The following is a 144179-nucleotide window of genomic DNA, read 5'->3' as shown; positions in this document are numbered from 1 at the left end:
TTCAGGGTTGGCATTATTTGAGGTCCTCTGAGGGGTTGGCATCATCTCTTCTCAGGTGTTCGGTCATCTCAGATCTTTGAAGGGTTGGATCCGGACTGAAGCTTGTGGAATTCCTAGTTACCACCGTATCCCGTGGCAGAAACAGAAAACAAATGTGAAAAAGCTCTACCTCCTTTAGTGGACTTTGCTATCCTACAGTGGATATAAAAAGTCTGCACACCCCTCTAAAAAATGCCAGGTTTCTGTGATGTAAAAAAATGAGACCAAGATAATTTCAGAACTTTTTCCACCTTTAATGTAAACTATAACCTGTAAAACTAAATTTAAAAACAAATTGAAATCTTTTAGGAAAGGTGGAGTAAAAATAAAAAAAGTAAAATAATGCGGTTGCATAAGTGTGCACACCCTTAAACTAATACGTTGTTGAAGCACCTTTTGATTTTAGTACACCACTCAGTCTTTTTGGGCATGAGTCTATCAGCATAGCACATCTTGATTTGGCAATATTTGCCCACTCTTCTTTGCAAAAATGCTCCAAATCTGTCAGATTGTGAGGGCATCTCCTGTGCACAGCTCTCTTCAGATCACCCCACAGATTTTCAATCAGATTCAGGTCTGGGCTCTGGCTGGGTCATTCCAAAACCTCAATCTTCTTCTGGTAAAGCCATTCTTTTGTTGATCTGGATGTATGCTTTAGGTTGTTATCGTGCTGAAAGATGAAGTTCCTCTTCATCTTTTGCTTTCTAGCAGAAGCCTGATTTGTGCCAATATTGACTGGTATTTGGAACTGTTCATGATTCCTTCCAACTTGACTAAGGCCCCAGTTCCAGCTGAAGAAAATCAGCCCCAAAGCGTGATGCTGCCACCACCATGCTTCACTGTGGGTATGATGTTCCTTTGGGGATGTGTAGTGTTGTTTTTGTGCCAAACATACCTTTTAGAATTATGGGCAAAAAGTTCAACCTTGGTTTCATCAGACCATAACACATTTTCCCACATGCTTTTGGGAGACTTATGTGTTTTTGCAAAATCTAGCCAGGCTTGGATGTTTTTCTTGCCCCCATAGCCCAGACACATGAAGAATATGGGAGACTGTTGTCACATGTACCACACAGCCATGCAGTGCTTGCCAGAAATTCCTGCAGCTCATTTAAAGACCTCTTGGCAGCCTCTCTGACCAGTTTTATTCTCATCTTTTCATCAATTTTGGAGGGACATCCACCACCACCATCACCACCACCTTTAAGCCATCCTAGGTGTATATGACTTTCTTCTTTCAAATGAATACAATTAAAGGTGACATTAAAAGTGAATGGGTGATATTCAATAGTCCAATAAACTGCATCCATCCATCCATCATAAAAAAGTACTCCAGACAGCTCCAGGGGGTTAATAAAAGCCTCCTGAAGCGAATCAAGACCTCAATGCGCTTTTGTAAGAAAAATATCCATATTTAAAACTTTATAAACCGCAATTGCTTCTGCTATCTGTCGTACTTGCGTTCATGAGAGAGTGGCATTCCAGCGGATGATGTAGGACGTAGACGTAGCATTTAACGCACTGGTGAGAATATGCTAGTCTCACGAGAACCAAATTTTGTTCACAGCAAGGGAAGGCCAATCTCCTCTTGGCTTATATCGAAATCCTTTTAAGTTTTTTATTTTTTATTTTTACAAATCCTCATTTTGTACTTCTAATTTGTTATACGGCAGTTAGCGGAAGCTACACTGTAAAGAATTACAGTGATTTTAACGTTAAAAAACTGTGAAAATACTACAGTAAAAACCTGTTAAATGGTTAACTGTAAATTCCCCTACTATATACGGTGAAAAACTGTAATAGACATTTCAGACAATTTTACTGTAAAATGGCATTTTTGGAAGTGAAAAAGACTGTATTATTTACAGGGGGAAAAAATGTAAATTGACATTCCCAAAATTCCCTGCATTGCATTTCAAATTTGATGTTTTTTCTTTTAAATATCTATGTTTCTTCTTAGTTTTTTCTTATCAGTTATGTTTATTAGGGTTGTTTGCTACATCTAATGTTGTTAAATTAATGTTTATCGCATATGTCAGTTATATGAGTGTCACTATGATGGTGTTTAGTGTTTGTGTGAATAACATTGTGCACCTTCTATATATATATATATATATATATATATATATATATATATATATATAAGGATTGGCCTTCTCAACTTGTGGAAAAGCTGCTTGTGGTGAGCTTTGCTTCATCATGCGTCTTTCTCATCACCTCCAGATTTTTATGGTTATCAAAACGAACTTCAATAGGTTGGTATAGTAACATTACATCAGTTAAAGAAATACGTGTTTTAATTGTATTAATTGTAAATTAAATTGTAAAACGTAAACCCTAAAACGTTGCTACCATATTTTTTACGGTAAAATTCTGGCAACAACTGTTGCCAGTTTTTTTTTTTTTTTTTTTTTTTTTTTTTTATCGTACATTTTACAAAAAAAATTTACAGTGTAGAAATGACAGTTTATAAAGTTCTAAATATGAATATTTTGCTTACAAAAACACATTGATTCGCTTCAGTAGGCCTTTATTAACCCCCGGAGCCATCTGGAGCACTTTTTTATGATGGATGGATGCAGTTTATTGGACTTCTATTGGATTATTGAATATCACCCATTCACTGCCATTAAAATGCTTGGAAGAGTCAGGACATTTTTTTTTAATTTAATGCTGATTTATTCGTCTGAAAGAAGAAAGTCATATGCACCTTGGATGGCTTGAAGGTTAGTAAATCAGGTGGTAATTTTCATTCTTGGGTGAACTATCCCTTTAAAATGTTAAGTGAATGGAATAGAAATAAATAATTATTTTATCCTAGATTTACAGTGCTTTAATGATAACGTTGTAAAGAATCCCTTTCTCAAAAATATAACATTTAACTTTTTAAATTGAAAATAGTTTCAAATAGTAGGTTAGTTTATATTACATCTTTAATCAGCATCATAAACTAGTGAAATTTGACTAAATTGGCCCCTAACAGAAAGACTTGTAATAGGAGTCAAATGGTTTAACCGATTACACCACTTGACATTTCGATTTAAAATCAAATTTGACAAGATGAAATATTTCAAATGTCATTTTTAAAGTTAATACTAATTTTCATAATTATGATGAATTATCAATGTATTTCTGAGGTCATACCTTTTGAGATGTATACCTAAGAATACCTGACCATACCCTAAAAATGTCAAATTATCTCACATTTTAAAGAGAGTTACTAGCCTTTGCATGCAGCAGTTAGTATCTCCAGAGGTCCTTCTCTGTGATATAATTTCCTGTCACATGATCTTTTTGCAAAATATTAATAAAATGGCTCCTTGAATGGTGGTTACACCACCTTGACACTCAAGCAATTTGACTTGACTCCCATAATTCCCCAAATCAATTATAATATTCAGAACAATGGTGCTCCATTTACTTTTATTTACTATTAAATAGAACCAATGTACGATTATGCCAAACTAGTTGATCTGGTGTTTTATTGAGAATTTCACCTTTTTTAAACAAGATACATTTTACATTTAGGTTTTTTACGGTTACACCACATTGACATTTTTGCAATAATCCCCCAAATATTCTCTCAAAATCAATTAAAATCATAAATTTTAGACTTGGTCCACAAAAAAGAGAATGTATGCAGTTAATTTGCATATTTATTTAAAAATTTTAACCCTTTTAAATTAAACCATATGGACACAAAAACATTAGCGTCACATCATTGACCCATAAATAAACCGCAGATTTGAGTTTTAAACAACTACATTCTTCCCTGAAATACTTTAAAAACTACATTCCATGACACAATAACAGTAATATATAAAAAAAGCAAATAAATGGTGGTTGAAATACAATGTTGCGTGAACTCAACCAATCAGCATGTTCAGCACCCAAGTCCCTCCCCTGAAAGTTCCGGACCTTTGAAAAAGTACTACCTCTCGAGCAGGGACTTTCTGAGGGGCAAATGTTTACCCGGAACTTTATTTAGATCCTGGTTCCTATGGTGGCAACATACCGAGTCCGTTCCCAAAGTCCCTAGTTCCTGGGTAAAATTCCTGCAGTGGAAAAGGGGTTTTGGTCTCATTTTTTTTACATCACAGAAACCTGGCATTTTAACAGGGGTGTGTAGACTTTTTATATCCACTGTAGGTACTACCAAAAGTCCAGAGTTTTGTGACCTTAGGGAGCGTGATGGATTGTAACGAGATACTACTATTGGTAACATTACTATTTGGGTTTTTCACTGTCTTGCTGTTTTGTCAGTGTCCTGCACCCAGTTTTTAAATGTTGCAATGTGACGTGAAGTTAAAAATACATTTGAAATGTTTTTAAAAACATTTCTTGAGTCCTTGTGTTCCGTTCCATTCCATGGCACGCTGTCCAGATTTTTTTTTTTTTTTTTTTTGTAAAACAAAATAAACCATCATGTGTGAATGCCACTCCAGTCAAAAGAAAATGTTCCCTTTTCTTGGCATTCAGCCTACAACAGATTGAAAGTGCGAAAGGATATTCATATGGCAATCCCTTCTGTTAAAACACGTTTTGCTGAAGAAATGCAACCACAGGGGTCCCAGTAATGATGAAATGGTATGTAATTTGATATAGTAATATTAACCAAACTGTCCATAGATTCTGGGTAACCCTGAGAAAATGTTTGGGAGCTAGTGACTTGAACTAGAACTTAAGAGAAATGATTCATCATGTTGCCACAGAAATATGTCCTACAAACAAGCATAGAAATGTGTGGAAAAATAAAGGATTATTTTTGCAAAAACATCATTCTACAACAGTAAACAAGTAACTCTTTTTTTCTAAAGTCATGTCCCTACTGAATAGGTGAGTAGTTGATATTTAATACTTTTGGGAAGTTGGGGAAAAAAAACTGTTTTAACAGCATTTTAATAATTAATTAAATATCATAAATCAGGAATGCAGGGGTGCCTTAAGGGTGGGGTGGGGTTTTTCCAAGGGCCCAGCTATAGAGGGGGCTCCCCGAGGGGCGAACGTTATTTCTAACGAGGGATACAACCCAAGGAACACTATTTCTAGAGTAAATATGCTTAAACACTTAAAATAAAATATAGGGTACTTAAAATGCTGACATAAGGTATAATGGGAAACACGAGCAGAACAAAGTTTTGTGTAATTCGTTCGTAAAGCCATTCTTATGTAAATTTTCGAATTCATGAAAATGTTCATGTAAAATTTTAGTTGGTACGAAAGAAATGTCTCCCTACCGGGTGTAAATGGTACGTAAAACATTGTGTTCTTTTTGGCAAACTGATGACACTGAATTTTGATGCACTGCCATTATAATATTTGACAAGTTTGTTTGCTCAGTTCTTTATTTTTTTGTAGCTGAGAGTTTCTAAACTGTTTAGCTTTGGGTAAAACACAGCGTTGTCACTGTCCCTGTCACTTTTTACCCAGCCGTCCAATCAATAGAGGAGGGTCAGGACAAATACTACACCAACCAATCATCCTACTCGGACAACAACTGAACAACAATAGAGAAGTTAATATTGCTGGCTTACTGCATTTTTATGTTCAGTGATATTCTTCAAAATGAGATACTAGTAATACATTACTGCTGTGGATATTCCTTATCACAGCAACCAAAGCGTCTCAGCTGGAAAAACGCTGTGCCACCAAAGCATTCTCAAGTGCCACCAGCTGGTCGTTTTCAGAAGAGTGCCTGACATTTTTCAGCTGGCTAAAAACGCTTTGGTGGACACACGTTATTGAATATTTATTGTTAGGCATATGGCCTATTAGTCTCTTTTGCATTTTTGCAATATACTGGAGCCAAGCCTGAGAAAGTAGACCAGAATATTCCACTGCGTTCCTGGACATGCAATTTGCGTAGCTGTAATTCATAGGCGGGGATTATGCTAATTGTGAATGACCGTGCACAAGCGCCCTATTTACGAATGATTGGAATTCATTAACATACACATTTAACTATCAAATCAGACATTTACGAAGCGTTTGTGAATCCAGAGGAGAGTTTTCGGGAAGGTCCATTTTACGCCCAAAATAATCTGAATTTACTACTTGATTTACGAATGCTTCATGAATGAGGCCCAATGTATTTATATAATGATATAATTTGAACATTGATTAAAAATGCAACCAAAATGCTTCTCCTAATCAATTACATACCTCCACCACCCACATCCAATCCTCTGTTCTCCTCCATTCTTTTCATGCTTTTAAAGTTCTTCTTTCCAGTCGAATTATCTTTGCAACACTCTTACTCACACTTGCACACATTGAGACATTTCTTTCCTGTCACATTTATGCACAACTCAAACAGAGCCTAACCTTCGGCCTCTTTTGTTTCTACCAAAAACATGGTTTGTGATTAATCAGCTTTCTACTTTTTTCACAAAACCTTTTTGTGAGAAATGAAGATAAATGGTTTGCAGCATCACACATTAGGTAGACGTTGTAAATTGCCTACATGGAATTACAGTAAGAAAATTACAGTAAAAAAAAAATTTTTTTTGAATGTTTAACATGTTTTATTAGGAAGAATATGGAAGAAATTGGAAGGAGTCGGATAATAAAATAAATAAACTTCACTTGGTTCTCCTATTTTGCCAATCTGGGCCTGTCATTGGCAAATCCTTCAAGGTTTCCTAGAGAGGATGGGTGTCAGAGTCAGGTCATCTAAACACTGGGTGCCTCGGTGTTAAGTACTTAGCTCCTTCCTCTTCCAAATATACAAGTGCGTCTAAATCTATTGGAATATTTTTTTTTGTAACATTTCAAAAAAATAAACTTTCATATATTATAGATTTATTACAAGTAAAACATTTAAAAAGTTTTTTTGTTTTAATTTGGATGATTAGAGCTTACAGCTCATGAAAGTCAAAAATCCAGTATCTCAAAATATTAGAATATTTACATTTGAGTTGAATTAAATGTCAATCCCTGCATTATAAATTCCGGGTATCTCTTGTTCTTTGAAACCACAATAATGGGGAAGACTGTTGACCAATGTTCCCTCTAAGCTGTGCGTGCGTGCAGCCGCACACTTCTTCCACCGCGGCCGAGCAGAAGAAATAATGTGCCGTGCACACGCAAAAATTAGTTGGGAAAGCCATTTGATTGTAATCTAGTAAAAACTAAAGAATCGCAATGCTCGGGTAAACCGTTATAGAATTGATGTCACTATAGAGTTAGAGCCGGTGAACGCAGTTTGCAGGTTTCATAGAAAGAGAATTATGTGCACCTGGGTGTGCCTCACACGTCCTGAAAAGTGAAGCTGCGGGCTCTTTGATCACCCCCTTGTGGCTGGTTGCAGTACAGCTCATAAACCCCGCCCTCTCCATGTAAACGAATGAGACTTGAGTCAAAATAAAAAATAAATGACACTTCCAATACAATTTTCCGAAATAAGGTTTTGGTCATTTAAGGTAGTTATCACGCTGAAATATGTTCAATTGTTTGTGATAAGCTGGATTTTAGCTAGTAATTTGATGCTATAAAAACGGTGCATGTTGTTATGGTTGATTGGGTCTGCGGGAGTTTGGGCTGGAGTTTGATACCACGGCTCCAACTCACAACACTACTGCGCAGACTCTTCAGTTTGTTTTGATTATTATATTATCTTATGTTAGGCCTATATTAGAAACCTAAATAATAATTGACCTTGTTTTTTAATGGAGTCACTTATGCTCATCAAGACTGTATTTATGTAAAAAATAGAAGAAAAAAAACAGTAATATTGTGAACCCATAGGCTACTGCAACTTCTAATATTGGTTTCCTATTTTAATATACTTTAAAATACAATGTATTCCTGTGAAGCAAAGCAGAATTTTCAGCATCATTTCTCCTGTCTTCAGTGTCACATGATCCTTCAGAAATCATTCTAATATTCTGATTTATTATCAGTGTTGAAACTGATGTGCTGCTTAATATTTTTTGGAACCTTTTTTTCTTTGATTCGGCTAATAATAAGTTAAAAAGAATAGCATTTATTAAAAATAGAAATATTGTCTAACAATATAAGTGTCACGTTATCTCTGGCACACGGAAACGAAGGAGCGAGGAGACATCAGGTAAAGGGAACATGGAGACACGGTATGACGATCGACAGCAGACACCAGACACCGGGAAACACAGGGCTTAAGAATAGGGAGGAAATTAGATAATTGAACATACACACCTGGAACTAATGATACTAATAACCTAAACGGGGACAGGAACAGGAACTAACCAAATATGGGCACAAGAGGGAGGGAAACACAAGACATGGGGAACCAGGACTGACAATAAGTCTTTACTATCCCTTTTTATCCATTTAACACATAATTGCTGAATAAAAGTATTAATAAAAAAATAAAAAATGAGATACTGACCCCAAACTTTTATATGTGTATATTGTAACACAAAATTTATATTTTTAATAAACACTGTTCTTTTTTAATTTTTATTTCTCAAAGAATCTTGAAAAATATCACAGGTCCCAAAAGATTTTAAGCAGCACAACTTTATCCAACATTGATTACAAATCAGCATATTAGAATGATTTCTGAAGGATCATGTGACACTGAAAATTCAGCTTTGCTGCACAGGAATAAATTATATTTTAAAGTATATTAAAATAGAAAACCTTTATTTTAAGTTGCAATATTATTTCACAATATTATTTTGTAAAATAATATTCAGTATTTTTATCAAATAGATACAGCCTTGATGAGCCTAAGAAACTTCTTTAAAAATATTTACTGATCCCAAACTTTTGCACGGCAGTGTATTATACTGTAAAAATGTTTTCTCAGGTAACCTAAAATGTACATCATTTAGTTACATCAAGGGTCAAATCAAATATAAATGGCACATTAAAGTTAAAAGTTACACACTTTTTTGTGTGGTATAAAGTCTGGTATAAAGAATGTTTTTGCTCAGGTGGCTGAAATGTCCGCCCAATAGAGAAAAGTTTTGCTCAGCAAGAAAAAAAAATTAGAGGGAACCATTGCTGCTGACTTAGCAATGGTCCAGAAGACTATCATTGACACCCTCCACAAAGAGGGCAAGTCACAGAGGGTCATTACTGAAAGGGGTGGCTATTCACAGAGAACTGTATCAAAGCATATTAAATGCAAAGTTGACTGGAAGGAAAAAATTGGGTAGGAAAAGGTGCACAAGTAACAGGGATGACAGCAAGCTTGAGAATACTGCCAAGCAAAGCCGATTCAAACACTTGGGAGAGCTTCACAAGGAGTGGACTGAACCTGGGCTAAGGAGAAAAAGAACTGGACTGTTGTTCAGTGGTCCAAAGTCCTCTTTTCAGATACATTTAAATTTTGCATTTCATCTGGAAATCAAGGTCTGGAGTCTGGAGGAAGAGTGGAGAGGCACAGAATCCAAGCTGCTTGAAGTCCAGTGTTAAGTTTCTGAAGTCAGTGATGATTTAGGGTGCCGTGACGTCTGCTGGTGTTGGTCCATTGTGTTTTATCAAGTCCAGAGTCAATGCAGCCGTCTACCAGGAGATTTTAGAGCACTTTATGCTTCCATCTGCTGACAAGCTTTATGGAGATGCTGATTTGCTTTTCCAGCAGGACTTTAGCACCTGGCCACAGTGCCAAAACCCCTTCCAAGTGGTTTGCTGATATTACTGTGCTTGATTGTCCAGTTCCCAGACTTTCAGCCGTCAGTCTGAAGGTCTGGCTATGCAAGACTACAAGCAATCAAACCAAGTGTCAAAGCACCCTAAGATTATTGGCAATCCTTGGGGTCTTGCTGGTAAACAAATCTTCTCCCAAGTCACAGGTGTCTTGCAGATTCCATCAAATTTTCTTCCAAGCTTTCACTCTATATTTTTCAAACTAGTTTACTCCCCATCCTTCACAGGAAGGTATATTTATGATAATGTACAGTGTTTGGCTTACAGCAAACTTCCCATTCAGTCTGATGGCCGAAACACCTTAATTTTAGTCTCATCAGACGATAAACCTTCTTCCATCTGGCCTCAGAGTCTCCCACATGGCTTCTCACAAACTGTAGCCAAAAAAAATTCTAACAGTGGCTGTCTCTTTGCCACCCTCCATAAAGCTGTGAATTACTGCATCAACAGTCTCACTAGTTCTAGCCACAAATGTCATTGGTCTCTTGGTGCCCTGCCTCAATGGTCTCCTTCTTGGACAATCACTTGAAGACATCAGGTCACAGCTGAGTGATCCTCTTTTTATTTTATGAGTATTGATTTTACTGTACTACTAGGGATGTACAATGGACTGGAAATGTTTTGTATTTATTCCCTGGGTTTTGCCACAATGCTCCAGAAGTTGTACCTTGCAGAGCTCTATTTATAGTATAATCGATTGAAACCTCTATGACTCTGTGTCACCAGCAAGGTCAAATTTTGTGTGTACTTAAAGAACAAAGACAGGTATTATATTTACATATGACCATCAACTTTAGTCATTTTGCTAATAACTTACCTTCTCTCTTCACAACTCTACCCTCAAGAAACTCAAAATCAGTTAACCAAAGTTTGCAAAACAATTCATTAGCAGATAGTTTCTGATTGGCTAAAATAAGTAGAAGGCCATCCAAAGATCCATCCATCTTCCAACCGCGAGGGTGTTGCAGGGATGATGGTACCTATCCCAGTGTCTCAGCTCATAGGTTGGGCAACACTCTGGATCAGGGGTGTCCAAACCTGTTCCTGGAGGGACAACATCTTTTAGAGTTTAGCTCCAACCACACTCTAAAAACTGCTGGGTTAAAAACAACCCAATTTGGGTTATATTGGCAACCCAGCGCTGGGTTATTTTAACCCAACAAGTTGGGTTATTATGTTTAACCCAGCATGCTGGGTTGCTTTTTTATGGTTTAAAACGACTACATTGCTAGGCTAAAATGATCCCAAATCGAGCTAGGCATTAAACCTACACAGATCTTGTTCATTTTAAAATCACACAAAGAATGACTATCTAAAGGTAAATATTTATTATTTTTTGGAACACAAATAAATAAAATTTTACATTAATGTAAAATAAATAATATTTATTTTAATATAATATTCAAAAAGTAACATGCATGTAAGAAGAAATGTAGAAAAGTATGGCATTAACAGCTACAGAGTTTATAAAAGAAGCATTGAGCATTTGTTGAATACAACTTTCGATCAAATTTGACTTTTTTGGTAAATTTTATATATTGTATAAAAATATACAATGATTGTACAATTAGTTAGTTAAGTTCTTTACAAACTATTCTGGCATGACAGTCCACAAATAAACCACACCATTAACACTGATATGACATTCAACAGATGCATGTGTGTGGAAAAAATGTGAGCATGTGTATGAATGACAGAGTGTAAACTCCATTTCTACTAAACACAGAACAAGCATTTAACATTTTGTTTTGACAAATTATACACTTACAGTTTGTTTCATAGTCCATGAATACAGATCACTGCCAATTTTCATGATCTCTTTAGCATAATTGATGTAATTATGAAGAAGCCCCATCAGCACATCTTTTACAACATCCAGGGCAGCGTCCTCCTTTAAACCACTGTTGCATCAGTTTGGAGAAAATGTCATTCTACTCTTTGACCAGCATTCATCCCAGTCACTGCCTGTTCTTCATCAGTGGCCTAAAAAGAGAAAAACATTTGAAAAAAAGAAAACATTTAATTAAACTATCCATTTTCAGTCAAGAGATGCAGCCACATCAGTAAGGACAGGTAAATAGTCTGTTTTATCATTTCAACCACTTTGTGTGGTTGTTTAATGTCTGTCTACCACAGCGCTGTAGAATGCTATAATGGCAGCACTAGTGTGAGGGCATGTAATATTGTTTAAATAAATTGCTTCCAGAAAGCTACTTCTTTACTGAAACATTAAAACAGACATGGCATTCACATACCTCACAAATTTTCATGTACGTGGAGGGCTGCTCTTTAAAGGGTTAGTTCACCAAAAAAATGAAAATTGTCATAATTTACTCTTCCCCATGTTGTTCCAGACCCATGCAAACTCTGCAAATTTTTGGAACACAAATAAATATTTAATATTCTCTTATTTTTTTAGTCCTCCATTGCAAGTCTGGGAGACCAATATTTTCTTCTGAACAGACATGTTCGCTATCATATAATTTAAGATTTATTCATATATAAATATTGGAATGGATTACTTCTACAATAACTCTGTATTTATGAAGCTTGAAAATACTGATTATCTAGACCAGGGGTCGGCAACCTTTTCGGCATGACGTGCCATTTTTAATTTTTTCTGGTTAACTACTGTGCCAATACGGTGCTCCTAACAGTGCAAACACTCCTGACAGCAGTTAGTAAAGCTTGGTAAATTCACATCCAGCACCTGCACCATCAGCACTGGAGCTCCTCAGGGCTGCGTTCTCTCCCCACTGCTCTTCTCCCTCTAAAGAGTGTGTTTAATTAGGGTTGGAGCTAAACCCTGCAGGACAGTGGCACTCCAGGAACAGTTTTGGACCCCTGCCCTGGATGGATGGCCAGGGAACACCTGGAGGAAACCACAATTAACTGTGTTTTTTGGCTAAAATGATCATGAAAACACTAAATTGTATTCCTGGCATGGTTTTCCAATGAGCCTATGTTGATACTTGTTGCGAATAAATGAATAAAGCTGACAGCTTTCTAAAGTTAGACAGCCCCTGAGAGAGCGGGAGAAAAAGGTCAAATGATAATAAAGATGCTTAGTTTCTAGTGGTGAATAAAGCAGGACTTTTGGGAACTAAATGGTTAACACTTCATGTTTGATTACATGAGACAAAATGAGCATTAGTGGATGTGAACACAGAGAGCCAGAGTGTTATAATGCCCTCCAGATGACAAAATTCAACAAAATATGGGTAAAATAATTTAGATGTTCATTCAGATGTATTCGTGTGAATGTTTTTGGATATTAAATTAATTTCAAGAGCTCCGGAACAGCATTATTAACAGGAAATTCACATTATGTTTTAAAAGTATAGCAGACTGAAATTGGTTGATTTTTTTTCTTGTCTTCTAGCCGTAATCTCACTGGGAAAAAGAGGGAATTGTTGAATATGTCATCTCATTATATGCAGAACAATAACCTGAAATTCAGAGACATTTCATAGCAATAACGGATATAAGAATAGCACATAATAAACCATGAATCAATTCACATGTCAGAATTGTTCAACAAAATGCACTCAGTGCTTGTGCTCAAAGCAGGGTCAACAGACGTTCAAAGCAAACAACTTCTTTAAGTCTTTGATGCTTCAGCACTTTCGGAAATTGGAAATTAAATGTGCTGTAAGCGGGTTTTTGCAATGTAATGCATACAGTAAAATGTCCCTTCAACCGGACGTATATGCCATGACGTTACACATGTAAAAACAGCAAAAAATATATATATATATATATATATATATATCAGAAGTGACCCATGATTAAAAAAAAAATTATTATGTGTGAACATTTGTAAACACTCAAAAGATTCTCATTCAAAAGATCCTTTTGAAATAATGAGATCATAGCTGTTATGTTTATTCAGTACCTCTTATTCAGCTGCCTTCTTTCACGCATGCATTTAGAGAATTTATTTGGTGTCTCAGGAAGCCAGACGAGAGCCTTATGCTTCTAAACATTGCACTCTTGTTTCTGAATGATAATTTAGTTTATTTATGCAGAGAATTTGGGGAAATTAAGTAAAAGAAGCAGCTGCTGCTGCTGCAAAAGAAAGGATCCTCCAACTCAAAATTGGAATTTCCAACTTCCTACTTGGAAAAGAGCCAGAGAATACCATGCAGATGTTTCCAACTTGGAGGCTCATGTGGAAAACTGGAACTCCAATTTTGCTGAGATGTGTATTGAACAGTGCTACAACGATCCAAGCCAAACTTTCTTTCACTTACAACAACATCTCTAAACTGCCAGCAAAAGATTATAAGATATTTAATATTGAGAATGTTGTGAAGAACATAATTATGAGATGTTAAGTTCACAGAAGCAGAATTGGTAATATTGAAAAATAACAATTTCAGAATTTCCATGGTAGAGATATTCAGTGCGTGCCATGGCACCATCATTGCAATTGACAAGATGATTGGCCTACGTGCCAACCCTAAGACGTACACACATTCACACTGTTTTTCTTCCATCTCCTGAGGCTGAGCTTGTCATGGGAGCAGGCAAAAATGCTGCTCAGATGCAATTAATCTTCTCCTGTCTTACATGAGATGTTTTACCTAGAAGCCAAGAAAATTAACCATTGCCATGTAAAATGATTAATTTACAGGCCTGGAAAAAAAAAATATGTTACACTAAGCTATTCAGTCCTGCTCTCCCTTCTGTTCCATTATAGACAGATGACTTTTATTGAATATTTTAATATGCCTACACATAAAAATATACAATAGACATGCAAACTGATATACAGTATCTCACAGAAGTGAGTACACCCCTCACATTTTTGTAAATATTTTATTATATCTTTTCATGTGACAACACTGAAGAAATGACACTTTGCTGCAATGTAAATTAGTGAGTGTACAGCTTGTATAACAGTGTAAATTTGCTGTCCCCTCAAAATAACTCAACACACAGCCATTAATGTCTAAACAGCTAGTCACAAAAGTGAGTACACCCCTAAGTGAAAATGTCCAAATTGGGCCCAATTAGCCATTTTCTCTCCCCGGTGTCATGTGACTTGTTAGTGTTACAAGGTCTCAGGTGTGAATGGGGAGCAGGTGTGTTAAATTTGGTGTTATCGCTCTCACTCTCTCATACTGGTCACTGGAAGTTCAACATGGCAACTCATGGCAAAGAACTCTCTGAGGATCTCAAAAATACAATTGTTGCTCTACATAAAGATGGCATAGGCTATAAGAAGATTGTCAAGACCCTGAAACTGAGCTGCAGCACAGTGGCCAAGACCATACAGCAGTTTAACAGGACAGGTTCCACTCAGAACAGGCCTCGCCAGGGTCAACCAAAGAAGTTGAGTGCACGTGCTCAGCGTAATATCCACAAGTTATGTTTGGGAAATAGATATATGAGTGCTGCCAGCATTGCTGCAGAGGTTGAAAGGGTGGGGGGTCAGCCTGTCAGTGCTCAGACCATACGCCACACACTGCATCATATTGGTCTGCATGGCTGTCGTCCCAGAAGGAAGCCTCTTCTAAAGATGATGCACAAGAAAGCCTGCAAGCAGTTTGCTGAAGACAAGCAGACTAAGGACATGGATTACTGGAACCATGTCCTGTGGTCTGATGAGATCAAGATAAACTTATTTGGTTCAGATTGTGTCGAGCGTGTGTGGTGGCAACCAGGTGAGGAGTACAAAGACAAGTGTGTCTTGCCTACAGTCAAGCATGGTGGTGGCAGTGTCATGGTCTGAGGCTGCATGAGTGCTGCCGGCACTGGGGAGCTACAGTTCAGGTTTGAGGGAACCATGAATGCCAACATGACTGTGACATACTGGGAGACTGGGGAGACTGGGAGACTGAAGCAGAGACTGGGCTGCAGGGCAGTATTCCAACACGATAGCGACCCCAAACACACCTCCAAGATGACCACTGCCTTGCTAAAGAAGCTGAGGGTAAAGGTGATGGACTGGCCAAGCATGTCTCCAGACCTAAACCCTATTGAGCATCTGTGGGGCATCCTCAAACGGAAGGTGGAGGAGTGCAAGGTCTCTAACATCCACCAGCTCTGTGATGTCGTGGAAGAGGCCTCCAGTGGCAACCTGTGAAGCTCTGGTGAACTCCATGCCCAAGAGGGTTAAGGCAGTGCTGGAAAACAATGGTGGCCACACAAAATATTGACACTTTGGGCCCAATTTGGACATTTTCACTTAGGGGTGTACTCACTTTTGTGGCCAGCGGTTTAGACATTAATGGCTGTGTGTTGAGTTATTTTGAGGTGACAGCAAATTTACACTGTTATACAAGCTGTACACTCACTACTTTGCTACAATGTAAAGTCGTGAATGTACAGCTTGTATAACAAAAGTGAGATACTGTACATATACATCACATACGTGCTCTGTACACACAACATACTGTTTTGGTCAGCGCAATACATTTGCTCCATGAAAAAATTTCTTTGAAAGCTATAGCTGTTTACACTATATCTGTACATAATAAACATTAGGGTGACAGGAAAAAAAGCAGGACATTTTTATAGTTATTATTATATATATAGTATAGTTACAACAGTGTTCTTTTAGCCTTGAGGATGTAAAATGTAATTATAATGCTTTTTTTTAGAATGTCCTTTAAATGCTTCTTTAAAAAAAAAAAAAAATCACTAAATGTGTATTATAATATACAAGATGATTCTGACACCCTTCTCCCCAAGATGACCTATCTCTATCTACTTTAAGTGAATTCTGGCATCTTACATGTGCACTGTAGCATGTGGCGTCGGTGATATAAGGATATTACTTGTATTCATAATATAGTATGTTTCTACTGCATGCCATTCAGGTTTAAAAAGTCATAAGAAATTGTGAAAATCATTCATGATTGTAATATTAGAATATAAGAATGTCTTCAGGCATCCTATAACAGGCAAAATAGTTACAGAGAAAAATGCATTGTCAGCTCTCATCATTCGCAAATAATATCAAGAGTGACAGTGTTGATACATCAGCTCAGTCTTTTTGGTTTTTGACCTTAATTGGAGAGTTTAGACATGGCCAGTGGCACTTCTGCGTCTGTTTCTGAGCAGCAGAGGAAGTCAGCTATTCTGAAAGCCTGTGTCAGATCAGACCTACAGCAGCTACAGCAGCACAGAAAGAAAGACCGTTCCAGCTTCTCTCATCGCTTTTACAATGATGTTCAACACTTTTAGCATTAAAGATTCATTACGGATTGCAAAGCTAATACATAATAAATCATGGGTAACTGTTTGTCAGTGCATTTCATACTAGTTTAAACAGTTTATTAATATATCTATTTAAGAACAATGCACTTATGAATGAATTATGAAATAATGCATTAGAAATTCTATACATTACCTACAGTAGTTACAAAGTATCATCTTATAGAGTTTTGTGTCTGTTCTGTCTGATATCTATTATTATTATAATTAAAAAAATATTTACACATTTTGTTAGAAAAAGTTTTGAGGTAGAACAAAACAGTGTGAATAATGTTAGACAAAATATGAATGACTGAATTAAATGTGTTTATTATACCAATAGTGCATTGGCATCAATAATTCTTTCAACCCTAAATTCTGTTTGGATAAGATGAAAAATAAACAAAGCAACACATTTATACAGGTGCATCTCAAAAAATTTGAATATTGTGGAAAAAGTTCATTTTTTCATGTAACTTTTTTCAAAAAGTGAAAATTTCATATATTCTAGATTTATTACATGTAAAGTAAAACATTTCAAAAGTTTTTGTTTTAATTTTGATGATTAGAGCTTACAGCTCATGAAAGTCAAAAATCCAGTATCTCAAAATATTAGAATATTTACATTTGAGTTTCAATAAATGACCATCCATACAGTATAAATTCGGGGTATCTCTTCTTCTTTGAAACCACAATAATGGGGAAGACTGCTGACTTGGCAACGGTCCAAAAGACAATCATTGACACCCTCCAGGGCCTCCACAAAGAGGGCAAGTCACAGAAGGTCATTGCTGAAAGGGGTGGCTGTTCACAGAGTGCTGTATCAAAGCATATTAAATGCAAAGTTGACTGGAAGGAAGAATTTGGGTAGGAAAATGTGCACAAACAACAGGGATGACCACAAGCTTGAGAATACTGTCAAGCAAAGCTGATTCAAACACTTGTGAGAGCTTCACAAGGAGTGGACTGAAGCTGGAGTCAGTGCATCAAGAGTCACCACACTCAGACGTCTTCAGGAAAAGGGCTACCAAGCCACTGCTGAACCAGAAACATCGTCAGAAGCGTCTTACCTGGGCTAAGGAGAAAAAGAACTGGACTGTTGCTCAGTGGTCCAAAGTCCTCTTTTCAGATAAAAGTAAATATAGTAAATATTTTCAAGAGAAAGATGAGAAACAGTCGATCCAACAATACAGACGAGCTGAAGCCTCAATAGTGCCTCAGCAGAGCCACAGGCTGATTGCTTCCATGCCATTCCTCACTGATGCTGGAGTTTGTGCTAAAGGAGCCCCGAACAATATTGAGTGCATAAATGAACATACTTTTAAACATACCTTTACATAACTTGAACTTTTCTGTTTTGCAAATCCTTTTTTTTTTATTGATCTTAGGAAATATTGTAATATTTTGCGATACTGGATTTTTGACTTTCATGAGTTGTGAGCTCTAATCATCAAAATTAAAACAAAACTTTTTTAATTTTTTCACGATATTCTAATTTTTTGAGATGCACCTGTATTATCGTTTTGCTGTTGCTGCCATTTAATAAAAGTCATATGCCGCTCAAGGCCTTGATTTGCTGTAATTTTTACTTTGAGCAAAGAGTATAGGCATAATGAGGAGCAGGGTGCCTAAAATCCCATATTAAAATCACTGTAATCACAGCACAGCCTCAGGAGATTAATAGCTTTTACAATGGCAGCAAAAGTAATATGACACTTATTACTAGCTCTGATCTTATACTTTGCACTTACATTCTCATTATATATTCTGTGCATTTAAAGATTATGGGCCCTATTTTAATGATCTAAGCGCATGGTCTAAAGTGCGCGGCGCAGGTGCACTTAGGGCCTGTCCGAATCCACTTCGGTTGGTGCGCCCAGCACATGGTCTAAAAGGGTTGTCCCTATTCTCTTAATGAGTAATGGGTGTGTTTTGATGTGCAATAAACCAATCAGAGTCTCATCTCCCATTCCCTTTAAGAGCCAGTTGCGCTCGCACCATGGCGGATTCGCTTTTTACGTGGCGGAATTTGCAAGTGCAAAGACTGAACGCGTCTCCAGTGAGGAAATGGAGCTGCTCGTGTGCGAGAAAATAGGTAGTCTAATTCTAATACATGCAATGACTATCCATTATGACATGTTGGCATTTTTATACTTATGTAGCCTACACAATAATAATCTTTTACACTGTAATCTTTAAATGTTTAATATTTAGCATGTTTGTGTGCATCTGCGCGTCCCTGTGTGTGTAATAAGCAGAGTATACGCACATTGTGGACCTGCCTAAAGGCGCATATTACTAACGCAAAAAATACTGCGCCATTGACTTCAGACCAGGTTTTAGTTGGTCAATGGCACAGTCCATTTCAGTTGCCTTAAAAATAGCAATGCGCCAACAATCCGCCTGAACACACCTCATTTTCAGACCAGCATGCCCATGGGTGCACAAATGGGAGCAAATGCTAACAATGTGGCGCAGGACATGAAAATGATAACTGCGTCGGGCTGAAACTAGCAATAGACACTTGCGTCGCGCCTGGCGCTGCATTGCACCAGGTGTATGATAGGGCCCGATATCTTTTGTATTGTTATTCGTAATGCTTCCTGATTAAATGGGTGACCTACATGGGCATGCATGTCTTATGAGACATGACTTGTATAGCTTGAAGCCAATGTTCTCAAAGCAAGCCATACTATGCAGAAAAAGTCTGAGCCTTTATATTGCTAATAAGACTATAGATATTTGAATGTGTATGATGATGATTAGTATTCATTTTTCTGTCAGATGATAATTAAAGTGTTTGTTTGTGTTTGTGTTCCTGACTAAGCTTCATTTGCATTCGTTGCAAAATTTTATGTATCTTAAATCAGTTGGAAAGTGTGCACAAAATACTGTGACTCACTATACGCAGCCTTCTTTATTTTCCTGCATTCTATTGTTTTCACTTACTGACCATTTGTAGATGGCAACACCATGAATATCAGCTGTCAGATGAACACAGCTGATAAAGATTCCATTTGTGGTCTCCATTATGACTGTGATGTGTTTTCCCCACCACTGATAACACATTTTATCACAAGAAAAACCTAAACAATATTGTTATCTGTAAGCTGGTGTACCGCATTGTGCTATTTATATCTTGTAGATAAAGCACAACAAATAGAGAGGTTAAAAGTGTTAACTGTGTATATTATAACACACTAAATGTCTGAAATATGCTAAGAGAGCAATCAGTGTTTTTCTCAATCGCCTAATTCCCTCACGCCATGTGTCTGCTAATGTGATTGTTTGATGATTAGCTTATTTATGCCTCATGGGACATCAGTGTGATCGATAACTCAGGTCTCCAGCAGTGTGGAAGCATAAATCATTCACTGGAAGAAAAAAATAAATAAAAAAAATTGAGAAAACTTAAAAGTTTAAGGCAACGAGCTTCAGCAGATTTTTGAGTTTTCTCAACTAGTTGTTATCGGTTTATACAACAAAAAGTTGAGAAAACTCAAAAATCTGCTGAAGCTCGTTGCCTTAAAACTTTTGTTTTAAACTTTTAATTTTTTACAGTGTTTCAGCCCATGACTGGTTTCATCTTCATCTTCATCTTTTTGTAATAAGCTGAATCAATTGAGAATAATTTGTGACAGCTTGAGAAACTGTAGATGTAAACTTCCTGTTTGCATATTAGTTTTAACATTGAGCTTCTAACCTAGACTAAAGAGGTCAGATAGTTTCAGATAGCTTTGTTGGCCGGTGACCCCCTGGAAGTACTGGAGCGGCATCAGTGGCGGTTTTAGGCATGGGCAGTGGCGGTTTTAGGCATGGGCGAACGGGGCAGCCGCCCGGGGCGGCATTTTTTCATGACACGTGGGGGGCGGCAGATAAAAAAAATTATCTGTGCCTCTAAGCGGTACCTGCGCCGCCCCTGCTGCTGAAGGAGCCGCACAGAAGCTGAGCGAGCGGAGAGGGGAGGGGATGAGGGGCGACAGGCGGGGGGAGGCGCAGAGTACAGTTCACCTCTCCCAAATGAAGCGGACAAGGAGCGGGGCAAAACTATGTCAGTGACACCTGACTTTCTTACAAATAACGCACATTTCATTCAAAATATTTTAAACACAGACCAATAATTTGCACATTTTTTTTTTATTTATTTAATTGTGTGAAATGGCTAATAAAAATAGGTAATAAAAAACGATTATGATGTGGAGGTGAATTGGTTTAGTCTTGACTTCTGGTCGTGAGTGACAGCGTTGGGGGATGGGAAATCTGTTGATTGCCGATTACTTAGTAAACACAGCGATGGAGAGAAAAAGGCCAAAGCTGTCAGGTGCCCAATTTAGGAAAAAAATGAAAGAAGATGAGGAGAAACGGGCAAAAGATAAAGGTATGCAACAATATTCTCTCTGTATGATTAAGGTATTCATGTCATTGTGTTAATTAGTGGTATAACGTTAACTCTTAGGTTTGTTAGCCTTCTTGCTTATGATGCATGCTATGCTTACCTTGCTAAAAAAAAAAAAAAAACACAGTAAAAGCCTAATATACAAACCATCACAGAAATTCTAATGGTTTCTATTAAATACCATTGTGAACCATTAACTTTTTTCCAGTGAAACTATTACAAAATTCCTTATTGTAGTGTGTTTTGGGCACTTTTCCAATAGGATTTACCATCCCACCCACCAATAGAATCCATCATATACCAGCAGACACTGTTATACTTACCATTAAAACCAATACAATTCCCATTATAACCATTAAATCCATTACATTTTCTGTTATTTTTGGGCAGGGTTCTATTGTTTTTTCAGCAGTGTATACAACACGAGGTCTAATTAAATTTAACCACAAAATTATGCTTTGCAACAAAACTGTTGCAAGTACAGTTATTATTTATTTCCATTGTTTGTGTTGGCTACTGTAAATAGCCAGTGTAATTTACATATGTGTAGATAGTGTAAAAGACAAACATTTTCCATTTGCTATAACTCTGTTACGTGACAAAGCATATAATTTGAGGCAGTAAATTAACCAAGGAGCTAATTGTTCCGCCCTTAGATTAGATTATATTGTATACATGTTAGGGCATGTTTATTTAAATTTGCAATTTTTAAGAGTAATATTGTAGCCAACAGTCTTTTGATGTCAATTTCAACTGCGTCCTGTTTTAGGGGCACTTCTAAAATATTTTGGAGCATCCTCTGCCACTTGTCAGGATGAGCCACCTACCTCCCCACTACACAGGACTCTGCTCTTCAGGATGAGCTACCATCTGTGTCCTCAGCAAGTCATATGTCTCCACAAACATCTAATATTGAGGATGAAGACATCTTTGCCTCTACTTCTACCCAGCATAAGCCTGCAGGTGGGTTTTTGCATCTCTCTCTCTCTCTCTCTCTGTGTGTGTGTGTGTGTGTGTGTGTGTGTGTGTGTGTGTGTGAAGGGGGTATGCCTAGGCTACAAGACAACTACAATTTAATGTAATTTTAACATTTTTGATCATTTCTGAATATGCCTATGTGTTATGTTCCACTGCTATGTTTTTTGAGTAATGTGCCACTATGTTGTCTTATAGAAATGCCTGGAGCTGAACCCCCACTCAGCCCCACTGCTGAGGATGAGCCTCTGTCAACTGACCCTGCTAACTGGCCCTCACCTCTGACTGACAGGATTCGGACTGAGCTGGTTCGCAGAGGACCAAGTAGGTTGCCAACTGACTTTGTTTTCCAGAGGAATGAGAGTGATGGACGAAGTTGCCATCACCAATATTTTAAAAAGACATTAGTTAGTGGTGAAAAGATGGCAAGAAGTTGGCTGATATATTCCATGAAGAACAACAGCCTCTTTTGCTTCTGCTGCAAATTGTTTTCCAAGAGGAACATTCATTTAACAATTTCAGGAATGGCAAATTGGAAACATGCGAGCACTCACCTCACATCACATGAAAACAGTCCAGAACATCTCAATTGCATGAAAGCATGGAAGGAACTGGCAGTGAGGTTAAGAAGTGGACAAACTATTGATAAGCAGGAGGAGGCACTACTTGAGGCTGAGAGGGTGAGATGGAGAGCAGTGCTGACACGTCTCACTGCTATTGTACAGTCACTGGCGGTTCGAAATTTGGCTCAAAGGGGACACACAGAAACACTGTTCACACCATCAAATGGGAATTTTCTCAAAGAGGTCGAACTTATGGCCAAGTTTGATCCCATTATGAAAGATCACCTTAACCGTGTCGAAAGAGGAACAGCAAGTCACAACAGCTACCTAGGGCATCATGTGCAGAATGAGCTGATTGATTTGTTAAGCAGCAAAATCATATCTGATATAGTGGATGACATCAAGCAGGCAAAGTTTTTTTCAATAATTCTGGACTGCACTCCAGATATAAGCCACATAGAACAGTTGTCAGTGGTCATTAGAGTGGTGTCACTGATGGAGAAGCCCCATATCAGGGAACATTTTATGGGATTTTTGAAGGCAGAGGAGTCCACAGGGCAGCACTTGGCATCCATGATCCTGACAAGACTTGAGGAATTGGGAATTCCTTTTGATGACTGCAGAGGACAATCATATGACAACGGGGCAAACATGAAGGGCAAAAATAAGGGAGTTCAAGCCAGGCTCTTAGAAAAGAATCCCAGAGCTCTGTTTGTGCCATGTGGGGCACATACATTAAATTTAGTTGTGTGTGATGCTGCTAAGGGATCTGTGGATGCTATGAGCTATTTTGGTGTACTGCAAAAGCTTTACACATTATTTTCAGCCTCCTCCCAAAGATGGTCCATTCTGAAGAACCATGTGAGCATCACCTTAAAGATGTGGGCAGAAACAAGGTGGGAGAGCAAGGTCAAGAGCGTTGAGCCCATGAGGTACCACGGAGCTGCCGTGAGAGAGGCTTTAATTGAGGTGAGAGACAACACCAAAGACCCTGCTGTAAAGGCTGAGGTCCAGTCTTTGTCTGAGGAGGTGGGGTCGTACCGCTTCAGCATCTGCACGGTTGTTTGGTATGACATGCTATCTGCAATACAGCATGTCAGCAAACTCATGCAGTCTCCAAATATGCATGTCGACCTAGCTGTGAATCTTTTGAAGAAGACTGAGCAAGGTCTCCAGAGCTACAGGGCAAGTTGCTTTGTGACTGCACAGATGGTGGCCAAAGACATTTGTGAAGAAATGAATGTGGAAGCTGTTTTGAAACAAAAAAGGCTGAGGTCCACAAAGCGCCACTTCTCATATGAAGCACATGATGAGCCTTTCAGTGATGCCCTTAGGAAGTTGGAGATTGGATTCTTCAATGTTGTTCTTGATGCAGCCCTGTCAGCCATCGCGGAGAGATTTACCACATTGGAAAATGTGGAAAACAAATTTGGGGTTTTGACAAATTTCCCTAGTCTTGCAGATGAGGAGCTGGCAGAGCAGTGCAATGCACTAGGTACCACACTGCACTTCGAAGGGCATTCTGATTTGGACAGTAGAGAGCTTTTGCAGGAAATCAAGAACTTCCCTCACCTGCCATCAAAAACCATGAGCCTCCTTGAGCTTATCACTTTCATGCACGATAAGGATCTATCTGAGATCTACCCCAACTTTTGGACTGCTCTCAGGATTGCATTTACCCTGCCAGTGACTGTGGCTCAAGCAGAGAGGAGCTTTTCCAAACTGAAGTTAATCAAGACATACCTGAGGTCAACCATGTCTCAGGAACGGCTCACTGGCCTTGCTGTCATAAGTATTAATCATTCAGTAGGGGAGAATATCTCATATGATGCCATTATTGATGACTTTGCATCTAGAAAGGCCAGAAATGTCAGATTTTAGTTTCAGTTTGTGTTTTCTGTTCTGCAGTGAAATAATTTAATTTTCTTTAGTGTGATTTATTCTATATTTTATTTGTATATTATTCTTAATAATTTAAAATATGTTTTCTTAAATAATATTGGTTTGTACAGAGTATATTTAAGTTATGAGCAGTTTATTTATTTTTTTATTTTTTTTGCAAAAATTGGTCTGTTACGGAATGACATAGTATTACTACAATAAAACGTGTGGTGTGTACAAAATGTGAAGTTGGGGGGGGGGGGGGGGGGGGGGGGGGCACCGGGAGGGAGTTTCGCCCGGGGAGCAATTTAATGTAGAACCGCCACTGACCGGCATACAGTCTTCTGAGTGATCATGGGTGCTCAGTTCTGGGTACACGTCACCTGAGCTGTAAAGGTCATGTGGATAATTACACTGGAAATTCAGGAAAAGGATGTGCTGACATGCTGTCAATACTGCGTGGCACCAAAAATGTGCCGCAAGTCAGTCACTAGTGATTATCCTGAGCTGTGACCAGTATTGTCAGGTAGAGAAATAAGTGGCCTGGTCTAAAAAAACAAGCCCAAAATAAGCAACCCCTTTTTTAGGGAAGTGGGGCATATGCATATTACACAGTCTACATAAGGTACCCCTATATACCCCTTTAACTCCTTCCCTGCCAGCATTTTTTTAGCTGCAAGATAAAAAAGTTCCCAGCCACCACAAGCCTTTGTTATTTTTTCATGGCCCCCAGAATATTTTGTTGTATGAATATTTGAACATGTAATATGTCAAAGGAAAGAACGGAGCCTCTGCTTTTCAACAACAACAACAAAAATCTGTTCTATTTTAGCTTCAAATATTCTTCTTTTATCAACACTTGAATGTGGGTAAGTTTAAAAAAAAAAGAAAAAAAAAAAGGAACATTTTGAATAAAAAGCTGAGAATATCATGTTTTTGTCAATGACCTGAATCGTCATTTTATTCTGTAACGTTATGCAGTTTTGATTTATATGCTGTCCAATGTTTGATGATCACATTATTTTACATATCCATCTTCTTACATAAGCAATTGCTTGTTTCTGCTGTGTTTTGATCTGGAGGTTCAGTACTTTTTCAGAAAATGTGTAATGGCACCTGCTACCGTATAACAGTGCAAACACAGAAAGACTGAAAAGTCTGTCAGTGATGGGGAAAGAGTTAAAAAGGTATTATGTATTGCTAAAACCATTAATTTTCATTCCTTGCACCATTCTTTCTTCCTCTAACTTCCCTGGCACATTATTTAACCCTCTGGTGTTGTTCAGTCATTTGTGACCGAAAAATGGCACCTTTTTTTTATGTTGTACTTCATCAGAATGGTATGAAAGTTGGTAAAGATTTTGACACTTGCTATGTGAACATGGACATGATTCGAAAGGATTAATTGGTAAAAAAATGTAACTTGTAGGTATTGATTGTGGTCAAAATGGAAACTTGTATTAATTGTGGTTACTGCTGTCATTGAAAGCTTTAGGCAATCAGACTCCGATGGATTTGATATTATGTAAAATGAATGACTTGAAATTCGCTTGTTTCTGTTTCTCAAACAATTTATTTTATCAGCAATCGAGTCATAGTTAAACTTAAAAAAAATTCTATTTACTGAAATATGTATTTTAATATACTATTTTTGTTGTCAGATTTCAAATTTACCCTGAGTTTTATTCCCCTTAAATGTAATGAGATTACAATAATGAGTCCCTTACATTTACCGTAAAAATAAATGTGTACAAATAAATTTATTTTGTGCTTTTTTATATATTTTATTTTGTCGCATCACCTCCCTGGTCTCTGTCTGCCGGCCCCCTCCCGGGTGTCCGTCCTCCTCCTGAGCCTCCTCCCAAGTTCCCACCCATCCTTCCCCATGTTGTCTCTACGGCGCGAGTATGCGCCTCCCGATATTGGGGCGAAATGTCACGTCTATGGACTGTTTTGTGTGTGTTTTCCCTCCCTATGTTCTCTGCGACCCAGTTTCTCCCTTGTGTTATGTCATTTGGTTCAGGTGTGTCTTGTGATTAGTCCCTCGTTATCCTGTGCATTTAAGCCCCATTCTGTTCAGTCTGTGTTTTTCAGGTCTCTATCGTCTTGCTTGTGTGTCACCGCTGTTTCTGTGTGGGTTACCCCTTTGTTCTGGAATATAATAAAGACTATTTGTTTGATCCTCGACTCCATCGTTCCTCCTACACAGTGTGACAAGAGTATTCTTATGGAAATTTCTAATACTACTAATACTCCCCTTTACCCTCCTGCTCCCATATTAAACCGTAACCCCAAAACCGCAATACATAAGAAACTTGAACCATTACACCCCTAATATATACATGCATAAATAAGTGATTTTCGCCCATCACTTGAACAAAGCGTGGACCAGACGACTATCTTATCATGGCATAAATGCACTGAATTACAAATTATGATTTTATTGTCCTAAAAACATTTAAGACAAGTAAACTCCAGCATGGCTAAGATTTTATTTACAAATACAATATCATTCAAACAGACAGAGCAATGAGAGAGCAACATCACACATTAATAATGCTGAAGCAGTCATACGTTATGTTCTGTGGGTGCCAACCACTAGCAAGCCCAAATATGCAACTGGCTTGATCAGCTATAGGATATATATCACAAACATGGCAATAAATCCATTGAGTCCATGGATGAGACTGTTAAGTTAGATGTAGGAGAGGACAAAGCATAGTGTTTGAGATCAATCTGTAATGAGGCTTTATTTTATTTAGGATGCTGTTTTAGAAAGTCTGCTTCTTGGCTGTCTATCATAAGAATTGCAGAGGAGATGCAGAACAGCATCACAAATTTATGACCACTCTTACAATATATGACAAAACTATTTTCCCATTCTTGAGTTGTGGTATCATCAAAACGGTTACGGTTTTAGCTTGTCCTTTGAGATGCTGTATGGAGACTGCCTGCTGTGGAAACTAAAGAGAAGTGATTATCATTACAGCTCCCCATGCTCTCTCTGCTGTCAGGAGCCATCACAGCTAGCGTACCTCTTATAGTGCAGCAGGACAACCCACATTCCCTCTGCTAATTGCTATGAATCAGATTTGTTACTGCATTGTGAGAGGCATATTGTGCTTTGCACATTAAAATAGGCTACATGTGAGGGGAAAATAGACCTAATAATACTTTAAATTGTTTTATTCTGTGGTCTTTATAATAATAATGAAAAAATAGAGAGAGCTTTTAAAGACAACTTCTCAAGGCACTTTACAGGGTAAAAACAAAATGCACATAAAATACATGTAAGAAAATTAATGGTAACACTTTAAAATGGGGTGGTGATGGCGCAGTGGATAAGACACATGCCTTTGGTGTGAGAGACCCGGGTTCGAATCCACTGTGAGACACCAATGTGTCCCTGAGCAAGACACTTAACCCCTAGTTGCTCCAGAGGCGTGCGACCTCTGACATATATAGCAATTGTAAGTCGCTTTGGATAAAAGCGTCAGCTAAATGAATAAATGTAAAATAAGGTTTCATTTGTTATCATTAGTTAAGTGCATTAGTTAACTTTAACAAGAACATCTCAGGTTACAAACACGTAACCATGGCTCCCTGAGTAGGGAACGAGACACTGCGTCCTCTAAGGGTCGCTATCGGGAATGCCGTCAGAGTGAACCGTGTCTGAAGCATACATACAAAAACACCACCTGTTGGCCGGTGACAGCCTATGATGTTACTACCGGCTTGACCACAGTATAAAGGGGCACCGGGAAAACACGTCATTCACTTCTTCGTCTGAAGCTTGTCTCCGCAGCATGGCACCGAGCATAGAGGACGCAGTGTCTCGTTCCTTACTCAGGGAACCATGGTTACATACGTAACCTGAGACGTTCCCTTTCGAGGGTACTTCGAACTGCGTCCTCTAAGGGTCGCTATGGGGAACGGAATACCCACGCCACCATGCTGAGGGGAGTGCCAGCCAAGCACAAAAGGCGAGCACTAAGTACCAACTCTACCAGGCTAAGGGAGTTGCCCCTGGGACGGTTAGACGGCTGTCAGTGAAATTATCCCCTACGGCCAAAGACCCGAGCTGCATACCCTAAAAAACTTACCTGTTAAGGGCCGGGACTCCCAGAACCAGGTTAGAACTCGAAGGCTTAGAATCATAAGGAAAGATTCCTTTAAGGGGATACGGCAAAGTGCCAAGGATAGTAGCCAGGTCCTGGCCTGTCACCCAGGGGCTACCGGTTGCTCTGCACGAGCTCACTGAGGGAGCTGTCTCAACAGACCCTCGGTAGCACCCAACTGTTCCAGCCCAGAAATTGGGAGAAATAGGTAGTGTGGGGCCCAAGGCAAAACCGGGGCCTGACCAACTCAAAGAAGGGGCACGAAGCCGCAGCGCGTAACCCCTACCGTACAGGTTTTTAGAAAGAATGCAAAACTCTAGAGAGGCCTAACACTTGAGGCTGCTGAATGACAGAGCTCTGGGGAGCGGATAACTCAACTCTCAGCATGAGAGGGAACTCAGACGCTCAAAAGGGAGCGGCATGCTCATAGGTGACCCTCTATGGTGAGGGGAGAAATGCTAGCTCAACCAACAAGGAGAGCAATCTAACAGGGTCACAGAGCTCTGGAGAGCGGATAACTCAACTCTTCAACATGAGAGGGAAACTCCAACACTCAGGGAGGAGCAGCGTGCTCGTAAGAGGCCCTAGGAGTGAGGGGAGCACTGCCAAACTCACCATGAGATCAGCCTGAGGGGGAGGGTGGAGAAAGGCATGGTCCCCTTGGCATGGTTACACAGAGATCCCACAGAGTGGAGAACTTAACTCTCAGCATGAGAGGGAACTCAGATGCTCAGAGGGAGCGGCATGCTCATAGGTGAGCAATGCTAGCTCGACCAACAAGGAGAGCAACCTAACCGGGAGGCAGAGAGAGGCCTAGCAACCTGAGGCCACTGAATAACAGGGCTCTGGGAAGCAGAGAACTCAACTCTCAGAATGAGAGGGAACTCAGACGCTTAGAAGGGAGCGGCATGCTCAAATGTGACCCTCTAAGTTGAGGGGAGCAATGCTAGCTCGACCTACAAGGAGAGCAACCTAACAGGGAGGCAAGAGAGGCCTAACAACCTGAGGCTGCTGAATGACAGGGCTCTGGGGAGCGGCTCCGGCGCCTGGTGAAGGCAAAGCTCAAGCCATCCTAAAGGGTGAGGAGAGTCCTGCCAGGCTCAGCCCACTCAGATGACACATCAGAGAGACAGCAAGCAGACGGCTGTCTAATGATGCTGTCATGGTTAAATTACACCCCAGCAGGGGTGGGCACAAATTAGGCAAGTGCTCAGGGAGATCACTACTTAAAAACCCCAGGAAGGGGAGCAGTCACTTAGCTAGCACACAGATAGCCATGCACCTTCCCTAACACCAGAGGCAGGCATCCCCTGCCAAAAACTGATAGTAAAAAGACCCACAGGTCCTGGAATTGCAGTGCTGGAGACCTGATGACCAAGGAGGCTCCCTCAGAAGCCTACGACTGGGCCACACGATCCAGGGATATGAGGCTGGGAAAAGGGCTCTCATCCTAGCCTGGATCTAGTATCGACGAGTGAGGTCATCACTGCATTGAGTCGAAGGCAAGAGGTGAAAACACACAAAACGACAAGTCCCAGAATACTGCAAAGAATGGCTACATAATAACAGTGAACTGCATAACTCGATCGTACTCACACATCCATGGTTCCTGCGCATGAGATCAGTCCCGGAGGCGAAGTCTGAAGAGTCGAGTCCGGACCATCAGTAAGGTAGATTCTATGAAACATAGAACCTAACAAAAACATCATACGTCCAGCATAGAGACTGCAATGTTTTTCAAGCACAGGTTTCTAGGTTCCCACCTAACCTCGGTCAGTGCAAATAACGGTGGTTGCAGGGGAATTAGAGAGGGGAAGATGAGGGCAGATGACAGGCCCCCTGAGGGAAGGGAGTAGATGTTCAATTCTTACTCTGGTCCGGACGAGGACAAATGGGAAAGTCTCCTGGGGCTTATCTGAGTGTTAATGTCCTTGTTTCTTTATCCAGGGGATCCAGAGGGAACAGCGGAGCGTGGAGACAGTGGAGCAGAGGAGCGATGGAGAACGGGGATAGGAACACAGGAGCAACTGGTAGGTAGACAAAAGGTAAGTGGGTCAGGTTAGTCAACATAGAATGTTTGAGACCAGACAGTGAGTGAACGGGAGGAGTGCAGGGAGGTAGTGCTGCTGATTAGTGCTGACAGTTGGCGGTGATCAGAAATCAGGGGATTGGGATCTGGTGAGTGTCGTTGGTGGAGACTGTGGTGACTCTCTGACAATATGTTGTTTATTGTAAACCAATCATCTGTGCATATATTTGTTTATAAAAAAATGTACCTTGGAATGTTTAATCAAAACGAAAACGTCAGACTTCTTTCTGGTGAAATATTCAGGATTTCTCCAATCATTTAATCAACTTAAACCTTCACCTAAATGTATACTGTATGTATTTTTAGTGTAACGTCTACATCTCAAAATGCAATCAACAACTGACACACATTTTTTCTGTCGAATTCTGTTACATGAGGTCTGTTGCTACTTCAGCTTAATTGCCACTTTAATTAGAATAGAAAAGAATGGAAACAGATCTGAATGTGACATTACGTTTACATGAACAACAATATTCCAGTTTTAACACGATTAAGACAATACTCTGATAAAGAATCTACCATGTGAACAGAGATTATACTCAAAGTAAACACAAATCGAATTAAGACGTGGAGTATTCCTATCTTAATCACATTATCGAAGTGTAGTATAGACATGTAAACACCTTAATCACACTATTAACATTGTGTGGGATTTTCGCTGCATTTTGCCACAGGAGACACACACGGCAGTGGTCCATTTGTCTGCAAATAAAAGAGCAAGGCTTCAACAACGCCATCAACTATTTGTGCGTATAGCATTACAAATAATTTGACATAATAAGCATAACACTTTAAGCTTTCAGTAAATTAAAAATGAAACACCCACAACTGTATATGACATCATAACGAAGACGAACTATATGTCTATATGTGAAATTCTGACGGGGAAGGTCAGATGGCATCGCATGGTGACGTAATGACATGTGCCATTAATCGATAGTTCGTCTTCGTGATATATACAGTTCTGGGTGTTTCATTTTTCATTTTATGAAAGCTTCAAGTGCAGTTAATTATTTATACGTGCATACAGACGACGGCGGTGTTGAAGCTCTTTTATCTGCCGTCAAACAGTTGCCGACTGCCGTGTGTGTATCCTGTCGCAAAATGCGGCGAAAAGTCCTACACGATGGCAATAATGTGATTAAGGTGTTTACATGTCTATACTACACTTCGATAATGCGATTAAGATAGGAATACTCCACGTCTTAATTCAATTTGTGTTTACTTCGATTATGACTTTAGCTGGATTAAGGTAATCAAAAATCTCTGTTTGGTAGATATGTTTATGTAACTTCTCTTGTAGATTGTTAATCAGAGTATTGTCTAAATCGTATTAAAATCGGAGTATTGATGTCCATGTTAACGTAGTCATTGTCTTAACTGCAGAGTGACCTAGCATATAAAACAAAGTTTTACTTAATTTATTACTAATATACCTTTTATTAGTGTATACAAAATGTACAAAGGTGTATTTTTGGAGGGTACTGCCTTAGTATTATACAGCAGTGACATTTTGGAAAAGAGGTACTTTAACACACTTCTAAAAAACAACATGAGGGTAATGCCAGGATCCTCCATTTGGGTTAACTATTCTGATTGATATTGGTTTTATTTCTATTTATTTGTTCCATCCATCCATCCGTCGGGTCTCAATCCCGGTCCTGTTGCCCTATACCTCAGACTTCTCAAATGCATCATTGAAATTTAATCTGTGTGTAATGCTGTGCCAGGGTGTTCCGAATTAACAAATTTTGTCAGATGAAGTGAACATGCTTAGGGAATAGGGAGCAGTAATTATTGCGTAGGGACCATTTTAATCAGAACGCAGCTCAGTTCATGGCGCTCACTCTTAACGAGCTGATGATCTGAATCCGCACTTGGACCGGAATTGGGAACCACTGCCTTAATGATACAATTTGCTTATGTAATATGAAGAAATGTGTATTACTCTGTCATGGAAGACACAATCTTCCATTGGTTGGTTAAACAGATACCATACCAATGGTTGACCAAGTGTTGCTGTGTTAAACTGGCATTCAAACAAACAGTGTTTCACAATTTATTTATTTTTTACATTTTGGGTAAATCAATGGATTGCTTATTGTTATCTCTGCGCATTAAGCTTGGACAGGTATTTTAACATCCAAAAGGTGACACACAACTTGAAAATAAAGTTCTCGTTCCCAAGAAAAAATCCCCAAGAAATTAACTGAAATTTCAACATGCAAATAAAATGAATGCGGATCAGCTAACTTGCCTCTGTTCCACTGCACTAATTAAGTGATAAGTACATAATAATACACTGAATACACTCAAATTAGCAGTCATAAACCACAAAGAATTCTGTATTGCCTTACCATGTTCAGATATACAGCATTTCTTTCATGAGATTTTGGAAAGCCTTAATAAACAATAAATAAATCCGAATTTATTCCAACTCGCCTGTATTTCATGTAAAACAGTCCATAAAAAGAAATGCTTTGCTGCATTAATCCATCAGATTATAGCCACATAACACACATCAGACATGCAAGTGCACATACTGACAGCAGAGTCTTGCACCTGTGCTCTCTGTTTGCAATGAAAGGGGGTTAGAGACTGACATGAGGGCCTCTGGGCCGGTGGTACAAAACCAGGACCAGTCCCAAGATACAAATCAGCCCCCAGACCGAGTTTTGGAGCATGTAACTCAGAGTCAGGGGAGAGGTGTTGTGTGACGGGCTGAATCTCAGCCAAAGCAGGTCTCATGCCTCACCTAACCCTTTTATTCTCTCTGACTGACTTTATGCAGCCTATTCATTGTCCTTGTTTTAAAAAGACACACTTATGCATAGGCTTGCTGCTATAGACGGTGTTGGCGGTGATACTGGTGTTAAGCCGCAACATCGCAAATTAACTAAAAACAAACAACTGCTTGACGCCGAATTGCCAAAAATGTAAAAAGTGAACGGAAAATGTTCACGGTGCTTTTACAAGCTAGGCTATTTAAAAGCGGATGAAAATGAGGGGGAAGCGTGAAAACTCAAGTGACCTAAAAACAAACTGCTTGATGCCGAATTGCAGCTAATTTGAAAGTGAAAGTAAAATGCGCATGGAGCTTTTACAATCTATTTAAAACCGAAGGAAAGGAGGAAAAGAGGGAAAACTCAGACCTCTTACCTTTAATTGTATATGTTAAAAAAAAACATTGTCAATTTTAGAATGAAGAAAAGTGATTTGAATTGAATTTACTTTGAATCAGATTTAATTTTTATGATTCAAGAACAAGACAAAAAAAGCAAAATGCTCAATTTAAACAAGGATACCATTTTAATTACTTTGCTTTTTAAATTGCCTCGTCTTATTAAAAACAAAAAAATAAGCCATTTAAACTGATCAAAGATATTAATGTTAATGTCATTTTTACGAGCTTTTATCAGGAAAAAAATAAAACACCCACCAAAACAGCTTTGATCCTGTGAGGACAGAATAATCTAGAAAACACAGTCTAATTCACCATCAGGGACCGAGTCCAGAAAGCATCTCAAAAAAGATCCTCCCCCCTACCAACAATTGTAATTCCTCCTGGCCTCACGATGTTTATAAAGGCGACTCCACAATCTGACCCGCATCTTTACGGCTAAAAACGTCTATCTGGTAAGAAGCATGCTTTTTCTTGTCTTTTATCTCTTTTTAATCATGGTTATGTTGAAAATATTCATAGCCCTAAATGTTGTTGAATGCCTTTTCGTGATGTCATTTGTCGGTGAGAATAACTTTTCACATGAAAACAACAGAATTATTTTGCCAACATATTGTTTTTAGAATATCTTTAAATATTAGAGACAAACTTTTTTATTATTATTATTATTGTACATTTGTTGTTTTGGGTACTTTCCGGATAAGGTTTTTAGCAGTTTAAGCTTTAAAGTTTTCATGTTAGATGTGTGTCTTTCACTAAAAACTATTAACAAAGAATGCAGTTTTGTAAATTGTACTAGTTTATATATATATAAAAAATACAACTGTAAAAGTAAGAAAATTATGGGACAGTGGACAGTTAAAACTAAAACATATTAAAAAAAAAATTTGCAACTGGCACCAATTCTTTGGTGCAAAAACAGACCTAACTACCTTTTCTATAAGTGAACAAACTTTATCAAATCAAGTGGCCATTATTATACAGAGCTAAAGGAGAAATTGATTAATAGTGTTGATTCTAGGAAGCCTCCTAATCTTCCTAAGCACATGTGCTCCCACTGGAGAGAGTTTAGCCTAAAGGCAGAGAGACAGAGTAGGTCAGGGACATGCTCGGGGTCACAAGGGCCCTTCTGAGTCCCAGGTGGAACAGTAGTACAGAGAAAAGCATGACAAGAACACATTTTACATTTAGCAGACGCTTTTATCCAAAGCGACTTACATTGCATTCAAGTTACAGTTTTTACATTTTATCAGCTCTTGCTTTCCCTGGGAATCAAACCCATGACCTTGGCGTTGCTAGCACCATGCTCTACTATTTGAGCTACAGGAAAGCATGAACACGTGAAGCTTACTGTCCCTTCAGATTTAACAGGGTGGTGCATCCCATAAGCTCTGCTATAAAGGAGACAGATGAACCGCAGCAGTTCACATTATGTTTTTGCACTATATGTGCAAATTAATGTTACAAACAGCGCTGTTGCCACAACCTTCCCACAGGAGTGTAACACTATAGAATACATTACATTTTAAATTATTATTGCTATTATTATTATTATTCCATCCTCATCACCCCTATCTTTCCATCAATTTAATTCAAAAAGGTAAACATGAGCAACAACAACAAAATTAAAAAACATTTTTTTAAAAAGAACAATATAAAAAAATATATAAACTCTAAAGACTTTCTCACTTCATATTTGTTGCTGTATGGTGGTAGTCATCTATGATAGTGGTTTCAATACTGTAACTCATTTTAGTTGGTCTAGTTAAACTGATCATCACGTAACACTTATGGTTTCTCCCCAAATTTCTATTGCTACTTTGTTGTCAGCAATAAAAGATTCTTTGCCATTTAATGTGATTTGCTGTGCACAATATGGTAAAGTAGTTCAGGCTACAGAAGCCAGGAAAAAACATTTTATGTTGGTCATTGTGAGTAGTGTTGCAACAAGTGAAACTGCATCATAGTGAAGTCTGTCCATATATGTATATGCTGAGGAAACAGGGCGGGTCTTATGTCTTGTACGGACCCTGATGTAAGTCCCTGTCGACAGGTGTTTCTGCACAGATGTGTTCCTGTGTGCTCATGTTTGTGCAGTGACTGCACTCCTGTGAGGATATGCTGGAAAACATCCTCAGGGGAGATCCTCCTGTCTGTTTGTGATTAGCTGATGTATTGTTAGATCAAAAAATGTGACATGTTCCACAATCGGTGCTCTGGTTTGTCTCATGGACACAATGAGAAAACTACTTGTGACATCATTGAATATAAAAAATGATGAGGACAGTTCTATTGAAATCTCTAATTTCATATTGCAGACTTTGATAGGTCGCATCATTTATTACATGACACAAGCTGTAAAATGATCCTGCAGCACTATCAGCTATCCTCTGAAATAGTGTTAATTTCGTTAACGAAATCTATGGTGAGATGAAGACAAGACGACACTGACATTATTACACACTAACTGTAACTATATTAGCATGCACTGAAGTGTGTCTTAAAAAATGTAAACTCTCTATATCCAAAATCTCTCTATAATTTCTTCAAAAAAAGGAGGACAAAAAAATATAGACTCCCACAAGTTTTTATGCTTGGGGTTGCAAGAAGGAGTTTAAATTCCCCCTATCAGATGGGCACATTTTCCGCTTTAGAAAAAGTGCTGATGATCTGAAAAACATGTAAGGTGGAGTATAGCAATTATCTCCCTTGAGATATTCTGCTCAGATGAAAGTTTAATACAGCCAGTGTTGCTTCACACATTTGAGCTATTTGCTGTGACTACATCTGCAAGGAAACCTTTTCAATCATTCTCATGTAATTTCTCAAATGACAACAACCATGATCAGCAATCGATTATAATTTTGAGCAAAATGATGTGATTATCAGTTTAACTATTATGCAGCATGACTAAAATGTGACACAGTTTTAATTGACTAAAACTAGACCATAATTCCCAGACTTTGTCAAATAAAAACTTGACTAGACTAAACATAAAACAGTAAATATGATAACAAACTAAAAAGGACATTTGACACACGACTAAGGCTAAAAGAAAAAAAACAACTGATAAAATGAACACTACTCTGAAAGCCTCCACCTCCCCAGCTCCACTTGTCTAGACCTGCTACAGGATGTATGTATGCCTGTTCATGCAGCAGCATATCTCAATGTATGTGTATTTACTTATCTGTGTATCTACTGGCAGTAGCAAGTCTCTGTACTTGTTTTTCAGCAGCAGCAGCTGCGTAACAGATTTAGTTAGCCAAAACCAAGTACATTAACGTTGTCGTATCCATTAATATGATCAAACTATTTTGAGAGTTATCATGACTCATGACTGAAATATTTATACTATTTATTGAGGAGGTTTAAAAAAAGAAATTCTAAATGAATGTCACAAACAATTTTTCAGGCAAAACATTAAAGAATGAATTGTTTGGGTTTGTGCAGTTTACTGTATGCAGTATCCGTGCAAAATGACTCAAGAAACAAATAGAAAAACACAGTGCACCTGATTTCAGTCAGTCTGATATTATCTTTAAAAATGAATTTGTGACCTTGGCAGATTAGTAAATTCAATTAACATAATTTTCACTGTTCATACTACAATCTAATTTGATCTCCTCAGACATTATGGAGGGCCAACTACGCCACAACACAAGATTTAGCTACATCCTCAGAAGCAGCCTGCCCTCCTCTAACCTGACTACCAGTTCAGTCAATGCCACACACGTCTTCAGTGTGTTCGATGGGTGTGAAGATATGGTGGCTGGTGTCGTTTTTGACCTAGCTATACAATGTTTCAATGTGATCATAGGAATACCTGCCAACATCCTGGTCCTCGCAAACCTAATAAAGACCCGAAATGAACCTTTAACTTCTGACATCTTTCTGGGCTGCCTGGCTTTCATGGACGCCTACTTTGGATTCATGACAATCATAGCATTCCTCAATTTCTACCACTGGAGGAGTGCTATGGGTTGGAGAGCTATGAAATTCTCATATGGTGTGAAGGACACCAGCGGGCCACTTTTCCTCTCTTGCGTCTGTCTGGACCGCTTTATAGCCGTTCTCTTCCCCATCGCATTCGGACAGTTGAAGGACATCAAATACAGGATTGGCCTTTCCATCGTGGTTCTGCTGCTTACTTTTGCTTATGCTTCGGCCAAAACTGTTGGAGGCCTCCCAAACTTTGAGAAGGTTTTCACTGGTGAGGTATTGTTTGCTTTCACCTGGATGGTGGTGTGTAACGTGGCCATCCTCTGGGCCCTGAAACGCTCACGAGTCTCTGGTAAAGATGAGATGAATCCTATGAAAAGAAAGGCCTTTAAGATGGTGCTGTCTATCTTGATCATAATCATAAGCAACTATCTCCCTCCAGTGGCTCTGTTCCCCTTTGAAGACCATTATCCCCATAAGGTTTTCACTTGCTATGTGCAACCAGTATGTTTTGCCTTCGTAAACATCAGCAGCACTATCCAGCCTTTAACTTACTTGTCCCGTTTGGAGAAAATACCATTCTTGCCAGAATCTTGTGTGGAGAAGTTAAGCTGCAAGAAAAAAGAGAAGCCCTCAAATAAATGATGGGTTACTCCATGACAAACATACTGACACTGATCATTAAATGTCAAGTAGTAGTTTAATTTTCATAGGTCTTCAATTATGTAAATATGCAGACAGCTAAATGTATAATATATGCATTGTTTAAAATGTTCAAGCATACATATATTTGGTAAATCCTGAAACATAAATAAAACATGCAAAGATTAATTTAAAGAGTTGTGGCGCCATCATGTGTTACAAACAAGAACATAAGGAAAAAGAGAAGTTTGTGATAAATCACATAAATAGATCTGTTTAAATCATTTCTTTTAACACTTATTTTTCATCATTAATTAAACTTTTATTCCGTTAATTTAACTTTTATCCCGTTAATTTAACTGTGACACATGACACATCCACTGGCTATCTTCTTTGTATCTCAGTTGTGTCACTTTAAGAGTTATCAGATCTAAACTGCTGGTGATGAACAGACAAGGTTTCTTCACCCAGCTGGAGAAGACATCGGCAGTCAGTGAGAAAAGAGATTGCCATTGCTGTCTGAGGTTCAAAAAACAGATAATTTTTGAGCAATGATATAGTGATATAGTACATGATCCCAAATCTCAAATTGTGTAAGTATGTTTTTTAATAAAACCTAAATTTTTGCTTTTTCTTAGTTTTGTGTCATGTCACTTAAATCTTTATACGTCCCTGGTTCAGTTAAATCACTACCACCCCATTGATCAAGATGTTTCTGCTGGATGATGAACAAACTGGTCTTCCAGAGAAAAGTGGTCTACACTAGTCTACCAGAGGAAAGGAAAGCTGCTGAATGAAAGAATCAAGGTTTAATGCCTGTCATTGACCAGGTTTGTGATCTATATGTTTGTGATTGCTTTCTACATTAGGAAAGTGATTGCCCTTTTTGTCTTTCCTGAATTTCCTTCCTTTTTGTATTTCTCAGAGAGCCTGCATTCTCAGAACATCTCAGTGAAGACTAGTGGCAAACTCTCCATTAGAAACTCCTGAAGAAGAACATAGTAAGTGGTCTCAAGAGTTCTTACAAATCATTTGTCGTCTTAAGCAGAAGTATCCACTGGATAAAGCCCCTTTCAGAAATAGTTTTGCAGTGTGCAATTTCAGTGCAATTTTCTATTGAAAATAGTTCTAATATAGAGCGATCAGAGTCAACATTTACGGCTCAGGTGATTGGGTTAAACATGTTTCTGGAACTGGGTGCCCATTAGGCCAGTGTCAAGTGTCATGATAAATAACACCTTTAGTAACTTCCTAGCTATGCCCGGGCAACCAGCCAAAACACCCTATCAACAATTTAGTACCATGAACAGGGGCGGACTTAGTGATTTGGGGGCCCTAAGCAAATTCCAGGTATGGGGCCCCAATACAATAACTGTGTGCTCTTTTATGCCTAACCCAATTTGCACGCTAGCTCTCATAGTTTATTTATCCCTTCACAACCAGTAATTAGTCAACCTGATGCTGTTCTAAAACCATATTAGGCTACATTATTTTTTTTCAGATCACAGAAGATAAAAAAAATGCTTGCACTTTGACATTTAATAAATTGTAAACTTTTTCAATCTTTTTACAAGCATGAAATTAACCCATGCAACTCATTTCATAGTCCAAGTGTTCTGAAGGCATAAGGTAGGAGTTGCCGAGAATCAAATCGAAAATATAATCTATTATTAAGCAAAAATCTCCAGTCATCGCATATATACATTTATACATGCATTTTATACGATTGCACGGCAGTTTTTTAATACATCAAGACAAATAAAATTATGACTGCAAACACAATACTTTCTTTATTGAGGTGAATATCTCTGTTCTGAGACAGTCAAACAGTAATATACAGCCTAGAATGCGCGCAAATTGGTTAAGTCCGCCCCTGACCATGAAATAGCCATCTCATATTTACATATTATACAAGAACGAAGTGTCATAGATTGATTTTTTTTTTATCTGTTTGCTCTATAGCTGTTTGTTGTTTTGATATTGTTTCAGTGTCAAAGAACTTGTTGTAGAAGCATATGTAAACCAGCTGCTAAATATGGGTGGAGTGGTTTAGGTGTGCTTTATCTTCTGACCACCAGATGCCACCGTGTGGAAAAACATTTCCACATTTGCTTTGAATGCCTCATTGCGACTGTTATGCAGTGTTGGATGTTATTATACTTTTTTTTTTCTTTTTTTTTCATAAACATACCACAAAGTATCACATAAAATTATAGTATTGTAGATGCCAGTGACCAATATTTTAGGGCCTCAAGAGTGTGGAATAGACTTGCTTTCCTCTGTCTGCTGCTTTTAAAGTCACAGTTCAGGACAGTGACAAGTAGAACGTTTAGGACTATGTTCTTGTGCTATCGGCCAGAGTATGAAGTGGAGACTTGCATTTAAAGGGGACATACACAGTTTCTGCCAATCTCATGTTAATTTTAAGTACCTATAGATTGTCTTTATCACGAATCTGGTCCATGGCTTTCCATCTGATTGCCACCAGACGTCACCCTTCCATTATGTTGATAATTCCCGAGTTTAATGAGTCTAAATCTAGTCTAGTCCTGTTCTATGCCTGATTTATCTGTGTGTTTATCTTAGCCTGTTTACCTCATCCTGTCTGCTCTCTGCCTGCCTTGGACTTTTGTCTGTCTTGGATTATCCCTTTGCCTTGCTGATTCGGACTTTGTTTGCACCTCGCCTGGATTATATTCTGTTTGTGGATTCCCCGTTTGCCTCGCCCTCTGGATTACGTTCGCTGTGGACTGACCCATGCCTGTTTTTGGATTACTCTTTTGTCTTGCCTGTGCTATACCTATTGTTGTTGACCCATGCCTGTTTTATGACCACGTCTTTGAATAAAGCTTTGCAGATGGATGAGTCTTGTCACTTCCTGTTTGTTGCACCCAGATCTTTGAGGTCAGTTCTTCAGTATCCCAGACTGGCATCCAGGATGGAGGATCCACCGCTGGTGTCAACACATGTAGCAGGTATCCCTAAACCAGCGCTCTCAAACCTTCCTGTTCCTCAACTAATTCCCCTGTATGTAGCGCTTCCCACAAGGGCGATCGCCTTATGGTGTATTTGGGCTGCATACACCACCACTGAAACTCTAGAAACGGTGGCGCCCACTATGATGTCTCCAGAGGAAGCAGCTGACGCTGCAGAACCTCCCGAGGTAGTGGTGCTCACTGCTGTGTTCCCCGAGGTGCCCGCTGCAGCTTCTCCAGAGGTGGCGGGGTATGCTGCAGAACCTCCCGAGGCGGCGGCGCTCATTTCAGCTCCTTCCACGGTGGTGGCGCCCAGCAATGCACCCTCAGCCTGTCATGTCGCAGTTGAAGGAGCCTTTGCTGAACTCTGTAATGGGGCAAACGAGACGAAAGATGTGCGGATCCATCTGCAAAGCTTTATTCAAAGATGTGGTCATAAAATAGGCATGGGTCGACAACAACAGGTATAGCACAGGCAAGACGAAAGAGTAAAGGCAAAGACAGGTGTGGATCAGTCGACGGCGAGCGTAATCCAGAGGGCGAGGCAAACGGGGAATCCACAAACAGGAAATAGTCCAGGCGAGGTGCAAACAATGTCTGAAACAGCTAGGCAAAGGGCTGTCCAAGACAGACTAATGTCCAAGGCAGGCAGAGAGCAGACAGGATGAGGTAAACGGGCTAAGATCAAGACATGGATAAATCAGGCATAGAACCAGGACTACTAGACTCAGAAAACTCGGGATAGCTCCATAATGTAGCAATCGCTAACACAGGGATAAATGCTAACAATACTCGGCGATTTGAGAAGGATCTGAGTGGGTGTTATATAGTGTGTGTAATTGGCTACAGGTGAGCATGTGATTAGTGAAATGGCACGTGGGAAATGTAGTCCAAAGTAACGTGAAACAGTCTGTGTGGTGTCTGACTCAATATAATGGAAGGGCGACCTCTGTTGGCAATCGGCCGGAAGACCACGGACCAGATTCATGACAGTATCCTTCATATCTCCTTCAGAGTCCTTAGTTTTATAAGCACATTTTGCTTGATAATCAATAGTTCACTTAAATTTGTGCATTACTTTTTACAGTTCAACCAGCCTCTTCTCTTTATTTACTGTTGTCTATCTGGGCAACAAATGCAAAAGTTTGTCAAGTTAGGTTACATGCATTTGCAAATTAAGGGGCAAGTCTAGGACTTTCACTCATTTATTTATTTCTAAACAAAGTGGGATAATGTTGTCTTATCTGTGTATTCGTATGTCAATTATGATTTGCATTTTCAAGAAGATTTGCTGTGTACAGGTGTATTGTAAAGTGATTCACATGCCCAAGGCTGAAATTTCTTTGTTTTTTGTTGTTTTTCTGTATCTGTTCTCACCTATTCACCTTGCTTCTAATTTATCTCTCTTTTTTTTCTACACATTGTAGACGTATGCAGTAGTCATTGTTTTAGTTGGCTCTGTCCCATTCCCTGATGCACTGGTGTACAAACCTTTAACTAGGGAGGGCCACCTTCCTGCAAAGTTTTTGACAATGTCATCAAGATTCTGAAAACTTCTTTGCCATCACAGGTCATCATTATTACTCTGGCAATCTGGCAAAACTCAAAACATTATACATCAGGGGCATTTGGTCCGTATGAGCTGCGAATGCTCTGCATACCCAAAACATTTGAGAGAATGAGTTTGGTTCTCATGAAAAGAAAGAAAAATTGTCTGTGAACTGCTTGTCCAAGTCAAAAAAGAAAGAAAGAAAAAAGTGCTGTTGCTGGCAGATTTTGATTACCGAAAATGACATTGCATTTGATGTGAAAATACTTTGACAATAAAAAAGTATTTGTATATGTCCATGTTTTCTCAAGCAAAGTTTGAATGTGCACTATATTCTTACATTTTTTGGCATAGAAAGCATGTTGAAGGTGCACATTATTTGGCAACATGCTTGAGCAAACTATTCAGAGTGAAACATTTCTGAGGATTTTTATTGTTTCTTTTGTTTTCCCATGCTTGGCAAATCTTGTGTGTGTGATGCATGTGTTTGTAAGCATGTGGGCACTGTCACCTAATGGCTATTCCTGGCAGCATCCCTACTTTTACCTGCCATGGTGTTTCTTAGTTGTTGTGTCCCATAAATTAATAAATTAGATAGAATACCCGATTAAAGAAGTCACTATTTGTAACTTACAGTATATACAGTGCTTCCACTACCTACTAACCAGGCCACGGACATATTAATACATTCTTACTCAATAATCTTTTTGATACCTCCTTTATAAATTAAAGAGGTTCCTGTTCAGGAAGAGGATAGGATTTCCCCAAATTCTTCCTGTGCCTGAACTGCACCTAGATTTATCACATAAGAGCCATCAACATGGACAAGAAACCTCTCATTAAAGACCTCAATGAGGCAACAGTTCTTTCAGCATGTGAAAGGCTCACATTCACTAGTTCTATAAATCTTGGAGGAGCCTGTCTTTTTTTCATCAAGTTCGTGGGCTGCCAATGTAGCAAAATGGAGAATGAACCTCCAGCAAAAATAATACACACTGATGTAATGTTCAATGTAATGTTCAAAATGTAATTGTCCAAAACATGCAAATCGAAAAAGGAAAGAACTTGACAATTACAAAATACAAATTTTTAATAACAAACCATGTGGTTTCTGTTTTAAATTGTGCGAGTTCTGATGAAGTCTTGCATGATTCAAAATGTTAACCGTATGGTTTGTTATTAAAATTTTCATAGCATTTAAAAAGCATTTAGTAAGCATGCAACGTCATTCCTTTTTAACAAATCTCCTGTGCCTGCTGATTTGTCCAAGAAATTATCATATTTTCCATTTTGTATGTGACAAAATATTTATTCGGCTATTAACTTTTCTACGTGTGGTCTATTTTTTCCATGACTAATAATGTAACCTCCCTACCACTGGCATGATACATGCTAGGATAGGCTTCAGCATTCCTCTGTGACCCTACAGGGGATAATGCAGTATGGCTGCATGGATTATTGGATAGATAAATATGCTATCCAAAGTTTGTGTCCATGAGCATTTCTTCTGGTTGATTGTCAGTTATTTTCATTTCATTTTCATTGTTTATTTATAAAGCACATTTAAAAACAACTTAAGGTTGACCAAAGTGCTGTACAGAACAGGAAGCTCAAATAAAAAACAAAATCAATAGCAATCTATAAAACAACACACATAAAATTAGAATAATACATTAAAGACCCACACTAAGGAAATGTGTTTTAAGTTTTGATTTAAAAGAGGAGAGTGATGACACCATTCGGATCGATACCAGTAGGCTATTCCAGAGTTTAGGGCCAGCTATCGCAAAAGCACGGTCTCCACCATGTTTTAACCTCAATCTACTATGAACAGAAAGTACTTCAAGGTTGCCGGATCTAAGTGGCCTGGACGGATTATGACAACGTAAAAGATCGGATAAATAAGTTGGAGCTAGGCCATGTAATGCTTTAAAAACTAAAACTAAAACACAAACTCTGGTAGCTAGAGCAGAGAAGTTAAAATGGGAGAAATGCGATCAAATTACGACTACCAGTCAGCAGCCTGGCTGCAGCATTTTGAACCATTTGAAGGCGTCCAATCGATGATTGGTTTGGTCCATAATAGAGTGAATTGCAGTAGTCAAGGCATGAAGTAATAAATGCATGGATGACTATTTCAAAGCTCTTTAGAGAAAGAAAAGATTTAACTTTTGCGAGACGTCGTAAATGATAAAAATATGACTTAACAACAGAATTAATCTGTTTATCGAACTTGAGACCTGAGTCAAACAACACACCTAGATTTTTCGCACATGTGGAGACATAAGAACTTAGGTCGCCAAGGTCAAGATCACCTAAGTCATAAAAATCACTTGGACCAAACAGTACTACTTCGGTTTTATTCTCATTTAAGGCCAGAAAATTGTGTGTAAGCAATAATTTCACTTCCTGTAAACACGCTAGCAGGACCTCTATGGAGCTTGAATCATTGTGTTTAAAGGACAGGTGCAGTTGGGTCTAATCAGCGTATAAATGAAAAGATACTCCATATTTAAGAAAGATGAAACCCAGTGGCAGCAGGTGTAAAGAGAACAATGTTGGAGCAAGAATAGAACCCTGCGGAACACCAGAGATGTGCTGCTGAGGAAGTGTGTTTTCCAATGCATAGAGAACGTCCTGTTAGTTAAAAAGAACTGAAACCAATTTAGAAAGGTGCCCTGAAAGCCTACAAGATTTTCCAGTCGGGAGATAAGAATTGTATGATCAACCATATCAAAAGCTGATCTGAGATCTAAAAGGACCAGAGCAACACCACTCCTATTATCAGTAGCCAGCATAATGTCATTATAATAACTTTCAATAGAGCAGATTCGGTACTGTGAAGTTTTATGAATCCTGACTGAAAAGTATCATATAGTGAATTAGATTCCAGAAAAGAATGTAGCTGAGTAAATACAACATTATCCAAAAAAAAATTAAATGAAAGGAAGATTAGAGATTGGTCTGAAATTACCTAAATCAGAGACATCAAGATTTGGTTTCTTCAAAAGAGGAGTGATTGAAGCATGTTCTAGGCAGTCAGGGACCGTACCAGTACTCAAACATATGTTAATAAAAAACAGGAGATCAGGCCCTAAAATATCAACAACTTGCTTAAAAAAATGTGCCGTAATACAATCATACAGACAAAAAGTAGGTTTCAGATGATCAATAGTATCTTTACAGGTCTGAAGGGAAATTAAATCAAACATGCTCCAAATAGAAGATGTAATGAATTTAAGCTATTATTTCAGCTTTTAGGGACTCGAGTCTCAAAGACTCGGGTTGATTTGATTGAATTGATATTAATTAAAAAACTTATAATTTATACATTATTAATTATTATTATAGTCCAGCGAACGTTAAAATCAGTATATCTTAACAATTTTGTTTATCTTCGTGGCCTACGATAAAACAAACAAAACAGCAATTTATCAATTTTGAGCAAGGTAAACGAGATCTTTGGCAGATCAAGACAAGGATTCTTTATAAATGAAACAAGTTTATTTGCTAACTGTTACTGTATGATACATAACTAAGCTAAATAAAACACACACACACACACGCAATGAGATATTGCGATTTGAAGAAAGTTTAAGTCTAGCACTCTTTTGCTATTTCATCAATTCAACCGGAGAAAGATCACAAGCAGAGATTTGGCTATCTTTGACTGCATACAGATCAATTCATCAGTTTCCAGCCAAAATGGAGATTTGTTTGTTTGTTTGTTTACTTGCATGGGGTTGAGTTGACAGATGTAAACACGCTAGCAGGAACTCTATGGGAAGTCGTGGCCTAATGGTTAGAGAGTCGGACTCGTAATCGAAAGGTTGCGGGTTCGAGTCCCCGGCTGGCAGGGATTGTAGGTGGGGGGAGTGAATGTACAGCGTTCTCTCCACCCTCAATACCACGACTGAGGTGCCCTTGAGCAAGGCACCGAACCCCCAACTGCTCCCCGGGCGCTGCAGCATGGCTGCCCACTGCTCCGTGTGTGTGTGTGTGTGTGTGTGTGTGTGTGTGTGTGTGTGTGTGTGTGTGTGTGTGTGTGTGTGTGTGTGTGTGTGTGTGTGTGTGTGTGTGTGTGTGTGTGTGTGTGTGTGTGTGTGTGTGTGCGTGCGTGCGTGCGTGTGTGTGTGCGCACGCACCTGGTATTCATCACGTCCTGGGGACCAAATGTCCCCACAAGGATAGTAATACCAGTAAATCTTAATCTTGTGGGGACATTTTTTGGTCCCCATGAGGAAACAAGCTTATAAATCATACAGCATAAAGTTTTTTGAAAATCTAAAAATGCAGCATGTTTCCTGTGAGGGCTAAGTTTAGGTGTAGGGTTGGTGTAGGGCAATAGCACATACAGATTGTACAGTATAAAAACCATTACACCTATGGGATGTCCCCATAAAACATGGAAACCCAACATGCGTGTGTGTGTGTGTGTGTGTGTGTGTGTGTTCACGTTCACTACTCACTGCTGTGTGTGCACTTGGATGGGTTAAACGCAGAGCACCAATTTCGAGTATGGGTCACCATACTTGACAATACGTCATGACTTTACTTTACTTTTTTACTTTACTATGGAGCTTGGAGCTTGAATCATTATGTTTATAATTATGTTTATAGATCAAGATCTCAGCTTTACAGAAACTCGCTGATCTTATCACAGAGAGTGAGCAACAACACCCGGACTCTGTTTTAATCATTCTCAGGGACTTTAATAAAGCAAATCTCTCCCGCGAACTGCCAAAATACAGACAGCATGTTACATGTCCCATCAGAGACAGTAATATATTGGATCACTGTTACACAACAATAAAGGACGCATATAACTCTGTCCCACGAGCAGCTTTAGGACTCTCTGATCACTGTTTGGTTCATCTTATACCGACCTACAGGCAGAAACTTAAATCTGCAAAGCCTGTATTAAGAACTGTTAAAAGATGGACTAATGAAACAGAGCGGGATCTACAAGCCTGTTTCTCTCTCACTGATTGGTCTGTTTTTGAAGCCGCTGCCTCTGCCATCGATCTGGATGAGCTCACAGAGACTGTAACATCTTATATCAGTTTATGTGAGGATATGTGCAAACCTAACATGACTCATCTAATCTACAACAATGACAAACCATGGTTCACTGCAAAACTCAGACAGCTCCGTCAGGCCAAAGAAGATGCTTACAGAAAAGGGGATAAAGTCTTGTACAAACAGGCCAAATACACACTGGAAAAGGAGATCAGAGTGGCAAAGATGAATTATTCTGACAAGCTAAGGAAAAAATTATCATCCAGTGATCCTGCTTCAGTGTGGAAAGCAATGAAGGATATCACCAGTTATAAGTCACCATCCCCCAGCACTCTGGAGAATCAACAACTGGCAGACGACTTGAACGAGTTTTATTGTCCTTTTGAAAAACCACCCCACACCCGCCCTGAACACCTCTCCATACAACCATTAACACCTCCAGCAACCCTCCTCTCCCCCACACCTACAATTCAAATCAGCGAAGAAGATGTGTGCCAGGTCTTCAGGAAGAACAAAAGAAGGAAAGCACCAGGCCCAAACGGTGTGTCACCAGCCTGCCTAAAAATCTGTGCTAACCAGCTGGCTCCCATCTTCACACAGATCTTCAACAGATCACTGGAGCTGTGTGAAGTCCCCTCATGCTTCAAACGCTCCACCATCATCCCCGTCCCAAAGAAACCCAAAATTACTGGACTTAATGACTACAGACCTGTGGCCCTAACGTCTGTAGCCATGAAATCATTTGAAATACTGGTTTTGGCTTATCTGAAGGACATCACCGGACCCTTACTGGACCCCCTGCAGTTTGCCTACAGAGCAAACAGGTCTGTGGATGATACAGTCAACATGGGACTGCACTTCATCCTGCAGCATCTGGACAGACCAGGGACTTATGTGAGGATCCTGTTTGTGGACTTCAGCTCCGCGTTTTACACCATCATCACGGAAACCCTTCAGAATAAACTAACCCAGCTCTCCGTCCCCACCTCTGTCTGTCAGTGGATCAACAGCTTCCTGACAGACAGACAGCAGTTAGTAAAGCTTGGTAAATTCACATCCAGCACTCGTACCATCAGCACTGGAGCTCCTCAAGGCTGCGTACTCTCCCCACTGCTCTTCTCCCTGTACACCAATGACTGCACATCTAAAGACCGAATAGAGTCATTAAACCAAGGAGCAGATTTTTTTTGTAGAACACTTTATCTTAAGGGGAGCAATGCTGTTAACGATGCTCAGGCAGGTATTACTAAAAAAACTCAAAATATGCATCAGTAACTGAAATGCCAATATCTAGCAACGTTTGTCGATCGTAGACAGAAAATACTGAACGGTATCCATAATAGAGAGAGCGATAGACGGCTGGCTAAACACAACGCTGCCATTATGCCATTTGGAGTCTTTAAATAACATCTTTAAGGTGATTCAGAAGCTCCTCCCATGCAGGACCCACTGTAGATCACCACATCATATAGGCAGTTGTGGCCTAATGTGTAGAGTCTAAGATGTACCCTGAAGGTTGCAGATTCAATTCTCAATACCGACAGGAAATGTTGGTAGGGGGAGTGAATGAATAGCATTCTCTTCCACCCTCAATACCCACAACAGAGTTGCCCTTGAGCAAGGCACTGAACCCCCAATTGCTCCCCAGGTGCCGCTGCAAAAATGGCTGCTCCAGGTGTGTGTGTGTGTGTTCACTACTGCTCCTAACTTGAATGGGTTAAATGCAGAGTATTAGTTTCCATACTAGGCCTTCACGTCACTTAACATTAATCCTATAAAAGTAGTGCCCCATGGACATAAAATGGCATGACAGTATTCTGGTTATAGTATCTATGGAAAAGCTGTATAACAGGAGCATTCAATCCTGCTCTTGAAGATCTGCAGAGTTTATGACCTTAATCAAACACACTTGAACTTGGTAATCAAGGTTTGGAGTTATAAATATTATATGCAGTTGTGTTAGAGTAGCAATGGAACTCAACTCTGTAGGGAAGTAGATCTCTAGGTTTTGATTCCCCATATGCATGAACAATTGGGACTTGCCTGTATCCTTTACAAATATTTAAATGACAATAGTTAATTAATGCATTATTTTATAAATAAAATATGTGTTATTTCACAGCCTTGATTAAATAATCATAAAACCAAGTTATCCAACTTGTTTGTATTTCATGAAACACTACATCAAGAGATCATTAGTCCGTGAAGTAATAAATGCATAGTAACTCACAGCAGACATGCAAGTGAACATAGTCCTGCACCTGTGCTCTCTGTTGCAATGATTTAGACTGACATGAGGGCCTCTGGGCCGGTGGTACAAAACCAGGACCAGTCCCAAGATACAAATCAGCCCCCAGACCGAGTTTTAGAGCATGTAAGTCAGAGTCAGGGGAGAGGTGTTGTGTGACGGGCTGAATCTCATCCGATGAAGGTCTCATGCCTCACCTAACCCATTTATTCTCTCTGACTGACTTTATGCAACCTATTCATTGTCCTGATGTTAAAAAGACACACATAAGCATAGTAATCTCTATAATAATGTTACACTGTACTTTTGTAAGAAGTATTACAAATTCAGTTTCTTGGTGTATCTTCAATTGTTTTGTCAGAAATGACTGGAAAATCTATGATTTATGATCCCAGAATGGACAGGTGGGATAATTGTAGGGATAAAATGTAAAAACTAAAAGAAATATATTTTTTCTTACAAAAGCCTGTTACAAAATTGGATTCATATGATTCAAACAATGTACATTAATCTTATGCAGTCATTTTTAAAACAATACTCACTATAAGCTTTTACCAAGAAAACACCCACCAAAACAGCTTTGATCCTGTGAGGACAGAATAATCTAGAAAACACAGTCTAATTCACCATCAGGGACCGAGTCCAGAAAGCATCTCAAAAAAGACCCTGCCTCCTATCAACAATTGTAATTCCTCCTGGCCTCACGATGTTTATAAAGGCGACTCCACAATCTGACCCGCATCTTTACGGCTAAAAACGTCTATCTGGTAAGAAGCATGCTTTTCCTTGTCTTTTCTCTCTTTTCAATGTTCATGTTGTGTGCATTCATAGCTCTAAATACTGTTATGCATGCCTTTTCATAATGTCATTATTTTAAGTGTGCCACAGGCTTTTTACATTAATGATTATGAGAAAAATCATGATAATCTTGCAGTTGTTTGGTTTATGCTTGGAGTATTTTCAACCATTCCAAATGAACCATAAATAACTGGATACAAATAATACTACAATGAAAAATGACTATTGGTACTGGAATCTTATTGGTACTTTTGGTACAAGCTTTCAAGTTTTCATATGATAGGATTGTCTTTTATCATTTTATATCACTTTACTTTATAAAAGTAACTATTAACAAAGTATGCTGATTGTTCTAAAATGTTACTAGTTAAGACAATGACAAAAAAAGTATACAATTTAAATGAGACTTGTAGATCAAGCAGAAAAATCAACCAGATACTTGTTATTTTGAACAAGAAAAACTGATAATTTACTGGTTCAAAATGTTAAGGCATTTAATAATACTATTGCAGTATGTTAAAATTAACAGCAACATGATATTATCAGTAATATGAAGTCAACAAATGATCAAAACAGTGAAGTGATTTTGAAATTTTGAGAATTTAGAAAAACTGAGAGCATCACATTGAGTACCATGCTGTAAAATTACTCATTTTCTGGTCTACTGTAGTCAAATATAGTATCAACATTCAGCTCAGCCTAAAGTGTCATAATAATATATCCAATATTATTATGAGAGTTATTATAATTATAAGAAGTTGAGCCTTGATTTCATAGTCAATCTTTTTTAAAAGAGCATCTACTTGGTATAATACTTTTTAGGGAAATAAAATATTATGTGACCAATTCCCTGGTGAACAATTATTAATTATTTTATTTATAATGAAACTTGATTAGCTTGATCTTTGTTGTACAGCACTATTAACAAACATTCATCTTCTTACAATTTTGGCTTCAGCAGAAGTGACAGGGGTGGTGAAGGAAGGAAGCAGGAACTACTCAAAAAAGTTATCAATGGTTCAATTTATTAATCAATGACAGAGCACAATACCTTAAAACTGCTGCAAACTGCTTTCACCAGTTGATAATGTTTTCTCCAAATAGTTTAAAAGGGACATGTAGCCTGAAATCAGTCAAAAACACTTCTTTCATATCTACATTTGCTAAGCTGGTGCTGTGCTGGTCACAGCTAGCAGTAGAAAAAGTGGTTGGGTTGTGGTCGGCTATTTTGGCTATTACCTTGCCACAGGGTTATGATTATGTCAGTGGGAAAATAAAGTTGATTCAAATATAGCTTATGTAATTACATTTTAATGGAACATTAAGACAAACGTTTTTCTTTGAATTGCACACAGTAAGATCAGCAATGTGCATTAAAGAAGTAAATACTCAGTGTTGTGTTTCATGTTGACTTGTAATTGGGAATTACATTGATTTCTCAACTCTGTATCCCAACAGTAGAAATTTAGTATGTCTTTCATTTCTAAAACCCATTTCAGAAGATGAGCAAGCTGAATCAGGTATGATTGATTAGGGAGACATAACAAATATGTAGGGTTTGGGTACTTCGGGACCAGGGTTGGGAACCACTGATGTACAGATATAGCTCACAACAGACTTCTCAAATAACTTTGACACTTATCAAAATCAAGTTTATATTATTCACCTCTAGCTGGTCGATGTCCCCAGAGGTGAAAGAGAAAAACACAATTGATTAACTGTCAATCCCTGCGAGCCTCCTTATCGTTTAGCAGACGTGCCACTGGAGCATGTTTAGCCTGAAGGCAAAGGGAGTAGGTCAGGGACATGCTCTGGGTCACATGGGCCCTTCTGAGGCCCCAATGGACCAGTGGTACAGAGAATGGCATGACAAGAACACTTGAAGCTTACTGTCCCTTCAGATTTAACAGGGTGGGGCTTCCCATAAGCTTTGCTATAAAGGTGACAGATGAAACACAGCAGTTCCTCAGTCTTTCACACATAATGTTTTATAGTAACTAAACTGAATTTTTAATATGCATTAAAGTTTCCCTAAAACTACAAGTTTTTTGTGATATATTGTGCAAAATAACAACTCTTGCTCTGAAGGACACCCCAACAGTCTGGTCTGTTGGGGTAAGTTGGAACAAGTTGGAGCTAAATTCTGTAGTACATTCTTCCCCAGGAAGAGAATTGGACACCCCTGGATTAGAGAGACATACCAAATATGCAGTGTTGGGGGTACTTCAGGGTTTATTATACATTTAAATCATGCAATAAAAGATGACATTGCATCAGTTCTATTCACAATGTACAAGTGCAGCTGCTTCATATAGCCAAGTCTATATATAACCAAGCTGAGGAAACAGGGCGGGTCTCATGTCGTTCTTGTATAGACCCCGAAGGAATTCCTTTTTCACAGGTGTTTCTGCACAGATGTGTTTTTGTGTACTCTGTGTACATGTGTTTGTGCAGTTGTGCCACTACTCTGGGGATATGCAACAGGATAACAGGATAATATCCTCAGAGGAAGACACTGTTTGTCATAGCTGATGTACTGCCACAAAATCTGAGATGATTTACAAATTGCCCATGACTAAATCTGGTCAAATTATCTTTACTAAACAGAATTTATTACCAGGAAAATAAGGGAAAGTGTAGAGCAGTGTCCTCAACTCCGGACCTCGAGATCTACTTTCCTGCAGAGATTAGCTCCAACCTGGATTAAACACATTTACCTGCAACTTTGTAGTATGACCTTTATTAGCTTTTTCAGGTGTGTATGATTAGGGTTGGAGCTAAACTCTGCGGGACGGTGGATCTCGAGGTCCAGTGCTGAGCGCCCCTCAAAAACGGTTACAATTAATGTCAACAGGCATTCCGAATGATATTTGCATGTTAAATATGTTCAGTCAACATTATCATTTTCATTTATTCCAGAATTTCATTCACTGGTTTCAGTTCCTCAGACTTCATGGAGAGTCAGCTACGCTACGACACAAGTTTCAGAATCAACCTGCCCTCCTCTAACCTGACAACCGATTCAGTCAACACGACACACACTGTCAGTGTGTTTGGAGGGTGCGAACAAATGGTGAGTGGTATCATTTTTGACCTAACTATGCAATCCTTTAATGTGATCATAGGAATACCTGCCAACATCCTGGTCCTCGCAAACCTAATAAACACCCGGAATGAACCTTTAACCTCTGACATCTTCCTGGGCTGCCTGGCTTTCATGGACGCCTACTTTGGATTCATGACAATCATATCCTTCCTCAATCTCTACCACTGGAGGAGTGCTATGGGTTGGATGGCTTTGAAGTTCTCCTATGGTGTGAAGGACACCAGTGGGCCGCTTTTCCTCTCTTGCGTCTGTCTGGACCGCTTTATAGCCGTTCTCTTCCCCATCGCATTCGGACAGTTGAAGGACATCAAATACAGGATCGGCCTTTCCATCGTGGTTCTGCTGCTTACTTTTGCTTATGCTTCGGCCAAAACTGTTGGAGGCCTCCCAAACTTTGAGAAGGTTTTCACTGGTGAGGTATTGTTTGCTTTCACCTGGATGGTGGTGTGTAACGTGGCCATCCTCTGGGCCCTGAAACGCTCACGAGTCTCTGGTAAAGATGAGATGAATCCTATGAAAAGAAAAGCCTTTAAGATGGTGCTGTCTATCTTGATCATAATCATAAGCAACTATCTCCCTCCAGTGGCTCTGTTCCCCTTTGAAGACCATTATCCACGTCAGGTCTTCAGTTGCTATGTGCAGCCAGTATGTTTTGCCTTCGTAAACATCAGCAGCACTATCCAGCCTTTAACTTATTTGTCCCGCTTAGAGAAAGTACCATTTTTGCCTGAAGCTTGTGTGAAAAAGTTGAGCTGCAAGGAAAAAGAGAAGCCTTCAAACGAATGACATCTCCCTGAAACAGCATCTGAAATATACTGTTAAAATTATTTAAGATGCTACTGTAGTAGTAACTGAATTTTCATAGTTGGCTACATATACCTGTTATAATCATAGAATCTATTATAAATTGAACTTGGATATTTGTAGCAAAATATAGATATTGTACTTGAGGTTTTAGACTCTCAGTTATGTCTTTGATGAACTGCAACACTGAATTCATTTTCTGAAACCATTCTATATGCAGTTATACATACCTTTCTAAGCATTAATATAAAACGATCTATATATTACAATATAATTTTTTTTTGCATCATTGAATCACTATTTTCTTGTCCGTAACTTTAAAGCTGGTTTGAAACAACCTGTACTGTATAAAGAGCTATATAAATAAAGGTGACTGTGAATAAAACTGATAGAACATTCAAAGGTTTATTTAAAGTCTTGTGGCGCCACCATGTGTAACAGAGCAAAAATAAGGAAAGTCCTTTATGGAAAGTTGCTTTTTGATCTATTTGTAATGGACCTCAGAAATAAATCTATTTAATCTAATGTTCAAATGTTTGTTATTTGTCATTTTTAATCATATTCATCATATTTTTTCATATTTACTTTAAAATGTTATCCCATAAGGCAATGTTGGCAGTGACTTACCACAAGTGCATCCAGTGGCTTCATCTTTTCTGCGTCTCAGGTTTGTGTTGGTTCAAGAGTTATCACTGGGGTCAAGCAAAGTTCAAAATTTGCCCCAATCCTCTACCAGGTGGGTTAGGATCTGGATAACATTAATCACTGCAACATCAACCAATCAGGGTGATAGGATCGTGTAGTATAGTGGTGTCATTTTATAGAATACATGGGAAAATGTTTAGTCTTCACAGGTTTTTAAAAATACCAAAAATAAATAGATCATGTAGTGTCTTAACAAAACTCTCAGTTTAAAACCAGACTCGTTCTGTCGTTGTAAATTATGTGCACACACATTTTTAGAAGATTTTTTACTGCTGCATGGGTTTTTACAACATTGGTTATCCTTTTCAACTTGGTCACAAACAAGCTTATCCTTCTGGAACCCAGAAAAAATATTTCAGAATAACTTCAGAATGGTATTACAGTATCAGTATGTGGAGCATGAAAAATAAATTACAAACTTTTTGTTTAATTTTTGTTACTTTTATTTTATTTTTCTATTGTAATAATGATATTATTTATTTGTCTGTATAGTCTCACAAAGTGGTGAAAATATTTGCACTAGTCTTGATATCCTTTACAAATGATCATTCTGTATGTAATTTTGTGTATTTTTGGAGCCCCCTACAGTTAAGTGAGTGGAATTTACTGCCTTAAATGTGTCACTAGTGTGTATCTGCAGTAGCGTGTTTACCCACCTCGCAAAGCATGCAATTGCGTGGGGCCCCCGCGATTTCTCCCAAGGGGGAAAACACCCCCCACACCCCCGGAACGCAATCGGGGGGCCCCCTCCCGGAGATTTGCTTAGGGCCCCGCATAACCTAAACACGGCCCTGTATATCTATATATGTGAAGCTTTTGCTGCTATCCTTTTTCGCTGAATTTTGTACCCGCTCACCAAATTTACAAACTCTCAGAACAAACGTTTGACGGCAACGAGGAAAAATAAGAGTAAGCTGAAGTCAGCTATCAGAATGATTTTGAAACGGATATTTCAAGGTAAAAATAATTAAATAAACAAACCTACATAGCCTACGTTTGATTTAAAATGTGGGTGTTTATTCAAAAGAAAAAAAAGAAAAGATTTTGTTTTCAAAGTTATTGTGGAGTTCACAATTTATAAATAGTTTCATACTGCATGCATGTACAGTAGCCTAATGACAAACAGTCATCGAGACAGATTCAGAAACTGCAGTTGTCTGAATGCTTTTATTAGCAGTAAGGATACGCTTGCTCAGGCACATTAAGATAACTGCCTCGGGCTACTTTGGGCAATACTGATTCAGCTGAACCTGATACTTTCACGCTGACACCAACACAGGTTTGAAGAGGATCCGCAAAGGATGCTTACTTTGCGTGTAGAAATATGGCAATAACTTCTCCGTAAAGACATGTTTGAAAGTATATATAATTTCTTGACATGGGTTTGAAAAAATCACCTCCCCTCTGTCACAGTTCAGCTGGACCAAGACCCTCTGCAGTTTCTCCTCCACTTTTATAGAAGTTGGGGGTGATGCCATAGCCCTGTATTGCCCATCCCGTAGGCAGATGGTCCAGAAGCCATTCTCTGGTCTGGCAGATACTTCCTGATCTCGCTTCACACGCTCACTGGCCAAGCCCAGGATCCAGTCCTCATTGTCACCAACCTCGATCTCCCAGCCGTGGCTTGCGGAGCTAAAGGCAGTGCAGCCCAGCACCTCTGCGCTGATGTGGAAACGCTCAGGGTTACTGGGGAGACCTTGGTTTGGGGTGCTATAGCGGAGACTGGTAAGGTCGTCTGACAGCGTCAAGCAAGGGTGGGCCGTGTTTGGGTCCAGAATTACTGGACCTGACAAACGAAAACATACTCTAAAAATGTTGTGAGGTAGCACATATTGATACTTAATAACTGGATAGCTTTAATCACTAGTCAGCCATTTTTACATCACATGACAAGTCCCATATAACTGGACGATTTAAGTTGTAAAATAAATAAATTGTGGGTATTTATGCATGTTTTTGTGTAAGGTTACATTTATACTGCACTCTCAGAAAAAAAAGGTACAAAAGCTGACACTGGGGCAGTATCCTTTCAAAAGGTATATTTCTGTACCTTATTTACTCCTATAAGCAGTGCATACTGGTATCTTAAAGGTATTTAGTGCCTAAATAGCACATAGTAGTACCTTTTAAAGGGGGTACTGCTCCAGTGACCGCTTTGGTACCTTTTTTTTTTTGAGAGTGTGAAAAAGGACCTTTTAAAAACCCCAGTTTCTCTTTAGTGTTGGCAATTATCAAAACCAGGATTTAGCTGTGTTAAAATTGCCATTGTGAAACTGGACAATAATATACTTATATACTAATACACTTTAATTGGCGTTTTATTTGTCATTTACAGTTAACTAGTTTAGAATTAAATAATTTGAATAAATGTTAATAAGACAAAATTCTAAAATACAGCATGCAGTACTATCAGTATTAAATATGTACAGTATAACTATACAGCAAAATAATATTAAGCTTACATTTACCCTCTGAAATATTAAGGTTAAAATTTAGGCTATTCTTATCAATGTCCTTTCTGTACATTAAAGTGATACTTACTGTAAGGTGCAACTGCCTGCATCTTCTCCCAGACCTTGTACTTTAGATTTCCGAGATGCTTAGATTCATTCAACAAAGATCCTGACATCCCTTCCAGGTCCTGAAATGTAGTCCATGTTCTGCAAACATTTTATTTTATTTTATTTTGAGCACTGGTTTTGCTTTAGAATTACCATTTTGACATTGAAGACATTTTATAATATAAAAGTAACAACAATTTTTAAAAATATAATATAATCATTAAACAATCTCAGGTTTTATTCATGACAAACCATAGTTATCTTCTTGTGTTTTTGTAACATTGCTTAATATCCGAGACAAGACGAATTGTTGAATAAAGTCGTTATTTTTATTTTCTTTGCATACAAAAAGTATTCTATACAATGGGATGGTCACGAGCCTCCCAGTTTTCATCCAAAATATCTTAAATTGTTTTCCGAGGACGAAAGAACCTTTTACGGGTTTGGAACGACATGGGGGTAAGTGATTAATAACCCTTCAGTTATTAATTGCAGTAACGCTTTAAGAACCACTAGATTAGAAGCAACGGCAAAGAAAAATAAAAAGTAATGAAAAGAAAGTCATAGACGTAGGCTACTTACCCGTCTATGATAGCTTTGAAGTTCTGTAAAAGATTAACACACATGAATGACTCAGTGAGTGAATGAGAAGGTGTTATTCCAGCAGATGTCAATATTCTCACCTGCAGCAATGTTAAATCTTCAGCGTTTATGGTTTGCTCCATCGTCCTGATCAAGTCTGTAAGAGATGATAACCTCAGAGCGTTACATTCATCTCTGTTCTTCACAGCTGCAACCCTGCCCTCTTCCTCCTCCTTCAGTGCTGATAACCTGCGCTCTTCCTCCTCATAAAGAAACTGATGGAGCTTGAGAAACTCATCCTTCATTTGTCTCTCAACCCGGTTGGCTTGATTCTAAGATAAATAATTGATGTTGAAGAAATCTACTGACTGACCTTTTGACAAAAGCTATATCTGATTAAATATAATATTAACCTTAATGTGCTCCAAAGTAATAGTTGAAGATTGTCTTGATTTCTTGAATGTCTCCAGCTTAGATTGCAGTGCCTCCATGGCAGCAGTCATTTTATCCTGCAAATAAAATATTGTTACAGTAAAATGTGTGTATAACAGTGCTTCAAGAAAGAGATTTTACTCTTTCCACCACCATGAGCTCTAAGGGGCTCCGTACCTAAGAGCTCATGGTGGTGGAAAGATTTCGGGGTGGGTGAAAAAAATTTGGGGTGGGAGGAAAAAATATTTTTCAAATCATTTGCGTTCTCTCGCAAAGATGTTTGCGTTCCCTCCCAAAACTTGAGAACGCAAATGTATGACCTAAGACGAGAGAACGCAAAATATTTGAAATATATTTTTTCCTCCCACCCCAAATTTTTTTCACCCACCCCGAAATCTTTCCACCACCATGAGCTCTTAGGGGCACCGTATATTCCTGCTTTAATAAGAACAAATTTATATTTAATTTACACAGTAAAGAATATGCAGTGTTTTTATATTTTTTATTACTTCATGCAATGTATGTAGCATTTCTTATTTATTTGTTCTACTGTAGTTTTTTTGTCCTATTGCTTGTAGTTTTTTATTCTTATTTAATCACTGATTGATTACTTGCCTTCATTGAGCTTGAGCTTGTTTGTTTATTTTTAAATTAAGGCTAGCATTATAATCAAAGAAAAAAATCTTGACCAGGGGCATATCAGGTACTCGCAGACAATGCTGCTCCAGATTAGAAAATTCCAGTAGAAAATTCAAAGTGCATCTAGTATTAGTTTTTTGTGATTATGGTATCAAAAATTGATAAATAAGGGTAAAGACCTTATTTAAAACAAAAATAACCATATTGTGATATATATCGTTACTGTGAAATAAAATTACTCATATTGTGACACAATATTTTAGTCTTATCGCCCACCCTTACATGGTTTGTTAAAAAAAAAAAAATGTTTATTGTTCATGTTTAGTGAACTATGTTAAACTGTAAAGAATGTATGAACAAATAGATTATATATGTTTAAGTTTGTTCCTAAGAAGATAAGAATAAAAATGAAGTTGAAAAAAAATCTTCAGCTAAAATTAAAATTAAAAAGAAAAAAGTTATATTTCAAAATATTAAAGAAAAACTATAATAGTACCTATTATAGTATTTATCTATTATCTATATCTGTTGTTAGTTTTTAGAATCTCAATAAAACTAAAATAACACTTGGTCTTAAAAACTTGATAAATCATATCAAGTTTTTTAAGGGATGAGGGCATTTACCATAACCTGTCCATGTTGTCATGTGCTAATTTGTCTGCTTCTACCAAAATACTTTGATTGGATGCACACCTTTTTATGTTAACAACTAAATATTTGGGAAGTGTTTTCTCTTCCATTTTAAAAGCTAATATGTTTCTTTATTGTTCTGGACCTGTGCATGATAAGCTGTATTTGAATTTAACATTGTTTTCTTAAGAAAAGACCTACACCCCACCAGCTGAGAACAACCGGCACAGGAGAACTATACAAAAATGAAGCCTCTCTTTTTCAGCATAACCTTCTCTCTCCAGCGTTACCTAAATCCAACTGCGCAAGTACAGTCCGAAAGATTTATGTCACATTTTGGATGGAGTTGATCACACTTTCCCAGAATACAATAGGACGCATATGCCACAATGAGAGCTTGAAGGAGGGGAATGCAGAAGGCGTTGTTTGAAAGCCTGCCATGATCTTTTTGGCTGAACACTGAGATAATGTCAAAGCGAACTTGATAAACAGCATTCTTGTGCCCTGCCACTGTAAATCAGTAACAGAGAGCCACACAATGTAACACAGTTTGTGGAAACAATGTGGCAATGTCAAACTCTACCTTACAGTCCAGAGCCGCCTCTTCCATGGGAGAGCAGTCGTGACCTTTGTGCATTTTTGATGCTTGGCACACCACGCAGATGGGCTCCTGATCCACCAAACAGAAGAGTTTGAGCTTTTCTCCATGTCTCCAGCACAGGATGTTCGATCCAGATGAGCTACCCTGGCCTCTGCCCAGCAGAAACGCTTCACACAGGTTTTTGAGGGCCCGGTTTGAAGCAGGGCTTTTCTTGGAGGCTCTTCTCCTGCAGACGGGGCAGCTACGAATGACCGTGCTCTCCCAAAAGTGCTCCAGACAGCTCCTGCAGAAACTGTGGCTGCACGGCAAAAGCACCGGATTCTGGAAGATCTCGCAGCACACGGGACAGGAGAGGTCCTCTTCGGGAAGGTTTGCAGACATGTCCTCTCGCAGGTACTGTTGTTTTAAGAGGAGGGATTGTAGTCTGGGTTAGACATCGCAGCTGAAGCTGTTGTTGGGTTTAAAGGTGTTCTCACTCCACTGGTTTCATGGAGCTCAGTCTGTCTTGACATGCATCAGTAGAGAAGGAGGGGTCTGAGCTCACTGAACTAGTAAAACTAGAAGTCAAGTGTTTTGAATGATGTCTAGAGCCGATGGTAGTTGATCCACATCTTTCAGCGTGCTCCTGCAGTCTGATTTGAATAGTAGGTGTGGTTTCTTCCCATACTTCACATTAAATACATTATTCATAGATAGTGTATAAATGTACGTATGCATTGTGACACACACGTGCAAATCTCATTACTGTAATGCAAAACAATCATTTTAATTGTTTACATTGTAATTGTGTATTCCTCACATATCAGGGTAGTTTTGGTGTTGTATGTTTAATTTATGCTAATTAAAATTATAACAGAATTTCATCTATTTAATGCCATGAAAGTATTGTAATGATAGCTAAATAGATAAAATGCTTTTAGTCTGGGCTCAATTGTCATGAAAAAGGCACAAGGCAAAAAAAAAATGATAACACCCTGTTTATTTGTTTATTTATTAATTTATTCTGTAAATTGTGGTGACTTGAAGTTGAATATTTGAATTTACAGTGAAGTATTGCAAGTCAAGTTTTGTTGAATGTATGGCTATACAATTACAGAAATTTAAATATATATTAAAATCTGCTGTTACAGACAGCTGTGCACTGTTAAAAATTCAAAATAATTTTCAAAATTGTAAATAAAGATTAAAGGAGTATGTTTGACAGTAAAAAAAAAAATCTCTACCTCACAATTTCATGTTTAACACAATATGTTTTTTTTTTTTTTATTTGACAAATTTACTAGAAATGTCTAAGGGAAAATATTTTCACTGTAAATCCTGCATTTTTTCAGTATATTATACCAATAACCGGCCAAAAATGTAAGATTTCAGCTATATGTTTATGATGATCATGTGCATAATTTACAGCTACTTATAGGCATATATATATATATAGTAGGTAAATATATTTGACCTAAATGAATGGCATTGCATTTGTATGATTATTTAAAAAAAGGAGAAGCTCTTATAAATAATGCAAAACAAATGCATAAAATATAATAAATAAATAAATAAATCCATGAAACTCAATAAAAATTATACATTCAAAAATACTTATCAATACCACAGTTTTTTGCTTCATAAGCCAAAAAAAAAATTATAATAATAATAAAACATGCCCTTACAGATGAGTTCCAGACTCCAGGCATTTTGTCCCTTGCTGAATTCTGACACTTGTTAGAACAGAATGGAACCTACAAGCTTATTCTTATGGTTACATATTATGGCCACAAATATCTCCAAACTGACTTCTTATGATTGGTTACTAAGCATACAGATCATACATTTGTTTAAATGTCAGTCTAAAACAAGGCTGTATTTTTGCAAGGCTAAAACATAATAATGAAAGAATCACCATATGGAACAGATATAGCCAATAATTTAGTGTCAGTCACCAATCCATCTCTATTGTGGTTATGGTCCTGCTCCTGTGTAGACAACCACAAAAAAAAAAAAAAAAAAAAAAAAAACATGGAGCTTATTACTGTAATGAGAAGCCATTCTCCATTCCCTTTGCAATATTTTTCAGACATTTCTTTATAGTCAGTGGTCCTCGTAGAGTCGCCTATCATCTCCGTCCAAATCACAGGCAGCATCCTATCCGGTGTCTCCACGAGCTCAAGGTCCTCCTTCTCTCCTCCAGTCTTGGTTACCATGGCGATCACGTCATCTTGCACCACACGCTCAGCCCAGTAACGGAGTTCAGAGACGGGCGTTAATCTCCGAGCGACAGAGACGGGCAGAAAACAGCCCTCGATTCCTGCATCCCCGCCATTGTCCTTCCTGCAGCACCATGCGCGAGATTGTGCACCTGCAAGCCGGCCAGTGCGGCAACCAGATCGGAGCCAAGGTAAAAAAAATAAAAAAAAACACCAGCAATGTTGCTTTTTGAGAATGGACGGCTCAGATTTGAACTTGCACGCCATGCCCTCCAAGGCGACTAAAGAATCTTCTATAAATGCATTGCGATTCGATTGATTCGGCAGCTTTTGTCAACTGCATGCATGATTTAAACGCGCATTTGTCCGATTTGGAGATGGAGACAACCTGTGAATTGTGCACAGAGATGTGCTTTCATTGGTCGTGGAAACGTCTCATCCGTTGTACGATGGAGAATGAATGAATTAAATGTTCGTTTCTTTTTCTAATTGTGGTAATCGTGCAGTTATGGCACATTTATTGCAGTTAGTCCTTATGTATACTTCCAGGGTCATTTATTTTTGATAGTAGCTAATGAGACTGAATTGTTGGAATTGGTTCCTCCTTTCCGGGAATGACCTACTTTACGTTTAATTAGCATAAGGTAATAAAATATTCTACTTTTGGTATTTAATATTTAGCAGATATATAAAAATGCATTACATATGTATATAATAGTTACGTATGCATCCGAGTCTAGACTATATTTGGTTAATCGCTGAAAGAAAATAAGATCACATTCATTGGAATCCGTAAAATGTGCATAGGGTAATCCACAAGTTTCTACATAAGTTAGAGAAACGTGCTTTAAAACAAGAATATAAAAATATCAATTGTGAATAATCAATATAATCTAATTATTTTCATTACATTTCATTATTTGCTCAGCATCGTTGATTCTTTTGGTTCTACATGAAATTGTAGCTACATATTTGATGCTCATTGCATTCATTTTTTCTTTTATTTAGTTTTTTCTGTATTTATTTTTATTACTAACAAGATAAATATGATTATTTCTTAGTTTTTTCTGTCTCCATCTGCCTCTCCCCCTCCCTCTCTCTGGCCTCCACCCTGTTGTCTCTACTCCTCTCTCCCTCTCTCTCTTAGTTCTGGGAGGTTATCAGCGATGAGCATGGCATCGATCCAACCGGAACATATCATGGAGACAGCGACCTGCAGCTAGACAGGATCAGTGTTTACTACAATGAGGCCTCAGGTATTTTTTTAATCATCATATGATGAAGGTTGCATAAGCAATAATTGTCAGCATCTTTATGCAATATTTAAATAAATATATTTGGTGACAGCATAAATATTTTTGGGAAAAGGTCTGAGGCAACATTGAAATTCTGGGATGTAAAAGCAGTGTTTTTATGGCTAACAAAAAAAATATATATATAATAATTATTAGAAGAAAAAGTAATAAAATAAAAATGAGAAACGATGCTTTGGCAACTAAATAAAATAAGATAAAATTACAAAAGCACAACAATTTCTATAAATGAATCTGAATCTATAAAACTAAAAGCCCATTCAAAATATGAATAAAAATATAATAGTATACAAATAATGCTAAAATAAATAATTTCACTAATGAAAGGTAAGCAAAATTGTTACATTGTAAATTCCTTTGCACTAAAGAAAAACCAAGCTGATACTCTCTGAATCATTCTCAAATAATGTTGGATAACATGACAATTAGATCATTAGGAACTTCACACAGCTCATTACAGCAGGAGGAGAACACAAAGAACATTTAATCACATTTCCAAAATTCATTTTCAAAAATGATGCAGATTTGTATAAAATACTGATTTGTATAATTTTTAGTTATGCAAAATGTAAGTCAACATTGCGGTCTCAGATTTTTAAACATCATTGTATGAGCACAGACATGTGCATGCTCACTGAAACAAATGTCTGGTTAGTATGACCTACTGTATCCATCTTTTTGTTTAGGTGGGAAGTATGTCCCCCGTGCCATCTTGGTGGATCTGGAGCCTGGCACAATGGATTCAGTTCGTTCTGGACCCTTTGGACAGATATTTAGACCTGACAACTTTGTGTTTGGTAAGCTAATCGCTCATCAAATGTTTGTTTTTTTTCCGTTACCTTTGTTATTTCCACCATGTGCTGCTACAGTATCATTTTTCACACTTACTAGGTATGAATCCACACTGACAGCAATTAAATGGTGTCTTCTGTTGGATGCTAGGAGTTCAAATTTGACATGGTGGATGCCTGCAAATTGCTGTCAGAATAAACATCCCCAAAAACTTTAGATATACAAAGATGAATGGGAGAAAGTTCAACACACAATATGGTGCAATAAACCAGTTGGTAAAGTCATCACCAGCTGCTGTTAGAAGCTCTGGTTGCGCGTTGGCTTTACCAACCTGAAAACATTTTTTAATGCTATTAAGCACAAGAAATAGCATTTATGGGCCAACATGTGCCAGATTTTGCTTGTTTGAATCATGTTACGCAAATGCAAGTTTGGCCAGTTTTTAAGATTTCTGGATCTCGACATTCAAGCATGAAGATGTTGCAAATATGGCCACCAAGTGAACACACTTTCTTAAACGGGACTTTCAACGCTAAATTTTAATGATTGCAGGTCAGAGTGGTGCTGGAAACAACTGGGCCAAAGGTCACTACACAGAAGGAGCAGAGCTGGTGGACTCAGTATTGGATGTTGTCCGTAAGGAAGCAGAAAGCTGCGACTGCCTGCAAGGCTTCCAGCTCACCCACTCTCTTGGTGGAGGCACTGGCTCCGGCATGGGCACCCTCCTCATCAGCAAGATCCGCGAGGAGTATCCCGACCGCATCATGAACACCTTCAGCGTGGTGCCCTCGCCCAAGGTGTCCGACACCGTGGTGGAGCCCTACAATGCCACGCTATCCGTCCACCAGCTGGTTGAGAACACCGACGAGACTTACTGCATCGACAACGAGGCTCTCTACGACATCTGCTTCCGCACCCTCAAGCTCACCACACCAACCTACGGCGACCTCAACCATCTCGTCTCGGCCACCATGAGCGGCGTCACCACCTGCCTCCGCTTCCCCGGCCAGCTCAACGCCGACCTCCGCAAACTGGCCGTCAACATGGTGCCCTTCCCTCGTCTGCACTTCTTCATGCCCGGCTTCGCTCCCCTCACCAGCCGAGGTAGCCAGCAGTACCGCTCGCTCTCTGTTCCCGAGCTCACTCAGCAGATGTTTGACGCCAAGAATATGATGGCCGCCTGCGACCCCCGTCACGGCCGCTACCTGACCGTGGCCGCCGTCTTCCGCGGACGCATGTCCATGAAGGAGGTGGATGAGCAGATGCTGAATGTCCAGAACAAGAACAGCAGCTACTTCGTCGAGTGGATCCCCAACAACGTCAAGACCGCCGTGTGCGACATCCCACCCCGCGGGCTCAAAATGGCGGCCACCTTCATCGGCAACAGCACTGCCATTCAGGAGCTGTTCAAGAGAATCTCGGAGCAGTTCACCGCTATGTTCAGGCGCAAGGCTTTCCTGCATTGGTACACCGGCGAGGGAATGGACGAGATGGAGTTCACCGAGGCCGAGAGCAACATGAACGACCTGGTGTCCGAGTACCAGCAGTACCAAGACGCCACCGCCGAAGAGGGCGAGTTCGAAGAGGAGGGTGAGGAGGAGGTCGCTTAAATCTCAACCGCCTGGCAAAATAGTGTCCCTGCCACTCCATCCCCCATATTTCATCCTTCTCACCACAAACCAGTGCTCTCCAGAACAATTAATGGGTTTACATATTCAGTATCCATCAATGACAGTCATCCCCTCACCAGTGACATTTTGAGGAACGGTGAACTTTTGGTTTGGTTTTGTGTTTCTGAATATTGTGAATGCACACCATCAAATCCCCCTCACATCCAAGTGAAACGCAAGTGATTTTAACTGTGAAGCCTTTGGATTTGAGAATGATGTAACTGGTGTCAGTGTCAATCTGAATAAAGGCTACTACTATCTAAATTGTTGCTTTTTTCCAATGTCACAGAGGGTTCCATGAATGTTTTAATTTACATTAGTGATGAGCACAGGATGGCTTAAATGATTTAAAATAGAGAAAACAATCTATAAAATGAGCAAAAACAGCTGAAAACCAAAATGTGAGCTGACATATCTTATTTTGTTCCCTCGACAACTCATTTTTATTTATGAACCATGGATCTCACAATCTTGGAAAACGTGGATATATTAGAGAATAAATATATATTTGTCTAGTTATGCCAAGCTCTAAAATATTTAATCAGGTAGAAATTACAAAGAAAAGTTACTTACAATTACAACAAAAAAACGCTAAAAAAGTAATACTTCAATTATTCTTTCAAATTTATTATTTAATATATTGCCACTCAGTGTTTGGGGGCTTTGAAAATGGTCTTTGTCAGTATTCAGGGCCCTGAAATAAAAAAAATGAGATCATGAATTAATTTGTTATTAGTTTCCTGATATTATCATTCAAATGCACAGTATGTCATTGTTGCTATTGTATTTTGCCAAACCAAAGAAAATGGCAGCATAAAACAACTGCCTGAAAGACAAACTAAACCACTAGAGAGCAGTGTTCCTGAAAACAATAAACTGAGCATGCTTTTTTTAGGTCTAGTCATCACAATAAGCCCTGGCCTCCTGTTGTTCTTGGCAAGCAAATTTGTGAGACAGAGCCTTAAGCAATGCGGTCGTACGCTTCTTAAGAAAGACACTCCTGCATGCACACCCAGATATTATTGTGTCAGCACTCATAGGACATTTATGTAATAAACTTTCTAAGTAGCCTACACCTATCCAGCTACAAATTTTCAACAGATGTTTGTGGATTGGGGTAAAGAACTTATTTGCCACCTTATTTTCAGTAAGCTATTTCTGTGAATGTACAAGATATCTAATTAACTAGAAGAAAAATAGTAAACCTGCTTGCACTACAAACCAATGTTGTTACATTACGATACTAAATTAATATGATAACGTATAGGCTACCAGTTGAGCATTCACGTTACAAATAGCAGGACCCACTATAAAATTAATACTTTAAAAATACATAATTACTATTCTGGCTTCCAATGAGTAAAATAGACCTTATCAGTCAGAGAAACAAGTGCGCAGCCTTCTTTAATTTGTTTTTGGACATCCGTTTTTGCGGTAGCTCTGTATAGTGGATGCCATTTATAAATTTATATGGCCTTTTACGCAGTGGAAATACAAATGGAAGACAAAAGACAACCAGCCCATAGTCGTGCTAAATTCCACAATATAGAATAGACTATAATTGGGCACGGCAAATAATTTTGTTACGTAGTAACTTTCTATTATATTAGAGACTGTATCTGCAGCAGAACAATAACACTTAATTAGCTTAATAAAATAATGTTTTAATGTAAATTTGTGTTGTCCTCAATATTTTTAACATGGAACAAATATTTTATAAAAGCAAAGGCACCTGAAGCCGTGCTGTAGGCCTATTTGTAAATATAGTAGTATAGTTGTGTCGTAACAAAACGCAATAGCAGTGATTATATTCACAGTATAGCATGCCATTGTGCCTTTTAATCTTATATTTAAAAACAACACGATTTAGCAGATTTTAAAAAGGTGAAATTTGAAAAGGCCCTCCAGTGAAACATAATGCATGAAATATTTGAGTGTAAACATTCATGCTATGATAAAAGAATCAAAAACGATTTCAAGTAGAATCCATTGTTGCACTGATCAAATTTCTGGACAATTAATATTAGATTAAATTATATATATATATGAATGAGAGAGAGAGAGAGAGAGAGAGAGAGAGAGAGAGAGAGAGAGAGAGAGAGAGAGAGAGAGAGAGAGAGAGAGAAAAAAAGGAAACATTACTGAGGTAAATCTAAACAAATACAGCTATTGAAATAATTTGTGAAAAGTGGTTTCAACAAACATAATGACAAACCAGATATGAGGTTATGAACATCCTATATTGTGAACAAATTGATTTGAATAAATATTTAAAGGTGTAGTGTGCATAATCTAGTGCCAACAAACAGAAATGAAGAATTGATGACTAATTTAAATTGAAAGTTTCAAATGCAGCCAGCTTCCATTATTCAGTCAAACAGATAGTCCCGCACCCAAATTCACACCATTGGTTGAGCTGGTGCTGATAAAGGGATAGTTCACCCAAAAATGAAAGGTTTGTCATGATTTTGTCACCAAACAGTTGGCGGTAGAAATGCCTTCTTTTCTGCTCAACAAAAGAAAGAATCTCATACAGGTTTTGACAACTTGAGGGAGGGTAAATGATGAAAGAATGGTCATTTTTTTTAGTGAACTAAGGGATAGTCTGGCCCATTTTGAATTCCAAACAGACTGCAGTTCTGTTTTGTGCCACTAGGGGTGCAGATATTACACACTTCACCTTTAAAAATTTCTTAACACTACATACAACTATCAGCATTTGTATGTGTAAAGCAACCATTAAAACAGGCAACACAACATCAAATGAAGTATTCAGAGAAAAGCTACCAGTCTAAAATAGCATGAAATGCTAGATGATCTGTACTGTGAAATTTGAAAATTTGGCCTTTTGGAGAGAGGATCTGTTCCTTCAAGTTTCTTCCTAGTAGTCAGACTCGCTTTGTTTAGCCAAAACATTGTTGTGCCTTGTACCTTCAGAAACGGTCCTTAGATAATGTTTATCCGTTTAACCGTTTTGGAATTGAGTCCCTATTATCATGTGCTGCTGGTTAGTCAAATACCAGTGTCAAATAAGTCTCTCCTCCTTGGGTAATTTCAGAGCGTCAGGCGTCTCAACACTATGTGTTCCTGACTGCTCCTCTGCACTGGGTCGATACGCTCCTTCCGTCTGTCTCTTCTTCTTTACCACACAGAACAGAAACACCAGAACAGCCGTCAAAATAGCCAGCAGTCCCACAACCACAGATGGTACTACAATGGCCACAATATTAGGGCCCTGGCCCTGGAAAAAGAAAAGTAGGAATGTTAATCAACTGGAGCAGTACAACAGGATTGCATAAAGAAACCAGATGTTGTGATGTGTTTTTACTCCAAGGCTATTCACAATTGTAATAAAATTCCTTAGTTTGAACTGAGGTAGCAAACAAGATCCAGGGTTAACTTGTTACAGTGTAATTATATGTTTAAATGCTGAATGATATTAATAACACCATGAACTTCCTATAGGGTTGACATTTGGTTTAGGGTTAGTTGCTTGTAATTATGCATAATTTACTGTTATTAAGGACACTGAAAAGTGGTAAGTGTTACGGCATGCAGTAATCTCAATTTGAGGATATAGTAAAATGGAATAATAATAAATAAATAAAAAATCATACTTTTAATTCCACCAATTTATAATTTAACAATTTTAATGTTCAGTATTTTTATCAATCAGTATGAATTACCTATAAACATAATAAAAATCTTTCTGACTTTATTACTGTTATTTTCTTTAAAGAAATGAATAGTTTTATTCACCAAGTATGTATTAAATAGTTTAAAAGTGTTTCCACAACATATTAACCAGCAAAACTGTTTTCATCATTGATAATAATGAGAAATGTTTCTTGAGCTGCAAATCAGCATATTAGAGTGATTTCTGAAGGATCATGTGACACTGAAGACTGGAGTAATGATGCTGAAAATACAGCATTGAACACAGGAATAAATTACAGTTTAAATTATATTGCAACAGAAAACAGTTATTTTAAATTGTAATATTTCACAATATTACAATTTTGCTGTATTTTGATCACATATCATAGCATGCAGCCTTGGTGAACACAAGAAACTTATTTCAAAACATTTAAAAAAAATAAAAATCCTTATTCAAGATTCAATTTCTTATTCTCAAATTTGGGAAACTATGTTTCTTTAAAATCTAATGAAGAGTATATTGGCCAATAGTTGGTCAGATATTTATAAGAGGAATAAACGTATTTTAATTTCTAGACAGACGATGCGCTTCAGGCTAATATATGGAAGGGGAAATAAACACCTGGCTACACTTCAGGAGAATTTCTACTTACTGGGCTGGGAGTTGTAGTGCTGTTGGGCATTGTGGTCGTTTCCCCTGCAAATAGAAAACATTACAATGAAATGACAACTAATTGTACAAATGATGAATTATGATCTACAGACACTAATATGATTTTGGTACTCATCCTATGGCTCACAAATCTTGCATGTTCTTTAATGACAGTGTTACAGCTCAAAGCAGCATGTTTTGGTTCTTTAATATTTTATTTGAGGTGTCAGTATCATTTCAAGTCACATCACTATGCTGCGCAGTGCACACCTTTGTCACAGAGCTCACTATGAAGGCTATATTTCAGAGAAAAAGAAATAAGAATGAGAAGTAAATATTAATAAAAGAGGAACTTGAGTTTTTTCCACATTGAATTGTGTTAACTGTGATACATCTGTGATGGTGTAATCTCGCAATTTAAATGATTTACAGCAATATTATGAAACACAGCACCTAACATTCAGTACATGTGTACTTTTTTTTCTTTTTTCTTTTGGATCTTGAAAACAAACGAAAAGTTGAGCGTGTCTAAGTTAAATCTTGTTATGTAATTAATAGTGCAATCCTAAAAGTTACCAAAATACACTTTTAGCATACATACTTTAAGTTTTTTGTCTTGGGAAAATTGGCCAACATATTTAATGACTTATCTTTCCCATACAGTGTCCTCCCTCGTAATACCACAGAATAAGCCAAAGGTAATGAACAGTTCACAAATAAAGGATAATGACTATTTAGAAAAATAATTTAAAAAAAAATTAACATATGTCCCCTTCCTGTTTCAACAAGCAAGACATCTATTAAATAAAACTGCACTTGTCAAGTAATTACATAGTCTTTAATCATTTTGACTGGATGATATCATATTCACTGCTTATGCATTGATGATTTTGTTGGTGACACAACATTTTGAATCTTCTACATTATGAATGTCTAAAAACGGCATCATTATACTAGTTTGGCCTTTCCTGAGAGCATTATAATGGTAATTGCTGTTAGTAAGTTCAATGTATTTTCATGATTTAGAGTTTAAATTGTGTTCTTTTTAAATGAATCTGTTCAAAACTGTTCAGGTTTAATAATTTGTTTTCATCATCAATTCTAAAAAGTGCAGGATGTTTGTATGCCATTTTTCGTGTATAGCAAATGTTTTGGTCTCCAGTGGTAAGATCTACTTTCTCACATTTTTAAATAAATGACTTCATGCATCATTATAATTGTCTCTTTGTTTAATTTTAAAAAAGCAAAGAATCAGCTGGTGCCTATACTTAAGGCCCTGATATACTTCAAACGAAGCTCGTTTTCGTTCTTCGTTTGGGGGCAAAAAGAAGTTCGAAAAGGCTGAGCGACAGTATACTGTTTTTGAACATCCCAACAGCCCTGTGCTGCAGGAGGCGGGGTGTAGATTAATGTAAACATGTGTCGCGACGCTCGCGCGTATGCCCTAAACACAACGATGCAATGAAGGTGTATCAAGGTCTTTTATTAAACTGGATAAATTATTACGTTTTTATATTTTGTGTTGTCATAATTTGATAAAAAAACAAAGGTTTATTATTGTCTGTTATGGCATTTCATTTACTGTATACCTTTTAAATTCGCTTATTGAAAGAACAACAGCAGCAGCAGTAGGCTATGGTGTAACATTTATTTGAAACATGTATTTGGTACTTGCTACTTATTTACTCTTTCGTTTCATTCTTTTCTTGGCTTTGGAAAACTTGCATCTGATGTTTCTCTACGTCGCTTTTTGCATAACTCCGGGTCGTCGACACCAAGCTTTGTTGCTATTTCTTTCTATGAATTAATTGCTTTCTCTGAATCTTTAAAGTCTCTCCGACAGTGCATTTATGTTGCTAGTGACTTGGAGATGTTGCTCTCCTGCCTGACCTTTGTTGAATGAGAAACGAACCGGGGGGGAAAAAAAGTCACGCGTCAAAGAAGGTGGCGTTTCCAGAACACACCCACCGACTGCATAATCGCCACGGACCAATGGTAGCTCAAAGGTGTTTAGGAGCCAAAACGAACTCCCCAGAAAGTTCGCTTTGGTGAGCTGTATCGACCTACCAAAACGAACTTCGTTTCGGTCTGATTTTGTTCAAAATGGCGTCATATCAGTTCGTCATTCGATTTCGTTTGAAGTATATCGGGGCCTTTAGCCTCAATTCTGTAAGGAACAATAAATCCCTCACACCCCAAATAATCTCAAAATTTGGCAACTTTGTAAAATCTCGAGTTTGGACTTTGACAAACTAATGTGCATTTGAAGGTCAGAGAACAAATCATGGTACAAACTGCTGACTTGATTGAAAATAAATGTTACACTTGCAAACTGATGATTAAAAGTAATGTTTAAACGCTATGACAACACACGGTATAGAGAGAGGGAGAGAGAGAGAGAGAGAGAGAGAGAGCGAGAGAGAGAGAGAGAAAGAGAGCGAGAGAGAGAGAGCGAGAGAGAGAAAGAGAGAGAGAGCGAGAGAGAAAAAAAGAGGAAGGAATCGGAGGATACATATAACAAAGCAAAAATGTTAATCATTTACAGGAGTAAATAATCCCTCAAGGGCAAAAGTGCAAAGATTACTTTAAAGAAGCAAAGAAACTTGCTGCAAGACGAGTCATGAAGCATGTATCACAGTAAATTTGTTTTATGCGTGATCATATCCATCTCAGCCCCACTCATTTATGAATTTCACAAAACATGTTCTATCCCAAAAATGAGAAGAAAAATACAAATAAATTATATTTTACACAAATATGCCTATTTTATGGCCAAGCCTCAAATTCTAATTTTCTTTGTATCAGCATCAAAGGCTGTACAACAAACATCAAATCAAAATAATATGTTTAAGTAATACAGTCACACTTTAGTTTGGGGACCAACTCTCACTAACTAACTATTAAATAGGCTACCACTTTTGCCTCAAACTCTTAATTTGCCTCAAACTCTTAATTATTAATAGTTAAGGTAGTTTAGGTATGGTGTAGGATTAAGGGATTTAGAATTTGGTCATGCTGGATAAGGCAATAATATAGCATGAGATAGTGAGGACTCTAAACTAAAGCGTTACACAGTATTTAGCATTACAGTAGTGAGAACTGGATATTTTGAATAACCCGAATTCCAGAAATGTTGGGATACTTCAAATCACGTGAGCCAATATTTTATTCACAATAGAACATAGAGAACATAACAAATGTTTAAACTGAGAAATGTTACAATTGTATGCACAAAATGAGCTCATTTCACATTTGATGCCTGCTACAGGTCTCAAAATTGTTGGGACGGGGACATGTTTGCCATGGTGTAGCATCTCCTCTTCTTTTCAAAACAGTTTGAAGACGTCTGGGCATCAAGATTTCTGGAGTTTTGGTGTTGGAATTTGGTTCCATTCTTGCCTGATATAGGTTTCCAGCTGCTGAAGAGTTTGTGGTCGTCTTTGACGTATTTTTCATTTAATGATGCGCCAAATGCTCTCTATAGGTGAAAGATCTGGACTGCAGGCAGGTCAATTCAGCACCCGTACTCTTCTACTACGAAGCCATGCTGTTGTAATAGCTGCAGTATGTGGTTTTGCATTGTCCTGCTGAAATACACAAGGCCTTCCCTGAAATAGACGTCGTCTGGAGGGGAGCATATGTTGCTCTAAAACCTTTATATACTTTTCAGCATTCATAGTGCCTTCCAAAACATGCAAGCTGCCCATACCATCAGAGATGCTGGCTTTTGAACTGAACGCTGATGACATGCTGGAGGGTCTCCCTCCTCTTTAGCCCAGAGGACACAGCATCCGTGATTTCCAACAAGAATGTCAAATTTGGACTCGCCTGACCATAGAACACTTTTCCAATTTGAAACAGTCCATTTTAAATGAACCTTGGCCCATAGGACATGACAGCGCTTCTGGACCATGTTCACATATGGCTTCCTTTTTGCATGATAGAGCTTTAGTTGGCATCTGCAGATGGCACGGCGGATTGTGTTTACCGACAGTGGTTTCTGGAAGTATTCTTGGGCCCATTTAGTAATGTCAATGACAGAATCATGCCGATGAGTGATGCAGTGTGGTCTGAGGGCCCGAAGACCACGCGCATCCAACAAAGGTCTTCGGCCTTGCACCTTACGCACAGAGATTTCTCCAGTTTCTCTGAAACTTTTGATGATGTTATCCACTGTAGATGATGAGATTTGCAAAGCCTTTGCAATTTGACATTGGGGAACGTTGTTTTTAAAGTATTCCACAATCTTTTTATGCACTCTTTCACAGATTGGAGAGCCTCTGCCCATCTTTACTTCCTTAGAGACTCTGCCTCTCAAGGGTGCTTTCACACTAGCGTTTTTGGTGTGCACCCGGGTTCGATTGATGTCAGAGTTCGGTTCTTTTGGATGATGTGAACACTGTTTTCCGACCTCGGGTGCACACCCGCGATCTGTACCCGAGTCCGCATAAAACGGGTGGTCTGGGGTACAGTTTAAGTGAACTCCGGTACAGTTTGCTGCTGATGTGAATGCATTCGTATCAAATAATGGAAGTGAACCACTATTAATGCCGTATTATTTGCTAAAAATGTGTGTTTGTGTACATTTCACTCACTTTCCTGACGAGCATGACTGACGCGCTGTAAGCAGAGAGCTGTTTGTCTCATTTCTGTTAGTTTTCGGCGTTCTTTAGAGCATTTGCAGTACATTCGTAAGACAGACGTAAGTGCTTTATGCACTGAAGCTTTGTAAACAAAACGAACGGTTAAAAAAACAAATATATAAAAGTGCAGAGAGCAATCTTATGCATTTTGCCACCTTCTCCCGCGTAGTCATTACTAAGCAACGGGGTAAACAGCTGCTGGCTTGGTGATGCAAACAAACCGTGATTCGGACCCAAATAAAATATTATGAACGCAGTCCAGTGGGGGTAGGGGGAGCAATCGAACTCTGGTTCGGACCAGGCAATCGAACCAAGTGTGAAAGCACCCTCTAAGAAATCCCTTTTATAGCTAATCATGTTACAGACCTGACGTCAATTAACTTAGTTAGTAGCTAGATGTTCTCCCAGCTGAATCTTTACAAAATTTCTTGCTTTCCTTTGCTGCCCCGTGCCAACTTTTTTGAGACCTGTAGCAGGCATCAAATTTGAAATGAGCTCATTTAGTGGATAAAAGTGTAAAATTTCTCCGTTTAAACAATTGTTATGTTATCTATGCTCTATTGTGAATAAAATATTGGCTCATGCGATTTGAAAGTCTTTTAGTTTTCATTTTATTCAAATAAAAAAAAAACAACAACAACAAAACGTCCCAACATTTACGGAATTCGGGTTGTATTATAGTAATGACAATTTGTGGCTTAAATGTACCTACATGTCATGAAAATAATGTCACAATACAAAAAATATTAGTGAGTCACCCTAAAAATTTGTCTATTTTCTATAAGAAAAATATAATTTCTTGTGATTTTCAGGGTGAAATATGATCTGGGCAGGTTTTATGAGATTGATGGTTTATGATTACACACTCCGCGTACTTTTTTTTTTTTTTACCATTTTATGACTTTGCAACAATACCTTAAATGTTTCTGCAGGAACCTCGACATGCTTGAGCTTGTCTGTTCAAGAAACAGTCCTGTACTAACTAAGTACAAGTTAGAGGAGTGTTCCTCGTCTCTTGTGTTCAGATTAATCTGACGTAACTCCACTGAACTGTTTAAATGCAGTGAGCTTTAACAGTGATTAATAGTCCGGATACTCTCAAAGTTCAGTTTCGGACATGACTGCAGAGGTGGAGCGAGTGACTCACCCTGGGCCGAAACATTCCTGAGAAGCAGCAGCAGCAGCAGAAAACTCCCTGCCGATAGCCCAACCTGCCGTATCATCTCCGAGATGGAGTCAATCTGCACCCCTACCCTCCAGAAGGGGCTGATGCTCCGGGTAGGGTGGAGCAAAGGCGATCAATAAATCATGTCCGAGATCAAAGAATAAAAGCAGTCCTATCTGTCTCTAGCGAGCTGCAAAAGAAGAGTAGGAACGTCTGTTAGGATCTGAAGTTGCTTTGCAAATTTGATCGTTCATATCGTATAAAACAAACTAAATCAGTTAACTAAATTACAAGTGACCAGAGATGGACAGTAGTGAAGTATTTATACTCTGCTTTAAAAGTACATTTTTCAAGTGTCTGTACTTTATCAGAGTGTTTTTCTTTAGAAAACGTTTACTTCACAACATTCCAAAGCACAATACTGTACTACTTACATGCACTACGTTTCATATTAAAATCATTTATTACTTAGTTACATTAGAAATCTAGTACATTCTTACTTTTACTCAAGTAAAAGTAATTCAAAGTTTTAAAAGAGTAGAAAGTACTACATTTTTAATGTTCTTAAGTATTAAAGGTTTTAAAAAACTTTTACTTATGAAATGTAGTGCAGTAAAAAGTACAACATTATGCTTTGGAATGTAGTGAAGTAAACGTTTTCAGAAGAAGATTAGATGCTTTTTAAATTTACTTGAGTAAAGTAAAAATACTTCACTACTGTCCTCTGCAGGTGACTAACAGAGAACCAGATAATTTGGCTTCCTAATCATTATCTAAATTCAATTTTGGATTTAAAATAGATAAACATAGGCTATATCCAAATGCACTGTTTCATTTCATTGTAGGCCTTGATGTTTATTCCTATGCATTTCGAAAGACCCTGCAAATTCTTTTCTAGTAAAGATTTTTTCAAGATGTATTGGGTGTGTTTAATACATAACAGCTGACCCTATTTATTTTTCATTTCTCAACCTGTAACCTTTATCCACGACACGCACATCCACTTATTTGTGTTGTTAAGGAAACATTTATCATATGAGGTACATACACAGAAACAAACTCATACCTGGGTGTCCACCTTCATTATCCACAATGTTTCCAGACGAATATCCAATATATCTGACCGTAGCTCGCTTCCGCCTCACCTTACCGGTGAAATTAAGTTTTTAAACCGAAACTATCGCGACACTCCGGCGTCCTGCTCATAATAATAATACATTGTCCTTCGAGATCCTGCCCTGCTATCAATGGTGTTCTTGTGCGGTCGGTATATACTAGTGTGTTGAGTGAATGCTCGAACTGGGCTTTTCTTCTTCCTAAATTCTCATCGCTGATCACATGGTTCAGTGTCGTGTTACAACACCTGAGTCCAGCAACTACCTGTGGCGCGAGACAGTCGCGTTATTGTGCGCAACATGCACCTGCGCACCGGAGCGATGACTTGACGCACATCAGCACTGTTTCAATCTTGTGTCCTTGCTAATTATTATAATACGGATTATAATAATGTAGGCTATCTGACTGATTTGAGGTTTTAAATCGAAGCTATTTTTAGCTGTCATTAAAGTTTAAAGAGATTAATGTAAATGAAAACGTAAATGTAAACATACTCTCTCTTTCTCTCTCTCACACACACACACACACACACACACACACGATCAATACCATCAGTTTGAAATGCTCTATTAGTGTTGCGACCTCCAGTGGTAGTGAATCAAGTTTTAATCCTATAAATAAGAATTCTTGACATACCACAGTTCTGTTAATCCCTTTCCTTCTTTTAGGAAAATTATTAACCACTTCGTTACTGTTGATTCGTTGATGACCCACACAGAAAAAAAAGGAAATCAGCATTAAACTTGCCCACTAGACAGTAAAAAGTACGAAAACAACTATGAATATAATATAAATATAATATGCTAATGTAATATAATATAACATAACATAATATAATATAATGTAATATAATAATTACAAAAATGTACAACAATAATATATTTTATTTACATACTGAAAATGCAGGAAGTGCTTCACAAATATAGCCTACTTAAATAAATATTATAATCTCAAGCGACATATAAAATATAAGGAATAAACATAAATGTAAACGTATTTTTGAGTAGTAATATTCAATTATTATTCTTTAACTGTTATCTGTTTCATCTTGAGATGGAATTGAATTTCTTGTCACTAATAACCATTTTCACAAACTCTCTAAAAGTCATTTCATTAGTTTATTTGATACACAGACAATTACAGACTGTGCAGATTGTCAGTGATTTTTCTGGCGTCTTTCACAATTAAGATTTAATTCAAAATTCATTAAAAAACAAACAAACAAACAAACAACAATAAAAAAACATTTTGCTGGTTCATAAGCGTCTGAAAGACTCAGCAACTGATTTTCTTTTTTCTACCCAATAGGCTTTGTTACTACTATCTGCCCAGTTAACAGTAAAATGTAATGCTATATTATTAAAAACATAATATAAGCTACACATTCAACCACTGAACTAAACTTTAGCCATGAAAGATGATGCAGCAAATCAAACCAAGAGGAGGGCTCGTCCATTTAACAGCTGTCACTGCCGTCCAATCAGCGTCCGCAGAATCCGGGACCTTTGGTTAACTGACCAATTAGCGTCCGCAGAATCCGGGACCTTTGGTTAACTGACCAATCAGCGTCCGCAGAATCCGGGACCTTTGGTTTACTGACCAATCCGCTTTCCGTGAGGCGTACCGAACCTGTCTGAAAGCTCTGGCGGGAGACAACGCTGCTTGTATTGTCTGTCAGTTTAAGAAACGGGTTTCGCGAAATAATATTTGTTTTACGTCTATACGTTACTTTAGGTCTTATTTTGAATTCTTTTTCCTTTTAATAATCTACGGTATAGGATTGAAGCTAAGAAGTGAAGCCATACCTTTTACTTGAACGTCTGTTGAGTGTCTTTTCGGTCTAAATTGTGTCAGTTTCCTTGTTACTACGGTAACGTTAGAGCGATGGCAAAAGTGCAAGTGCTAAATGTAGCTGTCCTGGACAACCCGAGTCAATTTGGAAACCCGTTTCAATTCGAAATAACGTTTGAGTGCATGGAGGATCTTCCCGAGGGTGAGTATTAAAGTTTAATGTAGTTTTGGTGTATTTTCTCTTTTTTATTAGCTTGCTAGCTAACGCTCTAACGCCTCCAGATGACGTCAGATTGGCGGGTGATTGAAGCTGAGCTTTGTGCTTCTCAGTTAAAACCAAGCTAATCGTCTCTCTTCATCAACATTTTGCCGTTTTCTATTGTTGTGTGTATTTCTGAGAAAAACTCTTTGCAAAGAATTAACTGCAATGATGCATATCGATGGTATTATTGATTAAAATCTCTCAAATTAGTAAATGCATTACTCAAATTTACAGGGTTACCATATAAAAGAAACGTTTATTTCTGTTCTATACTCTTTGGTAAAACTTTGCTAACTTTGTCTGTTTATAGATTTATCAAATGCAAGAAACATCCTTTGCCTGTGTGACCCCAGTACTAGAAAATTAAATGTTAAATATTAAGTCTGCACTTTTAATTTCAACAAAATCATACACTACTACCAGTCATGCAACCAAGGATGCATTTTTATTTAATCAAAAATACAGTAAAAACAGTAATATTGTAAAATAGTATTACAATTAAAAATAAGAGTTTTCTATTTGAATACATTTTCAATTTTAATTTATTCCTGTAATGTAAAGCTGAATTTTCAGCATCATTACTCCAGTCTTCAGTGTCACGTGATCCTTCAGAAATCATTCTAATATGCTGATTTGCTGCTCAAGAAACATTTCTCATTATTGTGTTAAACAGTTTTGCTGCTTAATATATGTTTTTGGAAATCGGGATAGTTTTTAAAGGATTCTTTTGATGAATAGGAAATTCAAAGGAACAGCATTTCTTAAACATCATAAATGTCAGTTATACAAAATTTAATTTAATGCATCCATGCTGAATAAAAGTATCATTTTATTTTTTTAAAATCTGGACTTACCCCAGCCTTGTGAATGGTAGTGTATTTTGTTTTCCATAAATAATTACGCTGCAAAAAAACTTTTCAACTAATAAAAAGTCATGAATTATTCCAAACTTTTGGCCAGTAGTGTATGTTATAGTTTTTTTTTTTGAATAGTTGAAGGAAAAATTGTTGTAATTACACATTATGTGGGACAATCTAATCTTTTACATAAACATCTAATTGTTTTCTGGGTTCTAGATCTTGAATGGAAGATCATTTATGTGGGCTCAGCAGAAAGTGAGGAGTGTGATCAGACTCTTGACTCCGTCCTGGTTGGTCCAGTTCCTGCAGGCCGACATATGTTTGTGTTTCAGGTGAGATCATAACACAGAATATCATTATCACATTATCAACAGTAAAAACACAATGCTTTGCATTTGATTTAAATATATTCTAGTAAATTTCTACTTTGGAAATAACACAAATAAGGTATAAATGAGCTATTTTCAAAGTATTTCATCTGCTTAATGTCACTTTTAAAAGAAAAAAATTATTTGCACTTCATCAGTACTCCTACAGCCACAATCTCACCACAACAATAATTGAGATTACTTATAAAGATGACATGTTGTCACTCTAAGATTTCGACGTTTACACCGCACCAGAATAAAGTTGTCAGTCCTGTATTTGAGTTATTCATACGGCTGCATTCACACATTTCAGTTATTTCTGGGAGTGACAACCGCACCTGTAAATTTTCAGGACTCCAAATTCAGGTTCTCTTATTAAAATACAAAGAAAGGACTAAAATGAAAGGGGTAGTTCACTCAAAATTGTAAATAACTCATTTATATGAACCTGTGTAGCTTTCTTCTATGCAACACAAAATTGGATTTAGCTAGCAGAACATTTTTTGTGTGTTGGGCATTTGAAACAACATGAATGTGGTTCCTTTACAGGAATAATTAATCGATAATGTTCTGTATTAAATGTACACACAGAAAGCCAATTATTGCACTTATCCTGCAGTTACACCCAGTTAGAGTCATGCATGTATTCTAAAGCCCTATTCGGACGGTAATTGTTTCTCATATGGATGTCTGTGAAAATAAATGTACATACCACCTCAGTGATAAAATTCATGGATTCGGATTGCGATTTATTCACAGTGGAGGAGAGAGTTCTGTGATCCTAAGAACCCGGGAACGCGCTGCTGACGTGGCCAGTCACATGATTGTCTGCTGTAAATAAAATAATTTATTAACTCATTTATTCTTATTAATGTGTAAGATTATTATTATTATTATTATGTAAAATGTATTCTTATTATTCCAATCATATTTTATAATATATAATCCTATTTATTATTTGATTTCAATCTCCTGTTTAAAAATAGGAAAATAGATGCGCTACAGTTGTATATAATTATATGCAATATAGTTATGTTTAAATCTGTTTATAATACACATTTTAAAATTGTATTGCATACCTGCTGCGCCATAATAAAGACCCATTTCGAATGTTACGTGCTTTTCTTCTCTTTCTGATCCCAGTTGCTGTGGTGGAGCAGAAATGAAGTATTGTTCTTTTAAATACTTTCCAGCATTTCAGAAATAAATAGGTATGCAAATTACACAGAAGTACAACAGTTACCGTGCGGTGTTCGGGAGTGCTCAAAAAGGGTTTAAACACTGATTTTTGAACTGATTTTTTCTTGTAAACTCAAAGATGTGGATTCGGATGGCAATTAAATTACCACACGACCTTGGTGTTTGTCAAAAAACAGGGATTTTTACGGGGGTGGTGAGAGAAAAACACAGACATCCTGGATTCGGACGGCAATTAAATCACTGACTACCCCCTGTAAATGTTGAAAATCACTTGCGTCCCCCTGAAAAACAATTACCGTCCGAATAGGGCTTAAGTAATACTTTTCTTTCCCTCATTACTTTATGGTATTTTTGTCTTTCATGCAACAGGCAGATGCTCCAAACCCTGCCCTAATACCTGAGAGTGATGCTGTGGGTGTTACTGTTGTTCTGATCACATGCACATACAGAGGACAGGAGTTCATACGCATTGGCTACTATGTTAACAATGAGTACACAGACACTGAGCTTCGTGAGAATCCACCCCTCAAACCTGACTATGGACAGGTATGTCACCATGTTTCTTACACTCTATAGAGTTTTGCAGCTTTTCATCCATCTGCGTTCTAGCTATAGGAAATATACATAACAAAAATTAAACAGAAAAAAAAAAATCATCTTATTTTTCACTCACAAGTTCACTATAAATTGTTGTCCAAAAATACAATTTAGAAAAAGATAGTCCCTCACCTCAAAGGCACCATGACATCAAAATTTGTAAATGTAATGGAATGTTGCAGTATTTATGGTAAATTATTTATCCATGAACGTCCTTGTTTTTGTTTTTTTAATTAATGTGCCCTTGTAATCTTTAATCAAAAACATTAGTGTAAGGTTGTCCAATGGCCAGACATGTTTCAGTCCTTTTTCTCCAGCAACCCGTCACTCCACAACTGACTGCAAACTTGCTCTCTGATCTGCTTCTGTTTAGCTTGCAAAACGGCCACTTTTCTATGAACCAATCAATCCCTGATAAATGGAAAACAAATCTCACTCAATAAGCCATTTAGCTTGGATATATGTCATAATAAGGAAGAAAAGACTATCAATATCAATTAGAAAATGAATGGCTTCTACATAAACTAATGGCCATTGGTTATTTTAAAAACAGATGAGTTCTTCAATATATCTGGCTCCAACTTGCTGTTTCATATGGTGTACAGCAATACAAGAAAGAACACTGTACTCATAAAGCCATTTCATTGGGTTTTAATAGTTTTATTAAGAGGTATATTCAGTTTTATCTGAAAAAATGTGTCAAAAATACAACGATTGTTCATTTGAGTAGTGCATAATATCACTCCTTAGTAGCAATTCTAACAAAATTGGTGCAAAAAAGGTGTGGACTATTATGAGGGTTTCTGTAACTCACAATACATAACATTTTGTATAATAAATACATTTTAAATATATATTTGTATAATAATTTGTATTATAACTAGTAATATTTCTGTATTGGTTTAATTTATGAAATGTAATACTAATATACTACTACTAATAATAATTATTGTTGTATTGTCATATTGAAAGAGTTCCATTGAAAACATTGTGATAATAACAGGTTTTCCGCGGGGTCTTAAGTCTTAAATTTAGTTGTATCAAATTTAAGGCCTTAAAAAGTCTTAAATTGTACAAGAAAGTCTTAATTATGATTTCAAGAGGTCTTAAATTTGGAGACGGAACGACAAGAATTGCGATATGGTTGAATGTGACGATTAAACTTCAAAAGGCTATGATTTCATTAAATAAATGTATATTATCGTTCAGAGTCCAGTGCTGTGCTGCTTTGTGTTCTGTCTTTACCGGGAAAACCGTTATATTTCTGCCAAAAGCCACACCTGCTGGCAGACAATGAATCAGTTAAACTAGTGAGCGTACGAGTGCACGATTCAGTCTATTAAAATATATTTAGAATCATCACATAATTTAAGATATGGGGGCAGAAAATGTATAGCCTATATTTATATCATTTCATATAGTTAATATCACACGAAGAGTGACATTTTTTTTCTCCAAAAATCAGCATGATTATAAATGTGATATTGATTTAATGCAACAGATCAATAAACAAGAAGTTAATATTAATAGACTTACGTTTTAGACCCCATATTTCCTGCTTTTGCTCTATTTATACAACAACGTAGTAGCCTAGTGGATAGAGAGTTGGACTTGAAATCCGAAGGTTGTGGGTTCAAGTCTCTGGTCTGACAGAGATTGTATGTGGGGAAGTGAATAACCAAGTGTTTTTTTTTTTTTAAATGCACATTTTTAGAATTTATGCTCATCTTGGCATTTCCATCCAGTGTTTTTATTTTTTTATTATGCAATATTCCAAAATGCGCATAAAAATAGGCGGAAACATAGCTAGTGTGACCTTTGTCATCCCTGATGAATTTGCATCCCTGTAAAATTAAAGTGTGTGTTCAAAGCCCTTTTTATCTGCTTGCTTTCAGCTCCAGAGGAACATTCTGGCTTCCAACCCACGAGTAACCAGATTTCACATCAACTGGGAGGGATGTGCTGAGAAAATGGAGGATTCAGAGAACGTGGACCCTGCACCCAATGCCATGCTGCCTCCATCCTGCGCTCTGGGAAAAGCACCTCCACTCGGACTGGTGCCAGACAACTCCATGGACTGTTTGTAGTGACGCAGGCCCCTGTGAATAATCCTCAGATCTCAAGGCTCATCCGTGAGCTCAGGTCAATCTGGACACTGTGGGGGAGAGGCGGGATTATTCAAACACATCAGAAATAAATCAAATTTTCTTACAGTCGTCACACCTATGCGAAACAAATCAGTGTGCAGAATATGCCAAATCCTAAGGTATGCAATAAACCTGAATGGAAAGCTGGTGAGTCATGAATCTAAGACATGATTTAGGTGTTCGGATGTGCTGCAACTAATGCCATCAACCTTTTGATCCAAAACCGATCCTTTCTCAAACCGCAAGGGGATTGAAGATCAGCTCGGCAGATAAGATGTCAAATGCATTATTCATTTAACAGAAGCCATCAGAAATACTTGTGTAAAAGGTTGCAACGGACAATATTTGTGTAGGTGTGACTGTATTATATTGTGTATATATATATATATGTCTCTTTTTTTTTGTATGCCAGTTCTCAATTAAATAAATGTTTTGTTACGTGATAATGGTCACTGAAGTTGTTTTACTTTGATTTGCTCTGTGCACAGAGTGGATGCAGCTGTGCAGCCTTTTCATTCATAAAAAAGCTGTTGTGTTGCATTATGCAGGAGTTCACCATGTTTGGAGTGACACAAGCCGCTTGCTTGTTGTTGCTTGGCAACACGGACTATTGCAGCATCTGTGTCAAGACCTCAGAGTAGCGTCTTTTTTTACATCGGTGTTTAATTAGCATCAGTGTCACGTTATGGGTTTTGCTCCTCTTTGTGTTATTGCACGGCATTATTAATGCATTTGCGGTTGCTATGCACAGGAACGCATGCGACTTGCTCATGCATGTGCATCACAAAACTGCGTTGGATAGGGCTCGTTTTCCGTGTCCTGCGCGTGAAATCCGTTCATTGCAACTGAGCAAGCGCACGAGCTACCAAAATGCAATGCATATACCTGCGTATATTACCTCAGCGTGGTTGTTTAGCATAAGACAGACCTCGTTTTGATATTCCATAGACGTAGGGGGTTCGCGTTTTCAAATTCTGACCAACTTTCTAAAAATAGATCGTCTTGACGTCATACAGCCTATCACGGATTAGTCCAGCGGGAGGGGTTTGCGCGCGGCCATTTCGCTAACAAACACACCACGGAGGATCATCAAAGGATTATGAATGAAACCGATTCTGTACTGAGAAAGCAAAACACCGCGCCCGTTTACAAAGACGGAACGCGAACAGAGAAACCTGTGTTAATGAAATGAAAATAGATGACGTTATTTGTCAGTTTGCGGGGGTGGGATAAAGTCCTGCAGACTGATAGCGTTTGGCCAATCATCGCTCTCCCTTCGTTGGATTGCTGAGCTCTCGTCCAATCAGCTGCGCGCTCTGCTAGCGCGTCACAAGCGTAACGGCCAATAGGCATCGCGTAGGTCTCGCTGAAGCAGGAGTTCCCTGTAGCTGTGGATTGAGGATTAATGGAAGGGGTCTGACTGTCGAATTATGCGAGCTACATAGTGCACACGACCGAATTGCTTCATCAATATAAACAAACAAACGGTCACGCTACCGAAAAGGTGCGGCGAAGTCGGCGTGCTGCGACCGGAATCGCGCGCGGACGGTGAAAACAAGGGCTTGTGGCGCTCAAAAGGAAAGTCGAGGGCCTCGCTGAGGTTAGCAGAGCGAGGAAGAGGAGCAAGAGAAGGAGAAGAAGACGGACTCTTAGTGCTATTTCAGCGGACCGGATCCGACCCGACCCAGGAGAGCCGAGAGCTGTTACCAAAACCGAAGAACTGCAACCAGACAGCTACTGTTAGCTAGCTAGCGCTCGCTAGCTAACCAACTAACCAGCTGCCATCAACCTCCAGACTTTATGTGATCTGACAGCGTACAGTGATCCAGCGAGTTATGATCAGACATAGCTAGTGCAACGGACGCAGAAATCGTATGAGCAGTAAGGGGACGGAGTCTGAAGACAGTTGGCGTCAAGAAAAGTCGATTTAGATCTGTTATACTTGGCCTGCAATCATGGGCAACGCGCCCACCGCCAAGAACAAGGGCAATGAGATGGAGAGCGGTAAGTGCTTGTGTGTTTACTTGAATTAGTCACACTCAGGCTGGGCTTCAAAGCATAGTGAACCGCCTGCCTCAACTGATCTTGGCCATTCGTTTCCATTGAATGAACGACTAACATGATCTGACATCAGAGTTAAAGGTATAGTTCACCCCGAAATGGCAAAACTGCTATTTACCCGCACTCATGTCCTTGTAAACCTGTATGACTTTCTTCTGTGGAGCTCAAAGGAAGGTGACGGTGTCACATTAACTTTCAAAATATGTACAGATATCATAACCTCTCTTGTTGTGCTCCACAGGAGAAAAATCACAAGGTGCAATGTGAGGGTTACTAAATTATGTTTTTATTTTTTTATATATTTTAAGTATCTCTGGATCCTATATGATCTTCTAATAAAGGCCTGCCCTCTTAAATCACTTTCACTGACTGCTATGAAATGTTACAGTTGAATGTGATTGTCAAACCCCTGGTGTCCTTGATTGTGACACTGAGAGTGAGTCTGGAAATCAAACAAACCACAAAACAATGTGTTACCCTGGACCACAAAACCAGTCATAACGGTCTTTTTTTTTATTATTGAGATTTATACATCAGCTGAATAAATGAGCTTTCCATTGATGTATGGTTTGTTAGGATAGGATAATTTGTGGCTGAGATAAAACTATTTGAAAAACTGGAATCTAAGGATGCAAAAAAAATCAAAATATGGAGAAAATTGTTAAAGTTGTTCAAATTAAGTTCTTAGCAATGCATATTACTAATAAAAAAAATTATGTTTCGGTGTATTTACAAAATATCTTCATGGAACATGATCTTTACTTCATATTCTAATAATTTTTGGCATATAAGAAAAATCTATAATTTTGACCAATACAATGTATTTTTGACTATTGCTACAAATATAACCGTGCAACTTATGGCTGGTTTTGTGGTCCAGGGTCACACATGTTTTTCACATTCAGATTGTAGACTTCCCCAGCAACCAATAATAACCATTTAATGACCTCTTGACAAACATTGATGCCTTCTAGATGTAGTGGATATTATAGCTGCTCTAAAATATCACTCAGTTAAGCATGCTTCATACAGCGGTGCAAAAATATGAAAATGGGTTTGTGTTTTCTGCATGAGAAATGGCTTGTGAGTGAATTTAGAGAAGTATTTTCAAGGATTCTTTTCTGTTAACACTTGAGATTTTCAAGAAGTTTTGATGAATTTCTCCAGTCTTTTGCAATGTTGCACAAGCCGTGAACCTTTTCGGATACATTTGTTGGTTGTAATGCTTGCCAAATGCATTCATTCTATGTCAATGTTAAAGCAGGAAAACAAATGTACACGTATTACCTTTTTGCAAGAATAGTTATTTATCACTTACTGAGCCTCATGTAATTCAAAACCTGTATGCATTTCTTTCCTCCATGAATGTGAAAGATACTTTGAAGCATGTCCAAGAATGGACACCTAGGGCTGTTAATCTCCATAGTTGTCAAAAAGCATTTTTTATTCGCTGATGATCTTCGGCTCTGTCGCAGATCTCAGATCTCATTTGTTGTTGCACAAGGGCCTATATTCAAGGATGCCACATGAAGACACTGTGCTAGGTTTAACATCAGTTATGCCAAGCGCATTTGGTTTTTCATGTTGCATTATAGTGCCAAGCTAGAATATTTGGAAGTGTGAATGAGAATTGTGGTAGAAGGCAAGAAGGCAAATGTTCTAATAATATTCACTTAAATTTGTGTCTGTTTGTCAGACCAAGCTATCCTATGGCTTCAAAAGACTTCGAATATTGTTCACAAGTGGCTTTGTCAGCTTGAAACCTCTTGGGTATTCCACAAAAGAGACACACACACACACACACACACACAAACGACACTAAAACATTAAGGTTCCTAGGGTGGTGGGTTCACAGCAATGCCATAGAAGAACCTTTTTGGGTTTCTCAAAGAACCTTTCAGTCAACAGTTCTTAAAATATTTTTTTCTTCTTCTCACTGTAAAGAACAACTTTTAGAACCTTTTTCCACTTCCACAAGGATCCATGGAACCAATGGAACATTCTTCATGGAGCCATAGATACCTACACACAACTTTTAATTTTAAGACACTATCCCTTAGTCTTTGCAAGAAGTCTGCGTGCTCGTCTTTGGAAAATGTACTCTAAAGGTTTTGCTTATCGTTTACCTGTGAATTGCATGCTTGCCATGTCCTATTATTATTATTATTATTATTAGAGAACAACAGCTGTAAGAGTTAGAACTTTAGCTCTTGTTTGCTAATTTGGCAGTTGAAACAATGAACTGCCATTAAACTATAATAAAGTCACAGGCAGTCTTCATAGGTGCAATTCTCTTCTTAGATATCAGTTGATTCCATCCCTCAATAAATCGAATTTATCTCTAAGCTAAATAGCCTGACGTCCTCGCCCATTTGAACTTCACAGTGCAACGATGATTACATATCATAAATGGAAGCATGTTCCGGGAACAGCTGAGAAAAGGAGCCCTAATTCAGCAGCCGCAGTGGGTTTCATGAGAAAGGAATCTCTAACCCCAAAGGTCAAACCAGCAATAACTGTATTTATGAGGGGGATGTGAGTGAAGAGGACCCGAAACATAAACACAGGCCTGCCATGAGTCTTCAGAGAGCACTTGGGAACCGATGCGAGGAGGAGGTCCGGGCTGGTAATGTCATGGAGGCGGGGTCATATGATGCAGCCTGTGTGATCCAGCCGACCTGGAGTGTTGACGCTGAACAGTCTCTTGAACATCATGTGATGACCACTGTTATGAACAAGACCACTTTGTGTGTGGCCTTCTGTCTGCATCTTCAGGCGATGTAATCTCTTTGCTTTCTCTCTTTTCCTGTTGCAAAAGTTTGCTTTGCTTCTGCTTTCTTGTGAGTTTTGAATCCCAGCATCAGATGTCTCTAGGATAGTCCTTCATTTTATAAGCACTTTTTGCCCGCAAGGGATGGGGGGCATGTTTTGTTTGATATACAAATGCAACTGCAGAAAAATTTTACCTGGTAGTGACTTTGCTGTACCGTTTACCACGGTACTGACAACATGGCAAGCAGCAAGTCGGCTTTACCTTATTACCTCAAAACGACTGGGTAGCTTGAAGTAAACAGAAAATACAGCGTGTTAAGCAGGGTAGAACTCACTGAGGGGTGTTTGTTAGACATAAGAGTTGAATTGTTTTGCTGCCTCAATGTAAAATTCATCTTATGTCATAGGCTGTGTGTTCAATGGCATCAAACATGATTCGTTCAGTCAGAATTTTCTGTTTTATAATACTAGTTTGCTGTTATGTCCAGTGTAATTCCTTATGAATAATCATGTGTAACAAGTTCATACCTCATTTCATTGAATTTACTGGATTATCCAATAATATTCACATAAAATTGATAGGGATGGAACGATATATTTTAAGTAAAAAAAAAAAAAACCTTAGAATTGATTCCAGAGAGAATCGCAATGCATTTAGAAAGTCGCAGAATCAATCCACGAATTTAATTGTCGTACCATCCCTATAAAACTATGACATGGCTATTTATTATGGAATTTTCCCCCCTTAAATAAAAATCTGGATAAAAGAATCTTTTAGCAATTTTCATAAGACACCCACCCACCCAAATCAGATTGAAGTGTTAGAAAGTAGCAAAATGTGAAACCATATGATGAGGAATCTTATTGTAGGAGCTTAATTGTGGTATTGCCATTTAGTGGGATATTATCAAAGACTATAGAAATGCAAAGACGATTCACTCCTATACTTATGAATGGGAGAAACTTTAATGCCCAATATGGCGGGATAGTCCCGCCTTCTAAATGAAAGAGCCAGTCGTTGATTGGTAAAGTCATTGCATCCGTTAGAAGCTCCGGTTCCCATAGAAGCCAGAGGCTAGAGCAGCTGATGCGCATGCGCAGTCATAAGCACGTTGGAACTACATAGGCTTATTTTTCTAGACCAGCCAATGCATATTTGAGCAAAAGAAACAACATTCATGGGGCTGTTCATTTCAGATTTTGTTGCTTGTTTGAAATATGTCATTTAATCGCGAGTTAAGCGAGCAGTTTTTGAGATTTCTGGATTCCCCCATTCATTTAGATAGGACTTGGTCTTGTTTGAGCTTTCCAGAGGCATTGCAAATATTGTGGCCGAGTGAACGGAATTCCCTTGAAAGGGAACAAACTGGTTTAAAAATTAAAAATTGTCTATCTTTTCTTTTCAGTAAACTATTCATATTCTTACAGTTTAAATCTAAATGATGTTGGAATAAAGCTCAAGTAAGTGTTGTTTGTCATGTACCCAGTATACAAGTTCTCAGCCATATATTTGATGCACAGTTTGTTCCAAAGTCAAAAACCTTTCAAGGCCCCTTTCGAGACCAGCCTGCATAAGGCGTAGTTGGTGTTGGTGAAACAGATATGTGTGAAATGGATCTCAGTGGCATGTTGCTGCTAGAATCTATGTGTGAAGAGTGGATTTCTATTTGCATGTGACTGCATGCCATTTGAATATGCTTGATACATTCAGTTGCAAAAATGGAGTGCTTTTATTTTAATTTTTTCACGCTGGGTTTTAGCGCACCCTCCCTTGGTCGGAATGGGGGGCTTTATTCATGCCATGCTTCACATCCATATCTGCTCCATTGCCGGTGGACCGCCCTGATCCCCAGAGACAGGTGCTGGATGTCATCCGGGACAATGGGCTGGGGAGGGCCATATTTTATCGTGTGCACGGACAAGAGAGGATGACATGGCAGACAATGCTGTGGATCAGATCAAGGTACAACAGTAAGGGTTAACGCCAAGGTGGGCTGTGGTGGAAACAGAAGTCCCTGACTGTTCAAGGAAGCCCTCGGGAGGAAACGGGGTGTGTCAGCCCCGGCACAGGAAGGCAAGGAAACAGAGAAGGTTCAGCCCTGCCTGAGTCCCGAATCCTCAGAGGTCAAAATAGAAGAGTCTCGTGCAAGAAGTGACCCTAACTCTTGTTTTGTAAAAAGAGTTCAGAAACGCAGCCGTACAAAGTCGGATGCCTCTACGCCACGCTTATTTTCACGGCTGTCTACCATGTCAGCTCTGCAGAGGTTGGCAGAGAGGCTGTTCCAGCGGGCCGGTCCCTGTCTGGGAGAATCTAGCCGTGGGGAGGGCGGCTACTACCAGTCCCAGGATGAGTCTGAGGCCTCTTGCTGGAGTGAGTGAGTGACCGGAGGCATTATGTGGGTTAAGGCTGCTGGCACAGTGAGTGTTTGGACATAACTGTTGTAGGCGGAGTTTGGCAAAGGGGGTGGAGAAACCTGCATGTCTAAAGGATTTACCTCCCCATCTGATCTATAGGGAAGTGCTGGCCTGACTCCAAAATGAGTGTGTGAGATCAATCGATTATCCTTTTGAATACTTCACCTTTGATTATGGATAATATATCCACCAGGCTGATACTTGACCATTTAAAGTCTAGTCAATAGAGGATAAACAGTTTTTGTTTTTTCACATTTAAGTAAATGTTGTTTAAAATAAGTCCTTATTTTAGAAATCTGCTTTCATTTCCTTAAATGTCATTATTTTGATTATCTTGCTCTCTGGATGTTAATATTACCCTCATTGACTGACCACAATTTATAGATGTTTTTCATATTGGGATCAAAAAGAGATTTGGGTTTAACAGAAACTATGTTGTAAATATAGGCTAAGTCATGGGTGATATGGAATTAGCACCTCTCGCTTTGCTTCATGGATTGATGTGGGACTGCCGAGACACAGATCCTGGGTACAAAGCCATTTTTATTCATCATCTAATGTTTGTGCTGTTGCCTGGCGTTGGCTGCGTCATACAGGAGTTCCAGGGAAGCTGGCTGTCTGTCTCCTGGGAAACCTGTCAGTGTGTCCTGCTTTGGGGTCCCAGTGTTCTGCTGTTCCTGCCAGTCTGAATTACGAACTAATGCCAACGGCATTATCTGTTCATTCAGCGCTTATCCACTCTTTTAGATGACTGTAGGGTCAGACTACAGACTACAGACTCATCACAGACAAATTTGACAATTTTACAAGCGGTGTCTTCATGGCATCTTTTAAATCAGTCCATCAGTTAAGTCAGTCAACTCTCCTGCTTTTTCTTTGGTCGACTGTTCTGTGCTTTTAAAGTCTCATCTTTAAAGTTCCTACCAGGGCACGTGGACATTTGCTTAAAATACCCTACCTTTACCAACTCTGTATCCATAAAGTCAGCCCGTGGAAGTGTGCCAAGTATCTGAGAGCTGAAAGAGATTATGGAGGAGGAAGAGACTTACCAAAGGTGTCACTGTCCCTTGAGTCTCCACCTGGCTAGGGTGGCTGGATCTGGCTCAGTCTTTAAATCCATCTGTCCCTGACTCTTCCTGTGCCTTACTCTCGCTCTGCCACTGCATTTATTCCCTGAAAGAGGCTGACATGCCAGGCCTGGGGCTGCACTGTCTGCAAATGGGTGCTGCTTTCAGATATGTGTGTGTGTGTGTTTTTGTGAGCCATTGGGGATTTGCTGTCGATGCACCACTAGCCGACCCCCTTTGGTGTGCGTCAGAGCGAGCAACAGCAGCCGAGGGCCACACTGATTGATCTGACTAATCAATTGTGGACTCTGTCCACTAGAGGACATTGCCAGGGTTTGAAGGACCAACGGGGTGCCCTTTATGCGGTGCTCTTTATTCCCACTTAATTTTTCCAGTTACTGGAGTCTTTTTGACCCTAATTTCTCCACTTTTCATAACAAGTTACCATTTATTTGCTGCTTTAAAGTTGCCAGACTATCTGTTTATTGCCCATGTTTCTCATTAGATGCAACACTGCTGTTATAGGTTTGCCCCTCCCCTAAGCGACCAGGACCCTATTTGGATCAATGTAGTGCGTGTGTTTGTGTATGTGCTTGCGTTTTAGGCGTGTGTGTGTTCCACTTGAGGGTGAGTGGAATGGCACTGTGTACAGAATAAATATTGATACAAACGGAGCATGAGGGGGATTGATTTACCAGGGTGATGTCCGCACAGTGGAGCCACAGAAAGTGAGGGCTTTAGTTCGGCATTCGGCACTCGAGGAAGAGCAGGAATAGCAGACTGAATCATTGGCCACACTTGGAGACAAAAGCAGCATTGGAAACACACCTGTAGCTCTTAGCTAAAGTGAATGTGAGGGTCAAGCGTGCAAGGACCTCTTAGGAAGAGGCGTAGGGCTATGAGCCTGATGCTTTGAGGAAGAGGAGAAAGGAGGAACTGTCTCGGCAGGGCCCATGTGTGACCGAAAAAGCTCCAGGAGGCATGGTGGGAAGCGGGAATCTCGTTCTTCAGGAGAGTCTCGTTCTTCAGGAGGATCAGTTGAGGGAGGAGGAGGAGGTAGTGGTGGAGGAGGAGTGGAGGGTCCCACGCTCCTAGTGGACGGTAAGGGCACGGCTAACTTTGTGTCAGAATTGGTTATTTCCCTTCAGTAGTCAAGGCACCTGTTTGTTTGGGACACCAGCACAAAGGCAAGGATCATTCATATCCCGAGACATTTATGAAATCGCAGCAGGGCTATTTTTATGTATGGCTGTTGTAATTCTTTGATTTTTGTTTCGGGTTATTTGCACGGCGTAGCGGCTGAGGCCTGATCTTTGTTTTAAATCCGTTTCAAACACCTTTTGTTGCATGGTTTTATGGAGCCGTTGGAGTTTAGGTGAACTTTAGACACTGTACTCTCCCCTGATTCTATCTTCTACTGTAGTTCCTCTACAGATTACCTAAACGAAGTAGAAATATGACCCTTGAGTGTGTGCAGTCCCATCAACCGCTGCGTTTGTGAGAGAGACACTCCTGAATCTCTCAGAGATAATAAGGCAGGGGAATTGACGGGAAGTTGTGGGGTGAGGCTTTTGCTCTCTCTCTGGCTCTGCCTGGAGCCTGTGGATTGGAGATAATGGCAGTAGATTTGAGCGTGACTAACCTCGCTCCACGGCATCTGCCTCTTTCACCACAGAAAGAGATCGTTTAATGCCCCTACTTCGGATTTAAAAGCATTGCACTTTGGAAATGCTTCATGTGGGTGTGTCCTGCAGTAGAGTCCTCAATGGCAGCAATCGCACTGCGTTTCTTTGTATGTCTCCTCTGGGCGCAGCAGTTGCAACAGTTGGATCTTCTCAGCTGCTGTGACAGCTTGCATTTCCCCAGAGGGAGCACTGGTAGTGTGGAATGAGGAAGAGCCTGTAATCTGAACGTTCCCACACAACTCTATAAAGAAAATAGGGGGAACATAGTACTTAATTGATGTGCTCACCTGATTTCTGACTTGATTCTTTCTCACTGTGTATCCAAAGCAGAAATTGTGATGCTGTGACTTTTTTCTCTCTCACACACACACACACACACACACACACACACACACACACAGAGAGAGAGTGAGCGAGAGAAATATGAAGTGAGAGAGAGTCAGTGGATATTGATTTGGGTCTGAGCTCTTGTTCTGTCTTGGTGGGCTCAGGAAGTATTAGATAACATGAGCTCAGTCAATGTGGTTTTAGCAAAAGTGGAAATTAGAACAGGCCTTACCTCGAACAGCCAATGAGAGTGATTGCCACAGGCTCTGAACACACAACAAACATGATGATAAACGGAAGTGGCCAGTACTGTGGGGACCACAGTTTTGAGTTTGTTTGTGTTGTTTTGTGGTAGGAAACATAAAATTATATATAATGGAGATGCTAGTTTAGCTTTGCCCTGGAATTTAAACCAATCTGGACAAAACCTTCCAGCATGTCTCTTCAAAAAAACTATCTATTTTCACTTTTGCATTATTCCCAACATAACAATGTTGAAAGTATATATATAAACAGTTAATACCTGAATTTGACAGGATTTTATAGAGAGGAATTTGGTAGGGAGAATATTATCTATTGGCATAGTCAATATAAAATGTAAATGCTTTGGAAGTTAAAGGGATAGTTTGCCCAAAAATGGCAATTCTGTTATTTACTCCCTTTTAAGTTGTTCCAAACCTCTGAGTTTCTTTTATCTGTTGAGCATTAAAGAAGATATTTAGAAAAATTCTGGTAACTGAACAGTTGTCCCTAGCCATCAATAGAGTTGGGTATCGTTTCTTTTCGATTCCCAGTTTTGATTCCAATGTGATTAAAAAAAAATGATATCAAACATTTATCCTGTGTCTCTTTTTGCAAACCATTTATTTGCTGCTGAATATCATGAACAAAAATCAACAGGCTACATGAAAACTGGACTCTTTAAAAGCTGTTTGTATGCAAAATAGAGCTGCATGATTCTGGATAAATTTAGTTTTTAGTTTTATTTTTCCAATGGAAGTTGTGGTTCACTCACAATTCTGAAGTAAATTAATTCAGACAATAATTTATTATCCTATTTAATATCTTAACCAATTGATGTGTTTGTTCCTACATACCTCCTGTAATTTCAAGTCAATCAGATCATTGCACGCTGAGTCTCCATGTGTTCACTCTGTCTAGCGGCCATTTTGAAAGCTGTCTAAAAACTTTCACCAAAAGAGGAGCCCCTTAAATGTGAGTTTTTTTTTTTTTTTTTTTAGATGTTTAAGCCTTTATTTTGGGTACGTTTCACTACTTGTTGTAAAAATAAGAGATTAATGTTCAGACTTTTGCATATAATAACCTGTAACTTGGATGTGGGAAATAATTACATTAGATCCAAAAGATGGTTTTAGCAACATAGCGCAGATGCTACACAACACAGTTAGCTGACTAGCTTTATAAGATTGTGTGCTACGCTTTATAACATATTACTTCACAGGCATTACTGGCTTGTACTTTTACATCCATAATATTATAAATTTACAGTTTAAGATTTCATATTATTGTAAGGTGAGCTTAAAGGGTGCACTACTATGAAAACCACACAGCTTCAGTGTGACATCAATAATAAAAAGTATAATTTCACAGATATTGTTAATAATAGTTGCTCATATTAAAATATGTATGAACTTAATACATAACCTAGATTTATTTAGCAAAATCTTGTCATTTTAATAAATATTACATTAATTTTATTAAAAATTGTTGCTGCTCCAATGAAGCTCAGTGTGCTCTCTTTAAGCTCTTCCACATTGAACGTCTATGTAAATACTTCAGAAACAGACTTTAAATATTAACTGGTGGTTGTCACTTTAAGTTAATCGATTTTCTATGGGTTCTGTCGACTCAAATCTGCAGACTGGCTCTTATATTTGGCAACTAGCATCAACTTCTCCAGACTGTAAATCTGTGGAAAATCAGAGCAAACATCGTGTAGTGTATTCCAGCCTTAAGAGACTATAGATAAGTTTACATCCATTTAATAAGAGGTTTCATAATGAGGCTAGTTTCTGTGTTCATCCCCATGAATGAAATGTTTTATTTGATTTTTGAATGTTATTTAGCTGAATGTGGACTAGTCTAGTCTAATGACACTTCATTACGAATATATAACTGATCGACTTGAATGCCTTTTTGCTTGATTTTAGTGTTGTTGTTTTTTTGTGATTGACTTTGTATCTTCAAAAAATATATATTTTTACAGTTATTCTTTAAAAATGTTCCTCAAAAGAAACAAGATTTTTTTTTATAAAACATGATGTGAGCTTAATGGGAACAGGGGTGTGCTTAAAGGGTAAAAAAAATGTACCCATTAAGCACAGCCGGACTTTTTTAATTTAATGATGTATATCTTAATTTAAATGCTTTTGTCATTTAAAATAAAATTAAATATTTTTGTGTGAGGGATTAAGATTTTATTTTAACATAACTTTTTGTACTGAAACCAATATCTTGTGCGCACAAAATCTCTCAATGTAGATTTTGGTGAGCTTAATGGGTACGTTTACCCTACTTGTTTCCTTACTGGATGAATCAGCCTTTTTGAACAAATCTCTTGTATGATTCATAGACAAATACATTTTAACAGCCCCTTTTTGCCACCTACTGGTGTAGCAATGTAATCTATAAATCTTAATTTGAAGTCAAATTACTTTCAAAAGGAGATTTACTCTATTTTAATCGCTACCGTACACATCAGAGTTTATATCTGAACTATAAACTTTTAGCCCAGTACTTCTGTGATTTGAATGTTTGTAACACAGAAATAATGATACTGTGTGGTTGAAAAGACCGTGAAGCTGTTTCATTCAGATACATGACCGCAGCTACTCTCTTTAGGTCAGCGGCAGTGCGAACACAGATTTAAATGCTCAAATCACACTGATGTGATCGTACTCTGAACGGACAACCAAGTGATTGTGAAAAGACACGTCAAAGGTTGAGGAATGAAATGGAAGAATCATTGTAATTTAGGAGTAGAATCACGTTGGTGTTTGAATTGTGTTCGCGATCTTTAACAATCTATTAAATTAAAGTGCTTTGGCATTGGTGGTGACCGCTCTCTTGTTTAGCTAATCACAGATATTCTACTTGGCTTTTTTGGCTTCCGATCGAAAGTCAAACTTTGGAGCGCTTATAGATTAGCGAGCAAGGTCCTGGCAGATCGCTAGGTCAGGTCCTCACAAATGAATCGAAATTTTAATTTGACAAGTATCTGATTCCTGACCTTAACTGACCATACTGCTGCTGCACAAGTAGCATATATAATAACCCCCATCAGATTTAGAAAGGTGGAGCTGGGGAGGGTGGAGAGTTTCAGAGGAACTCTGAAAGCGCTCTGTGAAATGCTTTAGTGAATGCTAACCAGCCATTTAAATGTAAAGCAGCAAGCTCATTGGCTGCGAATGCAAAATGAACCAATCAGCTGTTGCCGTGTAGTTTAACGCTGTGAATATCATCAGTTGGCATTAACAACCCATCAGCCTGCACCATCAAGCGTTTCATGACAGAGCATATATACTGTGGAAATCAATGGCTACTGTTTGGTTACCAGTATTCTATAAAATATCTTCTTTTGTGCTCAATAAAAGAAAGAAACTCCTGCAGGTTTCGAGGGGTGAGTAATTGACAAAAATTGCCATTTTTGGGTGAACTGTCCCTTTAAATTACCTGTATATATGCCCACACAGAGTCTGTCTGTAGAATTCTGCTGATTTATTCTTTAATCAACAATTAAAAAAAAATAATGCTGGAATGCCTATTGCTGAAATTGTAAAAAATGTGGTAATATTTTTACTGCAATACAGTATAATAAAAAGCACAACTGAGAATGAGAATCATTTAATTTTCAGGGTGAAGTGTTTTCAGGAGATTCACTTTGTGTACATACAGTGTGACGTGTGGAAAAAGTAGTAGTTCTCAGCAGTCTTCCCAGGCAGCTCATACGCAGCACAGCTGCCGAAAGTTGCTGTCATAAATAAGGGTAGACCAGCAACTCTGGACTTTAATGTGTGGTAGGGGCTGTAAAAGGATGATGTTGACTGCCATACAGCCATGCCTGTGTTTACATGTCCTACTTGTTGACATTTTAACAGATTCTAATAGCAATATCTCATCAGATTTTTTTTTTTTAGCACATTAGCATGTCTCTAAGTGCAATGTTGTTCTGTTATGCACATAATTAAATAACACGCACATTATTTCTCCCTTTCTTGTTTTCAGTTAAGGAGTTTCTTGCTAAAGCCAAAGAAGATTTCCTAAAGAAATGGGAGAACCCAGCACAGGTCAGTTAATCCCATTTTCTGCACTACATACAATCACTTTGTCAACCAATGAGCTAATGCGAGTTGCATTGTGCCCCCTTCTGGACACAAGGAGAACTGACCTGCTGTTTGTTTTTGTCTTTAACACCGGCGTCTCTGATTTTTTTGGTAGTAGACAGCTTTTGTACTAGAGACCCCGAGAAAGTAAAAGGACAATTTGATGTGTAATGAATGTGATTTTATTTCATCACATTTCTAAAAATCGTACCTTAAACTGTTGATCTTCTTGTTAGTGAACATTCAGATAATAAGTGCAATAATCAGTCATGTCAGTTTGAATATGCTCCAGATAAACCATACAGGAACAGTGCAATAAAAACAACATGCATTTATCAAAAGTTTTCATCATCTGTTCCTCTTTATACTTTGTTCTGTTCTTTAGAATACTGCATCTCTGGACCATTTTGAGAGGTTGAAGACTCTAGGCACTGGTTCGTTTGGACGAGTCATGCTAGTCAAGCACAAAGAATCAGGTCAGCATTTTGCCATGAAGATCCTCGACAAACAGAAGGTAAGCCACTCTCAGAGGAATCAGCGCTGAAAGGTGTGTATCTGTGTGTTGGAGCTCATTTTCTCGTGTCTTTCAGGTGGTGAAACTGAAACAGATAGAACATACACTGAATGAGAAACGCATCCTGCAGGCCGTCAGCTTCCCGTTCCTTGTGCGATTGGAGCACTCGTTCAAGGTACCAGCTGTGTGCGTCTATACTTACATGTTTTGGATGATACAGCAAAAATATAGATTTCTTAGTCTTTCAGCCATAGGATGAGTTTCGGGTCAGTAAGATATTATTTTTATTCAGCAAGCACACATTAAATTGATCAAAAGCGACAGTAAAGACAAAATGCTATTTTATTGAACTTTCCATTCATCAGAGAATCCTGAAAAGAAATGTATCAGGTTTCCACAAAAAATATTAAGCAGCACAACTGTTTTCTTGAGCAGCAAATTAGAATGATTTCTGAATGATCATGTGACACTGAAGACTGCCGAAAATTCAGCTTTACATTACAGGAATAAATTACATTTTAAAATCTATTTAAATAGAAAACAGTTATTTTAATTGTAAAAATGTTTCACAATATTACTGTTTTACTATATTTTTGATTAAGCCTTCATGAATATCTCAATGGTTTTGTGCTCTTTTCTTTTGTGTGTTCTGTTCTTAGGATAATACTAACCTGTATATGGTAATGGAGTATGTTCCTGGAGGAGAGATGTTCTCACACTTACGTAGAATCGGCCGGTTTAGGTGAGTTTTTTCCTCTTGTTCTTCTCTCTATTCATATCACACTAGCTGCATGAGCTTACTCCAACCAGGCTTATTATACTTGTGGACATTTGTTTCTTTATTGTTTTAAATTTAGATTATTTTCAGTTAGTTTTAAAGATGTAAATCCTTTCTTCTGAAATCACTCTAGATTTTATTTTCATTTATAGCTATTTATTGTTGTTTTCTTCTATTTTTAGTGTCGTACTACAAATTGTGCCACATCATCTACAGGTGCATCTCAATAAATTAGAATGTCATGGAAAAGTTCATTTATTTCAGTAAATCAACTCAAATTGTGAAACTCGTGTATTAAATAAATTCAATGCACACAGACTGAAGTAGTTTAAGCCATTGGTTCTTTTAATTGTGATGATTTAGGCTCACATTTAACAAAAACCCATGAATTCACAACAAATTAGAGTACTTCATAAGACCAATAAAAACATTTTTAGTGAATTGTTGGCCTTCTGGAAAAGTATGTTAATTTACTGTATATGTACTCAATACTTGGTAGGGGCTCTTTTTGCTTTAATTACTGCCTCAATTTGTCGTGGCATGGAGGTGATCAGTTTGTGGCACTGCTCAGGTGTAATGGAAGCCCAGGTTGCTTTGATAGCGGCCTTCAGGTCATCTGCATTGTTGGGTCTGGTGTCTCTCATCTTCCTCTTCACAATACCCCAGATTCTCTATGGGGTTCAGGTCAGGCGAGTTTGCTGGCCAATCAAGCACAGTAACACCATGGCCATTGAACCAGCTTTTGGTACCTTTGGCAGTGTGGGCAGGTGCCAAGTCCTGCTGGAAAATGAAATCAGCATCTCCATAAAGCTTGTCAGCAGAAGGAAGCATGAAGTGCTCTAAAATTTCCTGGTAGATGGCTGCGTTGACTGTGGACGTCAGAAAACACAGTGGACCAACACCAGCAGATGACATGGCAGCCCAAATCATCACTGACTGTGGAAACTTCACTCTGGACTTCAAGCAGCATGGATTCTGTGCCTCTTCACTCTTCCTCCAGACTCCAGACCTTGATTTCCAAATGAAATGCAAAATTTACTTTCATCTGAAAAGAGGACTTTGGACCACTGAGCAACAGTCCAGTTCTTTTTCTCCACAGCCCAGGTAAGACGCTTCTGATGTTGTCTCTGGTTCAGAAGTGGCTTGGTAGCCCTTTTCCTGAAGACGTCTGAGCTGGTGACTCTTGATGCACTGACTCCAGCTTCAATCCACTCCTTGAGAAGCTCTCCCAAGTGTTTGAATCAGCTTTGCTTGACAGTATTCTCAAGCTTGCGGTCCTCACTGTTGCTTGTGCACCTTTTCATACCCAATTTCTTCCTTCCAGTCAACTTTGCATTTAATATGCTTTGATACAGCACTCTGTAAACAGCCACACCTTTCAGTAATGACCCTCTATGACTTACCCTCTTTGTGGAGGGCGTCAATGTTCTTCTTCTGGCTCATTGCCAAGTCAGCAGTCTTCCCCATTATTGTGGTTTGAAAGAACAAGAGATACCCAGAATTTATACTGTATGGATGGTCATTTATTGAAACTCAAATATAAATATTCTAATATTTTGAGATACTGATTTTTGACTTTCATGAGCTGTAAGCTCTAATCATCAAAATTAAAACAAAAACTTTTTAAATGTTTTACTTTACATGCAATGAATCTAGAATATATGAAAGTTTCACTTTTTGAAATAACTTACAAGAAAAAATGAACTTATTTACGACATTATAATTTATTGAGATGCACCTGTATATGATGACACGCAATTTTTCACCTCATACTCAAAATAATACCAGATTAGAGACTTATTAGTCAAATCTAGAGCAGCGCTGCATTCTTGCTGACAGTGATTTCAGTCATTTTTGCAATAAATATTATGTAACTACTGGCTACATTGACTAACTGCGGTGTCAAATTGTCACTTGCCGAACATTTAAAATGTATTCATAGTTTCTCTTTGAAGGAATTTTATAGCAACTCTACAAGATTCAAAACATTCATTGTTGTCTGTACAACCTTCCTCAGAGACTGCAGCACTGACTGATGCTTTGAATAAGTGATATTGGATATGTTACGCCAGACTGGGAATCAAGCTGAATTTCCTGATTCACAAGTTATTAATTTATTTCTACTTTTGCTTCATATATTTCAATTACCATTTGAACGGGCCTGTTTCAATTATTATCATTATATAATCACCTAACACATAGCACAACAGTCATTGGTTCTTTTGCATATAGTCTTTTTTATAACTATTATTATTATTATTTTCACACATCCACTGATAAAAGGATTTTCAGGATTAAAATAAAAACATGCAGATTCATTAGAATTGCAGTGCACATTATGTTTAGTTTTGTTTATTTTCAGTTCAGTTAATGATAGTTTTTAGGGCAGTTGATATGACGTCAAACAGTGACAGCAGTGTCCTGATACGTGACATGCTGTAGGCCTGCTTCATCTAAAACTATTCAATCATTTCATTCTTGTATAATGACTATGCACGCAGGTCCTATGACCTCTGTACATTTACGTTGTGTCTGTCTGTCTCTGTCTGGTGCAGTGAGCCTCACGCCCGATTCTACGCCGCCCAGATAGTTCTGACCTTTGAATACCTTCACTCACTGGATCTTATCTACCGAGATCTAAAGCCTGAAAACCTGCTCATAGACCAGCAGGGCTACATACAGGTAAACACACAGGCTTTAAAATCAGATGACTTCATGAAATGTAATGATAGCAGCTCCAAGAATGTCACATGACTGCAAAGAGTATACCTGCCTTGTGTCTGAGTGTCTTTTAAGACCATCCAGGCTCATTCACAGGTTTGCACAAATAATGCATGCAATATTTATCCTCATTCTTGCTGTTTTCTCAGGTAACAGATTTTGGATTTGCTAAACGTGTAAAGGGCAGGACCTGGACACTGTGTGGCACACCTGAGTACCTGGCGCCAGAAATCATCCTCAGTAAAGTGAGTACCGAAGCTGCATTACTTGTTTTAACTGAAGTTTAAGTCATTTCAGCAAAACGCATGCTCTCTCTGTTTCTCAGGGTTATAATAAAGCAGTGGACTGGTGGGCTCTGGGAGTGCTGATCTATGAAATGGCTGCTGGTTACCCTCCGTTCTTTGCCGACCAGCCCATCCAGATCTACGAGAAGATTGTGTCCGGGAAGGTGAGCGCTGCGACAGAATATCACTGACCTGAATATCAAACTGCACTGGGATTATTTGGCTCTGGATGTCATGTAGTTCAGTGGCCACTCTACATTGCCCACGCGTGTCAGTGGTGCTGTAATAATATAAATGGGTGTTGTTTCATTACTTGAAATAAAGCTAAAATAAAATGGAAATATTAGATGAAAAACTTGCTTAGGCAACTGTCTGAAATAAAATAAGTTTACTAAAACTAAAAAAACATAACTAATTGAATTAATAATTCAATTTAAAATACACACACACATACATATGAATGCTGACTCAAAATATTAATAAACACTACAAAATAGTAAATATAATTAATACTGAAACATGTCTTGTGTGTCTTTTTTAAGGTTTTTTATTTGTGGTTTTGGTAACAGCAGGGTTATTATAATTAACTAAAACTATTAAAACTTTTCTGTTAATTGAAATAAAGGTGAAATAAAATGTTCGATGAAAAAACTTTAAACAAAAATGAGAAATGTTGCCTTGACAACTAAATTAAATAAGTGTACGTCGAAGCACTAAAATACTAACTGTAAATAAATAATAAAATAAAAAACTAAATATAAACCTAAATAATATTTAAAAAGAACAAAACCAAATAAAAATCACAATGGTGCATAAAGTGAAAGTGAAGTGACATACAGACATATGGTGACCCATACTTGGAATTTGTGCTCTGCATTTAACCCATACAACGTGCACACACACACAGCAGTGAACACACACCCGGAGCAGTGGGCAGCCATTTATGCTGTGGCGCCCGGGGAGCAGTTGGGGGTTCGGTGCCTTGCTCAAGGGCACCTCAGTCGGGGTATTGAGGGTGGAGAGAGCGCTGGACATTCACTCCCCCCACCTACAATCCCTGCCGGCCGGGCAACCTTTGGATTATGAGTCCAACACTCTAACCATTACGCCATGACTTCCAAACAAAGTTACTAAAAATTAAACTGAAAAAAAAAGAAAAAAGCTATTCCAAAAATGTAATAAAAACTATGAGTATATAAATAATACTAAAAATGCTGACTTGGAGTCAGACCTATGGGCTTGTATGTTTTTTCTTCTTTGTGTGTGTGTGTTAGATAACCAAGCATATTTTACATTTACATTAATTTAGCAGAGGCTTTTTATTTTTGTTTTATTGTATTGATTTTATTAGGCTGTTTTGCTTTTAATGTTACTAGGCAATAGTTTAACTCATAGATGTTTTACCAGGGGACAGATTCACAATTTTCATCCAGTATTAAACTGAAAAAATATATATTATTGTTATTGTCATGTATTAAGGAATCTAATTGCATATTTATGCATTTATCTATTTATTTTTTGCCATGAATATATCCTTTGCTGATATAAATTTTGAAAATGAAAGTTTAAATTTGAACTGTGAGTCATTTAAAGATTTTAGCTTGCTGTCGACTCGTCTTCTGCTGCTGCTCTCATTGGTTTTGTGGTTTGGGAGCAACATGCTGTATTCTACAGGGTTATAAATTTAGGTATTCAGTCGTTGTCAATTAATTAGCTTTTGACAGATGAACTGACAAGTTGACTTGTTTATTAAATAACATTGTGCCAATAGGCCTTTATCACAGTCCGCGTGTCATCACATCCGACTCCGATTAGTAGAGTAAAGGAATTTCCGCCTACTTTATTGCCAATGGACAAACGCCAGTTTTAATTCAACACAATTAATAAAATTGTTAAAACACTCAACAGATGTGTACATCATCCCAATTACAAGCAATATAAATAACATATAAGGTCAAAATTTTCCCTTTACCATTGTTAGATCACATTTATGAATTAAAGTGCTTCAACCTTGTGCGGGAATGGCACGGGCAGAAACACAAAACTCACACTTACACTCAAACTCTTACTGACTCTCTCTCTCTCTCTCTCTCTCTCTCTCTCACACACACACACATGTATGTAATATAAGGGGGGGGGGTGTACAGTGTGTGGCCATTGAAAATTTGTTCTGATAAATGTTCTTCACAGAAAATGAGCCAAGGCCATTAGGCCAAAAAAAAAAAAATTAATTGTATCGTTTTTCTTTTGATAAAAAGTGAAAACGGGTCCCACAGTCCCAAACACCATACAAGGGTTAATGTGATGTTGTTTGTATAGTTTTCTCGCATTTCTGTAATGAAATAAGGTGATCAGACAGTGAAGAATTGCCTATACACATACAGTATGGCTCGCTCGCTTTGTCACAAAATCTGCATCGGGATATCGTGACAACATAATGCTTCGTTTCATAATGCTCAATTAATTGTTGTAAACTGAGATTGGTGTCTTTAGAAGACGTATACGTGCTGAATTCTACATAAATAATCCACAACAATGCCGTGCTATGGGCGCAGCCATTGATGGAGGCTACAGCGGAAGTTCTTTTACGCTACTATTTGAATTTTCCGCTTTTCCAACGCGGAAGTGTGATAAAGGCCTATTGTGATTTTCTTTCTGGTGTATTGGAAGTGACATATATTTGTAAAGGTGCTTGTAAATCCCAAACACTGAAAGTGTGTCTTAATCTTTCTCTAGGTTCGCTTCCCCTCACATTTTAGCTCTGACCTGAAGGACCTGCTGAGGAACCTGCTGCAGGTAGATCTGACGAAGCGCTTCGGTAACCTCAAGAACGGCGTCAACGACATCAAGGGCCACAAATGGTTTGCAACCACCGACTGGATCGCAATCTACCAGAAGAAGGTACCTCAATCATACTGGATTTTAATAATGTTCTCACCATTTCCCCAGTCTTCAACTCATCCCCATTTGTGAACAACTCATCATCAGTACATGTTATGGTCTTCATAATATTTCATCAGAATGTAATAACCTATGTTTTCAGGTGGAAGCCCCCTTCATCCCTAAGTGCAAAGGCCCTGGCGACACAAGCAACTTTGACGACTACGAGGAAGAAGAAATCCGGGTCTCTTTCACAGAGAAATGTGGAAAGGAGTTTGCTGAATTCTAGAAGCGGCAGCAGAGGAGAGGGATGGAGAGAAATGAGATGTGGGGCAACAGAGAGAAGAAAATGTTTTCCAGGGTGGTGGTGGTGATGATGGACTGGACTGAGCCTTATCCGGTAACAACAACGTAGAGCCCTCACACACAGATGGAGGGAGAAGAACAACAAAGTCCTGAGAGAGACGCCAGCAGTGTTGCCTTTTCAGATCCTTCGTCACTTGTTACTTGTCCATTTTCATGTTTTCCCTCTTATTTGGTAGCCATGGTGCATTGGGCAGAGATTCGGTTACCTCTCTGACTGGCTGGCATGGGGATATTTGTGATGACTTCTTTTTTGTTTTTTTCAGAGATATAGAGGTTACTTTCTGGTACTGAATTTTGGCTTCTCCAGAGAAAATTAACACCACCCCCAATTTTTTTTCTTTTTTTTTTTTCTTTTTTTTAGCAAAGATGTCCTTGCTCTGTAGTTCTCCACCCTGTCACATCATGTTTACTTCCTGTGCACCTATTGGCACCTAATGCCAAATCAAACCAACTTACACCGTTCAAGAGTTTTTGTTTGACACGTCACCCATTTCTCATTTGGATTTCAAGCATCACACCACCATACTTCAAATTTGTCGTTGCATATTAATTGGCTACAGTGCTCTAAGATCAGGCAGAATCAGCCGCTTAGTATAAAGATTGTTGATTTGGATCATTCATTTGTCATTCTCTAGATTATTTAGTGTATTTTAAGCCAGTATGTTTGTGTTTAAGCCAATAGAATGTGCTTTGAGTTGAAAGTGGCCACTGAAAAGACCGTTACACTATTTTAAATTACACATCTGTAGAATGTAAGCATACTTGAAGCTCCAAATCCATTATTTTACACGTTTTCTCAGATGGCTTTGATTCTAAGATAAATTTCCAGAGATAAACTAACAAAACGCAAAACTGAAGGGATACAATGCATTTACAGCGAGCACAAAGGCTTGTAATACAGCTGGTTGTTTTTAAAAAGATGCTTTTAAAGGAAAATGTTAAAGGAGAGCACCGTTTCTGTGGTTACACTGGGTTCCTGGTGGATGTTTTTTTTTGTTGGTTTTATTATTATCATTATTATTCTTTCTGCCGTGTCGCATGCTAGTGACTAAACCCTTTGTTTAATTGAACAATACTGGTATTTCTCCTTATCCTTACCGACGATAAGAATAACCTCCACCTGACATCAGTTGTTTGAAAATTAGGCCAATTTCCAATACGTTTTAACTCTCTAAGGCTTCACTAATCGATCTCCATTTCTGCTTCAAATAAGCTTATGTTGATTTATTTTGTGTTAAGATATCGACCAGTTAGTGAAGCTCTATTCGGCCTGTTGAAATATCGTCCAACAAACTGATCAAAATTTATTTGCTTTCTATCTTGCTCTGTAACTTTGTTGGATGCAAGACAATCCAAACGCAAAAGTCCCTGTGATTTTTATTGTTTTTGTTGTTTAGTTTCCAGAAGTGTGCAGTAATGCGTAGTGTTGCATAGATTTTATTTCATTATGCTTGAAAAACTTTGCGCCGATGAATATTTAATTCGATTGTAAAGGTGAAATGTAACTTCTGCACCAATAGTGGTGCCAAACTGAACCGCAGTCTGTTTGAGTAACAGAAAGGATCAAAGTTGTTATTTTTGTGAGATATACTACTGCTAGTGGCGCAGAATTGACATGCTTCACCTTTAAAACTCAGATGCCCACCATCGCTTACAGCTCAGTGCTTCAGGAGTCAGCTGTTCGTTTCAAAATTGTGCAAAGTCGATTTTTGGATTGTTTTGGTTTGTTATTTCCGTTTGTTATAAGTAATGTAACTTAATTTTGTTGAATATGTGCAAACTACAGATTGGTGCCAGGTTAAAATTGGTATTTCAAACAACTCTTTTAATAACAGAAGTATCTATTGGACACTGAATGGCTTTGATGCCATTTAAATTGCAGTATGAGATCAAATTACTGTTCTTTTCCCTCTCAGGAAATGTTATGTCAGTGTATTCTGCCAGATTCACAGCCAAAACACACCAGATTGGGTCAGTTTTTGACCATTCGGGTGCTGATGTAGCTTTAGAAACATAGATGAGCAAAGGGCAAGAGTTTATATTTCACAAAACATTATGGTAGGTTTAGATTTTCTCTCCCTCATTTTACTCCCTGCATGCCTAGCTTTTGCTGGGACGTTTTCTTGCCCCATTTCTGGAGACTTTGTCATAAAATGGTTGTATAAACAGGAGAAACAGCTCCATCTCTTGGTTTGAATAGCTGGAGAACAAAACAATCAGTGTTTAAAGAATGCGTCTGTACGTTTAGATTACCCAGCAGGCTCTTCTGCACTGGTCTTGTGACGCTAGAAGCAACGTAAGACTATCCTCAACTGGTGTACGGAGTTCTAATGTACAGGTTGGCTTCACATGAGCTTGTTTCCTCATCTTTGAGCTCAACCGTGACATGGAAGGGTTCTGTTTAAAGCAGCACTGTTTTAAAACAGTGACTCTTTGGGAAATTATGGCTCAAATGCATCTTTCATTACAGCTTTTTTTTTGTCAGAGCATGGAAAAATGTGACTTTGGCGGTATTCAAATGTCGTCCCTCTATCTCTGGGTCCTGTCCCTTCCTTTCAGATACATGGGTGTGCCACATACATCCTTCAGTCTGATCATTCACATTTCAGTCATCTTTTTTTGTGTGTGCGCATCAGTCCATTATACAGTTTGCCTTTGTACACATCCAGTTTCCTACACTCTTCTATTTGCTTTTTAAAAAAAAATCATGAAGAAAACATTTGATTTACTTTTGCATATTTTCTAAGTGTATTTTCAATAACAGGAGTCTCTTTCCTCCCGACATGGGTATGGTGATGGTGTAGTCTATTGTACCTTCTCGGGAAACAATACTGTATATTCTCTGCCTTCAACAGTCTTAATTGTTTTACCTTCTGGAGAAGTTGACGGATACCCGTAGGACACATCGAGTATGTTTAAAAAAAAAAAATACACAGAATAATATTTTGCAACATGTATCATTCCAATAAAGTTTTAATTGTTAAAATTACAAAAATGTTGTGATGTCTTAAATGTTGTTATTCTGAATTTGATTTATCTGTCACAGGACATTTAACAGCAAAAGAATAAATACACACACACTAGTCAACATTTTTGAAGTGGATCAAAACCTTTCATCAAAGTTGTGCTAATACCTAATATCAAAATGCGTTCTTGTCTTAGGACAACTTTGATTTAACTTTTTTTGATCTACTTCAAATGTGAACTACTGTATTAAACTGTGCCTGATTTGTAGTTGAAGGGTTATTAAAAGCATAAAAAATGGATCTGTGTTGTCATTAGTCGCATGACGTTTTGTTTCAAAATGACCTGGCAGCAGAGCTGAACACCAGTGACCAATGATGACGGATCACTTATCATAAATTGTGTGGACCTGCACAGGCTGGGCAAGTTCTTTTTGAGATGCATGGAAATTATTGTAAATCTCCTTGAGATGACCTGCTACATTTGCTAGAAGGGAAGCATTCTAACGCAATGCAATGCACTTGACTTGACCTTCCATGTGTGATCACTAAAGCACAATATTAAACAAACAAAAAAAACTTTACCAATTTGAATGTACTGACAATAAGATGTTTAACATGTGTGTGTGTGTGTATATATATATATATATATATACATACACATATATATACACATACACACATATATATAGAGAGAGAGAGAGAGGCTATAATAAGAATAACAATCGATTCTGATATTTGTTTCTTGCCTGATTAAGCATGGAGCACAGTGAGCTTAGCATACTACTATTTTAAATATGTGTTGCATACCGCCTTGTTTCACTAACTATTTGTAGTGTACAGTATGTGTAGCATGCAGTAGCCTACATAGCTAATGTTCCTAATACTCAACTATGTGATGGTCAAAACTCAAAAGTGACCATTTTAACCATTTTAATTCCAAAACGAGTGGCTGGATTAAACAAGGAATGTAAATGAAAATGTTATCATTGTATAATGCGGACTTATTCAGTAATGCAGCCTGCTAGTACTGCATTCCAAAACGGCAACAACAGCCATTTAAGCGGCACGGAAACGTGCAAGCGAGCAATGCCTCCTTAAATCTCCTAGCGGCGGGCCGCGCATCTAGCGCATTCCACCTTAAAAGCGCTCAATGCGATCAACGCACGCGTACAGTATGTTTCCGTTTTTTTCTCTCCAGCGCGCTCGCGCCGCGGCTCGAAAGACTGCGAGCGTCACGTCGAAGGCAACACTGACGCACTTCATCCACTCTATCAAGCTTGAAGCCCATTAGGAATAATGTCTGAGTCGTACCGCGAATGGATCCTGGGCTCCATAGACTCGCTGAGGTCGAGGAAAGCGCGACCGGACCTGGACAGAATTTGCAGGATGGTCAAAAGACGACACGGCTCGGATTGGGACCGAACCCGGTCAGAACTAGAGAAACTGATAGAGGAGCAAACGGTGCTCAAAGTCAACTATAAAGGCTCGGTTTCCTATCGCAACGCGGCAAAGGTGTTAAGGGGCAGGAGAAAACCCGAGCAGAGCAAGTGTGCGGTGAAACAGCCTTCTCTCGCGGACTGGAGCACCGGCGACAGCGCTCTGGGTCCCGTGGATGAGGATCACATGGAGGATATGGAAGTAAGTGAACTGCGCTCCGGGAAAAAACGAGACGCGGAATGTGAGGTGTTAGTGTTTTTATTATTAGTTGAAGTGCTCTGGCACATGCAAACGTGAAAACAAGTGCAAACGCGCACACAGAGAGACGCGCGCGCGCGCGGACTGGCGCAGACGGGGAGCGGCGCGATCCTCCACGAGCGTCGGAAAATCGCCAACAATGGAAGCGCTCGATCTGCGAGATCCAAATCTTTCGGAGCGAGTTTTTTTGTGTGTGTGTGTGAGCGCAGACGATGCGCTGGATCAGTCCGGTAGCGTTAAGTCAACTTTCGGGATGCAGTCTTTGTCAATTAATCCAAACTCGCTTTTGCACGGCGGGGGAAAGTCACCAAAAACATCACGGATCAGCCGACTGACGCATTTCGCATAAGGAGCGACACCGGAGACGTTTTGCATGAGCGATTATTTAACATAATAGCGAGAGACTGATTTTTTTGCGCTTGTGCGTGTTCTGACCGAGTCGATACAGTTTATGGGGATCATTGAAGCGCAAGTCATTAGACGCGCTGCTGGATGATCCTTTATGTCCGTGAACGCGAAGTGCGACCGAAGTCGTCAGTGCGGCTCGTGAACTTGCCGTACTTATTAATCGCGGGTTAACATGTGAACACAGGTGAACGTTAGTTTAGGATGCGTTTTAAGGGAGAAAATGTCGGCTTTAGCCACGTTTAACATTGGCTTGCATTGGGACGCGCTTGTCTCAGGCAGCAGCGCGCCTCGGAGCGAAGCGGGGCGGGTTCATGAATATTAACTAGGCTGCGTGAACTTCGCCAGTGGCGTGTCTCCTTAATAAACATGAACTCACCACGTTTCTCTCTCAGGGGCGCTGGCGTCGAGCCTGAAGGAGCTTAATATTCATGAGCCCGCCCGCTTCGCTTACAGCGCGCGAGTCGGAGTTCAGCGCGCCTCCGTTCAGCAAACTCACTCCGTAATGTTCCTCATACTGTATGATTAAGATATTTCGATGTGTTTGTAACATTCCTAACACCACTGTGTTAAACCGGGGTTCAAATCGTTTGAAAGAACTGGCGAAGCGGGATTTCTGGCTCACTCCGGACTGAATAAACAGTGCGCGCGGCCTTTAGATGCTGAAGCTCGAGTCGATGATCATCCAGTGTTGCAGAGCGACGGATTGAGTATAATCATAAAGTGTAGTTGTCGAAATCTGTTCGTTTAAATGTGAAATACTGGTACGTTATAATTATATCATTATAAAGTCCTGTTCAAGCCCCTGTTTGCGTGCTAATACTGTAGAGGTTTCCTTCTCATCGTGCTTTTTTCCTGGGCTTTTGAACATTTCCAGCGTTATTGCACCGGATAGTTCAGTGAACCAGTAGCAGGGCATGTTGCCACATTAAATGGCTAAAGTTGACATAATGAGAGTCTGCCATTTAAATAGTTTACTACTTCAGAAAAATTTAAACAGTTAGGAAACAAAAGATAAATAAAACGGCAAATGGAGAAGAAAAAAACTGCAAGATTTAAAACGCACGACAACTTGGCCCAAGAAAAATGGGGATATTATGTAAAACATTCTTGTGCTTTTTTTTTTTTTTTTTTTTTGCAATATTGGCCTTGAGTTGAAGCTTTGTAGTTGTAAAAATATGCTGCTTGTAATCAAAGTAAAGGGGTTTTAATCTATATTTAAGGTTCAGTATTATTTTAAAACGGTGCATGCTTATTTATACACTATCGTTTAAACATTTGGAGGTGATAAGATTTTTTTTTTTCATGTTTATGAAAGAAGACTCTTATGCTCACCAAGGCTGTATTTATTTGGTCATGAAAATAGTAAAAACAATAATAATATTGCTAAATATTATCACAATTTAAAATAACTGGTTTTATTTGAATACATATTGAAATGTAATTTATTCCTGTGATGCAAACTGTATTTTCAGCATCATTACTCCAGTCTTCAGTGTCACATGATCCTTCAGAAATCCTTTGAATATACTGATTTGCGGCTCAAGACACATCTATGATTATTTTCAATGTTGAAAACAGTATATTTTAGAAGAATCTGTGATGTGATATATATATATATATATATATATATATATATATATATATATATATATATATATATATATATATATATATATATATATAATGAGGATTATTTGATGAATAGAAGGTAAAAGCGTTTATTTGAAATATAAATCTTTGCTGTCACTTTCGATCAATTTAATGCATCCCTGATGAATAAAAGTGTAGTGTATGTACTTTTATTATATGAATTATATAAAGTTCCATAGAAAGTGTAGAAATGGCACACATGATGCATTTTGTTGAATCCTCATGTTGCATTCGTTTCTATGCAGTTCTGTCAGTGATCAAAGCACCTGCTTAAAAATGATGATGATAATAATACTGCAATCTTTTTAGGACGAGATGTCCACGACAGCGGGAATGGACAGCAGTATGGACGAGGAGGGGGATGAGAGCAGTCTGGACGCCATGTGTGCTCAGAGCACCGCTGACTCGGGCATCAGTATGAGTCCCATCACCAGCAGTAACACCAGTCAGCCTGTTCCCTCACCCTCGTCCTCAAAGAACTCTCCTACCCATGATGCTCTGAGGCAGGACACCGACAGCACTTACACTGTACCTGAGCACATACAGCCAGCAGCCCAGCAAGACACAGGTACATAAATCCTGTTGGTTATTTTTGAATTAACTTCTCAAGATAAAACGGCAAAATAACCAGCATTTGAATTGAGATAGTAATTAAAATACTATCACATATTATACACGCACACAAATGACATTAACATTCATGTGTCAGTTGCTATGCTTTGTGCGTTGTCCTGAAACTTTGATAAATTGAAGTATTAAATCATAAATTTATCGCAAACCAGTGATATATGCATATTGCAGTATCATGCAGCCCTAATACTGAGTAATGTTTAATACTATTATTAAATTTTTAGCCTATAAACTTTAATTTAGTCTACCGCACTGACATGAAAGAATCGCTCACACAGCCGCATTACTCTTGCGCGGTTTAGAAGCAAACAGGTTGGAAAGATGAGACCAAGTGATAAAAGAATGATGAACTTAGATCAGTTGGAAATATGAAGTATCAATAGCAAGAGAGTTGAACAAATAGAGAGAAATTTATTTTGGCTCAGAATTATGGATGTGACATTTACTCCCTTCTCAGGTTAGGTATTTTTCGTTGCTTGTTTGTTTTTTGTGGAAAAAATAAGACCGAAGTGCAAGCATCCACAAATAATGCAACAAATTGCTCAATTTGCATTCATTCCTTTGATCTTCAGAATGGCATATGTCCAAAGGGTCATTCAAAAGTATGGATTTGTTTGCAGTATAGAAAATATTTTACCAGTGGCCAAGTTTTATTTATCTATTTATTTATAAATAAGCATAACTTATTTTATCCCTGTCGCAGATGTTCCAAGATGATTGTGTAACTTTTTATTTATTTTTGGAGCTCTCCTACACTTAAGTGACTAATAAAATAATCAAGTGGAGGCAGAAAAATCGGTCTTTCTTGAATATACATATTTTTCTCACTGAATTTGTTAGAACACTAAGTCTAAAGAGACAAACAAACAAGCACACATTTTGACAGGGTAGAGTTTTTGCACCCATCAGTCTGTTCTTATTTCAGTCATTTTCTGCCAAATTCAGGCATAGCAATGCATGTCAAAGAGTTGGATACTTTAATCATTGTTGAGAATGATAGACTTCCATCAGAAGAAGTCAAGATTTTGTCAAAAACAGTCAGTAAATGTGTAAGAGATTTGAGTCGGCAGTATCTGTCGTTGTAACCCACAGGATCTTTGGAGCTCGTGCAGCAGCCAGCGGCCATCTGTCTCTCCACTCCTCAAATCGAGGAGGGGCCGCACACCCCTGATCCGCTGCTGTCACACTGCACAGCCACACCGGTAAGCATATCCGCCCTGCGCCTCCAATCACAGCACATCTGTCGAGTTCCTCTGCATCATATTGTGTCTGTCTGTCATCAGGACGAGGCGCTGATGTCAGACAGAGGGCCTCACGTTGTGCCTGATCCTGTTGAGGAGGGTGAGGATTCTGCCTGTGCTCTTTAAATTTCACACCGTATCTGTCAACTCGCTGGATTTTTATTTGAAACTCTGCTTTCTCAGGTGAAATGTGCACCAAGAGCACAACAGAGGAAGAAACTGTTAACAATGAAGGGATGAATAATGGAAAGTGAGTAAAAGCTAACATTTTCTTTGTGTCTTTGGTAATCAAGACCAAAAAAATTGAGACTTAAACTTAGTGTGTAATTTCTGTTCCATCAAACTTACAACATTGGATTATATATTGTTGTTGTGATATGTAAAAAAGTCTGGAATGAGTTGCTCATAAACTGTGGCTTTAATCTGTTTTTGGTCATTCTCAGTGATGTGGTAAAGAAAGAAATCGGGCAGGACCCATTGCTTTGGAGCGTGGCTGATGTGGCCAGTTACTTCACGTCTGTGGGCTTCCCTGAGCAGGCGCTGGCTTTCAGAACACAGGTTAGTACTGTAATAAACCAAACTTGTCGAGAGCATAAGAGCATATTTTAACCCAAAATCTATTGAGTGATTAAAAATTTACAAATGTTTAGGAAGTATACTAGCGAGTGCGGATCCTGCTTTTTTCATTTGAAGTCATTATGATTTTTATTCATCTATGCACCTGAAGTATTGGTTGTGTGCAGTGATTTCACAACTTTTTGTTTTTTTTAACCCAAAGCCTAAAGAAATGCATGAAAAATTATTTTGCCTAGTGAAAATGAAATCTGAATTTTTCTATGCAAAAGACATTTTTATATTTTCATGCCAAAGATAATGTGCAGGACATTTTTTAAATTTATGCTGATTTTAAGCTTCCCATGGCTTTGGAAAAACTATTTTAAATTGCTATTTCTAGGCCAGGTAAAGTTAATGGAAATGAATGAAATTTCTGTAGTGAATATTTATTTTTCTAGTTATGCTCTGCTCTAAAATAAGTATTTACTTTGCTATGTATTTAAAAAAAAAATTAAACTTCTTATTCAGGAGTCACAACTGAATGCAAAAGGGTAATTCAAGGTGCGGCAACCCTGTAATAAAAAAGAGCTTTCCTCTATCAAGAGTCGCCATAGAATAACAACAATAGGAATACAATAATGGGAATTAAAAAAAACTAAGTAAACAAACCTTGTGATACTTAGCTACTTTTATCAATTGATATTACTTACAATAATATGGCCATAATTATGTAAATAAGTTTAAATGTAAATCTAAACAAGTCTACAATATTATGTTTACTGTTTTATTTCGTAATATAATCTATTCCTGTGATCAAAGCTGTATTTCCAGCATCATTACTCCAGTCTTCAGTGTCACATGATCCTTCAGAAATCACTCTAATATGCTGATTTGCTACTAAAGCAATTATTATCAATGATGAAAACAATTGTGCTGCTTGAAATTTTTGTGGAAACGGTGACACTTTTTTTCTGGATTTTTTGATGAAAGTACAAAAGAACAGCATTTATCTGAAATCTAATTCTTTTGTAATATTATAAATGTCTTTACTGTCACTTTTGATCAATTTTCTGTGTCCTTGCCGAGTAAAAGTATTTACACCTTTGTATCGTCACTTCCAACAGGAAATAGATGGGAAGTCCCTACTGCTGATGCAGCGCAGTGACGTGTTGACTGGTCTGTCGATCAGACTCGGCCCTGCACTTAAAATCTATGAGAATCATGTGAAGATGCTGCAGAGAAGCCACTTTCAGGACGACAGCCGTCTCTTCTCATAGTGCTTGTGTTTTCAGCGAAAACTGACTGAAATTCTCCCAGCTCAGAGCGCTGGCCACACAATGAGGGGAAGCGTTAACTCTTCAAGACTTGATTTGCACAATCTTCCTCAGCTTATCTTCTCTTCCGTGTGAGGACATGCCGCATGATTCAGCCCTGCAGTCTGTTCTTCTGTTCTGTCGGTGTCCTTCTCTCCATCTGTCGCAGGGCTGACGGGACCATTCGTCTTAGTAGAAGTGTTATTTTTTTCTACGGTGGAGCTTTCCATTCACCAGTGTTTTGTCCTTCTGTTTTTGTCAGGTATGATTTACAGTGTCACAATATTATATAAACATTGTTCTTGTCCAATTAAATGTACGATGTTCAGTGATGTTTTACAGCAGTCTTAAAACGGGCATGCAAAGTTAGGAAATAAATTCCAGTTTCAGAATCTGAAACTGCATTTGTGGCATCAATCTTTTCTGTTATGCATTTTGCTTGCCAAGCAGAGATCTGGAGTGAGTTACTGATGCTTTGATTCCAGCACTGCACAGTCAGTACATTTACTCTGAGAGAAGCATTCACAGTGAGATAGAGATAGAAAGCATAGTTGATTGTGATTCAAAAAAGGATTTTTTTTTTTTTTTTTTGAAAGAAATAAATGAAAACTTTTATTTGGCAAGAATGAATACCAGACTTAATTTCTAATGCAAAATATAACCTGAAAGAATTCTAAAGAATCATCAGAATTATCCAAGTGAATATATGTGTGTCATTAGCTTCAGTCATTTTTGAAGAAGGAATTAAGTGTATTATAATACACCTCAAAATAAATGTACAGAATTGGCATTTAATTCACATCATTGCTTTAGTCACATCTCATAAAGACTGAAGATCTCAGACAAAAAGAGTCACTTTTTATTTCTCGGTTGTGGTACTTTGCTAATTCAGTATCTTTTTATTGCCATAATTTTGCACAATTTTCTGTATTCATGTATATGACCAATACAATATATATTTTTAACTTCTAATTATTAAAGAATTTACTTGACAAATACATCATTACAGTATCTCATAATTTACTAGTTATTTCATTCATTGATATATATTAAGACCTCCTTTATATATATTTATATATATATAATGTGTATATATAAGCTAGCAAAACTGACTTATTTGATTTATTTTTTTAAATCCTCTTGATTATTTTTATTGTTGTATTTTCCTGCTATAGGATGAAAGGTAGGATAGGGGAGCGCAGTGTGGGATACCCTTTGAAATCCTTCAGGTAGCTGCGATGTTTTCCTTTGGCCCAAACGGTCATCTGTACGAATCCCACCACAGTGAAGAACAACACGGGGACACACTGGGTCATGAGTGTGAAACCGAGCCAAGATCCCATCTACAGAAATACAGCAACACAGTGCAGCTTCAGTGTCTGTTATTTACTCAAGGAGACCAGCAGGGGTCAGCATTTCATTACAGGACCAGTTCACATGGGACACAGTCTTGTCAAGAAGGTCTTTTGAGTGCTGCAGGGATGACAAATTTGTGTAGGCCAAAATTTGGATTTTAGCTGTTCTGGTTCCATTGTCCAAAGTCTATGGCTTGCAATAAAATGCATGAAATAAGGTCTGTGCTTCACACAAGCTTATTTTCATGTTTAAAGGTGCCATAGAATGAAAAACTGTCTTTACCCTGGCATATTTAAATAATAACAGTTCTGTACATGGAAATGACATACAGTGAGCCTCAAACACCATAGTTTTCTCCTTCATATGTAAATCTCGTGATTAAAAAAGACCACTGAAAAACAGGCGAATCAGAACATAACACCGACTGTGACGCAACAGTCGCGATCACTACGCCCCCAACATTTGCATAAACCCGCCCTTGTTCTAAGCCGGCCGAACCATCAGAAGCTCTGCAGGTATTGTAAATAAACAAGCGCGGACAACAGCGAAAATAACACAATAAATGTTATGTTCCAGGCCGTGCAGGGGGTGTGAAGTGCAGGGATGGGTTGGTGTCTGTATTCAGAAAGGCACAGAAAGCAAATAACGCGAGCCACTAAAGGGACATGGTTAGCTCCTTGCTAGCGGTAGCCTGTTACAGTACATACGATTTCACTCTCAGTAAGGAGAGATGAGGATGATGGCGAATGACTTACAGATCCTGAGCACCACTGACAAGCATCTGATCTTGTGAAATGTGTGGTAAGTACTGTTGCTCCATAATGTAAACATAGTTTGTGTGATCGCGTCTCTTGAAAGTGAAACTATAACGCGATCGATGGATCGTTCAAAAGCAGTTTCAATGCCTCGCATATTAATAACGGCTCCCGGATGCCCGCGTTTTATATACAGTATAATTACCCGACGATATAACTGCGAGAGAAAGTATTTAAATATATATTTTCCTCCCTGTGCTTCCTTCTTGCTGATGAGTCGTACTGTGAAACAGCCAATCAGAGCAGAGCTCATTATTATTTATGACCCTGCCAAATAAGCCAATAACAGACCGTTTCATTCTAGGGAGAAATCCTAGGGTTGTAAATGGACATGTAAAATCGTTTCTGGAGATTTTTTGCCCTTACCTAAGCCACATACCTTCTGTGTAGATATCAGAGAACAATTTAAAATGCTGTATCAAATGCATTCTATGGCACCTTTAAGTAAAACCCCTTCTGTTTTTTTTAAGCGTTCGGCCAAAGTAAGTGGCTAAATGGGACCAAATTCAAAATGTTTCTCCATCTCCCTTCTCTGACTCGTCTCATGAGGGTTGCTAGATTGAGAGCACAAGCGCAAATGACAATGGAAGGCGGCGAGCTTTACACTGTAAAGTTAATGAGTTGATTTATCAGTGTTTAAATATATATTTTTTTAGGTTAGGTAGAATCTGCAATCTCTGACCCAGTTGGTTTACTGGCTTCCATTGACTACAAAGCGCTGTGTTTTCAGCCAAATGGCAACCCGGGGTTTCTAAATACTATTGGGTAAATTGGCAGTGGGTGGAATCACACAGACCAAAATAAAAACGGACATTCTGACACGGAACACACACATTTCAAAATAGACCAACTGGCTGTAACATTGTTTTTCAGAAAAACATGCAGACTTATGTTTCTTTAATATCTGCAAACAGTGTATTTTTTTTAATGCTTCAGTGCCATCAAAAAATTACATAGAGCACCTTTTGAAAGTCATCACACCGAACAAGTAAAGACTAGTCCACTTTTTACAGCCTAAGTGTTTATAGTCACACTCTTTCAAACTATTAAAAATTAAACTTTTAGGGATTAAAAAATAAAGACAAAGAATTGAGTTTTTTTTTTTTTTTATCAGCTGTTTGGACTCTCATTCTGACGGCACCCATTCACTGCACAGGATCCATTGGTGAGCAAGTGATGTAATGATAAACATCCAAATCTGTTCCAAAGAAGAAACAAACTCATCTCTATCTTGGATGGCTTTAGGGTGAGTACATTTTCACCAATTTTTCATTTTTGGGTGAACTATTAATTTAATAGTGTTGACACTTAAGTCATGACCATGCTCCAGTTTGTTTATAGCCTTATGTTCAGCTTTTTTTACTTCTGTCGACTGTATTTAGGCTTTAAAATTCATCAAATCTGTTTTCATTTGTGAGGAATATCATGATGAATAAAATGTGTAAGAAAAATTTCTGTTGGACACTGAGCATATTTTCTCTATTTCAAGAGAACCAGACAGTGTCAGCCTACAAAAAGACATAATCACTGCAAAACTCTATAAAGACATGGAATCACTCACACTGCAACCAGTCATGGGTCTCACCTCATATGTGTAGTTTGGGCATGAAACAAGTGCAAATATCCACGTAAAAGGATTTTTGGTTGGATAAGGAATCTTCTTCATCTTACAGCCTTCATAAAGAACAATTGAATGCGTTACATATACACAGCCAGAGTAGCTGATTTGAGATTTGTGATTTATCTTATAGATCTTACCAGGTAGTTTGAGATTACGCAGAGCCATGTGAATCGAGAAGCTGCCAAGTTGACAGAACTAAAAAAAATCACAAATCAGTAAGTAAAGAACGCTGATGAGACAAATACATGACACATTACAGAAGTCAGTGCCATCAATGTGCTTACTAGAAAGATTCCCAGCGCTGCCTTTACCTGCATCTCCCCATAATCTGCATGTAAACAGACTGGCTTTAAGAACAACAATTCAATGCATTTAACGTCCAATAATAATTTAAGCGACGATAAACATGGTGCAGAGCATTTTAGTGAGATGTTACATACATGGCGGTGTGTAGAGCGGGTGATTGATGTAATAAGCCATCCATGCAGCAGAGCACCAGTAATAGGAACAGTTCTGTTAAAGAAAGAATCACATGTGATTTACAGACTCCCTGTTTGCAACATAACTGTTTGATTGTTTTTAACTGAAATTCAGATTTTGCATTTTTATCAGCTGTATTGAAGGCATGATCTAATCTTCATCAACTTAAGACTCCTAAAAACTGTTGAATGAGTGTTATTCTTTCCTCTCGATGCATTTTTTACTTAAACATGCATCAACAGCCATGAATATTATTTATTTGCATTTGATTGTCTACGAGTCATCAATATTCTTTAATTGTTTTCCTGGACATGAAGGACTATATTTGAAATGATGTCTGCTTGATGTTTATTTTTCACATTTAGGAGTATAGATGACCTCAAAGCTCCAAGCCACATAAAATCTTTTTTTTTTTTCATTACTGAACTTGAAAATCCTAACATGTAGCCTATCAGTCACACACTGCTGCCTTCTGAAATGTATATAAATATAAATTACACCGAAAAACACAATTGCGAGGCATCCTCACTTTAAAAATGTTGCGAAATGGCATGGTGCCGTGGGAGAAGCGATGGACAAACAACGTCTCCAAGATTCGCTTCACATAGTGGAAGGAATGACATACACAGGCAATACTGTGGAGAACAAACAGAAGCTCAGTTCAGCGAGTTCAGTTTAATATCATATCATCAAATAAAAGTGTATTCCTGAGACAAATAAAAGTGTATTCCTCAAATGCTTTTCAACATAATTCCCAAAATACACTCCTGGGCCAGTATCTTGGTTAAAAAGTAGGTCAGCTGTTAGGAGACACTGTTCCCACTGTCTGGACTGAATCCAACAGACTAAAAGAAAAATCACATATGACGGCACTCTTCTTCATGATACTTACTGCACAACCAAATGCTTACTGGCGGTGAACTCATACTTGGGAGCGTAGATTAAAGGCAGTCGAAAATAAAACAGCAGATATATAACAAGTGGTCCAATGCACTCGGTAAGGAACACCTGCAAACACACATTCACAAACACATTTTAATTTTGTAAATACCTCCCATGTGCTGACATCATCCCTACCCCGTGGCAGTCAGGACAGGAGTGGGCAAAGGGGGCTATGCATGCAGAAGGTGAACGGGATCAACACCTGTGGGGAAACGGTGCCAGAGAGATTACAATTTCTGAGAAAGAGGATTGAGTAGTGGGGAGGTGAGAGAAAACTGAGCCAGAGGCCTGTGCACACACTGTACAGCCACTGATCTGACTTTTACATCAGCTGCATAGATGCAGCTGAACCAAACGGCCATAACATGCCAATGAAAGATTATAATACTTCAGCTAAATTCTGATGAGCCACGTTCAAAGAAATTGTAAAATGCTACTAATTGCACAGATGTGACCACATATTAACTTCTTTGTTCTCTGGAAGACAAAAGAAGTTTTTTATTTATAGTAGAATGTCCAGGCTGCTCTTTTCTATACAACGTCAAAAAAGATTTCCAGTGGAATCAGTTATCTTTCTGTTCAGAAGACCTTTTGTGTTTTAGATGGAATTCTCATTTTCAATTTTGGGTCAATGTGATACTTCAGTATCCTGTTTATTATCTGTAATTTATGGGAACTCACCCAGCAACGTTTTCTGAGAATGGTTCATGCACCTGAGCCTGCATGTGTTTCTTTCAGTGGATCTCGACCAGAGGCCTTCTGCATATTTGATAAGCCTATGCAAATTTCTAGGCTTATAGGCTTATAAAATAATCAATATTATCAAAACTTTCCTGAAAACCACCTGTTTTACACAGTCTACTACAGTAGATCTCCAGTGTTGTCTGATTGATAAGTTAAATTTAGTTTAATTGTAAAAACGTCCACCTTCACGTCATGGCACACGTGTCTTTTTGCTGCATATTTGATATATTTTCTGATTTTTATTAATAACTTTTATATTATTAGTAATTTCATGATGAAAACTTACTGGACTTTACTTGATTATGCATACATGTTTAAGTAAAATCATTGTTTAAATGGGAGTGTCAAAAATGATGCAACATTTATTGTTCATCTAACAAATGAACAAAAATTTGTCCCAAGTTCGAATAACTGACTCAATCCCAATGAGTCCCAATCCCAATCCCACCCCTCTCTCTCTCTCCCTCCCTCGCTCCCACTTGGCTTCTTGTCTACTCTACACTGTGCTATTGTAATAAAAAACAACATCCAAAAATAAATCTTAAAAAAAGAACAGAATTTCAACTTAGTTTCTGGCCATATAAATATCAGCAACTGTACCAAATTGCATATTTTTGCTTGGTTTTTGCCTCTAATTAAAATTAAGATGGGTTAATATATTGTCACCTCTAGGTTTTTTTTTTTTTTTTGTAAATAAAAAAGTATGAAAATGAGTAGCTTTAAGAGCAGTGGCTCTTTAAGTATTGTCTTTGACAATGGGGGCCTTGGAGTAAAGGTTGAGAGCCGCTGCTATATGTGATGATTGTTTCAGTTGTTATTTGTGTGCTGGGTAAAACACTCACAGTTCCCCAGGCAATCTGGGCTCCCAGGTCTCTGAAGTAGAAGGTTGCGGTTGTTCCCACAGGGAGCTCCTGAAGGATTTCCTCATCTCTTAAGGGTTTCCCTTCTGAAATCAGCAATAACACAACGATTAATGTTCTCTTCACATACATAGTGGCTTAAAAAGGATATGGACACCAACTAATTTCAATTGGAGAGCGGGTGAGTATATGGTCAATAAAGCAATGCAGAGGTTTTTAGTGAATAACAGTCTTATCTTTGCAGGTTTGGATGAGCTGGTGTTGGTGAACCGGATCTGGAGATTGCATGCAGGGGTTAGTTATGTTAGTACATCAACTTTTTTGACATAAAATTAATTAACAGCTGCAAGTCAGTTGCTTCAATGCTATGTTATAAATAAACAACATTAACATATTAGTCATGTATGTTACTAAGTTTAAAGATATACTGACTTGGGTCCAGGCATAAAGACTGTCTGGCAGGATACCAGTGTGGATCTGTGAAAATTGAAGCCTGAAATGTAAGACGCTAAAACCATTATTTCTATGTCATCAACTTATCATCTTCCTTGTAGAAAGCTATTTAAAGAAAGGCTTTGTGCTTTCATAGCGTCTTCAGCACTGAGCAGAACTTACTTGATTTGTGGAACAAAGACTTAATGTCCAAAATAGTGGACGTTGGTTCTACCTGCAGAAGGGTAGACAGCTTCTAAAAAGTCACATTCTGTTTTGCAATTATAATACATAAATATGTAAATACACAATATACATATGCAATATATACAGCGTTACTCTTTGCAGTTTGCCACCTCATGCAGTCATAAATCAGGTTTACTCTATTCTTGACATGCATGTCCAAGCAATGGATCTCACATAGGAATTCCTGGCAGCTCAGAGGAGTTTCTCATGTTCCAAATGTAGCAGAGGCCAGCGGGTAAGTGCTGTGCAGGTTAAACCTCACTCCCCGATCTCAAGTGGCGCTCTAGCGACAGACGCTAGGGGCCGTGGCCTTTAGCCTCCTCGTTAGAGCGCCCGCCTCCCGCGCCGGAGACCGCGGTTCGAATCCCGCTCGGAGCGAGGCGAAGTAGAACCGGTTACATTGGTGCCGTGACCCGGATGGGAGTGAGGTTTAGGGGGGTGAGTGTAGCAGAGGCCAGCGGGTAAGTGCTGTGCAGGTTAAACCTCACTCCCCGATCTCAAGTGGCGCTCTAGCGACAGACGCTAGGGGCCGTGGCCTTTAGCCTCCTCGTTAGAGCGCCCGCCTCCCGCGCCGGAGACCGCGGTTCGAATCCCGCTCGGAGCGAGGCGAAGTAGAACCGGTTACATTGGTGCCGTGACCCGGATGGGAGTGAGGTTTAGGGGGGTGAGTGTAGCAGAGGCCAGCGGGTAAGTGCTGTGCAGGTTAAACCTCACTCCCCGATCTCAAGTGGCGCTCTAGCGACAGACGCTAGGGGCCGTGGCCTTTAGCCTCCTCGTTAGAGTGCCCGCCTCCCGCGCCGGAGACCGCGGTTCGAATCCCACTCGGAGCGAGGCGAAGTAGAACCGGTTACATTGGTGCCGTGACCCGGATGGGAGTGAGGTTTAGGGGGGTGAGTGTAGCAGAGGCCAGCAGGTAAGTGCTGTGCAGGTTAAACCTCACTCCCCGATCTCAAGTGGCGCTCTAGCGACAGACGCTAGGGGCCGTGGCCTTTAGCCTCCTCGTTAGAGCGCCCGCCTCCCGCGCCGGAGACCGTGGTTCGAATCCCGCTTGGAGCGAGGCAAAGTAGAACCGGTTACACAAAAACATCATGACTAATGCAGAACCTGCCTGATAGTGACCGCTTTATTATTATAAAGTTACAGCATGTGCATTAGTTGTTCTCGCATTACTGTTAGCTATCTGTCATTTATAACAGCTAATGATTACAGGCGATTTCTTCTCTGTATTATGTTCAGCCTGAAAGTATAAACACAGTGATTAAATGTACTATTTTAATTAAAGACAACATCTAGAGTCATGGAGGGGGAAAAAACAGCTAAAACCAGCAAAAGCACATACCTTATCCAGAAGTAGTAGTTTTTCCCGGGTTTTGACATCTAGTATCTCCACCTCAAAGTAAACAATTCGTTTCGCTTTTTTGGGAGGTTTTGGTCTGGGTTTGGCAGGTGCTGGAGCAGAAGCTGCTGCACCTTCACTCTTAGCTCCTTTTGCCTCTAAAGCTAATGTATCCATGATACTACTTCCAACTTATTGCACACTGAATCCTGTGTTTAGTCCGTAGTTCAAAGGTCTTTCTCACACCCCACACATCTCTCCTAAATCCTCAAGCCTCAGTTCTTAATAATAAATCCAAAATTCAGCTCCCCGTTTAATGCAGTGCAGACGGAGAGGAGAAGTGACAGAGAAGGACGGTGTGAGTGAGTGCAGTGTTACTGAAATATCTCCCACCTCTTAACACCTGAGGGGTGGCCATCACAACCACTCCTCTGAAGACGAAATCTGAGTCCCAAAATATAATCCATGGCTTTTCATGAAGCTAAATTTATATGCCTGCTTTGCTGAATACCAGCCCCGTGACCTTATGGGACCAATCCAGTTGGCCGTGGCTCTTACCTCCACACCCCGTCTCTTTTTGAATTAGGGTTAGGATAACGTGCATCTGTACAGCAGCATTATTAATACATCTGCCTTGCAAGCAGAGTCATGCAATGGCTCTGTCAGGACATCTATTTGAGTTTGACCATTGCCACACCAGTGGCTTGGAGTCAATAAATAAGCCACTTCTGAGGTCCCTAGAGGTTCACTGTCAGCAGTAAGTAGATCAGACAAACAAAGTGTCTTATGTTATTTGGTATATTTACCGTCTTAAGTTTCCATCAGCTGTTCTAAAGCTTTGAGGAATGTAAAGGATTGTACAGATAAAGATATTATTATTATTATTAAGTATTTTTTATTTATATTTATTTTTAGTAATTCTATTGTATTGTGTTTTTGTATTTTTGTAGTTTTTTATATGTTTATATGGCTTTTGTAGCTCGTTTTATAGCTTTTAATTTGTATCATAGTTATTTTAGTACATAATTTAATTAAAATTATAATTTAATAAAATGTATTTAAATAAAAGGAAAAATGTTGCATTGTAACTAGCTTATTTTATTTTATTTCAGGTAACATTTAATTAAAATTTTACAATATACAGAACAGCAGATTATATATTTTTTTGACAGGTTAAATCATACGGAAACATGATTTTTTTTAATAAGAAAAATACAAATATGAAGGTCCAAAGACATTAAATTGCAAAAAAAAGTGTGTGTTGGGAAAAATCAGTTTATTCAAGTAGCTTTGATTTGATGTAATCCTTAATTTTTTTGTAGAAATAAGTGTAATGCTCAGATGAAATGATGTCTCAGACAAGTTTAGCGAGGGTGAAGACAGACTACTTCAACTGCTCCAAATGATCACGGTGTGCTGACCGTGCATGCATGGAATCAAACAAGAGCTCATATTACTACATTTTGATTTGCAGTAATACTGTGTCCTTGTCTAGACATGAGACTAGAAGAGTGTTACACCACTCTTGGTCTGTTTCCACAATTCACAGCTGAACTAAACATTTGAAACATGAGAAATATACATTTTCGAAGCAATGTGTTACTATGACTCCCTATATAAGTGTATGATTAGTCTAAGTAGCATGTCATGCAAGCTCTTCGATGGTAGATCATATCGTGGTATGTAATCATGGTAGTACCCTGGTATTTTTTTGAAATACCTTAGAGTGCTGTTCTCTAGGTATAGGCTATCATTACTATTTAGTGTATATATAGGCTACTGCACTTTTTGTATAAGGACTGTGAGACTACTGTAAACAACCGCTCAGCTCCAGCTATGTTTGGAATAGCATTACATAGCACTCTTACTATTTCTGTAGTATATAGTACAGTATGTGATACTGTGCACAGTAGGCCTATATGATTTTTCTGTCTAGGCCTACAAATAATACCCAGATGATATACTGCATTAGATTTGCCAAAGCATACAAAAATGCATACGTACTGCATATGTACATCCTAAAGCACAATGAAATGTGCGCTCATTTCAGATAATTAAGTAAAGATACCATAATCGCAGAGGTATAAATATTAACAAACGTACTTAAAGTAGACTGTAATAATTTTTCAAAACAATAAATCTTTAAAATTTTGAAAATGTTTATAAAACAGAGCAATGACCAGTTATAACCACATTTGAACATATTTCACCCAAAAATGTCAATTCTGTCATTAATTAGGCTACTTACCCTCATGTCGCTCCAAACCCATAAGACCCTTTTGTGCAGAACACAAATGAAGGTATTTTTAACAGATGCCTTGTGTACACAAAAACAGCAACAACAAAATAAATTATTTATATCCAACTAATTTTCACAAAAGCAGCATGAGACGGCCAGTTCTCACGCCAACACAACACTGATGGTCATGGTGCTCTCGTGAACATGTTATTTTGTAAATAAAAATGCAATGTTTTTTGTGCACAAATATTCACATCACTTCATAAATTGAGGTTAAACAACTGGGGCCTGTACCATGATGGTGGCTTAACAAACTCCGGGTTAAAGGATTAGTTTTGAGTTGACAAAACCAAACCAGTCCAATCCGGCTTTGTTGGTACCATGAAGCTGATCATCAACTTTCTCTGTCAACTCAGGCTTGATCCTGAGTTAATGGAGCGCGTGCACATGAAAGTGTGACATCAGTAATGAGCAGCCAATCACATGCCTTGAAACTGTGATTCACTTCTCGATTCACTACCAAAGATTGAACAATATGAAGGATTTAAACACCTTTACACAGCAAGATGAAACAATCGATCCATGAAAGAGGAAAACTTATCTTACCACATAAGTGCAAGTAAAATTTGTAAAGTTTATAATATTTATAGATATAACAACACTTAAAAATCTAAACTCATATGTGGTCATGTTTACAGCTATTGATTCTAAAACGTATTTATATTGCATATTATCTATATGTTTATATTAATTTAAAATAAACGTTTAATAATTACCATTAAACTAAGCTGGCTTGTGTAATGGATTAAGGGTATAATAATAAAAAATAATCATCTCTAAAAATCAGATGATTTTATCTTTAAACATGTTTTACTATGTAGCGTGCTTTAATTTGGAGTAAGAGAAGCTGGAGGAGTGGCTTTATTGTGTCAGAGATGTGTCACTTTGCTTGAAGCTGATTGGTCAAATTTCGGTTTGAGATCTCTAAACCAGAACATAACCTGCCCTGGAGCAGGTTAGCTGTGGAGCTTAAGTTACTATGGCGTTTAAGTTACTAAAAGCCAAACCACTTTCATGGTACCTAAAACCCAGAGTTGGCCTAATATCCAGCTTCATGGTACAGGCCCCTGGAGTCACAACGATTACTTTAGTGAGGTCTTTACTGCCTTTCTGAGGCTTGAAAGTGGTAGTTGCATAATCTGTGAAATGTGAATCTGTGAATTGTGAATCTGAATTGTGTGTGCAGAAATTTCTCAGATTTCATTAAAGGTCTCATATTGTCAAAACTGAAATTTCCTGGCGTTTTTCATGATAACAGAGGTCTAGGGGCTATGTAACTACCATATAAGTTTCAAAACAGTCAGTCCACCGTAAAGTGCACTCAGCCTGCATAAAGTAGCTTTTTCGAGACACCCTTTTTTTATTTTTTTATTTTTTTATTTATTTTTTTATTGCAGAACAAGGTAACATACAGATAAGAACACAAAAATATAAACGAACAAGACAAAGAAAAAGTTAATAATAAATAAAAGCATAGCTCATAATCAGTTTTAACAAATAAGGATATTACAAATTACAATGGGGATTGAAGAGTATATCGTAGCATTTTAAACACTTCACAGACTTTTTGTTTTTTAACAATCTTATTGAAGAAATATAAAATTCAAAGTCAAAGCAAAACAAATTTAACATAGGAAATGAATTAAGAAATTTTTGTTTATGTATGTGAAATTTTGCTAATAAAATAAAAAGGTTAACAATAAATTCTAAATCCTTATTGCTTTTATTTTCATAATACAAGGTAACATCCTTTAAAGTAAAGCAATAATTAATATTCATCAAATTAAATATAAATTCAGCCAAATCAATCCAAATTTTTTTTACGACATTACAGTCCAAAAATAAGTGAGTCAGTATCTCTTTCTCATTATTACAAAAACAGCATATATCATCAATATCAGAGAATCTTGATATTAAAGATTTAGAAGGGTAAATAGTATGAAGAATTTTGAAGTGTACTTCTTTTATTTTATTATTAATACAATATTTAAAAGGAATTAACCAAGCTCTTCTCCAGTCAATATTCTCAGTCTTAGAGTTCCAGAAAAATTTCCCTCTAGGAGATATTTTATTTTGTTTTTGGAAAATATTACAAATATGTTTGTTATTGCATTTTTTATCAGTTAGCTCAACACCTTCTAAAATTAAATTTGGGTTTGTCACAGATAAAGAATTGTAACAAATATGACATTTGATAAGTTGACGAAGTGTTACAGGAATAGCTTTAATAACTGAATTAAATTCCTTAAACTGTACGGGAAAATTGTAAGTTGACATGAATTGTTCGTAAGTTAAAAGATTCCCAGAATTGTCAAACATTTTAATAAGATGAGTAATGTCTCTGTTGAACCAATTTGTTAAAAATAGGGATTTATTGGAAACAGTTATATTTCCATTATTCCAAATGAAAGAGGTGTGAGGGGAGAAATTGTGACAGTAACAAATTTTCCAAGAGAGAAGAGCTTGCTGATGAAATTTGGATAATTTGAGGGGAATTTTAGAAATCTTATAATCACATGTTAATAGAAATTTCAAGCCACCAATTTGATTAAAGAGACTATGAGGAATATGGTTCCAAAGAGAATTAGGGGTGATCAAACATCTCTTAAGCCAGTTAACCTTAAAGGTCTTGTTTACATCCTCAAAATAAAGCATCTCCATTTTTCGAGACACCCCTCGCTGCAGACTGTAGCACGGTGACGTCACGTATGTACGTCACGTGTGTGTTACCACGCATGCGCAAAGTAAGACGTATCATCTGTCAGTTCATTTCAATCACTTCCGGCGATGGATTCGATGGCAGTAAGTCAATAAGCATTATTTATGCCGTTTTAACAATTGTGCTTTTGTGTTAACGGCTTTAAATTGTAAGATGGCATAGAGCGCATCATAAATGTTTTAGATTTAAAAAAAAAAAAAGTTATGACATGTTTTATGATATATGTTAGCATTCAAAATGACAGGGTTTCAGCGAGTCTTAAATGATATGTAAAAGTCTTCATTCGCCTTTAAACAAATTAAGGCTTGACAGATGTCTTCAAATAGAGCAGAAAGACTTAAATTAAGGAAGTCATGTAGTTGATTGTTGCATGCATTGCAAAAAATAAATAAAAAATGTGTTCCTCAGTATCAGATCGTACTGTAAAAATTACATCCCTGAATGTAGTGTATGTACTGTAAGTTATGTTAAATACATTTTTGGTAAAATGAATTAAAAAGTAATTGAGTTGAACATTGTATTTTGCTAAAATAAAACTCTCCTTAGTTTTTTTTATAATTTAGAGAGTATATTTATGTATTGAGTTCCCTTCAATTTATTCAAGAAATTTTCTTTACTCTTAAAAAGGTGTTAAAGGAAATCTTAAATTGACCTTTATGTGACTGGCAGAAACCCTGTCAATGTAAATGTAAATGTCAGATGATTGACCTTGACTTGATTGTTGATATTCTTTTCTAGATGCATGTTAGTGTCCTTAAAAAAGGTGAAAGCGTTAAAATTAATCAATGCAGCTCATGTTGTGATAAATATCACTGTCCATTCTGTGAGACTTGGGTCTACAAACCGAGGGAGTTTTACAGTGTTGTCAAACATGTGGAGCATCATCTAAAGACAGCTATACAGGAAGATGGTGTGTAGTGCTTAAACATCCATAAAACATTTTTTTTTGTTATTATATATGCGTCTTACAATGGTTTTGCTTACATTTTCAGATTTCATTATCATCAGGTGCAACTTAAAATGCAGAGATAATTCACATTTTCATTGCTTATACTGTTCAACCACTGTTTTACGTAAAGCACAATTTGAAATTCATCTTTCAAGTTGCAAACAAAAGATTCAATCTCTGCAAAAGACTGCAGCACCAACGGTTCTGTTTGGTAATACACCTCAACCCCCAGGGTCTGCTCAGACAGCACCCCTACTTCAACTGCAACCCCAGCCTTCACCCAGTGGACTACACACGTCGGTGTCTCCCACAACCTTTACTCCACTGTCTCAACCTCAAGTATTTAAGGTACCATCACTTCCATCTTCTCTGAGTATTCATACACCTCAACCCCCAGGGTCTGCTCAGACAGCACCCCTACTTCAACTGCAACCCCAGCCTTCACCCAGTGGACTACACACGTCGGTGTCTCCCACAACCTTTACTCCACTGTCTCAACCTCAAGTATTTAAGGTACCATCACTTCCATCTTCTCTGAGTATTCATACACCTCAACCCTCAGGGTCTGCTCAGACAGCACCCCTACTTCAACTGCAACCTCAGCCTTCACCCAGTGGACCACACAGGTCGGTGTCTCCTAAAGATCATGTCCCAAGTGGTTCAAAACGAATCAGAGTGAAATGTATTCACTGTGGAATTGAACTTAACAAGAAGAACCTACGCCTCCACATTCAAAGAAAACATACAGATGTGAAACAAAGCATTACAAATGAACGATACTTTCTTAGCCAGTGCATTGATAGTGAGAATGGTATTTTTGCTGTTCAAAAATCTTTCTTTGGTCCTTCACTGCCAATACATGTGCAGAAGGTGCCATTAATGTTTACAGTAATTTTGTAATTTAGTGAAATGCAACAGAATAAAACAATTTTATTAAATAAAATACTACAGATATTACATCATATATATTCTGAAATTCAAAGTTTAGCTTAGATCAGGCATAGTTCAAACTGGATGTGCGCTGTACTCCTTTTTGCTGCTTTCATTATTACTTTAGAGTTTTTCTAATACATTAACATTTTTTTAAATATGTCAAATTTGCGCAGGCGTTTTAAAGACGCGTGACGTCAAAACAAGTGATGTCAGCACGTAATGCGCATGCGCTGTTGTCCGCGATATGGCGCATGCGTGGTAACACATACGTGACGTACATACGTGACGTACACACGTGACGTCACTGTGCTACAGTCTGCAGCGAGGAGTACTTGGAGGATTTTTCACGAGCCGCTGTGACTTCCGTAAAAATTTGACGTCCGATCTGAGAAGGGTCTGGCTGCAGACTTGTGTCTGAGAGTGCAAGTCTGTAGCCAGACCCTCAGTCACCCCGAGCGCCGCCCACCGTGCTTTTGCCAAACCCCCAGACAGCATCGCGTCCATGCGATTGCTGAGCAACAACAACACTGAAAATGTTGAGGAAACGTCTCGGGTTACTTACGTAACCCATGTTCTCTGAGTAGGGAACAAGACGCTGCGTAGCTTACGCAATGGGAACACCCCCAGGTGTGACGATTGTCTGAAGCCCTTATAGAATCACGCCAATTTATTGGCTGATGGCGCGAGATGCCGCCCCTACGTCATACGTGATTGACATAGACCCGCGATCGCGCCATCTTACCCCTCAGATTTTCCTGTCGAAGAAGCAGGTCGACAGCAAGAGGAGCTTGGCAGCGGACGCAGCGTCTCGTTCCCTACTCAGAGAACATGGGATACGTAAGTAACCCGAGACGTTCTCTTTCATAGGTTCACTCAACGCTGCGTAGCTTACGCAATGGGAACGATATACCACACATACCAAGCTAACGCACTGCCAGACCTGGCCCATTACAGACCAGAACACCAAAAACATAGCTGGCTCAAACAGAAAGAACCTGGGAACCAGGAGCTGTATTCGCATCAAGGTTGTAGAACCTCACAAAAGTATGCCGAGAGGACCAACCTGCCGCCATACAAATGTCCTCCAGGGGAACCCCTCTAAACAAAGCTTGGGAGGAGGCCACCCCTCTGGTGGAATGAGCTCTGATGTCCAGAGGTGAAGGCAGACTGCGCACCTCATAGGTCAACGAAATAGCATCCCTAACCCAGTGGGATATTGTGTGTTTAGACGCGGCTAGCCCTTTGCGGCCTGCACCAAAACACACCAACAGTTGTAGGGACTTACGCCACTGGCTGGAACGGTCCACATACATCTTCAGGGCTCTAACAGGGCAGAGCAGATGAAGATCATCGCCCTCACTCGAAGAGGAGGGAGAGAAAGCCTGCAGCACTACCACCTGTGAACGAAAAGACGTAGAGAGAACTTTGGGGACATAACCAGGCCTAGGTCTCAGAAATGCCTTGACCAGACCAGGAGCAAACTCAGTGCAGGACTCACTGACAGACAGAGCCTGCAGATCTCCCACACGCTTAAACGAGGCCAACGCCAACAAAAGAGTAACCTTTAATGTCAGAATCCTCACGGGAGCTGACTCTAGAGGTTCAAAAGGAGACTCTATTAACCCCTTCAGGACAACAGAAAGGTCCCAAGAAGGGAAACTAGGAGGACGAACCGGCCTCAAGCGCTTAACCCCACACATAAAGGAGGATACTAAACGATGTCTACCCAGCGGAACATCGTCTGAGTCCCTTCGAGCAGCGATAGCCGCAACGTAGACCCTCAAGGTGGTAGAGGCCGCTCCAGCCGAAAACTTATCCTGTAGGAACTCCAGCACTGAACCAACCGGGCAGTTAACTGGATCTACAGCATGAGCCAAGCACCAGGATTCAAAAACCCTCCATTTGGTGGAGTAGAGCTTCCTAGTGGAAAGGGCCCTGGCACTATTAATGGTCTCACGGACTCCATCTGAGAGATCAAAAGCTAAGGGCGACCTATGATCGGCCATACCCACAACTTCCAGATCTCTGGATGTGGGTGCCAAATTCTGCCCTGAAGCTGACACAGCAGGTCTTTCCTGACTGGAATCTCCCACGGATCGCCCTCCAGAAGGGAGACCAACTCCGAGAACCATGTCTGGGAAGGCCAGAACAGGGCTACTAGGAGAAGACGGACTCCGTATGTCCTCACCCTGCACAATACTGCCGGGATGAGCTTGACCGGAGAGAAAGCATACAGACTCATGTCTGGCCAGGGGTGCGCTAGCGCATCTATCCCCAGAGAGGTAGGGTGAGAGAGGGAGAACCAAAGGGGGCATTGGGTCGACTCCTGAGACGCAAAGAGGTCCACCTCTGCTGCGCCGAAACGTTCCCAAATCTGATCCACCGTCCGGTGGTTCAGCATCCATTCCCCCGACCTGAGTTTTTGTCTCGACAGAAAGTCCGCCGCTAGGTTCAGGACCCCTGGGACATGGACTGCTCTCAGGGACAAGAATCTGCCCTGTGCCCAAAGAAGCAGCTGACGCGCATGCCTGTTCAGGGTGCGCGATCGGGAGCTCCCCTGGCGATTGATGTGAGACACCACCGCCATATTGTCCGTCCTGACGATGACGTGGGAGTGCGCCAGGACTGGAAGAAAGTGAGTGAGAGCTAGGTGAACCGCTCTCAATTCCAGACCGTTTATGTGCCAGGCCAGGTACTTGCCTGACCAAACACCGCAAGCCGGCCTTCCCTCGAAGACTGCCCCCCACCCTGAGAGGGAAGCATCCGTCGTTATCATTTGGCGACGGCAGACTAACCCCATATTCACTCCTGTCTGGAGAAAATTGAGGTCCCGCCACACTAAGAGGGAGCGAAGACAGGCGCCTGACACTCTTAGTAGGCGGAGGGACGGCCAAGAGGGGTGAATACCAAGGGACTTCATCCACCAGAGGAATGGTCTCATATGGAGCAGCCCCAAGGGAAGAACCGGGGAAGCCGCTGCCATGAAGCGGCTAGAACGAGCCAGTCGTCCAGGTAGTTGAGGATGCGGATGCCCTGGAGCCTCAGCGGGGCTAGAGTGAACGTCTTGGTAAACGTCTTTGGGGCCAGAGCTAGCCCAAAGGGAAGAACCTTGTATTGGTAAGCCTTTCCCCCGAAGGCGAACCTGAGGAACTTCCTGTGTCTCTGAACCACCTGGATGTGGAAGTAGGCATCCTTCAAGTCGACAGTGACGAACCAGTCCCCCCCTTGGACTTGGGAAAGAATGCTCTTGAGCGTCAGCATCCTGAATTTACCTCTGTAGAGAGAGTAATTCAGCCTGCGCAGATCTAGTATAGGACGCAAACCCCCATCCTTCTTCGGGACTAGAAAGCAGTGGTTTCAGCCGTGGTTTAAGTCCGAAGAGGGGACCTCCTCTATTGCCCCTTTGAGCAGAAGCGAGGAGACTTCCTGTTGTAGGACAGAAGCCTCGTTGGCGCTGTTCACAGCAGTAAGAAGAACCCCGTTGAAACGGGGGGGGGGGGGGCGGGGGTTGCGTGCAAATTGGAGTGTGTAACCGAACTGGATCGTACGAAGAATCCAGGGCGACACTCCCGGCAGGTCCCTCCAGGCATGGAGGAAGGCCGACAGAGGTAACGGAGTGGAACATATCAAGGGGGATACCAACACGGGGTCCCTGCTTTGAACGTCCCCCTGAAGGGAGGGACATGTATCTGGCCGAAGCAGAGGAGAGCTCACAGCGTCCTCGTGCACGGAGGCATGACCTAATGAGGCCATAAAGGCAAGGGCAGGAGATACTGGCGCGGGGGGAAAGTGCTGGGCGTCCCTTACCGCGTGTACAATGTCTGCAGCCTGCAGCAACTCTGAGGGGAGAAAACCTTCTCAAGGAGGAAAGCCTTCTCCTTTTCCCTGATCTCCGTCAGATCCACCAATCCTGCCATACTGCGCCCAACTGCCTGCACCATCCCCCTCATCCATCTCCTTCAGTACCTCCGCTTGGTAGGCCTGAAGGATGGCCATAGTGTGGAGAGCCGCACCTGCCTGTCCCGCTGCCATGTAGGACTTACCGATCAAAGCAGAGGTGGTTCTACACGGCTTGGACGGAAGGAGAGGGCGGGACTTCCACGAGGGGGCAGAAGTCGGCGAGAGGTGTGCAGCGAGCGTGTCCTCGATCGCCGGGACTGCGGCGTACCCCTGCTCCACAGAACCAACGAGGTTGGTGAAGTCAGCGGTCGCCGCATTAGTGAGGTGGGAGGAGAAAGGCTGCTTCCAAGACCTGGAAATCTCATGATGCAGGTCAGGGAAGAAAGGCAACTTTCTCCTCGCCGGGCGCGAACCAGAGCCACTGAGGAAACGCTCGTCGAGCTTAGATGACTGGGACTCGCGAGGCTCGTCCGGCCAATCTAAACTCAACTTCTCAGTGGCGCGCGCCAAAACGTCCACGAGTTCAGTATAGGCCGGAGAAGGCCGCGCCTCCTGGCCGCTAGGCGGGAGAACGTCGAGTGACGCGGCTCCGAAGTCCTCAGAGTCGCAGTATATAAAATATCCTCCAACCCGAAGGAAATGGCTTCCCGTGCCTCCGGGCTGGGTGCAAGACAGCCGCGAGAAAACTGGACCGGAGAAATCGCGCGGTAACACCCAGGCGATGGAGGGAGAGAAAGTGAAAACTGCTCACTCTCCATAGCCTCGAGCTCCGCATCCGAACCCCAAGCCCCGGCTTTGCGGAGGGAGGAGGCCTCCGGAGCAGCGCGGCGGGGGAGAACGGCAGATTCTCGATCAAAAACCGTGAGTCTAGCGCGCAAGGTTTTAAGTGTAAAATTCTCGCAGTACTTGCAGTTAGAAATGCCAAAAAATAGCGTCTCGCGCGTGGGCCAGGCCCACACATCTGACGCACTTACCATGCTGGTCATAACTCGCGATGAGGTGAGAGCACGGCGGTTGGCACCGACTAAAGTCCATTCCACTCACCACTAGGAGAATAACAATTCCACAGATGCGGTCGCTGAAGTGGAGAGAATCCCAGACTAAAACGTCGTCAAGAAAATGGGCCAGAAAAACCGCGAGAAGCGAACGCTTCTGAAGAGAGGAAAATCTGAGGGGTAAGATGGCGCGATCGCGGGTCTATGTCAATCACGTATGACGTAGGGGCGGCATCTCGCGCCATCAGCCAATAAATTGGCGTGATTCTATAAGGGCTTCAGACAATCGTCACACCTGGGGGTGTTCCCATTGCGTAAGCTACGCAGCGTTGAGTGAACCTATGAAAGAGAACGCTGTTCTGTCGATGGATGTCAGGAAAGTACATCATTGCACAGGCTTCCGAACAACATTAATATAAGAGACCAGTGGCTAATGTTCATTATTCAGAGGTACCACAGCAATTTAGCTCGACCTTAACCGTCTGTTCTGCACATTTCACAAGTGACTGCTTCGTCAATCTGGCACAGTTCAATGCTGGGTTTTCAAAGAAGCTACTCATCAAAGATACTGCTGTTCCTACATCGTTGGGTCCGACCTCAAATCCTCAACCCGTCAGTAAACTTCTCACACATTTTCTGTTACATTATGGAGCCAGCATAATCTGAAATTATACTTTGTACACTGTTATGCAACGTTAACGTGATGCTAACTTGACGCTGATGTGTTGCTTTGTAAAGTCTATGGGTGCCACAAGCTTTGATAGAATATCTGTTGGAAACAAGACAGAATACCTTGTTTGTATTCCTAAATTCCTATTTTTTTGTTGTTGTTTTTATTGAGCTAAAGACGGTTAGATTGAGTTCACTGCATGGGTAACATTACTACAGATAGATGAAAACATGCAAGGCAGGGGCTAGGTTTGGGAAACGGTATAAAGTAATGCTGCTGTGTATTTATTATTAATTAATTAATTAATATTTATTTTTTGGTACCAAGAGAAAAGTAAAAGTCTGGTTTACCTGGTACATAATATTGTTTTTATTTTCTTTTAGGGTACATCGCAAGAATCACAGCCAACCATCACCCACAAACATGCAAGCACCCAAACTGATCCCCCAAGAAAGACAACAGTTAGCACACAGCTTTCCATTGGGACACTCGCAGAACATGTGAGAAGTAAAGGTAAGAGATATTGCTTGTTACTAAATTATAACCAAATAAACCTCCCAATTTAATGGAGCTACTTGTGTTGTAAAGTGTACAGACAGATATGACTCATTATATGCTTGCATTTTTCTAACACTACTGTGGCACTTGATAACCAGGTAGTCACATTTTTGGTAATCTTACATCACGTTTTTACTTAATTACAATGACTCAATGTTTATATTTGTGTTACTAGGCACACAGACAGACACCTTTCCTAGTGGATTGCAGCTATCTTCAACACCACTGAAGGGTAACGTGAGTGGTGTCCTGGGTTCAAGACCAGCAAAGAGACCACGGCTTGAGGAGGATGAAGAGGAGGACATATCTTTTGAGATTCCTGAGCCTCATGACTCCACATACAACCCAGAAGACTCTGTGACTCTACTCACAGATTCATCACAGATAAAGTAAGTGTGTTTATAATAACTGTTTTATAATTTACATTACATAGTATGCCTCAAATTATTACCATTAAATATTGTTGATACATTTTCTAAAGAACATAAAATTGTAGTTTCCAATAAATACATTTTGTATATACAGACCCACCAGTGGCTACAAAGAGCCAAAATACATTGTTTATGGGAGCTGCCTCCTCGAGCTTTTTGAGACCTGTCTTGTGTGCCGACGAGTGTGTGACGTCACCCCACGAAGACGTGGAACTTTCTTAGCAATTGACCAACTCTGCCCACACTGCCAATACTCCAGAAAATGGAAGAGCCAGCCTGTCTTTGGAAGCAACCCTGCTGGGAACCTTAAGCTGTCCGCTGCCATTTATTTTAGTGGTGCATCATTCTTTCAGCTGGAAAAGGTATTTCACATTACATATATTTTACTTTTCAGAAATTTGGCCTAAAATGGGTATGAAATAAATTGTGTATTGTCTTTTTTAAGATTTTCAAGGCAATGCATTTAGCAATGTTTACATACGACACTTTTAGAAGACATGCCCGGATGTACCTGGAACCAACCATTATCCATAAATGGGGGAAGGACCAGGAGGCACTTCTGCACCAGCTCAGCCAAGACGATAAGGTCATTATTGGAGGTGATATGGTCTCACCAGGTATAAAATGTTATTTTGTCTGCTTGATTGTACTATTTTTTGCTGTATCTGTTCTGAAATATAAATATTTTGTATTCATATGTATCCTCTTGTCTTTTGGCTTTTCCCTCAGGACACTCAGCAAAGTATGGTAGCTACAGTGTGATGCACCTTCAGGAAAACAAAATAATTGATATCCAATTGGTGCAGGTCAGTGTGAAATACACAAGGATGACAGTTGTGATAGTCACTGTTAATTTTGTTGATGTGGTGGTTATGTTTCAAAGCAATTGTGACAGAAATTACACATAATACATTCAGTATAGACTTTTCAAGTCACACGATTCAATATGTATTTACGTATTTTTTTTATAATACTGTAGCTGATATACATGAATATTATGTGGGAAAAATAATGGTGGACAACTTGATTATGAGGGATTTTTATGTACTAGTGAAGAGATGTCAGACAACCGTTGCTTCCAACTTGAATAACTATGTGAAATATCTTTTATGAAACACCTATATCTTATCTATACCACCAGAGCAACGAAGTTGGAGGTAGCAACCATATGGAACTGGAGGGCCTGAAAAGGAGCCTGGAAAAGTTGGCAGCACGTGGCATCATCTTGGACTATATAGTCACTGACCGTCACCCGCAAATACAAAAATATCTAAAGGACAACAATATCACACAGTTCTATGATATCTGGCATCTGGAAAAAGGTGAGTTGTATTTATGGGTTTTTTTTTGGTCAAACAAGATTGTATGTCTAATGTAGGTTTGATTTTATATTTAATGAGCCATTTGTCAAACCATTTGTAAACAGGCTTGTTAAAGAAACTAGACAAGATTGCCAAAGAAAAAGATTGTCAAGAGATAAAGAAATGGCAGCGTAGTATCAAGAACCACATATACTGGACTGCAACATCATCCAAATCTGGACCTGAGAAAGTGGCGAAGTGGAAGTCACTCGTCAACCACCTGCAAGATGTCCACACTCATGCAGACCCCCTCTTCCCGAAATGTGAACATCCAGACAAAACCACCACAGACCCAAGCAAGTGGTTGCAGCCAGGTATGCGCAGAATATGCTAAATTCTACATCTTCCTATCTATTTTTCATTTGCAGTGGTTAAATGGTCATTTAATTGTAAACGTGGAATGTTTACACAATATTATGTGTGTTATTATCATTACAGTGTACCTGTGGCAAAAAAAAAAAAAAATGATTTAGATGCATGTCCTCATTGAACTTATTTAACAACAACTTTGCTAGATATATAAGGTTTCAACATTTATTTCATATTTTAATTTCAGATTCTAAATCGCTTTACAAATTGGACAAAGCCTTGCTGAACAAGAGAGTTCTGAAGGATATTGAGAAGTTGAGTCCCCACCATCAGACTTCTTCTTTGGAGGCATTCCACAGTGTCATCTTACGTTTTGCCCCAAAGAATGTTGATTTTCCTTTCCTTGGAATGCTGTGCAGGTAATGTATATGTGATATTCATGTAATGATTGTACATTTCTGTTGTAAATGTAAAAAGATTTCTAAAAACATTCATGATGTTAGAGAGACAGGGCCATAATTTTAGACGGTAATCAAAACATTACTGCAACCTACTACTTTTACTAAGTACATTTTACATGTTCAAATTCAACTATGTTTTACGAATGTCTGTGTTTTCAGGTTGTACTTGGTGGCCATGCACTTTAATGAAAATTCTCAACACACACAAGCAACCTCTTCTTCAGGAATAAAGGCAAAGAAGGGTGTATGCACTGCAAAGCCAGTGAAAACAGGGCCAACATACAGTCAGTGCAAAAATATTTCTTTATTACATAAATTATAAAAATGGCAAATGAACAGCTTAGTTATACTGGTAAACAATGTTTTTTTAGATTACATCCAGGAACTGATGGAAGTCCTTTTTGAAAATGTCCTTGACGACCCTAGACCATACATCATGGAGGTGGAGAACATAAAGATTCCAGAGCCACTTTCCTCCCAGTATGACAGACTTACCAAGGATGAAGTCATCGCTGGATATGTGTCCCGCTTCAGTCGAGAGGTGGTCTAAATCCTACGTAGCTGCCTGCAGCATCAGGGAACTCTTGCCGTATACGCAGGACAACACATGAGGGAATGACAACCCTTTCCTGCCCAGATAGCCCCAGCACCAGCTGACAAAGCTTCTGTACATCAGGTGCCTGTAACACCTGGGGGGTTGGGGGGGCAAACAGAGCAATAGTTCTAAAAGTATATTTGTAACAATGACCTATTGTCACTGTATATTTCACAATATGTTTTTAGAAAAGTCTATGCACGTCGGAGTGTCTTGACAATAATTATAAGAAAACCTTGCACATAGAAATTTTAATGGGATTACAATGTTTCTTTTTGTCCAAGCTTCATCAGCTATTGTTATAATACCTGAAGAAGGTTGGACAGATACACATTGTAATCCCATAAATATTACAGCAATAAGCAACACAGCGTGGTGCAGTTATTTTCCTGTTATAAATGACTGTAATATGATTGTAATAAAGTTTTTACTATTTATCAAATTCTTTATTGAATTTCAGATTTTATAAATACATTACAAAGCAATTGTGAAATTTTAAATGCATAGTCATTTACATACCCACAATAAAACATTCTTTGTCATATATGAATACGTGTCTTATTTACCATTGTAAACTTAAGTCTCAAACGCCCACAATCAGCCCGGTAAATGTTGTAAACATTCTGTAAAGAATAAACATCTAAGCACAGTTTGAAGTCCAGGTTGATCAGTCATGCAGTTGGGAGGGGATAGCTGGTTCATTCTTCTTAGAACCTAATGAACAGGAGCAGTTTTTAAGCTTTTCTACCAC

General features: G+C 38.8%; 10 protein-coding genes across 14 annotated transcripts; 7 read left to right on the top strand and 3 right to left on the bottom strand.

Moving 5' to 3' along the window:
• Positions 1–37717: 37717 nt before the first annotated feature.
• On the top strand, positions 37718–38668 carry LOC306868315 (G-protein coupled receptor 183-like; the record flags this gene model as incomplete). The annotated part of the gene is made up of 1 exon (XM_079414420.1): positions 37718–38668. One exon carries the CDS (start codon positions 37718–37720, stop codon positions 38666–38668), a length of 951 nt encoding a protein of 316 aa, XP_079270546.1.
• A 14808-nt stretch (positions 38669–53476) lies between these two features.
• Positions 53477–55857, top strand: LOC306868958 (G-protein coupled receptor 183-like). Its single transcript, XM_079415449.1, has one exon. It carries the CDS (start codon positions 54208–54210, stop codon positions 55144–55146), a length of 939 nt encoding a protein of 312 aa, XP_079271575.1. The 5' UTR covers positions 53477–54207; the 3' UTR covers positions 55147–55857.
• A 467-nt stretch (positions 55858–56324) lies between these two features.
• LOC306868956 (zinc-binding protein A33-like) lies at positions 56325–63291 on the bottom strand. Its single transcript, XM_079415446.1, has 6 exons — positions 61297–63291; positions 59426–59521; positions 59114–59344; positions 59013–59035; positions 58411–58529; positions 56325–57655 (listed from the first exon to the last, which is right to left on the bottom strand). Exons 1-6 carry the CDS (start codon positions 61693–61695, stop codon positions 57129–57131), a joined length of 1395 nt encoding a protein of 464 aa, XP_079271572.1. The 5' UTR covers positions 61696–63291; the 3' UTR covers positions 56325–57128.
• On the top strand, positions 61223–67548 carry LOC306868957 (tubulin beta-4B chain-like). Of its 2 annotated transcripts, none has more exons than XM_079415447.1 (5): positions 61223–61707; positions 63497–63703; positions 64660–64768; positions 65512–65622; positions 66170–67548. In XM_079415447.1, exons 2-5 carry the CDS (start codon positions 63647–63649, stop codon positions 67225–67227), a joined length of 1335 nt encoding a protein of 444 aa, XP_079271573.1. In that variant the 5' UTR covers positions 61223–61707; positions 63497–63646; the 3' UTR covers positions 67228–67548. The 2 variants fall into 2 exon arrangements, with proteins under 2 accessions (XP_079271573.1, XP_079271574.1); XM_079415448.1 differs by having other exon boundaries at positions 63383–63703.
• Positions 67549–68933: 1385 nt separating this feature from the next.
• Positions 68934–78863, bottom strand: LOC306865017 (protein crumbs homolog 3-like). Its single transcript, XM_079409345.1, has 4 exons — positions 78471–78863; positions 77387–77594; positions 71598–71641; positions 68934–70528 (listed from the first exon to the last, which is right to left on the bottom strand). Exons 2-4 carry the CDS (start codon positions 77460–77462, stop codon positions 70313–70315), a joined length of 336 nt encoding a protein of 111 aa, XP_079265471.1. The 5' UTR covers positions 77463–77594; positions 78471–78863; the 3' UTR covers positions 68934–70312.
• Positions 78864–80404: 1541 nt separating this feature from the next.
• LOC306862069 (histone chaperone asf1b-A-like) lies at positions 80405–85685 on the top strand (the record flags this gene model as incomplete). Its single annotated transcript, XM_079404673.1, has 4 exons — positions 80405–80513; positions 81650–81765; positions 83371–83547; positions 85494–85685. 4 exons carry the CDS (start codon positions 80405–80407, stop codon positions 85683–85685), a joined length of 594 nt encoding a protein of 197 aa, XP_079260799.1.
• A 1089-nt stretch (positions 85686–86774) lies between these two features.
• LOC306862051 (cAMP-dependent protein kinase catalytic subunit alpha) lies at positions 86775–107989 on the top strand (the record flags this gene model as incomplete). Of its 3 annotated transcripts, none has more annotated exons than XM_079404645.1 (10): positions 86775–87749; positions 100318–100379; positions 100801–100929; positions 101006–101104; positions 101589–101671; positions 104263–104389; positions 104578–104673; positions 104754–104876; positions 107449–107613; positions 107756–107989. In XM_079404645.1, 10 exons carry the CDS (start codon positions 87701–87703, stop codon positions 107879–107881), a joined length of 1059 nt encoding a protein of 352 aa, XP_079260771.1. In that variant the 3' UTR covers positions 107882–107989. The 3 variants fall into 3 exon arrangements, with proteins under 3 accessions (XP_079260771.1, XP_079260772.1, XP_079260770.1); XM_079404646.1 differs by lacking the exon at positions 86775–87749 and adding an exon at positions 92826–92949; XM_079404644.1 differs by lacking the exon at positions 86775–87749 and adding an exon at positions 94709–95161.
• Positions 107990–112048: 4059 nt separating this feature from the next.
• Positions 112049–120026, top strand: LOC306868669 (sterile alpha motif domain-containing protein 1-like). Of its 2 annotated transcripts, XR_013784116.1 has the most exons (8): positions 112099–112562; positions 114987–115245; positions 116400–116509; positions 116591–116648; positions 116732–116798; positions 116992–117106; positions 118228–118678; positions 119592–120026. XR_013784116.1 is itself a non-coding variant. In XM_079414955.1 (7 exons), exons 1-7 carry the CDS (start codon positions 112221–112223, stop codon positions 118378–118380), a joined length of 1104 nt encoding a protein of 367 aa, XP_079271081.1. In that variant the 5' UTR covers positions 112049–112220; the 3' UTR covers positions 118381–119418. The 2 variants fall into 2 exon arrangements, 1 of the variants encoding a protein (XP_079271081.1); XM_079414955.1 differs by lacking the exon at positions 119592–120026 and having other exon boundaries at positions 112049–112562; positions 118228–119418.
• Positions 119586–127425, bottom strand: LOC306868304 (very-long-chain enoyl-CoA reductase-like; the record flags this gene model as incomplete). The annotated part of the gene is made up of 11 exons (XM_079414414.1): positions 119586–119759; positions 122173–122261; positions 122346–122403; positions 122493–122536; positions 122649–122721; positions 123218–123323; positions 123581–123696; positions 125217–125320; positions 125667–125711; positions 125850–125901; positions 127252–127425. 11 exons carry the CDS (start codon positions 127423–127425, stop codon positions 119586–119588), a joined length of 1035 nt encoding a protein of 344 aa, XP_079270540.1.
• A 4884-nt stretch (positions 127426–132309) lies between these two features.
• LOC306865390 (uncharacterized protein) lies at positions 132310–143974 on the top strand. The gene is made up of 13 exons (XM_079409960.1): positions 132310–132349; positions 133005–133176; positions 133259–133563; positions 140097–140226; positions 140447–140660; positions 140797–141064; positions 141148–141319; positions 141432–141508; positions 141844–142024; positions 142129–142377; positions 142620–142791; positions 142993–143117; positions 143205–143974. Exons 1-13 carry the CDS (start codon positions 132335–132337, stop codon positions 143381–143383), a joined length of 2259 nt encoding a protein of 752 aa, XP_079266086.1. The 5' UTR covers positions 132310–132334; the 3' UTR covers positions 143384–143974.
• The last annotated feature ends 205 nt before the right edge of the window (positions 143975–144179 follow it).

This window comes from Barbus barbus (genome assembly GCF_936440315.1).
Source record: "Barbus barbus genome assembly, chromosome: 4".
Classification (NCBI taxonomy): domain Eukaryota; kingdom Metazoa; phylum Chordata; class Actinopteri; order Cypriniformes; family Cyprinidae; genus Barbus; species Barbus barbus.
Note: the sequence above shows the minus strand (reverse complement) of the source record. Positions and strands in the feature narration are given on the sequence as shown.

What these genes read in the sequence shown, in the direction of transcription:
- LOC306865390 (XM_079409960.1), top strand. An exon ending in CTCAACCTCAAGTATTTAAG is followed by an intron (nt 133,564 to 140,096) that starts GTACCATCACTT and finishes ATTTTCTTTTAG; the next exon opens with GGTACATCGCAAGAATCACA. An exon ending in TTCCTTGGAATGCTGTGCAG is followed by an intron (nt 142,792 to 142,992) that starts GTAATGTATATG and finishes CTGTGTTTTCAG; the next exon opens with GTTGTACTTGGTGGCCATGC.
- LOC306868956 (XM_079415446.1), bottom strand. Translation starts at nt 61,695, where the DNA reads ATGTCTGCAAACCTTCCCGAAGAGGACCTCTCCTGTCCCGTGTGCTGC. An exon ending in AGGCGGCTCTGGACTGTAAG is followed by an intron (nt 59,522 to 61,296) that starts GTAGAGTTTGAC and finishes TTTTATTTGCAG; the next exon opens with GATAAAATGACTGCTGCCAT. An exon ending in TTACTTTGGAGCACATTAAG is followed by an intron (nt 59,345 to 59,425) that starts GTTAATATTATA and finishes TATTTATCTTAG; the next exon opens with AATCAAGCCAACCGGGTTGA.
- LOC306868958 (XM_079415449.1), top strand. Translation starts at nt 54,208, where the DNA reads ATGGAGAGTCAGCTACGCTACGACACAAGTTTCAGAATCAACCTGCCC.
- LOC306868957 (XM_079415447.1), top strand. Translation starts at nt 63,647, where the DNA reads ATGCGCGAGATTGTGCACCTGCAAGCCGGCCAGTGCGGCAACCAGATC. An exon ending in GCAACCAGATCGGAGCCAAG is followed by an intron (nt 63,704 to 64,659) that starts GTAAAAAAAATA and finishes TCTCTCTCTTAG; the next exon opens with TTCTGGGAGGTTATCAGCGA. An exon ending in ACCTGACAACTTTGTGTTTG is followed by an intron (nt 65,623 to 66,169) that starts GTAAGCTAATCG and finishes TAATGATTGCAG; the next exon opens with GTCAGAGTGGTGCTGGAAAC.
- LOC306865017 (XM_079409345.1), bottom strand. Translation starts at nt 77,462, where the DNA reads ATGATACGGCAGGTTGGGCTATCGGCAGGGAGTTTTCTGCTGCTGCTG. An exon ending in CAGGAATGTTTCGGCCCAGG is followed by an intron (nt 71,642 to 77,386) that starts GTGAGTCACTCG and finishes TTCTATTTGCAG; the next exon opens with GGGAAACGACCACAATGCCC. An exon ending in GCACTACAACTCCCAGCCCA is followed by an intron (nt 70,529 to 71,597) that starts GTAAGTAGAAAT and finishes TTCTTTTTCCAG; the next exon opens with GGCCAGGGCCCTAATATTGT.
- LOC306868669 (XM_079414955.1), top strand. Translation starts at nt 112,221, where the DNA reads ATGTCTGAGTCGTACCGCGAATGGATCCTGGGCTCCATAGACTCGCTG. An exon ending in ATCACATGGAGGATATGGAA is followed by an intron (nt 112,563 to 114,986) that starts GTAAGTGAACTG and finishes CAATCTTTTTAG; the next exon opens with GACGAGATGTCCACGACAGC. An exon ending in AGCAGCCCAGCAAGACACAG is followed by an intron (nt 115,246 to 116,399) that starts GTACATAAATCC and finishes TGTAACCCACAG; the next exon opens with GATCTTTGGAGCTCGTGCAG.